The sequence below is a fragment of the Telmatherina bonti genome (assembly GCF_933228915.1).
Source record: "Telmatherina bonti genome assembly, chromosome: 10".
In the NCBI taxonomy this organism is placed as follows: domain Eukaryota; kingdom Metazoa; phylum Chordata; class Actinopteri; order Atheriniformes; family Telmatherinidae; genus Telmatherina; species Telmatherina bonti.
This window is the reverse complement of record NC_136628.1, coordinates 15360775-15498274: the sequence shown is the minus strand read 5'-3', so window position 1 is coordinate 15498274 and position 137500 is coordinate 15360775. Positions and strand designations below refer to the sequence as shown.

Sequence of the window (137500 nt, the reverse complement as noted above, 5' to 3'; positions counted from 1 at the left end):
TTAGCCATGATCAAAGATAATGTCTTGATCTTTGCCGTTGATTCTTTTATCTGGAGCAGCTTAAAAATACACAGCGTGTTCTGGGCTTTACACTCCGTAGTTACCTGGCAGCTTTCCTTTGGAGAACGCTTCAGAATCCAGTTGATACGTGTCCTGAAGACGCATCAGCGCCTTGGCTGCACCCGTCTTATCCTCTTCACCTGGGAAGTACTGTCTGTGTACCGACATGTTGGAGATGAACCCTGAAAAGACAATAAGAAAGCTTGAACTGGGGAATGTGACATAATAAAAAAATTATGTGTGAGTTACTTAGTCACCATACAAAATCGTAGCGCCAACCATGTTAATGTTCGACTCTCAGATAGCTTTCTACAGTAATTTACAGTAGGAACACAGTAAAATCCCTCATCAATCATTTCCAGTTCACTCAGATGTAAGTCAGAGTAACACAGATTCTGTAGTCGGACATTCACATCTTAAAACACACAAAATCATCTCTTCACTGGCTGCCCGTGCACTTTAGGATCCATTTGAAGCTGCTTTTATTCGTTTTTAAATGTCTAAATGGTGCTGCCCCACGGTACCTCTCTGAGCTCCTCCATCCTTACACACCCTCTCGGTCGCTCAGGTCAGCTGACCAACTACTTTTGTCTGTACCGAGGACGAAACGGAAGCTCAGAGGGGACCGGGCCTTTGCGGTTGCAGCACCTAAACTGTGGAACGAGCTTCCTTTACACGTTAGACCTCCACTGTATCTGCTTTTAAATCTTTACTGAAGCGGGCTTTGTGCACAATAGGTTGACTTTTTAGATCTGATTTTATTTCGATTGTTTTAATTTGATTGCTTTAATTTTTTGATTGTTTTTAGATGTCTGTAATTTCTTTTAAGTTGTCCTAATGTATGTTATTTATTCTGTTGTTTTTTTTAACCCCCCACAACATGGCACTTTGGTCAACATTGTTGTTTTTAAAGTGCCTTATGAATTGTATTGTATTAAATTGTATAAGTCTAATAAGCCCCAGTTCAGAGGCATAATGGGAAATAATCACCAGCATTTAACTATTCTAACTGACCACAATAACATTTCCTACTGAGACAATATTCCCTTTTCAATCAGGTTCTCTCAGTCACTAATCCCAGTCAGTAAGAAGACCTTTTTTTTTTTTTTAAATGGTTATAAATACAAAATAAGCCAATCAAAGTCCCTTCCCCTTTGCTAGTAACATTAGTATTAGAGTATTTAGCCTTGGAGCTATGAGCAGAACATTGTCATTAAAAACATTTAATATGGAGTCATTTTACTATAAATAAGTTTTATCTTGTGCTTCTACATATGCACTGAAGAAATATTTTCTGTGGTTTTAAATTTTCCTTAAATTTACTGAATACATTAGTGTTTCCCTTAGAGGGGGAAAATAAGATTTAAGTACAGGCAAAAAAAAGACACTGTACACTCTTACATAAATGCACAAAAGAAAAGATTAAATCTTCCAGCCTTTTTCAATCTAACTCATTGCAAAGACCGTCAGTAGGGGTCACACTCAGACTGTTTGCCTCACACAGAGATGGTCTTGTATCTTGACACGTACACACTCACAAATTGAGAACATGGCCAAACTATGCTTAGACAGAGAACAGCTGCAGCTGAAACATGACGGGTTCTGTACTCAGTCTGTTCATTTGGGGAGTGAAGCTGCGCAGCAAAAATTTCCATCTGCAGCCAAAGCTGTAATCGCACAAATCACATCTCCTCTGGATTTCAGACTTGCTGCTCATTGCTTCTTCTGTACCAACCCCCAAATAAAACATGGTAAATGCTGCCCTTCATGTGTAACAGCAGCAATAATTCAGAGCTACAGGACAGGAAAATGTCAGTAATGGATAAACATCCAGCCAGGGAATTAAACACTAAAGTTAACACACACCAGTGTGGTTTAAATAGTTTTAAAATACAATTTAATGTAAAAAAAAAAAAAGAGAAAAGAAAAAGAAACCACACTGAAGAAATGTAAATATAAGGAATGAATACAGAGCTAAATCAAACCACATCTGTCTTGTTTTCCTTCACATTGTAAAAATCTTTCCATACCATCAGAGGGGTTCTGAAGAACCAGGTTCTCCAGTTCAGACCATTCTGTGTTAAGTCTCTTCATCAGTTTGTAGGCATTTACTGGGTGGGCCAGGTAACCTTCTGGGTCAGAGGTGGACAGTTTGGTCAGTGCATCAAGTTTGCTGGCCCAGCTATGAGAAAAAGAGACAAAATGTGCATAATTATTCAAAACAAAATGCACATGCTCCACATAGACCTAGTAACCTCATTTCATTTGCAGGGAACCGGAACCATGCATTGTGTAAATAAAAACCCACATGCTGAACTGATACCTGGCATGAGTCTAATATATCCCCGGTGGTGTAATGTAAAACATATGAAACTGATCTACTCTAGTGAAACACCCTGCTACAGTAGCTTTTTTTAAGGTACTTAGATTGAAGTTGGCTTGTTGTAAAGTTTTGGACATCAGATTGTACCTTTTGACTGCAGCAAGCTTGGACTCCTCTGCTTTGATGTACTCCCTCAGAGAGTGGACCAGCTCCTTTTCTGTGTAGATCAGGTCTGTCATTTGGCCTGCAGGGGTGTTACAGGAGATTATTGCCATATTTTAGCGTTGCCCTTTACACTTTAAGTTTTAGATAATATACAAGTAGTAGTATAGTTTTTCCCAGATTCCCACTTTACTTATGTTGCAGCTGCTGTCTCCATAGCTGAGCTGTGGTTACTGTTTGACCTCATCATTTGATAGGATCACCATGTCTGTCCCAGTATATTTGTACATGAGCGTAATCAAATGACTGAACTAAGCACACCAGATGCTGCAGGACTGAGGACTGTCATTCAGTAAGATGAGCACTTAAGTGATAAAAAATCTGGGTTTTTCCAAAGCAGAGTGACAGTTTGGAAATAAGTGAAGCAGCTTAGAGTATGTAGTCTTAATTGGCTCTTGCAGAAATGCTGAATGTCTCCAACAATCTCCCAAAAGAACCAGAATTACATGTGAGGAACAGCAACTTCACTGGTAGTTTAGATGTAGTGATGAACACTGAGGCCAGACAGTGTTTACAACAAGATGCGGGGAAAAAAGGACTTGAAAGGATGAAGCACCTAGGCACATTTGAGCAAAATTGAACTTATCCATGCAGGTATAATTCAACCCTTATCCGGGTGCATTAGTAGTTTTGAAAGCCTCAACTAAAATGATAGAGATTTGTCGAATATGTTTTCATTAGTCCTGGTGGGGTTTGATTAAAGATTATACATTTTATTCTGGTGTCTTGTGGACATTTTCTAAAGATGGAGTAAAAATGAAGACATAAATTTGTAAAGATTTTGTAGTAATGTACAATAACCACAGTCGACAAATAGATAAAACGATACTTAACCAAGTAATCTAAAACCACTCAAATAGAAATAACATTTATTTTAATGCTTTCAAAATAGCAGGATCTGGGTGTGATTTCCTCAATTAAATTTATATTAAGCATGTCATACAGTGCAGTTAAAGGTTTTCTCTTTGAGTCACATTATCTGCATTGAGCACAAGCAGATTAAACCAGGGTGTGAAGGTCCTGTGGCTGCATAACAAGCCTGAACCCTCACCCCTCCACCACTGCCTTTGACAATATAATATAATATAATATTGCTGATATGATGCATTTTATTTTTAAAGGTGCTGCTGTGTATTATGGTCAAATTTCTCCCATTTGATCAGTTTTATTTTCCAAAGAACATTTTTATGGAACTTTTGCTTTTAATTCAGATGAAAATTTTCTGTGACTTTCTACAGCTAGGATCTGGTTTTCTACTGGCAACCCTTCTAATCTTTCTCACTGATAAATGATGAACTCCAAACATGGGCACAAACAACAACATCTCCAAGATCTTTCCGCCATAGCAATGTGTTAACACATCTGAATTACCCCAAAATGGGAAACTTCTACTTCTACACAAGAAGACAAACTTACCGATGACCAAAGTCATCTGAATAGCAGGACCTGATTGCTACTTATAATCTTAATTTCCATGGAAGTCAATGTACAAAAAGTTTTAATTTAACCAAATGAAATCTTTAAACTTACCAATGGAGGTGAAGATCTCCCCGTGTGTGGTACTGCAGCAGGAGAGCAAAAGCAAGGAGACAAAAAACAAGGACTTCCACATTTTCTCTTGTTCAGTAACCTGCATCAAGAAACAAAAGCACCTCATGTCACCAGAAAATGAACGCATTGCCCTTTTCCCCCTAGCTTGCTGTCCTATCTTAACCATGTTTTCCTCAGAGCTTACCATTATAACTTTCTACTAAACAGAGAATTATTTCCATCCATTTTTGATTGAATAGAGCAAACAATTAAACTTGCAGTTAGCATAACCCTGAGTTGGCAGTTTATACAATGATTCTGTGTTTCCTATCAAAAAAAGCTGCATACAATAATATTTCCAACAAATTTCCAATGCATAAGTATTACTTGCAATTTTATCCATCTCTTACTAAGAACAAAAACACAGAGTGGCACTAGGAAAAGAAAATACTAGCCTAAAAACAAAACTTCCTGTAGCTTATAAAAGTGGAGTAAAAACATATGCTTATTATTTTTCATCTCGCTCTACATATGGTTTGTGTATCATAAGGTCAGTGTGAGTTTATTATCTTTATTACTTCCAGTTGGCCACCAGATGACCAATGACATTCATTATAGAGAACAGAGTTCAGGCCAAGTTATAAACTGATGCGTACTCAGAGAACAGTCACAAAAAGTGTAACCTCAATCCAAGTACAACACCTCAAATCCTACAGAATATAAAAACACTTTGAACATCAAACAAAAACTTACAAACAAAAATAAAGCAAACAAAGTTAAGCAGAAGGCTTCAGTTCAAACAGCGGTCTAAAAATGATTGTTTCCCAGTTTATCATGATATTTTTGTTAAATGGTGCCACATTGTTTGAGTGGACTTATCTGGAGCGAAAGGAACTCGAGCTGTGTTAGCTCTCTGTTCACAGAGCAGGCCTGAATGCAGCTTTCTTTATGAAAGTGACCTGGCTTCACTTTCACTTCTTGGATTTTCTCCAGCTCTGCTTTACCACAGCTCTCAGTGATCACTGTTTACTGTTTAACACACACATACACACACACTCACACAGTGGAACACAAACAGAGGCACACGGGTACATAATCAAAGGCTTAGAGAAACCAAGAATTTAAAGCACATAAACGTTGCCTTATGATTATAACTTGGCAAGAAATCCATGTTAAAAAGAAATAATTTTGCTTATGTTACACCTGCAAACAAGGAAAAATCAATTTTACTGTTAAATATAATACAAGAATTCAATTGTAAATTGATGCGTCAGACAAAAATACTTAGATATGGTAAAACAATAAGACAAAAACACAAACTTTTCAAGGATAAAACACCTGTATAAGGTAAAAAAAAGAAAAAAAGAAGAAGAAATACTGTAACTATCTGGTAATGACATGTGTCTTTTGTTTAAAAATAGTAATGGATAGTGGAATTTGACTTGTTTGTGACAAATGTGTCCCTTAAAATGAGTAAACATTCAAGACAACTATGTAATACTATAGTCTAGGATCCTACAAGGGAAGGAAAATGCCCTTAAATTTACAGTAAAACATAAAAAGAAATCGTGGTGTCAAAATTTAAAATAGCTGACTGTCACTATTTTTAGTTTCAGCATGTTTTTAATTATAGCAATTACACTGGAATGCACCACATTGGGTGTGGGTATGCAAGCCAGTGTTTATAAAGTGAAGTAAACATTTTATAATATGACTGGACCAAAATTCAGTGAGCTTAAATTATTTTATCTTTTTGGATTGAAACTATTTTATCAAGCTCTTTAAACACATGTCTGCAGATCTGTCCTGAATCAAACCTTCACAACAGGTACAGGCTAGATTTCAAATTCTTTTACATAAGAATCAGCCACATTTATGCAAGCCATTGAGAACGACAAGAAAATACAACTACAGCACAAAACAAACTGCTATGTAGTCAAAACATTAGGCCCGTCGTGGTTATGGGTGCATGCTGCCTTGAGCTGTCCTCTCATGTAATGTACTTGTGGTCAGTAGTAGCTTAGGCTAAGATGTCTGATCTTTGACTAGTGCTGGCCTTAACTTCCAAATAAATAACCAAATCTCTCCATTTTAAAACTACAGTCACAACAATTGTTCAGCTAAAACAGAGGAGGCCACTCCTTAGTCACATTCCTGAACAAGAAGCTTGTTTCATTTACAACCAAAATGTTTCTGGGGTGCTGACCATTGCTCTCAGTTTCTTCAAATTGTGGTGAATAGCAGAGGGGGAGGAGAAGGCAGCTGGGCAGATGTGGTTGGCTATATTTGAACTATTTAAACCCAACCTATATTTTCAACATTAACTCATACAATGTTTTAGATCAGCATTACAGCTGTTACACTGATGTTTTATGCCTTTAAATTTCATAACGGCTCTGAAAAACTTATTAGTATCTCAACTTTTTCTTTTTTGCATGTGTGTGTGTGTGTGTGTGTCATAATGAGGAAGATAAGATCCAAAAGTAACAAACTCTGGCAAAGCAGTCAGGATCCAAAGACTGGAATGGTGCAGGGGTTCCTTAGGAGCAAATGTTTCCTCCAAATGTAAACTTTGGAACATCTGTAGATTTGCTGCAAGTCTGGTTGCACAAAGCAGCAGCTGTCTCCTGTTATCCTAACCATAACCTTCCTCGTTGACACTTATTTAAATGAGTGTCCTATGTCCTTGTTTTTAGTTTTGAGGGAGAGAAATGGTAATATTAGAGCAAAAACCGCAATACAAATGTTTAGGGAGCATTATTGTCAGCGTTACCCTGACAACCATAAGACTAATCAAACACTGATGCGTTCAATATTTTCAGGAAATGCTTTTCTGCAAACTAACACAACTTTAAAACAGTTTTTTCCAGGACTTTCGCTACATGATGGAAGCTGAATAGTCTGATAGAAAAATCTTAAGATAAGGACAACAAATAAAAGAGAAAGAACACACAATTATGACAGTGTCTAAAGTGATTACCACACAATAATGCAGAACTTGCTGTATTGTTTCATTGCAAAAAACTCTCATATGGCTATGAAATAAAATTTTGCAGTCAAAGTTTTTCCTTCTCATTTTGGCTGCAAGGATCAAATCCCAGTATTCTGATGAAAGCTGGCGGGATAATGCAAAAACTCATCTGTGTCGACAAAGAACACATACTGCATGCCAGAATCCTCCTCAATGCTTTCCAATTTCCAGCTCAGAGCTGCCTGTAAATGGTGAATGGAGAGCAAACGTTGATTCTGAGCAGATATCCTCCCGATTGATGATAATCAGTATACTGGCCGGGCATGTGCCGTCCCCCCTACATGCACATAATCCTGCTGTATGTGCAGAGTTATGCATGTGTGTGATACACCAGATAAATCACATGCATGTTCGTTCAGACTGTGAACGTGCTGAAGCAAGTCCCTGGCTGTCACTCAGGGCGTTAGGAAGACTGAACTCTTGTCAAGCAATTAAAACAATGTCAGATTTGGACTTGTCCAAACTTAAAAAAAAAAAAAAAACTCTCCTTAACGCATTGCTCATTGCAAAGACATCTTTTCCAAATGAAGGTTCATTGCAAAAGACATCAACATGGTCTCTGTATGTGGAAAGCCATTTTGACTGATTACAGCATCAAAATCTTCCTTTAAAGTTGCATTTTGAGTGCGCACACCAACACGCACCTAACGCATTGTGAATGCGGTTTGAATGCACATCCCAAAGACGTCCTTACACAGGCACCTCGCCGAATCGGCCCTCCATATCTGTGGTCCCAAAACTAAATATTCTGCGGGTCCTGAAAGATGAGCCAAAATGCTCCAAAACGCTGGCAGTATGAGAGTCTCTGCTATAACAATGGCTGGCAGGCAATGACTTAATTACACTACAATCTGCTCCCATTAGCATGAATCAGTTTCCACTCAGGTGCTTTCAAAATAGGAGAAAAAATCTGATCAGTTCACTGTTGACCATGAGAATTACTCGTAAACCAAGTCCATTCATGGTTTAAACAAAACTAACACAAAGATTTAGTTTCACTTCCACAAGAGATGAGCAGCTGTTTCCAGCTGTGAGGCGATTTTGCATTAATCTCACAGAAACACTCCAGTACTTAAGAGTTCCTTCTTCATGGACAGGAAGGAGAGCATTTTCCCCAAACGCAGCAGAACCAACCGGCTAATTAGATCAAATATGGAAGAAATATTGTCAAGTTAAATAACTCAGTTATAGTTTAAGCCACTAACGTATATTAATGATGGCAAGACTGTAGACATATCAATCATTTATCACCAAACTGCTGTGTTGCAAAACCCTCATCTCCACTCGTGCCAAAGTTTACACTGAGACTCTAAAAGTTACCACACAAACTAAAGCCTCATGTTAGTTTACAAAAGCAAGTATCCAAAAGAATTTGAGAAACCAAACACTGATTTTTACATGCAGGTGTATGTAAACATGTCATGCCTCTCTAAAAGCCTTCTCAGAAGTGTGTCCGTTCACTGCAATTGCAATACAAATAAACAGGATTTTTACTGTGTTGCTCCAGTATTTGTGATAAAAAGCAGAAGAAGAAGCAAGTGTTGTTTCAGAGATAGTCAGGGATTCTTGTTGTATGATAATATTTCTTCAAGTATCTAGGAGCACATCATCCTCTGATTGTGTGTATGTCAGATGCTTTCCACCCTAATGTCTACTGACATATTCATGGCATCCTATCTATTCACGATCCATTAATTCATGTGCACTCCAATGGCTGCTGTAGCCAGTCATGCCATTGTGTTGTATATAAATCCCTACAGGGGATCACTTATCTGGCAGGCACACAACCTTTTATACTGGAGTTGTGTGTTCAGAGACATTATGAACCTTTTGTAAAGACTGAACAATGCCCACGGATATTCTTTTGAAGCATTTTATCCAAAGACATCTCTTTCGGACAAGCTGGTTGTAGGTCTTTGATTAATAGAAAATTATTCTGCTAACGTTTTAGGAACAGGTGATTTTTATTTTGTTTAATTAGTTAGTTAGTTAATTAGTTAAGTTTCATCCAAAAGGCAAAACATTCAATTGTTCCAGCTTAACGAATTTTTAGGATTTGCTCTTTGGCAGTTTGGGTTTTTCCTCATGTTACTAATCTAGATTACAAAGTTACACAGTGCAACCAGTCGAAACAGACACAGCACATTAAGAGTAGGGGTGGTAGAGAGGGACATTTTTAAGAAAGTGGCTTTTTCTTTCTGTCCTTGACATTAAAAAGATGTAAGCCCTATTTTTTTTTTTTTTTTACCATCTTTTCCATTTACAAGTTTAAAGGCAATCTGATCCTGGAACAGGTGTCTGCTTGAGGTTGTTTTCCAAAGGAAGATGTTTCAGCAGAACAATCCAAGTAGCAGCCATGAATACACCTACATGCTGAATGGAATGAGCTTTAATACTTGCTCTGCTATCTCCCTCCACCTTACCGTGCTTTATGTGAAGGAAGAAGCAAATTATGTCCAACAATTCCTTCCAGTCACAACCTTCAAGCCAGCCCTCTTATTTCCACCCAGCATACTAACTATAATTATTGTAAATAAATATGCGGAGACTAATCAAAGTATATGAAAAATCCTTCTCTTTACATATAAAGCCCTCCACAGCCAGGCACCACTATATATCAAAGACCTCATAGTTCCTTACATACCAAGCAGAGTTCTTCGTTCCCAGACTGCAGGCTTACTTGTGGTTCCTAGAGTCTCAAAGAGCCGAGCAGGAGGCAGAGCCTTTGGTTATCAGGCCCCTCTCTTATGGAATAAGCTCCCAGTTAGTGTTAGGGAAGCAGACACCCTCCCCACCTTTAAGACTAGGCTGAAGACTTATCTTTTTGATAAGTCCTATAGCTAGGGATGGTTAGCATCCCTTAGTTATGCTGCTATAGGTTTAGATTGCTGGGGGACATTTCCTGATACACTGAGCTTCTTTCTCTTTATCTCTCTCTTTTATCCCCCCCCCCCCCCAATAACAGTGTTGCATTATTAACATGTATGTCTCCTGTCTCAGCAGGTCTCCCTGGCCGGGAGTAGCAGTTCCTGTTGTCTTTCTGTCCTCTTCCCCCACACAGCAGAGGCAGATGGCTACCTGTCCTTGAGCCGGGTTCTGCCGGAGGTGTCCTTCCTATTAAAAGGGAGTTTTTTCCTTCCCACAGTCGCCAGTGTGCTTGCTCAGGATGGGGAATTGAGTTGGACCCTCCAATTCAATCTCTTGGTTTCCTTATATAGGCTATTATGAATTGGCTTTCATTATTTTTACTTTTTTTTTTTTCCTATCTGGAAAGTGTCTTGAGATGGTATTGCCGTGATTTGTCGCTATATAAATAATGTTGAATTGAATTATGAAACCTGTGACAAAATATTTCTCTTTGTTTTTTTTTCTTTGCTGTTTTTAATTACTACCTTTGATAAAGAGTTTTGTTTTGTTTTTTTTACTTCTTATATTGTACTAATGTGACTGCAATAGACAGAGAATCTCAAACAAGGACTATTTCACAGACTCTGACTAGTGTGTCTTCACCATCACATACTTCGCAACATGCCTAGAGAGAGTTGCTATTCCTGAGCTGCAATCTTCAATCTCTGCCCCTGTGTCACCACACCTAACCTAAAACTTAGCTGTTTTGGGGGGGGTTTTCTCATCAGGACCAACCTGTTGGGATCAGATAGGAACTGCTAGTTTTGGGTTTGTTTGTTGTTGTTTTTTTTATAAGTTTTGCATCATAGAAACGACAGAAACTTTAGGTCATACGGTTGCTGGGTAACAGTCCTGGTTATCCCAGTGACGTCAGACCTAAGAGAGCTGCTTCTAGAAATGACCACACTTCCAACTCTTCAGGCTCCACAAATCTCCTTCCTGTTTGTGACCAACTTAACATGTGTTAAATATTCTTTATTAAAAAAAAATTAATTAAAAAAAAGTGCCGCGCACAACTTAGAAGCGCGTGCGAGTGTACTAAACAGTGTAGAAGCGTCATCCTCTGAGATGTCCAGAAAGTTCGCGCAAACTTTCAAAATCTACTCCATGTACGCTGTGAAACTTCGTGACCCGGCGGTGTCAGCGATTATAAATATGGGAAAAAACATCCACACTGACCTCACAAAGATGATAAACAACTGGACATTGTCGACCCCATAACAGCTATTTGCCCGGACACCCTAAAAATATCAGCATTAAACCTGTTGGACTCGTTACTTAACAACCCTATGAGCATGTGCGAAAGGCACGCGCGCTCAACGTATCGGTGCACATGGAAAAACATTAGCTTTCTAGGCAGCTTTTCTGATATTAATGTCAGCTTACCTTAATTCTAGATGATTCCACAAACACTGTCACGCTCTGGTATGTGGACGAATATCCACTTGGCGTATCGGTGTTATTACAGAAAGGGGTTGCAGGCGCTGCCACGTACAAAACCCAGTAGAGGCTTTACCTTAAACCATCAAAAACACGCGCACGTACATTCTTTTTAAGGCTTTCTTTCTTTCTTTCTGTGTTGCGTTCAATTGCATCTCGCAAATTTGGATGCTACTTATGTGGAAAGAAAAAAATGTTCATCCAAGTGTGATCAAGCTATGTATCTTGGATCTTTATCAGCAAGGTTGAAATAAATAAACGTGATTAAACTTATAATGTTCTGTACATCGTCTGCATCTATTCTTTAAACTATTTGACAGCTACAGTAGTTTGAAAATCACTGTCTCAAATAAAACAAATGATCTTCACAAGAACCTTGAAAAATTGATGTAAAATACACTAGTTCAATGACAAAAACAACAAGTTCTGAACTCGCTTTGGCTTCCCCATCCTGTTTAAAAAAAATATCTCGTACATTGCAAGATCAAGGCCTTGCATATTCACTCCTCCAGTTATGAGGACCCCTGATCAGCTGATTGTGTTGGCTTACTCTTGATCAAGACAAAATAACAGCTTTTGAAGGCTGTGCCTATCATTTGGAATCCTCTCCCATTGGACATATAATCTATAAATATTGTGAATAATCGTAAAATAAGAAAAAAGAAGAAAACACTCAATATTTTCTTGTTATTTGGTGAATAGTGTTGTAGAATCGTGTAACATGAATATTGTTCAAATGAATGCTGCTAATTATTTTTGAATGATATGTTTCTAATGTCATCAAGTCATCAATAATGAAGAAGTCAAACAGGTACCATCCAACAAATAGCCCACCTCAATGTAACAATTGACCAGCTATTGTCCTGGAAAAAACCACATAAATGATCTGCGGGAAAAAAAACCAAGAGATCTATTTCCTCCAACGTCTTAGGTCTTTGGAGGCATGTAAAAAAAGATCTGTTATTTCCTGAATCTATTGTTATGTATGTATTACAGCACTGCATTATCACTGCAATACTAAGTTTGTTCACAGCAGAGAAATTTAAACAGGATGAACATGCAACGGGACAACCATTACAATTATGGCATGTAGTTCCCAACATGGGATCCTGAAACCCCAAGCAGTCCTACAAACAGCAGAGGGGGTCTTTGACGCTTTGGCCATTTAGATAATTTGTGTAATTAAATTCCACACATAAACAAGTTGAAGTGTTTTTTGGGTTTTTTTTTTTGTCTTTTTTTTTTTTTTTTTTTTTTTTTTGTCTTATTTTTAATTATCTGGAAATTTCATTGACATCCAACTGGCTGAAAAAAATCGAACTTTTTTTTTTTTTAACCAGATCCCAATCTAAATAAAAGGGGAGCTTCAATATCTGCTACACAATATTTTAACACATGCATGCTCATTTAATTATATTCCTTATCTAAACTGTTTATCCTAATAATGTAATAACGTTACTACATTATTATAATGTTACTACATTATGTATAGAAGACTTGCTGACGTATCTGCATGGGCTTTTAATTTCCAACTATTTGTCATTTTTTAAAAATAACTATTACATTTTTATTTATTTATTTATTTATTTACTTTTTTGCATAAAACACAAGGAGATGGACAGAGGAAAGCAGACTTTATGCTTTGGGAATCTTTTAGGATATTTACGGTAATGTAATCCATGCACGCTGTCACGTTTGCAGTTTGGATGCTTCTCTCCAGGCTTGTATTTTTTTAGGTTGATTTAACCTCTTTAATTACCTATTGCTCATGAAGTCATTATCTCAGTGTGGCCAAATTTTACAAGTCTCTGATGTATATGTAGTCTGAGCAAGGGACACAGGGAGAAAAGAGCACCATAAATAACATTTAATACAATGTAATCAAACTAGTTTAATTACAAGGCACAGAGTGGCTTTGCTGTGGGAGAGTAAATTACTGTAACACGTGGCTGAAACACAACTGAAGACGTGACAGCAAGACGCTATCTCCACACTGAAAATAGTTTATCCAGTATTATGAAAGGAAAGCCTTATTCTGCATCATTGTGTTGTCTTAGTGTATTTATGTTATTTTTATTTTTTGTAAATCTGGATTGACACTGATTCTTAGCCCAAATACCTAACTGATCTTGTATATTTATGAAGAGATTTGGCATTTTTTATATTTCATTTTGAGTTCATATACAACGTAAGCTTATACATTTTCATTTGCAATTAAAACTGGAATTCCTGTTGCTTGATTTGAACTGCTGCACTTTTACTTTTTACCTCTTAATGTGCTCCTTTCAGATATTTAGATGTATTTTTGTCACATATGTATTGCATGTAAATGCATCAGTGCTTTTATTGCACCAATGCATTTATATATTTTAAAAGCGTGTGTCATTTGTATTGGTGAGCCAAAGATAATTTTCCACTTTGGTGGACAATAAAGTTTCATTCTGATTCTAAAAAAAGAAAAAGGTTAAAAAGTTCAAAACTTGTGTATGTAAAGTAAAGTTTGACTCTCAGGTCTATTTATTTTTTAAAACAAAAGTGATTAAAATAAAAGAATGAACATGTGAAATCAGAGCTCAACATGATAAACAAAGAATGGAGGGGGAAGGGAAATGAAAATGTGTGAATAGCGCATTTACGTACATCCTTATGAATGTAACCTGACAGATAGTCCCCTGAATAAATCATATTTCTGTATTGACTTTTTATCTTACAGCTTTTTACACTGAGTTAAGACATTTCAGAACCTCTAGACAAAAATATTATACCAAGACCGAATGGAGGATGCTGATTATTGTCACATTGCATTTCAGTGTAAGCTTTAAATAAAACCGCATCAGTCTGAAATGCACTCCTTGTCTTATTTGTGGACTTAACTGACATTTGGAAGTGTAGATTTTATTTCTCCAGTCATCCCTCATTTGCCTCAGGGTGTAATTGTTTCTGCATCGTCCTTCACATTGTGAGTCACCATCACTCATGAGGGGAGGAGGCAGAGTTTATTTCAGGAAAGATGTGGACACGGGTGATGTGTTTATCTGCTTACAAGTTTGTCAGTTTCCCATATATACCCATATATATATATATATATATATACATATATATATATATATATATATATATGTATGTATATGTGTGTGTGTGTGTGTGTGTGTGTGTGTGTGTGTGTGTGTGTGTGTGTGTGTGTATTTGCTGCTATTATTTAAATTATTTTACTATTGAGTTTTTCCAATCCAGCCTAAAGGCTACTACAAAATGTACCTCGTTTATGGTACTTGTCTATAGTACCTTGCTGTATATGGTACCTTGCTTTCTGTCCCCCCCCTCCCCCCCCTCCCCCCCTTCTCTCTCTGGTCCCTTTTTTTGGGATAACAGAAGAATTAATTAAGACTCAAAGCTAAACTGCGTTAAAGGTGGCTTTGCATTGCAGACTTACAGTACAGTTCAGCCAGTGGCTGCACAGTTCACTAATGCCCACTAAGTGTCAGCAGTCTACAGTGGATAAAAATCTTCTTGCACTGTCTGAGGAATTTGACCATTAGTTATGATACTGATCTGATACTCTCCAAATGTGAAACTAAATTCAGGAAAGTAAGCTGTGCAAATAAATGGATGTGAATCAAGAGCCTTAACATGTCCACACATATAATTCAAGCAGAAGTACTGGAACTAAACATCTGTGTAATATTTATAAAACTACTTACTGTATCAGTGAAGCCAATCAAAGAGAAATGCTTTGGTTTGATCAGGAAAATAAAGATTGGACATGGAGATTGGAGCAGTGGAAAAGATCATGTTCCCTGATGAGTTCAGATTAACTCTGTATCAGCAGCACCTATCATGCCTGTTATATTGTTACATAAGCCTGTAAGGAAAGCATGATGACCTGAGATTGCGTCTGTTGGTCATGTCTAAATTCGGTAACCTTATGCACCACAAAAGTGACGCCATTTGGAGTCTTCCAAGACGATAGTGGTAGGATTATCAGGTTTAAACCAGAATGAGTGAGTCAGGGAACATCCTGACAACTTGATTGAGAATTTCTGGGTGGTTCATCTACATTGTCAAGTTCTTGATTTAAAAAAAAAAAAAAAAAATTCAGAGAAAATGATTGAAACAACAATATGATAAATTGTCGCTGGAATTAAACCAAAAAGTTCAACTACAGGTTAAATTTTTAAAGTACGTAACATACTTAGCAGAGGGTTTCTTGTGGTTTGATATTTTGGGGGAACAAAAAACAGGGAGGTAATAGAAGATAATTGATATCTGGTCTGGTTGTGATTGTCTCTGGCTTTATGGTTTAGTTCTTGTTTGACTGTCCCATTGATTTTTATTGTCCCAGTTTTATTTTGTAGGTGTACCCCCTTCTGCATTCGGTTCATCTTCCTTTATGTTCACTATACACCTGTTCTTGCTTGGCTAATTGCTCCACCTGCTCATGGTTTAGTTCTCCTAATAAAAACCCAGTGGTTTTGTTTGATATCTGCCAAGTCATTGTTGTTTCCTTGTGCTGTTCCTGTGAAGTTTGTTTCTTTTTTCAGCCTTGTTTACTCGAGTTGTTTTTTTTACCAAGCCTTTGATTGTTGCAAAACAAAAAATCCACAGGCTCAAGTCCACTCCAGCACTTCAGCATCCATGCCACCTGCATCCCACGCTTAGTCCACCTCCTCCATAAAGAAGTACACTTATGTCATGTCAGAAAATAAAGTAGAGAATCATCAGGAGCACTTGTGGGATGACAAACTGAATAACAACATAAGAAACATAACTGATCTATCAGTGATTCAAAACATGCATGAATGTTGTTGGTTTTAGTTAAAGTGTTTAATTTAATTAATTTATTGATTTCTTGTTTAATATTCTTTTTTTTTTTTTTTTTTTTTTTTTCAGCAGATGTCAATTCTTCAGCTGAATGATACTCTCATTATCAAGATAAAACCTACCAGTAAATGTAACTTCTGACCAGGATAACAGAGTTTGAGTCACTGGCAAAACGTAAAGAAAAAGTACAGATGGTTTCCACAGGGCGTCACTCACTGCTCGTTCACATTTACCGTTTACTGTTCCTAACATTAACTGCACTTTCCAGTAACACTAAACTTTATGCTTGTTATACGGAGAAGTCCACTCATGAATCTGGTGAGGAACGTTGACTCAACATGACTTCTCTCCTCTTTGCTAAACACAGAAGTATTTTGCTTGGCATGCTGTACAAACATGCCATCAGGTAATTCTCTCACCTGAGAAGCATGGCTATAAAAAGCATGTGAAACTATTATTAACTGACGGCATAACTGAATGGTTGGTATGTAATGCATGTTGATGCACCGAAACCCATCAGAGATTAGAAAACAAACAGTAAGATAGGGTTGAAAAATATGTAATTACCCTTTAGTTTGTGCTTTTAAAGGCACAATTTAAATGTGTTTTCAGGCTTTGACTGGAATCAGTACCGTCATGTCTTTAAATGTCACATGACAACAAAATTACTGTATAAAACCACAGATCAACTTCCACCTATTTATTTAGCCGAGGTTAAGGCTTTCCAGATGTTGTGGGTGCTCCTTTAAGTTAAGTTCATCCTGTTGGCTCTTGGTGCTAAGCTGTGCATTGGAAAGGTCACAAGGTGAGAAATGCTCCCCCAGTTTAGCCGACATGATTTAAAGAGGACACACATGGAGCAATGGAGCAACACATGGCGTCGTTAGGCATGTCTTCACTCTGGTGTGGTGTCTTACCGTATGCTTGTGTGTGAGCCTCAGTGATTGAAAGTGAACACACACAGAGTGAGGCTTGGGTTTCAACTGCTTTGATCAAACCTCATCAGGTAGCTCCAGAGCTGGACGTGGAGTCCAGCCGTTTTGCCTCTTATTTAACCCTGGCTGGAATTTGAATGACACATCAAGATACCGAGAAAAAAAGTCGCTGTGTGTGTGTGTGTGTCAGGTTCCGTGATCCCATCAAAGTAATGAGGCAGGAAAAGGATGGACTGCACAAAAACACGAGAAATCTGTCTTGTGTTCCAACAAGTAAAGAGGGGATTTTTGTTTAAACCTAAGATGGTCTTTAAATAATTTTTAAAGCAATTACATCTTTATTAAGCACAAATGGCTGGTTTTGTTGTGGTTAATACATAAAAATTCAGTGCCAAGTAATTACTCGGGGACAACTGCTGTACCTGAGGATTTGGCTACTTGAGCTGTTTGTCAGTGCAATCAAAACATGTGTAATCAGGACAGCAGAGGCTAAATGTTAACACCGTACTGATATCAAATGCTGTTTGTTTTAGCAAGCCAGAAGTCCCAGGTTAGTAGTTTTTGACACTGCATACCCTCAGGAATCACACCACTAGTGTGTTAGCTAATGAACAGCTTTTCTGGCAAGATGTGAATCCGTCCATTTCCAGTTTAGGTTAATTGCTAGTGGTATGCCTAGCAGCCAAAAGCAGTCCAATCCAACACCAGTGATGAAATTGTTGAAAAATGTCACTTCAGCAACACATACCACTAACAATTACAATGTTTTCTACAAGGGAACTCCATATAGCAAAGCAGAAATGTATAATACAGTTGTGCTCATATTTATTCAAACCCTTTCATTAAAGAAGGAAAAAAACAGCTGCCTGTAAAAGAAGCTGAAATTGACTAAAGTAACAATAAATAAAACTGTTTGGAAAATCATTACATTATTTTTTAATTCTGGCTCAAAAGAAACATTTTTTTTAAAAATCAAACAAATAAGATAATTTATTTCATATTACATCATAAACTCGTATTTTGTTGAACAATGCTTTCATGTTTCTGCTACAGTCAGGTGTTTTCTGTTCCTCTCAATCAGACTTCTGCACCTGTTGACAGGTATTTTGTCCCACTGTTCAACAGAAAAGTGCTCTAATTTGTCCAGGACCAATTTTTTTGTTTGTTTTTTTATTCTTCAACTCAATTAAATGAATAAAAGAGTGTCTTATATTACTAAATTATATTTTTTGCAAATTTTTAGTTATTGTTCCTTTTTTAAGTCTCCAGTTATTTGAGTGACTGTTGTAAATTCAGCCTTTTCTTTAATGTAAGGGGATGAATACATATGAGCACAACTGTATACGAACAGAACAATGTAAATGTCATAAAGCCATGAAACAAAACGGAATAAATCAAATCAAATCAAATCAAAGATACTTTATTCATCCCCGAGGGGAAATTCAGAGGGGAAGTCAAATTCTTCTCCTGTGTGAAGTGTTAAATATACTAAATTCATGTAATTTATTTTTCTGTTTGCACACTTTTGCAGAACAAACCACACTCAAACACTCCTATATAACACCTCTACTTCTCTTACTGCTTTGCAGGCTACACATTGCCTTTTGGTATCAGATGGTGAGTATTTTGGTGAGTATTTCAGAACCATTATTGATGTCAGAAGTTAGGGATCAATGGACAGACTGGCTGGAAATGGCAGAAAGAAGCAACGAAGGAACTTGTGTAGAAAATCATCTCTGAATGAAGAACATAGCCAACCTTGAATCAGGTGGGCTATAGCAGAAGAAGACGGCACTGGTGCCATTTCTGTCTGCAAACTATGGCTTCAAATCACAGGATCACCAAAATTACACAATATAAGTAGAAACACTGTCTACTCTCACGAGTTTCTAATCAGCTGCCACATTCAGTTCATGGTAGAGTTTAGCATAAACTATAAGAAAGATTAGATCTATCTTGCCTTGTATCATCAGTTCAAGCACCAACTGAGCATGGTTAAACCATTAGAGTCTACTTGAATATTGTTCCTGGCCACCTCCATTTTTATGACCACAGTACACCAATGTTCAGATGGCTACATCCAGCAGGATAATGCACCATGTCATAAAGCTCAAGTCATGTAAAAATAGTTTTTGGAACATGACCATAAGCTCACTGTCTTTCAATGTTCTCCACATTCACCAGATCTTCATCCAGCAGAGCATCTTTGGGATGTTTTAAAGCAGGAATTTCGCTTCATAGATGCACAGCTGTCAAATCTATAACTGTGAGATGCTATCATGTCAATATGGAGCAAAATTACTGTTGAGTGTTTCCAATTTCTTATTGAGTCCACAATGAGTTATAGCAATTCTGAAGGCAAAAGAGGGTCTGATAGGTGCAAGATGTGCTTTATTAGGTACATCATGGTGCCTCAGATCCCCTTTTGCCATAAGTGCTGTAAGTACAACTTCTTTCGGTTAATTAAAAATAAGAACATCATTTAATTTATTTTTCTTAGTCTAACAAACTAGAAAATCTAGGAGGAAACTGTAAAAAATTATCAAGATCTGAAGTTAGAAGCGATTTTGATAATGATAACTCTAAAATAGCCAATAAAATAACTACTTAAATGGAAAAACAACTGCATAGGTATGGATATCACAGTTTTTAAATTGGAGCTAAAAGTAGGAAATGTGTACCCTGACTTAAGAGGATAAATGTAAGGATAACCAATAATCTATACCTAATCCTTCCAGCTCATAAGGTTTTAAAGGAGAAAGAATTCATTCTAGTCACTGGAAATACCAGATAGATTTACAAATACTTTGGTCTTTCTATAAGTGCATTTGCACTTATAGTTAAAGACAATGCATTTCTTATATTTTGCACTCATACTCTCTTACACACAAACAAACTAATTGAATAAGACTTAGTTATAAAGTTTTATTGCCAATAACTACACTGATGATTTTATATACTTGTTGCTGGCATTGTACTTTTTGTTTAAGTTTTTCTCATTTTATCATCTTATAGATGTTCTGATCATTCTCTTTTTCATTTTCTAACGGTCTTAAGATGTTTGTTTGCAGGTGCAGCAGTTAGTTATCTTTTTTCCCCAAGTTTTACAAAATTGTCTTTTGTCTCTTTATTGCTCTATTCACTCCCCCTTTTGTTTACTGTCTCCCTTTTTTTTTTTTTTTTTTTTTTTTTAATCCTTTTTTAGGTCTTAGCCTTAGTTTCTTTTCCCTTTTATCAATAAATCACCATCTTGGCAAAGAAAATCTAAATGGCGCAGCACATCAGCAAGACCATCATTCGGCTTCCTAAGATGCTGAGCAGGACAAGTTAAAAAAGGAAACAGAAGCTTTTCACTTTGGCTGTACAGCTTTTCTTCTGCATTTTATGCTTTCCTTCTCAGCCTATGATCCTCTCTTTTTAGGGTAGTACTGTAAAAGCTTGATAGTACATGTGTGTTTGCAAGTGATTGCTTAAAAGTTTGTGTATTTGCACACACCGTTTTCAAATAAAGGCTCCTGTCACTGAAGCATTATTGAACAAGTCAACATATGTGTGAGTTACTGCTTCACCAATATTGACACAGCTTCTATTAGTGACGAAATAGGCAGCTCCAGCAGATGCACAAACAGGTCACAACCCATCATGGTTCTGAAATATAGGCGGAAAGACACAAACATGGAGGGAGGTCATTGTATGATCTTTCATGACCCCACAGTTCATTTGTTTTAAACTAAATGGGAAAAATAACTAAATCTCTTGTGAACTGGTATTTAATAAAAAGTGTTTTTTAAATTTGATTTTTGAAGAAAAAAGCAGATTTATGTAGTGGGAAATTTCATATTTGACAAACTATAATGGATCACTAATTTTGTCTTTTTTTTTCTTTTTAAAAATGTAACTGAATGAGGTCATGAATTTGTTAGTGTTGTCAGAATAATTATTAAGTTTTTTTTAAAAAATACTACATAATTAATATCAGAGAGATTTATCTTCATTGTTAAGTATAACAACGGAAATAAAAATATAATACAACAGTAGTAAAACTAATATAAATAACAACAACAAAAAAAACACAATAATGCTAGTAAAAGCCACCACGAGAATAAGAATTATAAGAAACAGACTACCAATAAAGGCGGTTCCTTGGTGGAAAACAAGGGCAAAGATATTACAGATCATTTTCCATCAGCAGTGTCCTGCTTCACTACTGGAATCTCTTTGTCCTGATATATTTTTGGTAGACAGAATATCAATGTAGACATGAACACCATAGGAAGATTCAGGAGTACCTGTGCTAAAAAAAAAACTGTTGCTCAGGTTGGTATGAAGATTAATCTTTCCAGTTTTAAATTGGAACAGGAAAACTGTAGAAGATTCAGAAGGAACAATGGGGAAAAAAATCTGTTCCCCATGTTAGTAGACAGATGAATCTGTCCAGTTTGAACTTGAAAAGAAATATAATAGGAAAATTCAGGGGGAACCATTGGATGGTAGATAAACAGATTTGTCCAGTTTTCAACTGAAACTGGAAAATTACATGAAAATTTAGGAGAAGCCATGGTATAAGACTGTTTCTGAGGCTAGTAGACAGATGAATCTGTCCAGTTTTCAACTAGAACTAGAAAAATTAGATGAAAATTCAGGGGGAAGAATGGTATAAAACTGGTACACATATGGATCTTTCCAGTTTTAAAATAAGAGTAAAATCCATGGGGAACCATGGGAAAAAAACTGTTTCTCATGTCAGTAGACGGATCAATCTTTCCAGTTTCTAATTGGTAAAGGAAAATTACAATAAAATGCATGGGGAACCATGGGAAAAAAATAGTTTTTCATGTTACTACACAGATGGATCTGTCCAGTTTTGGAATAAACCAGGAAAATTGTAGAAATATTCAGGGAAGCCATGGTATAAAACTGTTCCTGCGGCTGGTAGATAGAGAGATCTGTCCAGTTTTCAACTGAAACTGGAAAATTATATGAAAATTTGGGAAATGCCATGGTATAAAACTGTTTTTGGGGCTGGTACACAGACGAATCTGTCCAGTTTTCAACTGGAACTAGAAAAATTATGTGGAAATTCAGGGGGAAGAATGGTATAAAACTGTTCCTGAGGCTGGTACGCAGATAGATCTCTCTAGTTTTCAAATAGAACAGGAAAATTATAGTAAAATCCATGGGGAACCACTTGAAAAAATGGTTTCTTATGTTAGTAGATGGATGTGTCTTTCCAGTTTCTAATTGGTAAAGGAAAATTACAATAAAATGCATGGGGAACCATGGGAAAAAAATAGTTTTTCATGTTACTACACAGATGGATCTGTCCAGTTTTGGAATAAACCAGGAAAATTGTAGAAATATTCAGGGAAGCCATGGTATAAAACTGTTCCTGCGGCTGGTAGATAGAGAGATCTGTCCAGTTTTCAACTGAAACTGGAAAATTATATGAAAATTTGGGAGAAGCCATGGTATAAAACTGTTTTTGGGGCTGGTACACAGACAAATCTGTCCAGTTTTCAACTGTAACTGGAAAATTACTAGAAAATTCAGAGGGAACCATGGTATAAAACTGTTCCTGAGGCTGGTAGCCAGACGGATCTGTCCAGTTTTCAACTGGTACAGGAAAATTATATTGAAATTCAGGGGGAAGAATGGTATAAAACTCTTCTTGAGGCTGGTAGCCAGATGGATCTGTCCAGTTTTCTATACTGGAACTGGAAAATTATAGTAAAATCCATGGGGAACCATTTGAAAAAATGGTTTCTTATGTTAGTAGATGGATGTATCTTTCCAGTTTCTAACTGGAAAAGGAAAATTACAATAAAATGCTTGGGGAACCGTGGGAAAAAAAGTTTTTCATGTTACTAGACAGACGGATCTGTCCAGTTTTGGAATAAACCAGGAAAATTGTAGGAAAATTCATGAGGAACCATGGTATAAAACTCTTCTTGAGGCTGGTAGCCAGACGGATCTGTCCAGTTTTCAACTGGAACTGGAAAATTACAGGAAAATTAATGGGGGAACCATGGTATAAAACTGTTCCTGAGGCTGGTAGACAGATGGATCTGTCCAGTTTTCAACTGGAAGAGGAACAGTGCAGGAAAAGTCAGGTTGAGCCATGGTATAAAACTGTTCCTCCGGTTGATAGACAGCTGGGTCTGTGCAGTTTTCAATGGGAACAAGGAAATCGGAGGAAACTTCAGAGGGAACCGTGGATTCAGGTGAAAACATGGTATAAAACTGTTCCTGAGGCTGGTAGAGAGACAGATTTGTCCAGTTTCCTGAAACTGGAAAATTATATGAAAATTCAGGGGGAACCGTGGTATAAAACTGTTCCTGAGGCTGGTACATAAGCAGATCTGTCCAGTTTTGTACTGGAACTGGAAAATTACTAGAAATTTCAGTGGGAACCATGGTACAAAACTCTTCTTGAGGCTGGTAGAGAGATAGATTTGTCCAGTTTTCTGAAACTGGCAAATTATATGAAAATTCAGGGGGAACCATGGTATAAAACTCTTCTTGAGGCTGGTAGCCAGATGGATCTGTACAGTTTTCTACTGGAACTGGAAAATTGTAGTAAAATTCAGGGGGAACCATGGTAAAAAACTGTTCCTGAGGGTGATAAACAGACAGATCTATCCAGATTTGAAATGAAACAGGAAAATTGTAGTAAAATTCAGGGGGAACCATGGTATAAAACTGTTCCTGAGGCTGGTAGACAGACAGATCTGTCCAGTTTTCAACTTGATCAGGAAAATTAAAGGAAAATTCAGGTGGAACCATGGTACAAAACTCTTCTTGAGGCTGGTAGAGAGATAGATTTGTCCAGTTTTCTGAAACTGGCAAATTATATGAAAATTCAGGGGGAACCATGGTATAAAACTCTTCTTGAGGCTGGTAGCCAGATGGATCTGTACAGTTTTCTACTGGAACTGGAAAATTGTAGTAAAATTCAGGGGGAACCATGGTAAAAAACTGTTCCTGAGGGTGATAAACAGACAGATCTATCCAGATTTGAAATGAAACAGGAAAATTGTAGTAAAATTCAGGGGGAACCATGGTATAAAACTGTTCCTGAGGCTGGTAGACAGACAGATCTGTCCAGTTTTCAACTTGATCAGGAAAATTAAAGGAAAATTCAGGTGGAACCATGGTATAAAACTGTTCCTGAGGCTGGTAGACAGATGGCTCTGTCCAGTTTTCAACTGGAACAGGAAAATTATAGGAAAATTCATGGGGAACCATGGTATAATACTGTTCCTGAGGCTGGTAGAATGTAAAATCAGGGGAAACCATGGTATAAAACTGTTCCTGAGGCTGATAGACAGACGGATCTGTCCAGTTTTCAACTGGAACTGGAAAATTAAAGGAAAATTCAGGTGGTACCATGGTATAAAACTGTTCCTGAGGCTGGTAGACAGATGGCTCTGTCCAGTTTTCAACTGGAACAGGAAAATTATAGAAAATTTCATTGGAATTCATGGTATAAAACTGTTCCTGAGGCTGGTAGACAGAATGGTCTGTCCAGTTTTCAACTGTAACTGGAAAATTAAAGGAAAATTCAGGGGGAACCATGGTATAAAACTGTTCCTGAGGTTGGTAGACAGACGGCTCTGTCCAGTTTTCGACTAGAACAGGCAAATTACTGGAAAATTCATGTGGAACCATGGTATAAAACTGTTCCTGAGGGTGGTAGACAGACAGATCTGTCCAGTTTTCAACTGGAACAGGAAAATTAAAGGGAAATTCAGGGGGAACCATGGTATAAAACTGTTCCTGAGGCTGGTAGACAGACAGATCTGTCCAGTTTTCAACTTGATCAGGAAAATTAAAGGAAAATTCAGGTGGAACCATGGTATAAAACTGTTCCTGAGGCTGGTAGACAGATGGCTCTGTCCAGTTTTCAACTGGAACAGGAAAATTACAGAAAAATTCATGGGGAACCATGGTATGATATTGTTCCTGAGGCTGGTAGAATGTAAAATCAGGGGAAACCATGGTATAAAACTGTTCCTGAGGCTGGTAGACAGATGGCTCTGTCCAGTTTTCAACTGGAACAGGAAAATTATAGAAAATTTCATTGGGAACCATGGTATAAAACTGTTCCTGAGGATGGTAGACAGAATGGTCTGTCCAGTTTTCAACTGGAACTGGAAAATTAAAGGAAAATTCTGGTGGAACCATGGTATAAAACTGTTCCTGAGGCTGGTAGACAGATGGCTCTGTCCAGTTTTCAACTGGAACAGGAAAATTACAGAAAAATTCATGGGGAACCATGGTATGATATTGTTCCTGAGGCTGGTAGAATGTAAAATCAGGGGAAACCATGGTATAAAACTGTTCCTGAGGCTGGTAGACAGATGGATCTGTCCAGTTTTCAACTGGAACAGGAAAATTAAAGGAAAATTCATGGGGAACCATGGTATAAAACTGTTCCTGAGGCTGGTAGCCAGACGGCTCTGTCCAGTTTTCAACTGGAACAGGCAAATTACAGGAAAATTCATGGGGAACCATGGTATAAAACTGTTCCTGAGGCTGGTAGACAGATGGATCTGTCCAGTTTTCAACTGGAACAGGAAAATTAAAGGAAAATTCAGGGGGAACCATGGTATAAAACTGTTCCTGAGGCTGGTAGCCAGACGGCTCTGTCCAGTTTTCAACTGGAACAGGCAAATTACAGGAAAATTCATGGGGAACCATGGTATAAAACTGTTCCTGAGGCTGGTAGACAGACGGATCTGTCCAGTTTTCAACTGGAACAGGAACAGTGCAGGAAAAGTCAGTTGGAACCATGGTAAAAAACTGTTCCTCTGGTTGATAGACAGCTGGGTCTGTCCAGTTTTCAATGGGAACAATGAAATCAGAGGAAACCTCAGAGGGAACCGTGTTCAAATGCTGTTCCTCAGAGTTGTAGATGGACTGTGTCCTGTCCATTTCTGCTTTCTTGATGATTTCCTCTAAGTTTGTTCTTTCAGTCTCAAAAATCATCTTTTCTCTCTTGAACTCCTCTTTCTCTTTGAGCAAATTTTCCTTCTGAATCTTCACCGATTCTTTGAATTTTTTCACTGCTCTAATTAAGTCTTGAAGTTTTTTCCATGCTTCTGCATGTTCTCTCTTGTCTTTCTCCAGTTTCTCCTTTCCAGAATCTAGTGTTCTTCTTTCTTCCTCCAAACCTTTCTTCATTGTTGCCAGTTCAAAACGTTCCTTTTCAAGTTTCCTGAGCGTTTCGGCCATGCTGGTGTAAACCTCAGTCATGTCTTGTTTTGCCCTCTGGTTTTCAGCCATCAGCTTTATCTTCTCGGCTTCGAAACTGGCCATTAACTCAACTGTTTGGTTGTTGTGCTCTTCCAGTCTCACATTCTCTTTTTTTCTGAGACCAGAATTTTCCTCCTCCAAATCCCTGATGCGTTTCCTCATCTCACTTACTTCTGATAGGAGTGAAGCTTCTGAACGAGTTCGGTCTTCAACAAACTGACTTAGATTTTTGTGGTCAGATTTAAGCTGGTCATATTGAAGTCTCAGGGCATCATTGAAGTCTTTCAGACTTTGAATCTTCCCATTTGAGACTTGGTTCGTTTGTCTCAGTTCATCAAGCTCCATCCGGAGCTGTTCGATGACCACATTGGAGCGGCTATCAAATCTCATGCGGTTGCGGAAATCCATGGCTGCTGGAATTTGATAGATGTTTGCTAGATCAAAGATAGCTGTTTGCTATTTGCTGTGTTTGCTATTTGATGGTATGCTGTGCAATGGAGCACTTCTCTGTTCAAGACTATGTCTTTCAAACTCAGTGCTAATTGTCTAAGATCGGATGCTAGTCTGCGCTCAGTCGACGACAGATGATCAGGACAGAATGAATTCTCGTAGAATCTGGGGGCTTTATATTAACTCTGGAATTGTGTCATCTAAGGACTAAAGCTCCCATCATTCTAAACATCAAAGTAGAAATGCTTGATGATGTCATCAAGCTCCTCCCATGAATAACATCAGAGCAATTCTGTGTGTGAGTAGTCTGGTGATGTCATCAAGCCCCTCCCACAGAATGCTGCTTTGATTCTGCACACATGCCCCGCCCACAAGCAGTTCTTCCCGCCCACAAATATTTGGTTGATTTCTTTAATTAACAAAAATGATTTAATTCATAAAATATTACTCAATTAGGAGTAACAATGGTGCCAAAAGGGCTCAAATCTCACTATGGAAGTGAAGGTATGATTTATGCCATCTGTAATTAAAATAAAATAAATTTAAAAATTAATTTTTACTTTCTCCTTTTTCTTCTGTTAGCTTGCACACCATCTTGCGTCATGACATCTTTACACAAAAGTCCAAAACTCCAACACCTGAAATTTTAAATTAAAAAAATGTTTATACAATGTAAAACGTGTAGGATGAAATGCTTACATCCTACTCCCTTCCTCAATCTTTTTCTCCTCCTCTTCCTCCCCTCTTCATCATGTGTCAGTTTTTTTGTTGTTTTTGATGACTCTTTGTCATCCTGCTCTACTTTGTCCTATTCATCATCCTCCTACTGCTCTCCTTTTCCGTTAAACTCCTCCTCTTCTCCTCCTGTTCATCTCAACCACCTCTTGTATTGTAATTATACAAATACAGCATTGCATAAAATGTCAATTTTTTTTACAACAGGGTCTTGAGCAAAGTTTTTCCATTAAGTGATGTAATCAGTTTCAGAAATTATAAATCAATGCAGGAAATGCATTTAAAAATAAACGTTTCCCTACAGCTAGGCTATATATATTTTCATGTGGATTTATTAGCTTTTCATCCATTGAAATTATGTTTTTAATGGCTATATATGAAATGTATATTGACTAATATAATTGTAATTCTATGCCTACGGTATATAAATAAATGATCCAGCTTCCCTGATGCTGTCAGACTGTCCGCCGTTTGCGACTCAACAGTCACGACACGTTGTACAGTCCGACTTATAAACATCTTCACTGACGCTGCAGCCGCATCTCTCTGTTTTACATGGGCTTTTTATTTTTAGGAGCTAGAGAACCAGGAACAGTATAACTTTTTAAAAGGCGACGAGACTGAAGTTCGCTTCCGATTCGTAGTGTGTGTGTGTGTGTGTGTGTGTGTGTGTGTGTATGTGTGTGTGTAAAGGGCAATTCCACTGAATTTTTCGGAAACGACCACATTAGACCAGGTCCTGACAAAAATCCACAATACTTAGACTCTTCAAACCTGGACTGAAATATTTTAAATAATATGCAGATTCATTAAAACAAAGTCTCTGATTTGTGGAACCTTTATTCTATTTGTGAAAATGCAAATAAGGCTTGTTTCATTATATTTTTGGCATCTGGGCCACATTAGACCAGGTCCTATTGTGGATTTTTGTCAGGACCTGGTCTGATGCGGTCCAGATGCCAAAAATATAATGAAACAAGTCTTATTTGCATTTTCATAAATAGAATAAAGGTTCCACAAATCAGAGACTTTGTTTTAATAAATCTGCATATTATTTAAAATATTTCAGTCCAGGTTTGAAGAGTCTAAGTGTTGTATATTTTTGTCAGGACCTGGTCTAATATGGTCTAGTTTCCGAAAAATTCAGTGGAATTGCCCTTTACACATACTACGAATCGGAAGCTAACTTCAGCCTAGTAAACTACGGAACAAAGTGCGTCGCGTATTGGTTCAATCCGGGACGCAACGTTTGTCTGTCAATTAAAGGACGATTCCGTATTTTACGGGAAGAGTGGCAACCCTACTCTTAGCTCTAATAGAGTGGCGGGTTTAAGTGGAATATTACGCATAGAGTCATAAACATCAGATTCCCAGTTGTTTTAAGTATTATGAAAATCATCAGTGCTCTTGACGCAGTTTATGTAAAAGAGAAAATGTTTTTATTAACAGGTCTAATGGCTCATATAGACATTAGCTTAACTAATTAATAGCGCTTAACAGAAGGCCTATGCACACATATGTGCACATTGGGGAAAACCCCTATTTATTTAATTATCTGAGGCACACTTTCCGCCATATTGCTGCCACTGGGAGTGACACTCTATAAACCTTTTCCTTGTTGATTCAAGAGAGAAAAGATGAGACCCTTCATTGGGTCTGCAAAGTTTGGGGTTTTCGGAAGAAAATAACTAAGTCTGTTTACAGTACACAAGGCTGGTTGTGATCCAGATTTGACTTTAGGCTTTAGAAAACCACCAACAGGCTATGGGATCAATTTAGAGTATATGGTTTGTCTGGAATCATATTCTTATCTGACCAGTTTGCTATTTCTCAGATGCACAATTTAAAGCAGAGCTCTCATTAGACAACTCTTGCATTCTTTTATTGCTTGATGGCTTGTTGGATTCATCCCATGTGGCTCAGAGACTAAAACTCTGATTGACTGGTGGCTTTTTCAGAGTTTATCCTGCCTCTCACCTTGGAGTAACTGGAGCTCTGCCATATTTCAGTGGAGATGTACTTTTGATTTATATGTGTAAAAAATGGAAAAATAATAATAAATAATAAAAATAAAATATTTGTGACTCTGTTTTAAAGTTGATTTTCTAGAGTTTCATCCTTAAGGAATGCCAATAAACTATGTTGAGGATCACTGACAAGGTCACCTCTACCTCTATGCATCATGACCTGCAGACACTGCCTGCTTTCCGTGAACTCCTGCCACTCTGGTTTATAATATAAATAAAGCAGTCGTCCCTGTGGGGAAGGCCGGGCCATTTCAAGAAGCTTTAAAAACACAACCCTGGAGGTTGTTTCTCCAGGGAAAAGCACTCTTGGTCCACAGAGAGCCATGTTGGTTCTGGACTTATGGACTGGAAAGCTCCCTCCTGTCTGCTCTTTCAGAAGTTCCCACAGCAATGAAATATACAAATGAGAAATGCAGATTAACAGATGCTTGCAAGCCCGTCTCTTTGCTTTCTCTCTTGAATGGTTGGTGCTCCATGACCTTTCTAGCTGAGTTACTTCACACGTTGGAGCTTGTTATGTCCAATTAAACTGAGACATCAATTTTGCTTGCCTGCACTAATTGTTTATATTTTTAATGAAGGGAACAGAATCCTGTCTGTCTATATGCTTTCTGGTCAGGTGGAAGCTGGATCTTCTTTGCTTCGTAAATTATGAGTCCACTAAATCCTCAGAAAACGTCATTTTGCTCGACCCTGGATTTGTAGTGCTGCTGCAGCCTGCCACATTACGCTGACATGCAGAGTACTTTGCTCTCATTCGAGAAGGGTGGTTTGATGGTAACAGCACTGCGAGGCATAGAAAAATACACTCCCTCAGACATGTGCTAGAACAATCTGGGAGGGGAGGGAGGATGGCAACCTTTCAAAGAAGAGCTCAGGCAGAGAGCAAGAGAGCAGGACCCAAGGTCCTCTTCCCATTTCATGCAGAACTGATCAGTGTGGTACAAAAAGCAACTCTTGTCAAAAGAACTGAGGCGGATTGTTCAGAGGATGACTGTGCCAGACACAAGAAAAAAAAGTTAAAAACAAATTTTAAACTGTTGCAATCTGATATGTCAGACTAGATTTAGCCAGTTGAATTTTAGGTAATTTCCTCTTATCTAATTCTGCTCTGAATTATTCAAAACAAAAGTGAAAATATTGAGTCTATCTGCTGTCTTGGTCTTTGTTTCTGTGGGAAATTCAAAACATATTCGCAGCAGACATGACCTCACAGATATCAACAGTGCTATCTTAAGCAGATAACAAAATAACCCCTCAAGATTGCAAACATTTGTTCACCTGTAATCAAATTAGGGCTGGCGGTATAGAGGAACCGGAGATTCAGTTAGATGATAACATCTCTGGCAGCCTGAAATGGAAATCTGGCTGCTAAACTGGCTCCCTAAATATTCTCAGTCTGTCTTGGCTTTTTCTTTTTAGTTTAGTCAGTCATTGTTGTGTGTACAAGCAGGTGACAAACAAAAGATAAAACCCAGAGGCGCTTGAGCCTTCCAGCCGGGGGGATCTGCGGTAACTGATGTGGGACATATGGGAGATGTTGAACACACTCTACCATCATCATCATCATTAAAACAGCTAACATGTTACAGCTGTTTGGAAAAAGGACCTCAGTGTCGACAGACAGCAGCAAGTAGAAGAAGCCAAATATTTTAATCAGCTAACTGGAAATTAAATGCACAGCAGGGCAGGAAATGCAGTAAAAGTAAAAAAAAACATAGCGGGATGATAAAACCTAATTTTGAAAACGAGAAAGAAGAATAGCAACGGGAAAACTCAAGTGGAAATAAGGAATTGTTTACTCTGTCTCGATATAATGTTTGATTTTCATCTGGCTCTAACCAACCAAAACCAATAGCATACCAAGACAGATCCAAGATCAAGACAAAGAGTACAAGAATTGCAGCTTAGGTGGTTGGCAAAACTGTGCACAATTTTATCACACACTGTGATAAACAGGTTGTTGTTTATCACAGTTGAGTTGTTTTCCAGTTCTTCCGCTCATAAAATCTACATTTCGTGAATGTGGTATTTGAAATTTGCGGTGCTCCTCATAATACCGCCTTCAGAACTACAGCAGAAAGCATACAAAGCATGAGGAGACTTGAAATAAACCTATCTCATGTAAAGTTGCACAGTCTTTAGAAAGAAAGAAAGTAAGAAAGAAAGAATAAAAAGAAAAATAACAAGTAACACCAAAGCAAAACATTGGAATATTTTAGGAATAATGTTCACATTATCAGACAGACGTGACTAATTCCTTTTAAGGCTTTGTGGATAGAAATCTGAGCATCACTAATGGTTCTCAAATCCTTTGGTGACTGGTCTGTATGTGGTGCTAGATCCCATTCCTGTAGAAACAACACTGCAGTCCTGCAGGTCTCCGATGTTGCTCTGCTTCAACCCTCCTGACTCAAATGAACGATTCATTGTGCAGAACTTCATAGGCAGTTGGATGCATTTAATTTGAGTCAGGTGTGTTTAAGCACAGAAACACTGAAAACCTGCAGGACAGCAAGCTTTGTAGGATCAAACTGACAGGTCCAGCCGTAGACAGTGATTGACTGGGCATATACAATAACGCATTTATTTATTTATTTGATCATCATTATCATTATTGTTGCTGTTGTCATAAGATATATGGATGACCTGTATACAAACACACATTCTTTCAGTCAGAAACGCTTCATCTATTTATTTATTTGCATTATTTATGTGCTTTTTGTTCACACCAGACTCTCCGTTGCACTGTATATACATACACTGAATAAACTGTACACACTGTACACTGAAATATTATTTTTTATTTTAAAAAAATGAAAAAAATTGCTTTTGGTACTTTTAAATATTATGACGCCACTGTGCAAATACAAATTCTTGAAAGTTTTAGACAATAAAATTATGTGCAAAAACCAGTCTTCCATGTCAGAGGTTACAGTAGCAGCCTATCAGATGTCCTGATGTGTAGTTGGTGATGATGAGACTAGTGTTAGTGATGATGATCATGCTGTGTTTTAATATTATACTGTTTTATTTCAGATTTTTTTGTTCTATGTTCTTTTAGTTTCAGGAATGTATTTAGTTTTGTATTAATTTTTAATTGAATTATTCTATATAAACATAAATATACAGGGTGTCCATGAAGTTTCTTACCATTAAAAAAAAAAAAAAAAAAAAAAAAAAAAAAAAAAAAAAAAGATGATAACATACATTAAACACATTTCTTCCTTTAACTCAGTGGTTATCAAAGTAACTGAACGATATGATATTTGGGTTCACAGATTTCAAATAAAAAAATGTTATATTCTTTCAGCCTACTTCCAATGTTCAATTGTTTCTTATTTTCTTCCTAAAATATGCAACACAGGTTAAATTTTACTTCTTGGAATTTTGTTGTTTACAAGATTTAAACTCATACTAATGGTAAATGCTTTCAGATAATCTTAAAATGCAAGTTTTCTTGATCCACCATAAAAACATCACCAATAAAATTTGTGTGAATGTAGAAAAGTCTTTGGTTCTCTTCTGAGACGAACTTTAGTCTGTGATGTAAATCAGTCAAACACTAAATCTGTGTTATAAAACATGTTGTCTCACTCTGAGATAAACTTAGTGATGGGACCTGACAGAGCTATGGAGCATAAAAGTGAAACAACACGCAATAGTCTGGAAGTCATTATGCAAAGAGGTTAAAATCTCCCTTTTTTAGTTTTCCTAAAGCCACTAAAATCCCCGAAGCCCCCAGAAGGTTGTAAACAGGTTCTAAGAGCATTCTTCAGGGATCTCTCAGAGATTCATTCGTTCAGACAATGCACACACACATCCTGTAGAGAAGTAGAGCACACACACTTTACCCTAAAATCTCTAAGGAAACAAGCATGAAAACACAAAGATAAGGCTCTGGATCCTGTCTGCTTTTAAATATTTCTGATGGAACTGATCAAACAACAAAAATAGATCAGACATAGTATTTCTGCACAGCAAAAAGAAAGTTATTGATTTTTCTTCTCTCTCTTTCTTTCTTTTTCCATTTTTTGTGTAGCAAAGATGATTTACTAAGTACTAGTAATTTGTATTATTTTAACTTGAAAAAAAACAACAACATGTAAATGGTGTAGAAAAGCAGACAGTTTAATTAGACATCTTACCAAACAATTTTTTTTTATCCGACTCAGCCTGTTATTTAGCGAGAAAAGTGACATATTGGATACTGGAAGGGCTAAAAATCCACAAAGAGCCTTTGTTTCTGCTAATGCTTTAGGTGTATAAAGAAATTAAACTAAACAAGAGCCGGGCACTGGGTTATTCCCCAGGAGTGAGCAGCTGTACAGGTTTGTGCAAGTAGGTTTGTGTGGGTTCATTCCTTTTATATTTCCTTCTCACATCTGCTGTCGACATTCCTGTAAAAGGACAAACTGAGGCTTTTAAAAAGGACGGAGGCAGATGGGAACAGGAAGGGTAGAAGGTGGAACTGTTTATGTGATTACATTCACAAAAACAACTTTTAGCTCCAATTTCTTTGTCTTCCAAAACCTCACACATGCTAACTTTTTAGTCCTACAAACGTTTGCCTACATGGAGCCAAACTCCTGTTCTAAACAATAACTCACTCTGCATTTTTAACTGCTGTGCTTCTCTGTGTGTGTTGCATCTTGTTAGCGTTTGTATGCGTGTGCGTATGTGGTAAAGGTAGGTTGTTGTTAGAAGCTGCCGACCAGTAGCACTAATTCACCCCATGTTTCAGCAAGTCTCAGAGGGAGATGACATTATGATCTGTGATGTGGACGTGGCCCTTAAAGGACTGCTGACATGAACTGTAATGCATGTTCAAATCTGTTATTTAAGAGTCTTGTGGGGCAGTGCTCGCACTGCAGCTCACTGTACGACCAAAAATGGTTGACAGCTCTGTTAAAGACTGGAACACACACACAGATTAAGGCAAAAACAACATCCACAGAAAAGGATTTTCTTCAGTAGTTGTTATTTTGTCTCTTTGGTTTGCTCTGAAAAAGTAATTATTATTAACACTAAACCAGGGGTGCCCAGCTCTGGTCCTTGAGGGCCACAATCCTGGAGGTTTTCCATGCATCCCTGTTCCAACACACCTGACTCAAACTAATCACTCAACTTATGGAAGTCAGGTGTGTTGGAACAGGGATACATAAAAACTGCAGGACAGTGGCCCTCGAAGGCTGACTTTGGAATCCCCTGCACTGAACAAAAATCCCACTGAGGTTTATCTCTATTTATGTCCTGGGAAATGGCTTCAAAGTGAAATAGAAATTCACACTTAAGCCCCATTAATGCTCGATGCAGAAGATGAAACGCAGACGGTTGGACAGTTTGATTCATCTCCTGCACTGGTACGCATGTAAGATTTCTTTTCAAGAAGCTTAGCTCTCTGTTGCTTTGTAGAAACAGAGCTAAAATTCCATCAATTGTCTCATGTGGTCCTGTGTGACAAAGTTTCCTGTTATCTAATTATTGATATATCCTTTCCATTTGCATTTAGGTGTTTACACACACTGAGTCCGCTGACTTTGATTATCACAAACTCTTTTCATTGTTTGTCTCAAACTTTACACAAATAAGTTTAAACATATTTTAAACTTGTTGTTCATATCAATAAAACAATGGATGAAAACCCACAGCAGTCACCTCTGTTTAAAGAAACAATTCAACTTAAACCAGAAACTGAAGGCCATGAACTCAGCAACAAATTTATTTAGAAAGGTGTGAGCGGATAGAGGGTTCACGATTGTTTCGTTTAATAAAATAAAAAGCTTCACAGCAGGATCAAGTAATCACAAAACTGTGTTGAGGGAATAAAAGAACTGATTAACCTATCAGGTGTCACAGTACATTTACAAGTTTCCCATTCACCGATTCACACACACAATCATGCTTCTTTTTCTTATACGGCACTTCTCCAGACAATGCCCACATTCACATGTTGATCAGCACAGGCAGGACAATGTGGGCTTCATCGCCTTGTCCAAAGTGCAGAGGATTTTGTGCCTGTGTCATTCCCTTAAGACCTGTGAAAGTCTCACTCCCCCCTTCTGTTATTTTTCTTCAGCCCACCAATTAACTGCTTATCTCAAATTTAAGGCTTGTCCAGCATCACCTGTGAAGCTGAATGTCTGCCTTTGTTTTGTAATGTAAGGCACAAGTGTGTGTCCATGTGCAGATGTGTTTTGGGTAATCTTATATCTGCAGGTGGTTGAGTTGTACTACTTCTTCATTCAAATCAAACATTGAGGGTAGTTAAAGAAGCTGTTTGGTTTCCTGACATGAGAATAACAGAATGTTTTATTTAAACTGTGTGAGATATTTAGGAGTCTAGCTCTGTAGCAGAATCAGACTTTTATACATAGAGGGTGGACAAGACTTTGTCATGTGGGGGTCATAGATTCAGTTGTGTGTCCCACATTATGGAACTCATTACCCCTGGATGTACAGTCTGCAAATGTCCTTTTAATTTTTAAAACTCATCTAAAAACCCACCTGTTTCACTCTTCTGTAAAATGGAACTGTCCACTTAGGAAGAAACACCAGTTGACAATCAATTCCACACGCTGTTGTACGAATGGAATAGACAACAGGTGGGATTTATAGGCAATTGGCAAGACACACCCAATAAAGGAGTGGTTCTGCAAGTGGTGACTACAGACCACATCTTAGTTCCGATGCTTTCTGGCTGATGTTTTGGTCACTTTTGAATGCTAGCAGTGCTTTCACTCTTGTGGTAGCATGAGACGGAGTCTACAACCCACACAAGTGGCTCAGGTAGTGCAGCTCATCCAGAATGCGAGCTGTGGCAAGAAGGTTTGCTGTGTCTGTCAGCTGGTGTCCAGAGCATGGAGACAGACCAGTACATCAGGAGACGTGGAGGAGGCCGTAGGAAGGCAACAACCCAGCAGCAGGACCGCTACCTCCTTTTTTGTGTAAGGAGGAACAGGAGGAGCACTGCCAGAGCCCTGGAAAATGAGCTCCAGCAGGCCACAAATGTTCATGTGTCTGCTCAAACAGTGTATGTATATATATATATATATATATATATATATATATATATATATATATATATATATATATATATATATATATATATATATATATATATATATATATATATATATATATATGTGTGTGTGTGTATATATATGCATATATATATATATATATATATATATATATATAATGTTTATGTATATATATATATATAAACATTATATATATAAACACATTAAAGAAAGAATGATAGATAAATAGAAAGATAGGTTGGTTGTTGTGTGGTAAAGTATGTGGAGCTTGATGTGGTCATAAATGCATCAGATTAGCACTGTAGCTTCCAACCAATAACAGACTAGCCGAGCATTAGTAGCTGTATTTGACAAAAGTCTCTTCTGGAAATGTGCAGCCAATATTTTCAAAGGATGGCTAAATCAAAAACTACTTATAATGTACTTCAAACTGATGATCCATGTCTGTGAGAACATTTCTGTCCCCATCCAGTGACCTGCCAATCATTTGAGGTGGTATGTGGGGTGTCCAGTGAGATTTCAGAGGTCGCCAGTGTCACTTTAGTCATTCCTCTGGCTCTGCCCCTGCTTAGATCCTAACAATGACAGAAAACTATCCAAAAGCTAAATTGAACAACTCAATAGCCTAAACTTACTTCACTGGATGATTTCCAAATCTCCTTTGAAATTACAACCAAAACCTGCTATTTTTTTCCATCACTTTTCTACATCAGTGCATGTGACACTTATTTATTCCTGTTTTCCAAGCCCTCCTGGATTTATGTGGCTCCAGACTCAAACACAGATATGTGTGGTGTTTGTGTTAAAGGCTGTTAAGGGTTATGCTGAAAAATAAAAACACTACAGAGAACTCAGATCTTTCATTGTGTACAAGTCTAGTAGTTTTACAGGCAAATGGGAATCCCTCATGTACAGTATAAAGTTAAAGTGGGAGCATGTAACATTCTCCTAACCAACAAAGAAGTTTCCAATTACTTACCACAATTAAAAGACAGCAGGATCATAGACTATTGTGCCTGTAAAATCCCTTAAGACCTATTTACGACGAACAGTTGTAGGAACACACAAACAACTGGCAAATATCTCATGCAATGAGAGCTGCACTGCAGAAATGACAGAAAAAATCTCTAATGTTGTGAATAAATACAAGAAAACTTCCCACAATTATGGTTTTTCAATAAAGTCTGAATCAAACTAAGCAGATATTGTATAATAAAGACTTGGAATAGAAAATGTTTTATTTTCAGAAATAGTCACAATCATACAGTAAGACCATCCATAAGTCATTCTGGGTATGATTTTCTTCCCACAATTACCTTTTATGTTAAGTTTTGTGTTTATCAATAAATTTCATCAAGATATTATGTCATTTAGATGTAATCAGACATGGATTGCTGCTTTGATGGTGTTTATTCCTGTTTGCTTTCTGTGTATGCTTATTACACAGCATCAACATCCGACGGAATGCCAAATAAGGATATTTACAGACAGGCAGCTACAGGGGCAGGCTTGCCAGCTGGCAGCGACAGCGGTGGCCTTCCCTCTGTGGCATTGTACAACTGCAAATATAAACAAAGCAGTGAATGTGCTGAACTCAGTTGTCAACAGTTGGCTGCATGTGGGAAACATTTGTGTGTTTTACTCAGGTCAGAGACCTCCAGCACAGGACAAAGAATTTTCTGTTACACTGTTGATCTGCTCCAGTGTCTGTGTCAGGTACGTTTGTTGATGACTCAGTGAGATCTGCATCCAGATCAGATTTAGCCCAAAGCAGGGAGTATTATTTTCCTCTGTGCGTGTAATGTTCACCAGGTTCTGCTATTATCTGGGTTCATTCTGCTAAATTCCTGCAAACAGACACACTCAACTATTTGTCAAGCAGATCAAATTTGACATCAATGTGTAACTTGTCATCATTTGGGTGTTTTTTTTTTTTTGTTTTGTTTTTTTTTTTTTTTTACCTCGTGCAGGGTCACTTCATGACTTCTCCAGTGAACCTTGTTCTAGAGAAAATATTTTATGTTATAATCTAAAACACATCTGAACTGAGAGCACAGCAGCTGTGCAGATGTTATTTAGCAGCTGTAATGTTTGTACTCATGTGACATCACCTTATAAGTTTAACATAAACTGGTGGTCAGCCAAAGCTTATGTACACCAAAAAGTGTGTAGGAAAGGCAGCCTTGTTTGCTGGAAAAGGCCTTGGATTTGTGTTGTGTCCAGCATTTTAATCATAATCTTGTGACTGATCGAGGTTACTCCAGGCTTCCTTTTGATGTTCTTAAATATAGAGAGTGAAACAAAGATTTTACCAAATGTTTAATTATAATCAACTTTTAGTTTTGATGGAAAGGAGGGAAGTCAGAGTATGTAAGAATTGGGAGTGACGACTTTGTTTAAGCAGCACTTTGTAACTATCAGACAGAAAACTTGTTTCTGACTCATTTTGACGGCACAGCAGCATGTTTTCAATACATTTCCTTTAGCTTTTGGTGCCTTGCAGCATCCTCAGTCTCAGAAAACATAATTTGTACTGTTTGTTTCAGGACGCTGCATCACTTCACCGCATCGTTTCACCTTACGACACCACGTCTCGTACTGGCAACAACACAGTGGCTGTTTTGAATGTGCACTATGGTTCATTCATAAAAGAAGTGCAAGAGGACATTATGTGTGGAAAGGAGGAAAAGAAAGAAAAGGGACAGAACGAGAAATAAAACAAGCCAGCATTGGAGCAATCATACTGACCAGAGAGAGCACAGCATAGAGATGGGATGATGTTTAGATGCTGTTTTATCTGTCCTAAGGGGATAACATATGTGATAGGTTTTGTGCTAGATAAATTGCTGTTCCATATACAAAATAAGCTTATAAGGGGGTGAAATGGTTAACACTGTGTTGTAAGGCGGACTGCCCTGCAGGACACAGGAATTCCAGCAATAACTGAGTCAATATCGTTGAAGGCTTCATTTTTTATTTTTCTCTCAGTCTTGATTGGTTTGTGTCAGAAATAATAAATAAACAGTACAGATTAATGTTAGAGATATTGAAGCAAACAACAAACATTGTTCGAGCTAAATGCATTTATAAAATTTTGCATATTACAAAACAGCAAAGGAAAATGTAACCATTTCACATTATGCGATACTGCTGCATTTAGCCATTGCATTGCATTACATATTTCCCAGATGCTGCAGTCTTCTACCATAGAATATATATGGGCAGTAAATAACTAAACTGGTTGAACCACTACCTCATACGGAGGCAACAGCTCCTCAAACCAGTCAATGCAGGAAACAATCCCAGTGTGGAGTCCTTTGCAGCATGATTGTGGAACATAAAGAGTGCTAGAAAAAAAGAATAAATCTGGAAACTAAATTAAGAAAATAAATTAGGACATTTGTACACAAATAAATAAATAAAATAATTCTTTTCTTTTATTAACTTATTTTGCTGTTGCATCTCTATTCTTTCCCCTTTTTATTTCCTTATTCTTTTCCAGATTTATTCTTCTTTCTGGCATTCTTGTCATTCCATACAGTCAACCTTGTTCTTTGCAACTGCAGTTACACACACATGTACAATAAAGGCACCAAGAGCCTAAAAATAAAGTAGCAATTTTTTTCTTTTTGCAAAAGGTCACATACTTTCGCAATTTTAATACAATTTTGAGTTTAAAAGATATGAAACAAGTTTTATTACTTAAGATTTTGTTATTGACAAGAAACATCAATAACCTTGTGGAAGAATACATGACTTTCTCTGTGAATAGTGAATCAACAGACAACTTCGGCTGTTTTCCAAAAGGGTTTGGCAAAAGAGAACTGGTGGTTTTAAATTTTTAATATGCTAAAAGAAAAACAAGTGTTTTTCATTTATTACAAAACAATACACTTTTGTGCCTTTCCTTCAATGCTTCTAGTTTTATTAGATTTGAAAACAACATTTAAACTATTGCTAACATATCAACTTAAGAAAATTAGAAATATTAAACAGTCCAAACAATGCATTTCTATGTTACACTGATACACCATATCAGGAGTTATCATCAGAATGTCATCTCGATGTGATTATGTTCTTAGGAAGCCCTTCGGTCAAACACACCACTTCACCTCATCCAACCAGTTCAGTTAGACAACAGCCCCCATAATGTCACTGCTGTGTCAGTGTCATTTCTTCTTGTTTTAGGATGTACAGAGTTTACAAGAGAGTATAAAACTGTGTGACAACTGGTTTGAAACTTAAGTCACAACATCTAATTGGCTCCTAATGAGCGGACTCTGTGTCATTCCCAGTTTTTTTTGTTTGTTAGACTTTAGGGAAGCTTTCTGTTGCATGTCTACATTTTAGTGGCTGATTTTGATTAAAAGAGCATGATGAGTTATCATGATGGGTTTAATTGGATGTGTAGAGAGAAAAATAGATTTAGAAATATAGAAAAAAGTAGCAGAAGAAGGGATGGATGGGATTTAAAGATCATTTGAACTTTCCTTCTTCAACAAATTATTTATTTATTCTTCCACAAAATGATCTTTTATTTGGTTCAAACACAAACACAGCTTGATAATGTTTAAGGAAAGATAATCTACAAGGTTAGAGTCACCTTGTAGAGGGTTTGTGTAGTCATACTCACTAATAATCATTTGTTTAAATAGGGGAATTAACAAAACATCAGCATCACCACAATGATCCCTTCTCAACAAAATCATAATCATTATGGACATAGAGGAGCATTTTTAAGGTTTTTGCAATATATGACTGAATATTGTGATATAAAAAGTGAAAATGCTGTGTCAAGTCTTGCAACACCATTCTGGTTAGGTATCAGCACTTCCAGGTCATAGCCTAGACTCACACATCTGTTTGTCATTTCACATTTCACATTGCCACACTCCCATCATATTAATTTTACAAGGAATTTAATAAGCTTCAGCTACTCCTTTGTGTCAGTATTTGCATGTATGCAAGTCTGTCACATCTCATAACAGAAACTTGAGTTCACATGTTCACATGATATGTGTTATAACAAGGTTTTGTCTAGAAATTTAGCCAATGATCTGTTCAGAACCTTAATGGGCAGTATATTCAGGCTGTAGGGATTCCAGTTTTGCTACCTTAGGATTTACATCTGTTTCTGAAAATGATCTAATCCTGTTGGCTCCTTGAATAGACACATCTAGCATAGAGTGGATTATAACTAGGGAAAGAGCAGGCAATCCCAAAGTCTGAGGCAATGGCCCTCCATGCTCCTCAGCTGAAGTAGGGTGGATTGCCCACTCTGGGAGTGATTGCAGTTGGGAGTGAGTTGCTGTCTGAATTGAAGGGGTTGAAGTATCTTTATTGTTGCAGTGGAGTGACGAGAAAGCTGAACTTCAAGTTATACCTGCCAATATACCAGCTGATCTATATTCCAATAATTTCCATGTGGTCATGAGCTGAAGGTGGTAACAGAAAAATGAACAATTAGATCCTGACTACAAGCAACCATATGAACATTCTTTAAAGGGGGGGAAGGCTCACTCTTAGGAATAGGATGAGGAGGTCAGTCATTGGGAAGGGGCTCAAAGTAGAACCACTGGTGTTCTGCAGCAGAAGGAGTGAGATGATTTCGGCACGTTCACATCAGCCTTTGTAATTCAAATCCTACTTCCATTGGCTCAGAAAGTCTGCTTTGTTTGGAGGAATATGAAAGTGCCAAAACAAATTCTGATTTGGATCATAGAAGCAGACTAACTAAGCCGACTAACGCAAGTCTTGATCTGATTCTAGTGGACTAAATACAGGAAGCAGACTACAAAGTCACAAAAAAAGTCACTTCCTGTATATGGCACTGTATTACATTGTGGCTAAACCCGGGGCTTTATAGACAAATGCTACCGCAACAGATGTTGCTTGTGGTCAGACTTGGAGTGATAATGAAGTAAAAGCATTCATTTATATTCAGTTCAATTCAGCTTTATTTGTATAGCGCCACTTCACAACAATGTTGTCACAGGGCACTTTACATACACGAATCAACATACACATCATTCATCCATTCATTCATTCATTTTCTGAACCGCTTATTCCAATTCAGGGTCGCGTGGAAGCTGGAGCCTATCCCAGCTGGCTTTGGGCGACAGGCAGGGTACACCCTGGACAGCTCGCCAGTCCATCGCAGGGCCATACACATCATTTCAAGCCAATTCATACATATCCTATAATAGAAACCAACTGATTGCATTGAATCATGACTTTGACCCAATCCCCCATCCTGAGCAATCATGAGGTGACAGTGGGAAGGAAAAAACTCCCTTTTAACAGGAAGAAAACCTCCGGTGGAACCCAGCTCAAGGAGGGTAGCCATCTGCCTCGACTGGTTGGGGTGGAGAGGACAGGAAAGACAGAACAACATATACAACTGCACTTATTTCTATATGACAAGAGGAAAATATGTCACAGTTGCGGAAATTCAGAACAAGTTTTTTTTCTTCATTTAGCCAAAGTGCAGCGTGATTGTGATCTGAGCCGAGTCCCCAATCGGACCCAGTCTTGAGGACTATATTGATGTGAATGCACCCTTGGTCAGGTTGTCCTCTGGATCCCCCCCAAGAAGAAATGTTTCAGACATGTTCCATCAGGAGGAGGCATCAGAACAGATCTAAAACAAAGAGGAAAGACTATCTCTCCAGTGATTTGGGAACAACTCAAGGGCCGGAAGGAGATGGCTTGGGGATTGGCTGGTCTCGAAGTCTCTGTCAGACTGATAGCTCTTTGGCCTTTCCCAGTGTAAAGAACAGAAAATTAGTGGATACACTCAATGTTGTATTGTTTATGTTATCTTACATCTTGGTTGTGTTGACTCTGTCAGGTCGGGCGGTGGGGATGTGGACCCAAATGCAGAGAAGAGCCACAGGGATGCAGATTCGAGGAGATTTATTCTAACCCAAGGAACTCAGGGGACTAAAATAAAAAAATGAGAGAGAGAATATATACAGCCAACATAACGAGACACGGGTGTAATGACTTATCTGAGGACCAGGTGATCTAATGAACAGAAACGAAGGTCAAACAAGAAATAAGACAAGTGAACTAAACAGGAAAACTACAAAATAAAACAGGAAACCAGAAATGAAGACACAAAACACCACATCATGACACTCTCATTCATTTCTAGAGTAGAAACAATGGGTAAGAAATATTACATAACATTATATTAAACCAGTTTACTTTATCAAACATAATCACAATGTATCATTGCTTCTTTTGCTTTCATATGGGTACATTGCCTAGATGGTGACTATTATTTTTCTTATACTGTATCTCATTAATGGTCTTTTTTTTTTATGAACAATTTATATCTGTTTGTTATTCTAACACATTTAAGCTACAACACCACATTAAATATTCATTGCTAGCATCTGGTCGATCTACATTTGGGTTCCTGGGAATTGCTGAGAAACAATGATGGATAATCATGTTATTTTGGATTTTCTATGACTTTCTATTACTCAACAGTTTTCCAAACTACGGCTTAAACACTAACACTGCAGTTTCTTTGGTCTCAAAGTGATTCATGTATAAAATGATAATGTTTGACTTTAATCTGATGTCTATCCCTCCACCGCTAATCCTGTTGGGCATAAACACATTAGGCAGTTATACAGTGTACATAGATCATCACCATTTATGGACTGACATTTCAAATTTGGAGTCAGCATTTCAAAAGAGGATACACATTTTTCAGACGAGGATAAATATATGCTTTTAAGTCTCATTTTTATAATCATTTTTATAATGTCATCAACCTGATGATGTAAGGCGTGTAAATCTGCTGCATTCTTTTGAGATGGCTTCAGGGCTGTTGTGGTCATAACTTATGAATTCATCTGCTTTTCATTTCTGATTCAGCAATATTGCAACCACATGACTTAAAGCTTTATTTTCCCTGCAATTACTTGCTTTCACACAGGGTGCTCCAGGGCACAGTGCTGCAAGTGGCACTATTGTTTCCAGCCCATGTCATTACAAAGAACAAGGAATTTTTAGTGCGGGGGACATAATTCGCCCAAATGTTGCAAGCTGGAAAACCACGTTTAAAACAGCTTTTATCTATTAATGCAAAGCTGTTACCAGTTGGGAGCGGTGTCTGCTCCAGATTTGCCTGCAGTTTCTGAATTTCAGACAAAATATTTGCTGTTTTTTTAAAACTCTATACCATTTTGAGATTCTAGTGATAGGATACTTTTGCACATATTTCAGCTATATAAGGCTACATTGGCTACAACCAACTACAAGTTTGTTCATGCATTTATCAAATATGACAATTAATTGCTTCAAAGCATGTTTCTGTTTCCAACCACCTGAAAGTTTTTTAATAATTGTTGTCATGTTGGTTTTTTATAGTGCTCAGTCTCCATTGTCCTCACTAGTATGCTTCATAAATTTGATTTCCCAACTTGTCTCCTACCAGCACTTGTTTAGAAGCAAAGCATTACATTAGTGTCACAATGAACACACAGGTACCCTGTCTTCAATGCTACATTCAAGCAAACAAACAAACAAAAAGGACTCGACATGAAGAACTTCACATCTTGGAGCTCGAATCTTCAGTCCATCATTATTTTATGCTTTTGCATTACATTTTGGATTATCATACCTTATTTAATTTAAGCAAAAGGTTAGAGGTTAGGTTTAGTATTTGGTCTGGAATCCTTTGAGGTGTATGTTAGTAGAGTTGTCCTTTCTTTAAAGACGAACCTTTGCAGATTTTTTCAGTGATGAACCCCCCCCCCCCCCCCCCCCCCCATCAAAGGTTAATTGGGCATACATCTTGCATCTGTACCGTGAGCTCTCTCTTGCCAGTAAAAGACAAATTGTCTTTTCATGACTCTTGTCTCATCTATTGCTCAGTCTGTCTCCTCTTCTTTTCCTTTTTAATGTCTTTTTTGGTTCTTTGCTGAATCAGCCACCGTGCACGTGGCTGATTCTAAATGGCCGGTGCGCTGATATCCGCTTGCTAGCGTGTGACGGTGCGATGGATGCAAAACTAAACTGCAATGTTATGTTGTGTCCCAGACGCAAAAGTTGTGGAGTGCAGTTTCTCAGCCTCAGGACGCTTTTGGACAGCAATGGTTACTAAAATGTGCGTAATAAATGTCACTGTGCCATAAAACAAGTCAGGAACGCAGAGTTTTAAGGTCGGAAGGTTACACGGAGCATCTTTAACAGCCACTTCCCCATTTTCTGGACTATCATATCTGCATCACGTCACCAGCAGCAAACAGTTTTGAGATCTTTATCAGTCAAATATCCTTCACATTGAAATGTTAGGTCAAAGGGGAGCCCTATGCACAGCAACGTTTTGAAAACCTGTTGTAAACACTACATAGCCTGTTTCTAAACGCAGCCTTTTTATTTGCACCCAGTGAAAATAAATTAGCCAGAAAGTCTTTCAAGCTATGGAGACTTTAGCTAAAAGGAAACTTTGCTGTAAGATTTTCGTAATTCCTTTCACATTACGTATAACAGATCTGAGATATTATAGCGTTATGTTTGTTTTAAAACTTAATTTTAAGTTTGGAATGCAGTACAACACATAAGGTTAGATTATTTGGCCCATGGATTAGTTTATTTATTCCAATAGAAGTTCTGTTTAGATCAGATTCTTTTTTTTGTCTTTTGATAAAGTAGATAAGTCTGTTGTGCCTTGATGAATATCGCCTTCATCTGTTACAACATGATGTGGTATCTAGGTTTGTACAACAGCATGGATGACATAATTCTCTCCAACAGAAGACGGAAAAACCAGACAGAGGCAGACAGCTCATGATTACAGCATTGCATGTCTTACCTGCTTCCCCTCGCATTCTCAATGGCGACGTCATATGGGCAAAAAAAAATCAGAGTAAATTGATCTTTAGTGTTGTAAAAGGAGCACTTAGTTTGTACTGGGTGCTGAGTGATGATCATCTGAGGAAAAAACAACAGGCAGATGGGAGATCTCTGAAGTTAAACTCAGATTTACTACAAACACACTTTGAAGACGATGTCAGCCTGTTGATCTGCTCAATAAATCAGTGCAGACTACAGTCGTCTTGGCTTTTCTTACTCTTTGGTTAGTCATCCTTTGATGTAGCCTGGGTAGCAAGCAGAGGAGCAGTCTGTAAATACTGTTTATGAAAACCTTTAGAAACATGATTATTGGCTTTGTTTACATGTCTGTGTAAATTACGGTATGAACATGCTGTTTCTTTTTGTTGTTTTAACCAGCTACTTTTGTGATGGAGGGGGAGGGGACAGTGGTGCCATCATGAGAAAACACGACAGCGCATCAGTTCCACTTGGTGAATGACTGAAGAAGACACACAAATAAACATTAGTATAGTTTTGAGATTTGCCATGTGATTACACAATTTGTGTGTGTGTGTGTGTGTGTGTGTGTAATGAAATGGTGTGTTTTTAGAGCAACATCTTCATCAGGAGCATCCTCAGTTACTCATTGTGCTTTCTGTAGCATCACAGCTTCTCACCGCACGCAATGGTAAGGCCACTTTCCAGAGTTGACACACCTCATGTTGAAATTCAGCTGAGCTGTCTTTGGCACCAATCCCCCGAGGTTGGTGTCTGAATCAAACTGACTCAGGTTTTCAGACAGGACTCCACTAGTTAGAATTTGTCTGGAAGACACACACCAATGACATCATTCCCTCTGCAAGAGAACAAGCTTTCTCTGGCAGTAATTAGTTGGGGAAATGAAGAAATCATTAAGTGAGACAAAAGTGGATACATGATATCAACTAACAAATGGGAGAGGTCTTTTCTATCACTGAGGCGTCCAAATTACAGCACAAGATCTTCATTGTTACACTGTGCACTATGCTCAGACCACATGGCTTTTTACTTAAGAATCTAATCAGGGAGTTATTGAGTGGCTTTTAACTGAGATTAATTACCTCCCCCTAAGAGGTTATGTTTTTACCGGCATTTATCTGTTTGTTTGTGTTCAAGACAACTGAAAAAGTTATGGACGGATGAATTCATGAAATTTTCAGGAGTTGTTGGAAATGTGAAAAGGAATGATTTAAATTTGGTGTTGATCTGGATCACTGTTTGGATCCAGGAATTTTCTTTGAAGGATTCTGTAACATTGTGCTTGACGGAGGTTTGTGGTCTCCAAGGGCTTTTCTAGTTTTTTGTTTAAGTTCTCCATCTGGATTCCTATTTCATTTACATCAGTAGCATGTGGTGCCATGAAAAATCTAAATAATCCTTCAGTAGGTAACCATGAAATTCAGAACATCTCAAATCATTAGATTAAATACTGTAAATAAGGACATTTTAACTAGAAATTTTTTTTTTTTTTAAAAATCATAAATTTAGAGCATAATAATTTGGTGTCCAAAATTAAGTGTTAATCCTATGTATGCAGGAAAAAAAAAAAAGAGGGGAAAAGACACCCACGCACACACACACACACACACACACACGCGCGCAATCAAGTAATTTATTTATTGGTGGTGGACTTTCCAACATGTTTTCCATCTTGCCAAGGCCTCCTCGCTTCCTTAGAGTGATCCTGATTGGCGGCAGCTGTAAGTTTCTTTGTGCCAACATAAAAAGTGTTTCTTTGACAGAATTTGCTGGGCTGACAAACACATTCTTCAGTGGTAATGTCAAAAGATCTCAATGCAAACCTGAGAAAGCAAAATTCAGATTAACTGGGAATTTATCCTGGATTCATTTCTATTGTCAATGTCAAGCAGTTGTTCATGATTGTTTTTGGGATGTATACACACTTTGTCAAGGTCTGGAAAAAGATCCAAGCTGTCGCTCTCAGCTGAGGGGTGTGTGTGTGTGTGTGTGTGTGTGTGTGTGTGTGTGTTTCTGACTTGGTGAGTTGGAGGGGGAGTCTGGGTAATCAGGAACAACCCAGCAAAAACTGAGGCACAGGTCTGCCAAGAATTATATGTTGCTGCTGGAGCACCCATGCTGATATCTACAGGCAAGTAAGTTTTATGTCTGCTGCTATCTAAAGAAAAATACCCCAAAAACAACTTTAACGAATAAAGTTAAAGATGATTCCAAAAAGAGAGAAAAAGCCTTCCGGCAAAATGCTATTTGCACTGATGAAAAAAAAAAGAAGACCTTAGACTGAAGCCCTTTTCTCATGACATCTTTCGGTTGGGATTGTGTTGTATTGGGTCATGCTTGTAAGCCACAGAGTCAGAATTAGGGTTCAGAGTTGATACACCTTTAAGTTTATACTGGAGTAGCACTAGCAAACATTTGGGGGGTGTGTGTGTGTGTGTGTGTGTGTGTGTGTGTGTGTGTGTGTGTTAAGTTAATTTCCAAATATAATTTCAAATTTTGATTTGTTTTTACCACAGAAAAGTTTTTCATTCTCGACTACTAATGGCTGATTGCTGGGATATGCCCCAGCTTCCCCATTACCTTGAATTGGACTAAGTGGTATAGAAAATGAATGAATGGATATGGCTTCTCCAAAATGGAACATGGATAACATTGAAAACAGAGAGATGACATTGTGTCATCTCAGGCTAATATTGTGCTGTGTCCCTTGAAGACAGAGATATCTCCAGAATCTTTTTTGATACTTTGATATTATTATGCACTGTCATGATGAAGTATTAAAAGTCTAAACAATTTTATCCTGAGTAAAATTACTCTAAAATACCCTAATTATATTAATGACAGTATATGAAAGATGGACGGAGCCTCCGGAGGTTAAAAGTGAAGCCTATGTGGAAGTGCATAAAACTGCAGTTCCTCTCTCATCCGCTAGGGGCTGGCTGCAAACCAGAGCAAATCCCCATAGACTCCCATGTTAAAAAGGCCAACTTCACGGCAGAAATAAACATGTTTACAGCCTGGTTTAAAGATCCCTTTTAGATTTAACAGGTCAGGTTCACCAGGGGGAGTGAATTTTTTTCTAACTTGCCCGTTTAAAAGTAATTTAAATTTGAAATTCTGCATATTTACGGGCTTGTCCTTTTGATTGACAGAAACCCGATCTCCTGCTTCAAGAACAAAGAATGTAAAACAACAGCGGTTTTTAGCCGATTAACAACATGACTTAGCTTTAGCCTGCTTACCTCCATTAGCTGGTTAGCTCTTGTTATCTCCAGGTTAGCTCGGTAAGCTCTTAGCTACAGGCAGCTCGGAGTTTGCACAATGTCAATCATCCACCATGACGCTTACAGCCCCCATCTCAGCTCCACCTCTTTGCCCATATTTGCATTTTCCGGGCCAGACGACACGCATGACGCTGCCAAGATGGCGATGGTAGGAACCGCCCACCTTTGCACCAGTCTGTTAATTAGCCATTGAGTTGAGTCAGGTGTGTTGCAGCAGGAAAACTCCTAACTTGCCCAGGACTGTGGCCCCTAAAGACCACCTCTGGTCTAAAGTTTGTCATTTAAATGAACAAGCAAGTCAATAAATAATTAAATAAATGTAAAATACAAAAATATTAATAAATGATCAAAACATGTTATAATTAAACGATTAAAAACTGGGAGAATATTTTGAATTTCCAAGTTCTTTAGAAAGACAGGAAACTATGAAGGCAATAAAAAAAGAGTGGTAGAGCTGACTGAAGATAAACTGCCGTTAAGAAAACAAAAACGGACTTGAGGAGGGGTAAAATTAGGACAACGTGAAAAAAGATTAATAAAATTTAGGTTTTAATGGATTTAAAACCAGAATCACGGGCCACTCATCCATTTAGCCGATGATGGATTACTCTGGGTCACGCATGGGTTCACGTTTACACACTTGCACCTGTAGTTTTAAACGCTAAACTAAGTTCAGGGACTCACACAGTTGACACATGACAGCTCTGGAGGTCCCCTCCCACTGTTAACCCGAGTGAAGGCGGGCACGTCCTCCAACGTCAGAGGCGGCTTCGTTATTTAAACCTGAATCAGGCGGAGGGAGGGAAGTTTTCCTAGCCGGGACAGCGTTGCCTAGCAGCCGGGTAGAGCACTGCGCGGCTACTTCACGTTACCTCGTTTTCTCTTACCCCGAGGAGCCGCGGACTTTCGTCTTGTCAGACTGCCTGTCATCTGCTTGTTTATCTCTCGCAGTGTTCGTACCAAACATGCCACAGACCGTGACACTGAGGGGACCCTCTCCGTGGGGTTTTCGACTGGTGGGAGGACGGGATTTCAGCACACCGTTAACCATCTCCAGGGTAGGTAGAAACTTTCCTTTCTGCGCGACCATTCATTAAGCTGGGTGACACAGATAATACGGCTTGGCACCCAACTTTGCTGGGAAAGTTTAAGCAGAGAAAAACCGAATTGCTCAAATAATCAACAAAATAGCAGAGCGTTTTGTTTTCTCTAGCTGAACTGTATAAGAGACATAAGTAACACTCATACGCGGACAGATGGTGCCGTCTATTTTCTGGAAATTGACTTGTCACCGCTGTTCAGTCATTGCAACTAACCGAGATGTGTTCAGTATCCCCAGCATCAAGAGGAGGATGAAACAACTAAATATGGTTTTTTTTTTTTTGTTTTTTTTTTAAATTTTATTTTATTTTAAATGTCAGAAAATGGCTAGTTCTGATGTGTGTCTTTTACACTGTATAAACAGCAGTGAAATAACTAATTATACTAACTAATCATTGTCAATAATATTGACAGAAGTAGTGATGGGACTGCAGCATAGCACATGAACTTCCCTGACCCTCACAATATGGGTCAAGAGTCAGAGTGCTGGCAGTGGATCTGGCAGTAGCTATTAGTTCATCATGGCCAGGACAAACACAGCTTGGTCTTGCTGCAAGGCTTCCAGCAGGGACAGAAGGGGGGGATGCTGACATTTGTTTTTCATCAGGTCTTGTTGGTGCCGCTGAGGGATTCCAGGTGTTGTGTTCAGCTGTATCGCCAGTCCCAAACCGTCCATTTAACTACAGGGCTCAAGAACTTCAAACTAGAGGTGTAATTTCTACATTTATAGCAGGCGATTAAGGACTTTGAGAGGGCAGAGGAACCCCTGTAGGTCACCCTAAGTGCTTTATGTTAAATGGAGGGAAAAAAAAAAGCTGTGGTGATACTTTGACTCACACAATGTGCTCAAAGTTTTGACAGATATATGTCTGCAGGTTAGTTGTTTCATCACTCTCGCATTAACGAGACCCGCTTGCAAACTTGGCACCTTCAGCTCTTTAAATCACAGCAAGACGTTGCTGATTTTAGATCCAAAAAACCTCACATGCATGATGTCAACAAACTACAACAAAAATGTAGCTTTTTCTCAATAGAAAGTTTCCAAACGTAATACTTGATGTTTATATTTTCTGCCAAGTCTGCTAGCTCGCAAAACCCTGAGAAAGCCTGCCACTTACTGCAAACCTCTTGTGTTTCAGGTGGATTGTTTAGGTAAAAAGCTTCCAAGTTCAGCTTGCTAACATGCCGGGAAAAACTTTGGTTACTATGTGATTGATTCACATATAACTCATAGTTCAAAACTTATGGAATGATGGTTTTTTTTTTTTTTTTTTTTTCTTTCTTTGTGTGTGAATAAAACTGAAACTGATTGCTCAGTCTCTATACCGTTTAATGTGTGCACACTTACATTAAAGCCAATGCAAAAAAAAAACAAACCGTGTGCACAAGATAATCTTTTTGCATTACGAGTGTTGCATAACTAAGCCATGATGGTATCACTGAGATAAATTGCAGGTTACATTTACCAGATCGACACATTGCAAAGGTGGCAGTAAAAAAAAAAAAAAAAAAAAAAGAACAATGCTTACATGGATGAAGCTGCATACATGTATGATGATATTTTGTTTTGTTTAACTCAAAAACCTTGGCTCAAAAATGGGAAAAAAAAGGAAGCAGCTGTTGAGACACAAAGATATGCAGCAAAATGTCTTGGAGGTATAATACACACAGTGTGTTGGCAGCAAATCTCTGGATTACAATATGTCCTAGAGAAGATCTGTTTCTCTAGAGCATCAGCTCATGGTGCAAAATATGTTTTACTGTCAGGACTTGATGATTGTTTAATCTAGTTTATGTGCAGCTTTATGAGCCGATAAATCAAACTCAAGGAGAGGTGACAAAAAAAAAAGAAAAAAGAATCCTATTGGTTTACGTCATGGGAGTTTGTGAGACTTCAATCTTGATGCATAATATGATCTATTGTTGCAGGAGTGTTTTCTGTGCGTGGAATTCATCACATGCTTGTTGCTTCTTGCTGCAAAGCATAAGCCCAAGACAGCAATTCAAATATGTTGAATGGGGATGCAGAAATAGATACATGGAGAGTGTGTCAGAGCAGACTAGTTTATGTCTTAAAACATTCAAACTATGTCTTTTAAGGATCGTGTGGAATTATTTAAGGTATGTACAAGCAAAAATAAGGTGTGAAATAGTAGCGAGTCTGTTGGGTAATAGATCTCCTCCCTCTTAGCTGTTAAATACCAAGAAGCACCTTCACTGTTAGACGAGGGAAGTTGTAAATACCGCAAAAACAAGTTGTGATGCCATCAGGTGGTTCTGTACCAAAAGTGTTAATGTCCCACCATAAGCTCATTAGTCCCCTGCCAGCCAGTTGGAAGCTGAGTCAGTAAATGGCGACTCTGTTTGGCTCTGTAAACAGTTGTCCTGTTTGTGTGTGTGTGTGTGTGTTTGGTGAGTCAAGTTGTTTCATTCATGTGTGATTGAGTCAAAGAAGAACTCACAAGAAGTCACTGACAGAACTGTGGAAGCATTTAGGATGGATGTGTCGAATGTGGCAGGTTTGCTTTAAGTGGTGTTTGTACATCAGTGTTTCAGTGACTTCCAGGCAGGTGACGCAGGACGCTCATTCCTGCTGCCAACTGGCAAACAGTCGTCTGCTGAACAGGAATTCACATGTCGCGTTTGGTAAATAACAATCTGTGCATGCAGTGTCCAACATCCCCTCTGACACCTTCATGGTCATCCTTCTGTGTGGCCACTGCAAGATGGCTGACTGAAGCTGGTCATCATAACTGACCGCTGCATGGTCACATTCCTCTGTGTGTCAGCTGTCCATCACCGTTTTCAACACCTCAAGGTGAGGTCTATAAATTCTGCACATGTTTGCCATTTTAGGCATTGGTGTTTCTACTCTATTCAGTCTTGGGCTAAACAATAAAAATAGATAAATTATATAATTTTATTTTGTCTGACTCAGAAAATCTGTCATAGCCTGGACTGTTTTTTCCACAATGAGCAGGAATTATTTCTTGGTCAGCTAGAAAATATGTTTGTTAAAACAGTATATCAGGAAATCTACTTAATCATCGGACATTAAGTTTTTTTTTTTGTTTTGTTTTTTTTTTTAAACCCCGAACAAAGTATTTTTCGAGATGTAATGTGTTTTTCAGGCTATAGAGTGCACCAGGTTATAAGGCACATTATACCATGCTCAGTGAGAATTATGCCAACTGATGTGCATTATTTTGTATATACGCATATTTTTTTTATAATGGGGGGAAAAAAAAAAAAAAATTGTAGTTCGGCATTTAAATCACTGTTATACTCCATTACAGGTGTCACCATAACAATGCGACTGGTCCAGATCAGCTGGCTTTTGACAGATGAATTAGAGAAATGCTCTGTAGCTTGACAAGTTATTTAGCATAAAAAATACATCAAAATCAATATAAAATAGTTTCTATATCTTAGAATATTTAGCAAGTTTAAACAAACAAACAAACAAACATTTGTTATCAAAAGTTTCCTGCATGGGACCATGGTATATGCAGATTGAACAGCTCTGTTCTGTGCATTACCGGGACATGGTTTCAATGCTTGAGGTGGAGTCTAAAACACCACAATGCGCAGCAGAGTTAATGCATGGTTTCAATGCATGAATAATAGTCTACATACAGTATTAGTCGTAATTGTTACCTTGCAGACCTGATGCTCTTTGTCAGATAAAGGATTCCTTACTAAGTTACTTTTAGCTACACACTAAAGCCTAAGCAGACAGATTTCTTGGTTAAACATTGTCAAAACAGCTCTTTTTGTCAACTGCTATAACAATTTGAGTAGATGGCATAACTTAAGCTTTTATTTTACCCCAATCTAAATGTAATCAAGATGTAATTTATAAGTTGTTATATCTGCTCGCATTGTCAACTGGTGCATGGCTACAAAAGTTCTGTTATAACAGCGATGAAAGATTCAGCCATTATGAACAAACTTTATCACCCAGTTTCACCTTTACATTTGTCCTGCATGACTTTGAGTGCCCAGTCAGCCGAAGACCTGCAGAAACATCCATATGTGACTTTAGAATAAGTTCCAGTTCAAAATGTTTGTCTAAATAATAAGCAAAAGACACCACAGACTGTTTCCCAGAGCTGAAGCAACCAGTGTATTACTTGAAAGTTGTGACCCTTGCCCATTCACAACAAAGTCCAAACACATAAGCGACAGACCAACCCGATTGGCACCACTTTCACAGCTAATTGCTGTGAACAATTTGGTCTTCATTTATAAGTTTTCAGAGTGAAACTTTGAGTATGATCCAAGGTAATATGAGTAACCTTGTGCCCTGTGTCTTGATGTTACACATATTACACATATACTCCATCCTCCATGCCAAGATGGCTGGTAGAAGACATCCAGATTTTCTGTTATTCCTCCCGGTGATTGAAACAGGATGGCTAATCCTCTCATTATTTTACTGTTTAAGACCACTTGCTGTCAAAATGACAGATGGCGCACACAACTCATTTGGAGTCTGCTTTGCGCACACACACACACACACACACACAGAGCACTTCCATGACGATCCACACTGTCTAATCATAGTCTTCTAGCATCTGACCCGAAAAGGACCTGAACCAGCCTGGCCTTGGATGCAGAACTTGGGTACTATATTTCAGGAACACCATTAAGATTAAAACAACCTCCTGTCCTTTTTAGTGATATTTAATCATTCTTGTGATCCTCTTAAGGGGCCATTTAAATCAGAGGCAGTGCCATTATCATTGCAGCCAACGTCCTTTGCACCCCTTCATCTTGAAGTACGTCTGTCTGTCTCTGCTACATACCAGAGACGGGACATGTGACTTAAAGCCACATGGGTTTGTTTCCCGGATGCTGCTGTATATAATTGTTAGCTCTAAGCTTCACACTGGCCTCTTTCTTCTTTACTCTAGACTTTAAATTCTGCAGCCTGTTGCAGCAGGTTGAGGCATCACATGGTGAAAAGACATCTGGAGAAGCACACCCCATGTGCAAAGAGCAGTTGGCATTATTGCTAATCTGTTTAAAAAGCAAATTTACATGGATTACTGCATGAAAATGGGGACTATTTAGTCACTATAAGATATTGTCAGACTGTAGTTAAAATCTGAGTCCTTCTTTTCCTTGTATTCTCATTAAGTTCAAGTCCCTCATGTTTAATATAAGCTGCAGCGTTATTATTCTTGGCAGATACCTTGTCTTTGTTTGAGTGTGATTAACCTACATCAGGCGGAACTTCACACTTGGATCTATGCTTTGGCTTTCCAACACATTGCAAGGTCATAGCCATGGTTTCTTATCGCAGTTCCACAAGCAAACAAAGACGTCTGACTAGTTGCCAGGAATTATTCTCTCTGCTGCTGCGACGTGCGACTCCTGCTCCCGCCTGAGAAAAGTGTCCCTGAGAACTGTAACCATGGCGTTTTAAAATGACAGCTTACTCTGCAAAGATGCTCGGAAATAACCATCCACAAAATGTAGATTAAGGAGGAGACATTTAGATTGCGATGTAGATTGACAGGACACGTATGCATAATCAGTAGTGATATGTCAGAGGACTTTTCCCCCCCGAGGATGATGTCACACTTGGGTGAAATTGTTCCTCTGGGTTTAACAAACACAAACCTCTCCGTGCATTCACTCTCATCTTCGCTGTTTTCTCAGCCTCTGTTTTATTTTCATATGCCCCAAGTGAAACCACACTCCAGCACTTATTCACCAAGCCACGTCGAACCGCATGATGACACTGTGTTATATGAGACTGTCATTTGCCAACCGCTGTATCTGTTAGTATTTAACTTGGTGACTTTTTTTAGGAACATCTTATGGAAATGAAGCGTCTGTTTAGATTGCTTAACAACCAGCTGTTGCATCAGCTTTTCCCCCAAAACCATCCCAAATGCCTTTTTTGGTTCCTCTACACCTTAAACCACGTTCACGCTGCAAGATTTTAAGTGATGTTGATGTTTATTGTTCATTTATGCTTCAGGCCTCTTTTGTGATTGGAGTACTAAATCACACTGAGTGTACGATATACGAGTGATCCCTGGTTGGGGGGGGTCACATACTAGAAGACTGTTTGCCAGCCTTTTTCTTCTCTGATTTTGTCAGATATTTATCATCCATACAAGTCTCTTTTGTAATTTATGTTTGAACAAAATGTGACTAACTTTTAGTGATTTGGTTTTAAGTCATCCGATTGTTGGAAAAGTCCTGGTAGTTTCTCTCCACAACTTCTCTCTTACTTTAGTCTGATACGACAAAAGGCATGAATGTTCTTGTTCAGGATTTACTTCCTAATCTGTTCCGTTTTTCCGTGAGTCTTTAAATCTTTTCTTTAATGGTAATACCAGGGTTTAAATCTGCTTGTATGAGCTTGTGTAATGACCTGCAGTGAATGATGGGTCATTTATTTCTATTTTGATGTGTATTACTTTTGTATACAGGTACGAGCTTGTGAAGAGTTAGTATCGAAGTAACCGCTGTAGGTCTAAACCAGGGGTGTCAGAATCCAGTCCTCGAGGGCCGGAATCCGGCAGGTTTTAGTTGTTTCCCTCCACCAACACAGCTGATTCAAATCAATGGATCCAGCAGCTTCTTGTCAACCTGTTTGAGTGTCAGTCAGGTGTGTGTTGGAGCATGGAGACAACAAAAACCTGCAGGATACCGGCCCTCAAGGACTGCAGTTTGACACCCCTGGTCTAAACCATCTTTTGATTATTTTTGTGTGGAAAGAGAAATGTGTTTAAAGTTTTTGTTTTTCAGTTCGAGCATATTAACAGTTATTTGTTATTTGTCAGAATTTCTGGCATCCTAATAAGTGAGCACAGAATTTCAAATGGTTTCAGGACTAAATGCTAATAAACCAGTTTTGTTTAATCACATTAACTTGTTCAGGTTATTGAATAAAAAGATCATAGACTGCGATAAATATACAAACACAAAATGGAACCCAAACAATTTATTGGCACCAATCAGATGAACATAATCTGACTCTCCAAACAAAATAAAGACCAAATTGGATTCAGCGTGAATGTGAATGTGTTTCCACCAATAAATAATATTTCATTTCCAGATCTGCTTGAGAGGATCAGGAATATAACTCAAACATGAGGGTATGACTAATATAAAAAAAACACAATTCCAACTGAGAAAAAACAATTGCTAAAAAAAATTAACTTAAATTCCAAGTATTAACAATCTGGAAGGTGCTGTCATCTGGCTTCATGCCAGATTAATGTCACAAACACAGTTGTAGATAAGCTGCAGTCTGAAGGAGATGAAAGTCCACCAACTGAAGAAACAAAAGTACAGCTATCTGGTTATACAGGACCTCAATATGTTTTAGGAGGAATACATACATGGTAAAGCATGGTGGAGGACTTGTGTTGCTGTGGGGATGCACACACCCAACAAAAATTATCACTGTAACCTGAAAAATACTTAGCAATGCAGGACTGTCAGAAACTTTCAGTAAATAGGAGAAAGAATTCTTTTATTGATTTTTCTTTTTTTTTTTGCAAGAATCTCTTATGGCTCTGAACAGGATTTTTATTTGTATAAATATTAGGGCTGTGACGATATGCTTTCGTCCCGATTCGATTCCAATTTTTTTGGGTGCCGCTTTGATTTAAATTGCTATTCTCATGATTCCTCAATATTGCTCATTTCTGTAGTTTGACACAAAATTTTATTGATTGTTTTTATTTATTTGGGGAAAAAAAAATCTTTTTTTTTTTTTTTTTTTTTTTTTTAAAAACAAAAAAAATCTACTTTAAAATATTGAAACAAAAAATCCAGATATTTGATTTTTCGATTTGATTTTCCCACCCCTCATGAATATTTGTCAAGGGTGCCAATAATTATATCTGTCAACATTTTGTATTGTATTTTTTCCAAGCTGATGTTTGTGTGTATTTCATTTCTATACACTGCTGGTACAAAATGACTTTATTCTGAATGGTACGTCTCATAGAAAAACTGGATCTAATACTGTGTCCCGCTTTTATGTTGAAAAAAATTAACACAAATGATTGAAATAGAGATTTGAATTTTTGTGGGGTGATAATGACTCGAAGTGTTGATTCATAAATGTATTGTTTAATTTACTGTCCTTTTAAAATTTTCTTCTGTCATGTAGCAGTCACTGAAAATCCTCACCTTACGTTTAATAGGAAGTTTAATATGAATGAGAGGACAAAAACTGATGTCAACAAAGGTTTTATCCCTGCTTATCCTTCATCCTCTTCTTCAGAGCTGCTATCTCTAAAGTTAAAGAAATAATTAATGTACATCACATTGTATGAATAGTGTAAAGTCTATCACTGTTTGTACCGCGTAGCTCTTCGTCATACTAACACCTCCCTGCAGACGGGAACGTTTGTTCTCTTGTAACAACCTCAGTCATACCATTGCGGTACTTAGCATACCCATGTGTGCATATATGTGTGTGTCTATGGTTCATGGCCTGAGCCTGAAGTGATATCACTCACACTACTGTTGGGGTGAGGGGGTTGTATGAGCTTTGTTAGACCATGACACAACCCAGGCACTAACCCAAGACATGCAAGCATTTTAAATGCATTCTCACTGGGGAGGCTGTGCTAAATGGCCGAGTTAAACTCTAACCTCCAGCTAGCATCTGTCAACAGATGCACTGACAAACATTTTCCACCCAAATTTTATTTGTGAATCTGCTTCTAATGAAGAATCAATCTTTATTTTATTTATTTATTTATTTTTTTACAAGAATATGTTTGTGGAGTCTTTTTTAATGGAATATTTCTGCAAGTGCAACTTTCCCAGAAAGCTTGCACACACTGACCTCTCTGTTTACCAGTACTGAGTCCGGGACACCGAGGCAGTCAAAGGCTGTAAATTAGGAATTCCACATCTGAACCACACAATACAGCTATTAGTGCTTCATGGAGCATGAACTTGTATCCTTTCGGTCTTAAAATGCTTTTCCCAGTTAACAAGCCTCCTCCTCATGCCCAAACTCAATTCATTACTCCAGAATTGTACTAATGATAATTTACTTTGGATTCAATCACTAATATTTGTAAGTAAATGTAAATGAAAAGGTTTCAGACAAAAGCCATGGTAAACTGCAGCTGACAGGGTGATGTACCATGTTACCAGCATGTGGGGTAGAGCAGTCAGTGCTCTGGTATGGAGATAAATTAGTCCAAAGAGTACCTCTTAAAAACTTGCATCACGTGACGGAGATTAATCGCCAACACTTGCGGCAAAAGGTTCATGTGGGTATATATGATGCCGAAAAGTCAAACGCTTCGTTCTCTGTATATATTCTTGGCTTCTGTTGTGAAGGGTAATTAACCAATTAATTAATGATGTGTAAATTATAAATAAACTTGTGGCTGTGATCTTATGACTTGAAACATTTTGCAGCACTTAAAGCTTAGAAACTCTTTAAATTTTAGACTGATTGGACAGTCACCACTCTTGGTGGCTCTAATTATCATAAAACAACTACTGCATCCCAACAAAAAAATATTGCGGTGTTTATGTTTTATAATAGTGGATAAATCATAACACAAACTATCATTTTCTGCTGCTTCACAGCTGAGTAGTTCCTTGTTAATTTAGCAAAAATGAATGTTATTATTAAAATAACTAATATGAAAAGAACTAATTCAGTGGTACTGCTGATAATTTTCAACTGCAAACATAGTTTCCAGAGCTTAACTTTTAAACATTAACTTGGATATGAAGAATGTCAGATTACTGCTCGATAAAACATTGCGATGACAGAAATGGCATCCAGCTGTAGGAAATCGCCTCACATTTAACAGCTGGAAAATACAAACTTGTGCAGGTCGCTTCTCAAGAGCACATGGAGCACACAAAAAGAATACTGGAGACACATTGACAAGTGTTCACATATAATTTCAATTTAGTTTGAGCGCTTTTAAAAGCATACTTGGATCTGTAGCCTTCCATATGACATTGACTTTTTTACAATGGAAGAATAATTTGCATTTATTTCTGTCAGCTAAAGATCATGGGATCAGTTTGAGGCAGGTCTGGAAACTGTGGGGACACTTGTTGTATGTGTGTTTGGGTGTGTGTAATAATGTAAAATTGATCTCATATGTTTCCTGGTATGTCTGTGAAGGTGAAATGTACCCCCTGAGACATGAGCCCTCCGCCTTCGTCCTTTTCTTCTCACCCCCGTTGCCTCCCTGTGAGGCTCAAATGTCCTCCAACCAGCAAGTTTCAGGAATATAAGATCACAGAAACCTGCTCTAATGTTCTGCTGAAAGAAAATCTTCCAAATTCAAGCGATATGGACGTATGTTTTGCGAGATTAAAATGGGTCAGATAACAACTTAAAGAAAAAATATGGGCAGGAATATACCAACCAGATGTTTGCAAATGAATCTATCATTACAGCTGGCCAAGGTTCAAGGGTCAGAAGCAAGCTCTGGGCCAAACTGTCTTAGTGCTAAACTTCATTTAGTGAGTGTTAAACCTTGTCTGAATGCTAAGTGGCCGTAAAATGTTGTATAGTGATTTTTACTGAATTAAAAAGAAAAGAAAAAACAAAGGAAAATAACTAATTTGTCTTTCTTTCCAGAAATCTTAGTGGCCTTTTTCCAAGTGTGATCTTTGCTGGATTTTGAAAATAAAAACCTTTAGTGCCGGCTAAGGCAATATTACATCAATCATAAGAGAGCAGCTTTTGTTGAATTTGGCACCTGTATTGACACTCCCATGCTAATGCTATTTTTCCTGTCTTTCTTTCTCTTTTACCCTCACTGACAGTTTGACACCACTTATAACAGGACTTTTTTTCCCTCTCTTTTTTCCTTGGGTGTGTAATTTGAATGTGTGTGTGTGTGTGTGTGTGTGTGTGTGTGTGTGTGTGTGTGTGTGTGTGTGTGTGTGTGTGTGTGTGTGTGTGTGTGTGTGTATGCCTTTCAATGTTATCTTTAGATAACACCCGGCAGCAAGGCGGCTCAAGGTGACCTGTGTCCAGGCGACACCATCCTGGCTATCAATGGAGACAGCACAGAGCATATGACGCACATGGAGGCTCAGAACCGCATCAAAAACTGCACTCAGCAGCTCACACTCAGCATCACCAGGTATGGCAATATTAGACTGTAGATACTAGGAAAATATGGTCAATAGGATATACATACTTGCAAAAAGAAGATATATTTATTTGGTTGCAATCTGAAACTTTACCTCTAGATGTCTCTAAACCTTGCACATTCATGCTTTCAGTTACAAGCAGCACATTTATAAGACTATACCCAAGAAATTGCATCTTGTTATAAGAAAATAGAAATATTATGACATTTCTAACATCTTGAGATGACATCAGGCTTAAAAAAAAAAAAAAGTGAATTACAGAAGAAAAACAGCATTTTGACTTCAGGACAGTCTGACTTGTTTGCACAGTCTGAGTTAATTTACTGGTGTGCTGTAATGGCTGCAAGCTAGGTTGCTAGGAAGAGATGGACCTTGTATACTTATGTACAGCTGATATTCTGACAGGTCTCATTGCTCACCAGAAACTCCCGCTATGCCCATTGTTTATCCAGAGGGTTTTCTTCTCCATCATGTCTTTGAACATACAGTTGGCATACAATATAAGGACAACAGCTGAAAATCTGGTGTCAAACTTTGGAACAGGATAAATTGCATCCTGATTGGTGGCAAATGGATAAACGAATGAATTTGCATCATCCAAATATATAGTATTATTTCCTTTTTAATCATCACCAGTAATGCATTCTGTTGCATAACTGAGCTTAAGTCAAGACAGAAAATGCTCTTAAGCAATCATCCTGAAAGTTTCTTATAACACCTGTTTAGTTTAAAAATATGTGGATTTCTGTACCATCAGGACTGTGGAGGTCAACCCTGGCTGGAAATTATGTTTAAAAGTGATGGAAATGGTGAGCATTAGTCAGTTCTTAGTCAATCATCACTAAATTGACCCTAAGCAGAAGCTCCTTGTGGTTTTTGCTGAGGCTCATTAAATGAATTCAGTTGAAAACTTGATTTTTTTTTTTCTTCTCTTTTATGACTGGGGTCATTTAATTCCTCTCATCCAAGAACACATATTGTTTCTATTTGTGGTCATTCTGTTCAGCCTGGCACAGTCGAGTCATGGTGACAGATGACGGGTTTACAACAGTTTAAATGATATACTTGCTGCGCCTATAGAGCACCATCAAAATCAATGGGGCTTGTGCATGCAGTTAGTCAGACATTGACCTTTGCATATGGACTTTACAGCTCAATACTGTATATTTTGCCAGTTCTTGAAGTGGAGCATTACTTTGCTCTTTTCAGGCTTAGACCCAGCGTGAGGATGCATGACTTGAACTTGGAGGACAAAAGCAACATGTTCTGGACTAAACATCATCCATCTAAACAGTTAATGACAGAGGGTTGAGGGTGGTTGGAGGGTTGTAACCAAGGAAAAACTGAAATGTCAGCTGCTTCCCACATTTCTATTAGATGGTTATTTTGGTTGTTCGAGTACTGGAAAGTGCAGAGGGATTTTGGCAACCTCTGAATCCTGTCCTCTTAGATGAAGAACACAGTGTGGTTTCGGCCTCAGTTACAAGTGACAACTGCCAAATGATGCTTTGATTCTCTCCTTTTACGGCTGCAGAGTCTCTCTCTCTCTCTCCCTCTCTCTTTATTTATTTGTTTTTTAAGCCAGAATGTCTCAAAGCCGGTCCACGTGCAGATGCTGTGTCAGGAAACGAGAGGATTCATACATGCAAGAGCTCTTTATAGTTATTACTGTGCTCACTCTATACTTTATAGTATCCAACCTAGTATGGAACAGCCTCCTTTGCCTCATCCAGTCTGCAGTGGGAATAACCCATATGTATATCAAGCTGAGCGGCTGAGCATTAAGTGGTTTGTCCACATGGGTACTGTAAATTTATTTAAGGATGCAAGAAGAAACATTTAGCACCAAGACCAGAAAATGTTCTTTACAGCTGCATGAATGCCTAAAAAAGGGTGCTTAACTTTTCATGCACCAATGCAACCTAATTCAGCTTGAATATCCCTTGAAGTAGATGCTTTAATGCTTACAGGAGCAATTTAGTAAGATTAAAGATTAGTGTTTTAGACTGATAAATTTGTTCCATTTAGATTTAGTAGATTTAAAGTGGTCATCAGCCATGCTTGTCAATAAGAATCTACAAAACATGTATTTTTTGTTTGTTTTTTTAAAAGTTGAGTTTCTGGAAATAATTTATTTGAATAAAAACCACTAGTACACAACTTGATATGGCAATGTTGTTCACCAGTTCCATTAATTTCCATTTTAAACCCAGATAAGATAGCAGGTGGCTATAAAACATGAGTCAGGCCAAGACTAGCTGCTGGAATGTGACCTTTCTGCAGTATATTGGTTAAATAATTACAGTGTGAACTGCCCTGCGCTGCTGGACAGGAGGAGCATGAGGCATGTTTGAGAGATAGGCATGCACCTTTGGCTCCATTGTACAGAGATAAATTAAACAGCTGCAGCAGAAGTAGAGGGAAGATGGACAGAGTGATGAAGGCAGAAAAGAACAATTTTGGGAACTGATTTGTTAAAGTTGTAAAATTGTTAATTTGAAACAATGCGTATGAAACAGCTAAAAGAGTGAAATTATGAGAAGGAGGAAACAGGGAGATGAAGAGTAACGCTATGGCAGCGAGGAGACAATTACAGCCAGTCAGGTTGAATTGGTGAGAAAGGGCAGAGCCAACGGATCTCTTAAACATTTTACAGCCAGCATTTTCTGTTTTGTGCACTGCTGGAAATTTAATCAAACAGGCAACACAGGGAAGCTTGGATAGTATCGCTCAGATGGAGGGCATTCTGCAGCACCAGCTTTGTGATTGTCTGATGCATAGTTTTGAGAAGGGATATCTTTTTTTTTTTTTTTTTTTTTTTTCCCCACACTGTTGCTTGTAATTAAAGACAGGAAAGTCTCACACATTACCTCTGTTTTTCAATGCTGGTAATTCAGCCAATTGCCATGTACTGTGAAAAATGTGCAATGCCAAAAATGCTGTGTAGGGAATAATGTGTTAATTTACCGCAACGGTCACTATGACTCCTCAGGCAAACAAACTGGAGCCATCTGAAGTGAAAAATTTGTGGATCCTGAAGAAAAACCAAAATCTGATTCAGCCTCATCCACCAAGAAACCCACAGACGTTGAAGCCACAATACAAACTCAAATGTTGGCCTTCGAGGCTTTTAAGTCTTTTTTTCTGAAAAAGGAGCTGTGAGAAAGCAGCCACATGTTTGTATGATTACTGGTTGCTGAATAAGTTTCAGACCGTGAGTTATTATTCATCTTGACAATGGCTTTGTCATGTTCACGTGTCACTAGTATCTGTGCTATTCATTCAAGGAAATGGGACAGTTGGGACTTAGATTTCAGATAAGACACTTTTCTGTTGTGGGCCAAAACAAGTATCCTTTTAATTGCATTTATTCTGGGGTTTTTTTTAAAAAAAAAGCAGGGAGTAACTAGAGAAACTCGTGCTGACTCACTAAAAAAATAATATTTTACAGGACAGCAGTTCTCAGTCCTCATTAAAAGACTGTGTCATAAAATACTCCAGTCATGAGAAACAGGAGACCTGTAATTTTGTTCGGCAGCCCATCAACAAATATGAGTCTACACGTCTGCTGTGAACCAAAATTACAACACACTGGATGCATCTACGATTGAGGTCTTGTGTAACACAAGAATGATTCTTTGTAATATGTCCTCATCTATAACTTTCATAACCCACATTTTTCATAATTTCTGTTATGGAGCATTTTTAAGGAGCATTCAGCATCTGGAGGTTTCTGGTTATGCGCCTCGGGAAACTCATGAAAGCTGAGTAAGACATAAAGATTATTCATGAAAAATGGACCGGCAGCTTTATTTGTTTGTACAGGATCTTCTATGTGTGTGTAATTATATATGTGTGTATGTATATGTTGTTACATAACACACACACACACGCACACATATACATATATGTATGTAAATCATGCTGTCTAGTCTCGAGTTGCAATGTGTATTACCTACGTGGTGCCAATTGTACAAAATATAATAATTCTTATGGAGACAAATTGGGAGTTTTAAACATTTTCTTGCCCATGTCCTTTCAGCAAGAATTGCCCTTCTTAAAACATTTTTTAAAATGTGGAAGATAGGGTTTTTTCTAACCTTCTGATTGTTAGATTAGCCTGGTTTAATCTAAACTATGATTTCCTCAACCTAAAGCAGTTGTTTTGTTGCCTAAACCTAAACAAGCACATGTAAAAATGAAGGGATATTTTATAAGAACAAACCTCGCACAGCTCAAAGACATACCATAACACAACACTTAATGCTGCTGTCCCGTTCCAAGTCTTAGTGGTTCTTGTTGGGTCAAAGAAAAGTATAAAAAGTGAAGGGTGCATGTAAAGTGGTGAGGAAAAGAAAGCAGAATTATGGCTGAAAGACCTAAGATATGGACCAATGAGGAAAAAACAACGTGAACTGAGCTTGTGGTTTTCCATATTCTAATGGAGACCTCCCACCTTTTTTCTGCCATCTGTATTTGAATGGATCTGCTTTGTCTCACATTGTGTTCAAATTTAGTTTAGTGTTTGAGGACTTGGACGCACATGAGGACCATACTGGAAAGTGTCATGTCTGCCCCATTGTATATTCTCAGACTTCTACATGCATGAACCAGCTGTGGAGGAAGGACTGCTTCATCTTTCCTCCTTGTTCTCCACAGATGCTTTGTCCATGGCCTTCATGTGCCCTGTTCTTGTCTCCAAACGTAAATCCCACACCACAAATTTCTTTTTATATCTCCTTCGTCTTTTATTTTCTTTTCCATTCCTTCCATGGTGCCTTCACTTCCTTGCAGTCCTTCTCTTTCTGTCAGAGCTGTTTAAGAGAGCTCTATGTAGCTGCATTAGAGGCCTGAGAAAAAAAACATGATGGCGGTTAGGGGATGCGTGTTTCCACGACTGGTCAGCCTGCTTGGAAAGAGTCATGCCAGAGCTGAAAGTTAAATGTACCGAGAAATGATTCATGATGCCTGCGCAGTGTTTCCCTCACATTTCATGTCTTGTTCTTGTTATCATAAAAAAAGAAATCCTGACATAGTTTGGACCAAATGAGACAATGACTTATATCTCACAGGCATGTCTTTAGTTCTGTCATCAGTACCATTTGGATTAAGTACAACTGGGTACAGTTGAATTTATTCTCATAAACTATAAGCACGGACATTTACTAAACATTCGCTTTACAACTGTTTAGTGGAGGTCCATTAAAACTGTTATTATTTAGAGTTTAAATGTTTAGTGAAATGGCAAATATCTCTGATTGCTCCCTTACCAACGGCAACTGGCTTGAAGACATGCAGTAGTGTCGTATTAATCTAAGATCTTGGGTTTAGGTCATGCATAATACATTAAGTATGAGTGGCCGTTCAATATAAATCTGATCATCATCTGGAGAGTGAAACTAAAACAAGAATGAAAGCTGAGAAATTTGGAAGGAGTTGGTGAAAAAAGGCAGAGAAAAGTGATGGTTGGATCCCTTTGGTGGAGGATTTGCCCCTGCTGACTCGCCTCGACTTCCCGACCTGTGAGTCACAGCTGAGGAATTATGCATGAAACTGCAAGAGACCAAAAGAGCCCGGGACTCCAGCTGGGTCAGAAATGAAGAGAAACCTCCAAAGGAAGCGGCTTACTCATGTCTCTACACTTCTAACATTGCTGCTTTCTTCTCCCTTAATCTCAGCATTCCTCTCACACTCCCCCAAGGACTCTTTTTGTGGTTATGAGTGCAACGTCAAAGGCATGCAAGGCTGTGTTCCTAAGAAGCGGGTTTCCCCTCTTTCATTGATCTTGTCATCACCCATAGGCAGACTTTTCCAAGTGACCCCCTGTGGTCCACAAATGAGTCCATCATTATTGCTCTTTCAACTTTGGCTGTCTCCTCTTTCTTCCTAGGGTGAAAACACTTAAACTCTTACATTACTAAATGACAAGGGAGCAGCTCCAGTTATGGATAATACAACTAAAAACCTTCCCTTTTTCCAACATGAGTTTGATAAAAATGAAATTGAAGTAAGACTCTTGAGTGAACTCTGAAATGATCAGTGATCGACCGCTTCTTAATTTTCATGTTGTTGGTTTTCAGCTGTCTGTCTCATGATGATCCTGGGCAGCCAAAGTAATCTTATTCACCACTCCAAACCCAGATCTACCCAATCAGGAAATTAAACCTGGCAGGGGGAGGTCAGGCAAGGGAAAATATGATCAGAGGAAAGGATAGACAAAATCATTGTGATGACCTTTTTCCTCTCTCTATTTCCTTTTTTTATTTCTTCAGTTTTTCATCTTTATCACTTTTAGTCTTTTTCCTGCAGCCTCTCAGATCTCTCAGGTCTCTAATACGTCAGCAACTTTGGGTATTTCTGGCTGAAGTCTTTCATTCAAGTTGGATTTGTCCTTGGATAACAAATGCAGACAAAGAGTGGAAAGATGGAGGACAGAAAAACAGATCCTGTGTAATCCTTCACACGTTTCAAATACACATTACGTGTTATCCCTGATCAAACCCGAGTGTAAGAGATTGTTTCCGCTACGGTTATTTGTGCTCCAAAATGGTTTCCAATCTACCAAAAGTTTGCCACATTATGTCTACCAGTCTGTGTTAAGCTGGAAAAGTCTAGTTTAATGACTGAAATTGCACAGCTGTGGAGTTGTTGATTTCCAAGCAGATTTTAAGATTTCAAGAATAAACGTGGCATCCCTCTTCAGCCCCATATTCAGTATAATGAGCATAATGTCCCTAAACTAGTCCATCATCCTTTCCACTCGGTTCAAAACCCCATTATCACATAGGCAATCTTTTTCATATTTTCGTCTTGTTTTCAAAATGTCACTTGAGTCTGAACTTCTACTCTTTTCAATAGGCTGGTTGTGTGGTAACCACTGCAACCAAAACAACCTCCAAACAATCTGAAAACATCAAGGCTTTCTGTCCCTGAATCGTGAAGGAACTTGTGGAAGGGAGGGGTATGTTCGTCCAACGCAGCTCTGTAGCTGTTGCTCATCCGCCAGACACTCGGCGCCTCATAAGAGCGTCCTTGATAACAACACCTCCATAGTTCATATCTGAAGCGTTGCCTCAGCTTTGCCAATGCGGTGCCAGCTGCAGCTCAATTACGTCACCTCTTTTAGACAGTAACTCTGTCAACCTTGCATGGCATGGGAAATACATGCACACGCTTGAGATTTGTTCCTCTTGAAAGAGGTGTGGGTGAAAAGATGGGAGGAAGATAAAGCAAAGTATTCATACATGCTATATATTATATCCCGGCTCTACTCTATTGGGAAATTGTACTTTTCTTATGTTTTACTATTAAACGCTATTGGAGCAAAAGCCAGATGAAAAATCCTCTCTGATTGTTACTTTGGACAGAAAAAATGCATTTATTTAAACATGCAATGCAACTTGACAGTGAAATAGCATTGTGAGTGAACTGTGAATGGATTGCATTCTTTATGCTTTATTAAAGGAAGAAGTGAATTATGTGGACACCTGTTTATATGTACACAGCAGGCTCATTCAGTAGCACTATAAATAATGTCCTTTATCATGGCTGCCAGTCAGTAAGTTATGTTCTCTTTAGTACGTGTATGCAACTGGAGTCAATTACTATTAATCTGCACAGGAGGGGGAAAGCCTGAGATAGCGATGATGAAGTTAGCACAAGTTTTGAAATATTCATGGCCCAGAAGATGTTTTTCCAGTTCCATGCTGGAGTTTCGGTGTGATGATGACTTTATCATTGTGTTATTTGGAGGAGTGTAGAAAGTAGTTTTATCCAGTTCCAATGCTGAAACTCAGACATGCACATGCTTTAGCCCAGAATGTGATTCATTTGCTTCAAAACAGGACAGTTTTGCTAATAGCAGATAGCATTTTATAGGATCTCACTTGAAGTTTAAGTCATTATCTTTCCCAGCTTACTGTAAGTCCACAAGGATTAAAGTAGATGGTATCTACTTTCACTTCTTTGTGGTTCTCTCACAGATATTCACACTCGGGAATAATTGTCCTCAATACAGAGAACCTTCTATGGAAAACTCTCAGCAAATATAAAATCCATCCCTCTCAGTAGAAAGGACTGCACACTTTAGTGCTGTGGTGTTGGATGGCACAAGATTTATGGGACTCTTTCTCTCTTCTTTCATGGGTATTGTCTTTCAGAACGGGATTCGGAGACAGAGTGTGGTCGCCAACAGTTAGCGAAGATGGCAAGACAAGCCCTTACATGGAACCTGACTCACAGGTAAACACAGTTTACTTTGGATTTCACTAATCACATGTCCCGAGTGTTTCTTCAGATTTAAATTTGCATTTAGTGAGACACTGTCAGAACTCATCTGCCTGCATTTCTCACACTGCCAACACACACTCTCAATAAGATTTCAATCAGAAACCGGTGGGAACCTACTATACACAACAGCTCATGATGAAGGGAAAGAACTTTACCAGAGAAGATAAATGGCCATGAATACCGACTTTCTAGAGGGCCTTCCTCTAACTGGTGAAATTGATTATTTATTTCTGATTTATGCCAGCAAGTCTGAATGTCTACCTATGAAAAGGTTAAAATGAGTCCTGAATACACATTTAATGACGCAGACAAGCACACGCAATCTTAACAAAGGTAATAGTGTGGATATTAATTAGTATCAGATTTCTCCTGTCTAATATAAGCCTAGCTCTGTGCTGAGGTGTGAATAACTGAGTAGAGCTTAAATAGGCCTATAAAGATGGATACATAGACTTTCGTTCATCTTCTGTGTCATTTATATGTGTAATGTGGTCCATAGCCCGACACAGCAAACACAGTAGTACAACCAGAAACTGCAGGGAGGCATATAGACCAGTACAGCTGACGTGTGACCTGTAAAAGTAACAAAAATTAAGCAAGGATGTATTGCTTGGGTGCACACAACATGGCTGTTTACTGCATTGCCTTGTTTTCTATCTCTTTCTGAGAATGTACATCATCATGATCTCCTCCACCATGACCTCGAAGGTGAACTTTGAACTCTGCACTGCCCTGTAGTAGCTGTATTTCTTGATAACATGCCTATGATGTATGAGTATAGTGATGTTTGAAATGGACGCGCCGATTTATGTTCTCCAAAGGAACATAAATAAGCTTTTATGCAGGCCTTCATATCAGCTGCAAGAGAAGCCAAGTCCATCTGAGGCCATGACCTCAAAGTACAGTCCAGTAGCTGTGAGACTCAAGTCCTCTTTGTTTGTTTGTATTGTAGACAGAATCCATGGAAACGGGTCCAAAGTTCAGTCTGTAAGTTGTATGTACGCTGTCTTTCACTTAATTATAAATGAGATAATGCATCCCACTGTTAACTTGAACCCCACTGAAATAGTGTCTTGATTGTTCTCCAGATGTATCAGCTGCCAAAAGGATATTCAAGGCATGATGAACTTGAGCAGATGATCATTTCCAAGTTTTCCATTTCTGGCAGGCTAGTGTGTTTCTGAGCACAAAGAAAAGGAGATGTGTGTGCTGTGTGTAAGCAAGTGTGCACATATGCTGCAAGTCTGGAGACAGTGGGATGGAAATGGACAATGAGGATATTGTGTCTCAGATATGTGAGAGATGTCCATTTGTCAAGTATTGCAGACTGAGAAATTCTTGTCTGAAAAGGTGTGATGGGAACGCCAAGAGCTGAGAAGAAATCTACCTGCCCACACCCACTAGTTAGATATATTACGTGAAAGTATTGGTTTGATAGTGAGGCATTAACAAAGGAAGCTACAGCAGTTGTAAGATTCAAGAATCACTATGTTGTGCCTCATTGTAGGAAGAAAACATTCAGTTTAGCATTCAGTTGACCTGCTTTTGGTTTACTATCTATTTCACAGTAGGAATGTTGGGAGCTTATCAGGGAGTTTTATTCTGCTAAAAATCACTCAATGATTTTGAGTTTTGTGGTCATTTGGCTTTATTTGTATATATTTTGCAAGTAAACTAAGTTAATTTAGTGACATTTGCCATGCATTACTTTTTGCTGTGCATAGGCTCTATATTCATAAACAGATCCATTTTCATGCCTCCTCCCCAGAGGCTTTTGTCCAGGATATGTAATAGCATACCTTGGGGAAAAAGGGAATCACTGTATGACCTCACAATACAAGAAGAATTGCTGCTTTTTAAAATATTGGACTAGAAGTGATGTGCAGTTTTATCTCAAACAACTTGATCAGAATCCCAAGTGTAAAACTTATGGATGAAGGAAGTGGAGCTGTAAAGTAAGATTTAGTGACATTCGTTTTAAGGAAGCGTTTAATTTCCAACACATGTACAGAAATGTATTTTTAAGAACTGTCTTGAGTCTTGCTTTGAATAGCAAATACCAAAACTGAGTTTACAGCTTTGTCAAATACAACAGTTTCTTTAAGCATCAACGAGCAAAACCGAAAAGCCTTTCAAAGGAGTAATATGAGTGCAACATGGTCATGGTTCCTCTCCCTGATTCTTCTCTTTTCCCTATCTCTCTGTCTGTAACATCTTATCCAGTCCTTCCTTTCTCCTTCACTGAAGTCCAAAAATGCTCTCTGGCCGTCTCATTTAACAAAGTGAACCTGGGCAGCTGGAAACCACCAAGTCAGGGCCACTTCAGCGTCACGCTCAGGTGGATTGTTCTTAGCATGAACAGAGGAAACATCCGCTCCCAAGGGTTACATAAAAGAGCACAGAGCTCTCTCTTTCTTTGTTTCCTGCTGTTTTCAGATGCAGCTTGAACATATCACAATGAAGGATTGTTCCTGGGATACTGTAAGAAACCATACCTGCACCATGGCCTTGCTCACATCGCAAATGGTGTGATGTGATACATTTAGCCCACACTTTTTTTATTTATGAGCCAGTTTGGACTGTATTGTCTGAAACTAACTGAATCAAATTGCTAGATTGAGATGGCAGTGCTGTTACTGGTTATGTTTGCAAAGACTCAAAGGAACTTGTCTTTCAGCTTCCTTGCCTTCACCGTGTCACCTGACCTGCAACATCAGGATTCATTCTGAAGCAATAATTTAATCTGCATCCTGAAATGCTTTCTGGATTTAATTCCTTTTCTTTTTATATTCATAAACTCTTAACAACCCATCTATGTTGGAAATTCCAGCCTGACTTGTGGGAAATTGCTGCTTACCAGGAAGTGACACATGGAAGCTATGAGGTGTTTCCTTTCACCTTGTGAACAAGGGGGAGACTCTCATAAAAGTCTAAGAGGAAATGCTGTATTTTTGGCCATACACCAAGCAAGCATATGACTGACTGTTGTTGTGTGATACGACTGTTGCCGTAGAGACTTGTGGAGTCTTGCTTTTGCTGGTATGGGAAATTTACTAAGGAAATTTGCTCATGTTTGGCAAGGATGACTGCTGGTTACCGGACATCATGCACAGCTTCCTGAAATAGAAACAATTGTAATAAAAAGAGGTGGTAAGGATGAAGTAATAAGATGTCCTAAGCAGGCCAGTTTAAACTCTATGACTTTGGACTTGGAGGACATAATATGCTTTTGGCTGTTTTCTGATCCTTCGGTGACTTGGGACTGGCAGTGACTTGAGAGCATTAACTGATGACATTCATCAAATAAAGATCACTGAAGCAAGGCTTTCTTTGTTTCTATGACAACAATATTATGGCAAGAAATATTCTTTTATTATGGTCTTTATGTCAACAGGTCTGACAGCCGTGTTGTGAGGGGTTCATTACACAATGACACAGCAACTTGGGGAATATCATCACCGTAGTAGTTATTATTAGGAGGAGCTCCATTTCAAGCCTATTTTAGGCTAAACAGGGGAGGATGTTGTCACTTTTGTTTCTTTTACAGGGTTGGCAGGAACATCCACAAAGCACAACGATCCAAAAGACCAAGCCCAAGCATCTGTGTGCTAATACAGAAATACAATATTCCATATATGCTCAAGCATATATGGAAATGGCGGCATTTCTTTAATGTCTCTAAATAATATTACATAATCACCAGCGATATTTAGTATATCCACTTTGTCCACTCCACAGATTTCATCCAGCTGGGATATAGTTAGACAGTTTTTACAGGTAATCTGCACACATATGTGTGAATAACTGAAGAGTGGAAGGGGGGTAACGGTGAAAATGTCATTTTTGACATTTTCCACTTTAAGTCAAAGCTGCCTCACAAAAAACTGCAGCAAATTTTAAAATTCGATGCTGTGTCCAGCATTGTTCTCCAAAGCGACTGCATACATTCTCCTTATTGGGAACAGGTGCTGGTGCTCAGAGAAGACACACTTGATAATGCTCTAAAATAACTTCCATATCAAGCAGAGTTTCCATCTTCCTGAGAAGTTTCTGCACTGCATCTAAATGTTTTAGGTCTAGTTTTTCTCTCCTCACTTATCTACATTTTCATTAATCCTAGTTTGAGATTTTGCATGATGCCTGCTGAGTCGTCAGTTTATTATGCTTTGCCAGTTTTCACAAGTCAGCTGAGCAATCAGATAATAGGAGCTTTAACGAAGCATTTTAGGCTGGAAGGGACAAGAAGCAACATACTTCTTTCAATCAGCCTTTTTACTGCAGATTATTAAGATAGATTTGAGATTTTCAAACAAAGACTTTTCAACTTTATTTCCAGAAGATGTCAACAATATGTGCTATTTCCTCCAAGTATATTTGTTTGGTTATTGTTTCTTAATAAATCAGACTCTGTATCCCTCCTGGGTTTTTCCCTCAAGAGTATTTTCAGCATCCAAGCATAAAGCCAGTTTAACCAGCATTATGTCATAGCCCATTCATGTTTATAGTTAACAAAGCCAAATCTAAGTTGTTCTGTAAATGCGCAGGGCATAGCTATGTAAATTTCCACATCTCTGTATGCCTCTGACAGATGCAGTCTTTAGGAGAAAATGCCTCCTAGTCTCATAAAAGTTTCTCTCACCTTACATCTGCGTTTACCATTTGGCTGTCAGTTTTTCTGCTGGAACATTTTTATGCACCAGGAAAGCAATACCATCAGCCACTGACATTTCAGCTTTTTAAAATTCCTTTCCTTTAAATTACACAGTGGCAACTTCAAGTGGGTCTACAGCCAGTGCTCAAGCCAGACAGCATATTCTTTGGCACACGGTGTCAAGATGCCATTCGTGGCAGCCGGCCCATTATTACAGTGATGGCTATTGTGGCTGAGTGCAGTGGTCCTGTGGAAAGAATGACAGCCTCACAATGCGGAAGCTGAGACGTCTGGTTCGGACGTCACTCGAAACTTTCAGTCTTGGCCCAGGACCTGGCAGCTGAAGGTGAATTCTCCAAGCAAACATTAATAGGAGCTGACATATAGAGTCCTTGCATGACTTGTAGAGCATAATTCCTTCTCTGCTTGGAACTGAATTATACTTCTAAAACAAAATGTGTTCATGACACATACTTGTTTTATGAATGGAATAAGGCAGTCGCTTTCCAGCATAAGTCACTAGGAAGCAGTTGCCTTTTAAGAACGATAGAGAAGAGTTCATAGTTGTAAAAGATACATATTTATACATGGGAAAATAGTTTAAAAGTGATCAACTTAAAACCTCTGACTATACTGTTATTCAAAGGTTTAAGTCGAGCTCCAGCAGACCGTGAAGGCTTTGGCCTTCTGGATCGCAGACCTGTGACCTCTCTTATTTGGTTGTTTGTGTTCATGAATCAGCCCGTAACACCACAAAGTCTCCAGATCAGACTCTGGGTTTCTTAATGGAGCCTTTCCTGCTGTGCTTGGTTGTCAACACACAGGACTCTCTCTCGAGCTCTGCTCAGAGGCTGCATCTGTCCAGGCTCGATTAACTCTAGAACATTTCATTGTGTGTTTCATACTTTTTCTGCTAATATTCATTTTATTTTGACAATGTATCCTAGTGATGATGGTAGATGTAACAACATTCATTCATTCATTCATTATCCTAACCGCTTAGTCCGATGAAGGGTCGCGCAGAAGCTGGAGCCTATCCCAGCAACACAATACAGTAAAGCATATTTACATACAACAAACAGTTAAACCTCTTGTTAAGGCTAGCAGATCAGGTAGAGCTCTGCTGTGAGGGAACATGGTGACAGAATGTCTGGTAGAGGATCTCTTGATGTGGTTTTCAAGCAATAATGAGAAAGAAATTCAGTGAATGAAGGAGAATTATTGGCCTCTTTGCACCCCAGCGTACTCATTGTTAACATACCCAAACATGAACATTTTTCCAAAGTAAAAATGTATATTTTACAAAAACTAACTTGTAGGGGTTTTATCTTTTTTCAAAAGTTTTTTTTTTTTTTTTAATGCATTATTGCTAATGATAAAATAAACCAGGTGTTACAGATGTTGGGTTCTGTGTGGCTGTGTATAAATAAATGTATAAAAATAGATCCACAGATATACTTAACTATTGGTTCCCATCTAAAAAAAGTTTAATTTTTTCTCAGTGGGTTCTTAACATCAGCGTAGAAGTATGATTCATTTTATTTTGGAAACTGGTCAGAATTCATTTTTCACACATTCAAACCCAACATTCTTCTGCTTTAATCCCCCCTCCCCTCCCACAGCACCAGCAGTCCACTTTTGGCCTCTGTCACCTCCTCTGGGCCGTCTGTCTCTGCTTCCAGCGAGACACTCAGTGCCAGGCTCAGGGAACCGTAAAGAGCCGGTTTGTGTTTGGTTAGTGGTGCAGAGCGCCATGTGAAAAGCTTAATTTTGACTGTCCAGAGGGATTAAACCATGCTGCAGAGGAGGAAGTGGTGTGCATGTGTGAGTGTCTTATCATGAGCTTGTATGTGTGTCTGGTGAGGCAAGCAGGCTGAGGTCTCCGTCCTCAGTTAAAGACAGACATATGATTTCAATTAAGGTCCTCCACCTTTTCCTCCCCTCCACAGCCCTTCCTCCCCTCATCTATCTACTACTTTGTGGCCAAATTGAAGTAGTGGACTGAGGCACATCATCTCCCACTCAAACACTTATGAGTTAGCGTAGCTTTTAGTTGGATTGTTGAAATGAGGACCTCCATACATCTCAGTTAAAAATACTTTAAAAAAACAAAAGCATAAAAAGACAAAACAAACAAAAAAAACACAACATAGTGTGTAAGTGCAAGAAAAGGTCAAGTCAAAAACATGCAAAGACAAATTTCCATCTTCCTTCCTCTGAGTACATTCCCTCATACATTGCCAGTCTTCCTGAACCATTAGCCATGCTTGGTTACCACTAAAGAGCAGATCAGTGAAAGTGGAAGGCTTCCTGGATTTATGAGTTATAGACAATGCTGCTTCTCATAAATTGTTACTACTATTGGCTTTTTTCCCAACCTCTTTCTTAGTTTCTTTAGCTTTTCCTCCTCTGAGCTGTCAAAATGCAGAAGAAAATGAAAGTGTATCCATTTTCAAGAGAAAGTCGTGAGAACATAGATGACCTCACAGGCAGCGTGTTTCAGCAGTATTGTTACGCTGACTTGATTTTAGCTGCTCTTGTTAATTTTCAGCTGTTTTGACCATATTTGGATACTTTAGGTGAGCATGTTTTTGCTTTCATTATGGTGACTGTCACTTTAGCACAAAAATCCCCATTAAACCTGTACTCAGTCCAGTCTTGAAATGGAAAAATAAATCTTTCTAACGAGGCAGTCGGCTCGCAGCTGATTAGTGTAATTTAAAGAAAGTGAACGGCTGCACTGTTGCAGCGACTTGAAAGCCCTTACAGGTCCTGAATGTTACCAAACTGGCATTTTTATAAGGTGAGCACCAGATGTGCTGCCTTATAAATCTACCATCTATTTAAAGCAAATGTCTGTGGAACAGACATGCACAGCCAGAGAGGAAAGGCTGTTGGGAGGGGGCAAAAGGAAGGTTTTGGAAGGGGGGGGTTGAGTTCACTCAAAACAGATGAAGTCAGAGCATCTCAGACAGGTGAATGAGGGTGAAAGTTGGTGAAGACCTCCACGTACGTGCTTCTGACTACACCAAAGTCTCTTTTCTTTTTAAGGTCTTTGCCATTTTTATGTATGTACTGTTTATGGATCAGGGCAGTGGAGATATAAATGATGGTTCTCTTTGTTGTTTGTGACCTACTGAACTTCTTTTTTTTTTTTTCTTTCTTAAACATAAATCATGTGTCATTGGAATACTATTGGTCAGGTAGTGGTGGTGGATTACCTGCAGTGTTGCAAAATGTACTCCCTGCATTTCTTTTATTCTTCTGGAGTCAAATTTACAACAACTATTCTCAACAAAACAGTATTGTTTAGGTGGAAGAGTTCATCTGTTTTGCTACCAGCAGATTTATTTGACAGAAGTGAGTCAATCATATATGGACAGATCACTGTCTCTGTTTGTACATTCACAAATGAGTTTGAGAAATGAATTATAGTTTGCATTAATCTCCCCGAAACCGTAAAAGACTGTTTTTTTTATTTTATTTTATTTTTTGTTACTTTTGTTGCATGCACGTTAATATATAAAATAGACAGAGTTGCCCTTAAATGTTTCAGCACCACAGAATTGCTTTTAAATTTAATTAGAAGACAAGACCACCTATTAAACCTCTGCTCTTTTCTTTCACGAGGTCAGAAGGTTAGACGTCAATTTGCTGCTTATATGTGGCAAATTTACGATTAAAGCAACATTTACTTTTATTATTCTTTCCGGATCACTTTCCAGGTTCTTTCTTTTTTAATACTTAAACTTGATATGCTAACCAAGGTTTATCTGACTCTTTCTTGACATGTTTGTATTGATTGGTATCACATTGTAATTAAGAGGTACTATCAATCTGCAGCGGGATTGTGTAACTGAATACCTTGCCACAGATTTTCCTGCAGTAGCTTCCTTTATTCCATGAGCAAAGGCATGAAAGAGCTTGTCTGATGGCGTCAGTTATTTTTCTGATTGTTATCAGAAGATTAAGCTCTTGTCTAAATATGAGAAATGAATGCTAAGAACTACAAAGTCATGCAGAGACGGTAATTTGTTTTCGCAGAACTTCCCCCTCAGTTATGGGTATGTTCTCAGGAAATTAAAAGATCTAAAAGGAATTAGGGGTCAAAATACAACAGCACTTGAAGGCAGCAGACAGGAGGGGAAAAAAAAATCATGTGAAATTAAAGTAGACGATGTTATAAAATGTTCTGAAAGGAGGGGGTTGTTGGGGGAAAAAAGGAGGGATTGTAAGTAATGAGTTGATCATGAAGAATGTTCTGGTGGGCATCACGAAACTAGTGGCAGAGCCAGATTTTTCAGCTGATCCTTGTAAACTTTTATCAGTTTTGCCTAATTTAAATTGAATTTGATTGTAACTTTCTTCCATCTCACCTAAAAACAAAACTATTTTTGCACATATTTATGATTTACAGAACGTGCCGCTTGAAATAAACTGTGGTAAATTCCCACAAAGCCCGCCGTTTATGCAGAGACAGTTAAAGATAACAAGCAGAATCTGGTTGGACCTGTTTTATTCTTTTGCAGGAATCTTGCTTTAAGGTGACTGATAGCATGCCCCCCCACCCCTCTCTTTAACATGAAGGCTTTCTGCCAGCTGTTTCTGACTTCATCCATCTTTACGGTCAGAGGTGTTGGGGGACAGTAGTGGTTTTATATTTCGTTTGTTTTAACAACAGCATGCAGGTCAATGATGGAGCACTTTTTCTAATTTCAAGATGTGGGCTTGCTTGTGTTGAGATGAGTCCAGCACATTGAAAAGTGCTGATTACAGAAGACCTGCGTGTATGTGAGTGTGTGTGTGTGGTCCAGGCGAGGGCTGAGTACAGGATGACATCCAGCAGATCCATCAGCTGAAATGACAGGGGTCCTGCCTAAAGAGGCTGTGAACCTCCACCACCTGTGGCTAAGACACTATAAACTAGCCCAAAACACATGCGCACACACACACACAAACACACACACACAAACACACACACACACACACACCAGTCCAGTGGCTCACAGCTACAACAGTCTGTCTCCTATCCTGCTGTACTGGCTGAACTTGTAAACAAGCTGCTCTATCTCAGCTGAAATGTTTATAGTCTGAACCAATGATAATGTGCAGTCCTGCTCAGTCATTGAAAACTATTGGCTATGTCTGAAATTCAAAGCCCTTAAACACTATCAGAAGTGGTGACATCAGCGAAAGCGTTGCAATAAAACTTTATCTGTGCAGTTCAATCTCAGAGACAGCTGAGCCAGGCTGCCGGGGAGCGTTATCTCTGCAGTGCGCTGATGGTTGCAGTAAACACAAAGCAGCTCCATGATGTCACTGTAGTGTTTGTGCAAATGCATGAATAGGGCGTTGACCCCAGCATAAACACACTTACTTACTGATCATACAGGAGAATAATAGATGAGTTTAATGAATATATCCTGCAGATTTTAACATACAGCTTGTCTGATAAGCTGGAAGTATCTGAGCTCTGTCAGTGTCTATGAACCTCTCTGTTCAAAGTATGAGCCAGGTAAGAAAAGTCAATGTTTAGCCCACACAAGTTCATTTGTTTCGACAGAAACATCTGGAGGAAATCTAATGTAAGCTCTTTCTTGATAAGCCCTGTTATTAAAGAGGGGAAAGCAGGAATGAGCCTCATTCTTTCTGCCTCACCACCATGCTTGTTTACTCACTCCTGCTCTTATTCTTACTGAGCCTAAACCCAGCAGTCCGTACCAGCTGCAGCAGATCCACGACCCTCTGATTCTTCCCCCCTCACCAACTACATGGAGACATTTTTAACTTCAAGTCAGATTTACCTTCAAACTTGTCTTTTTTTCTTTTCGTAGAACTTTCGCCCCATCACCAGCGGGTACAGCAGTACCAGCCGTAAACCTTCCTACACCCCTGAACCCCAGCCCCCTCAGGCTCCTCAGCCCACTTACCTGAATAACGGACACTCCAGACCCAACAATGGCCATAGCTACGGATACGGGAATGGGACTGGGCATCATGCTCAGTACAACAACCCAGCAGGGCTTTATGGCCACAATGGCAGCAACGGAGACAGATCTCTGCCAAGCAAGATGGGGGGTCTCAGCCTCAGCGCCACACACAGGTGAGATGATGAAAGCACATGTTTTACAGGATAAATTTAAATTTACATAACCTATACTTGTAAGAATGTTGGATTTGTAAGGAATATCTACTTTCTTTTACCCACCAAAAGACTTTCACCGACTCCAAAAAACACAGGACTGATGTTTATGGCTTCTCCTCGGAGCTGCCACTGTGACAAAAAGCTCCTGTTTGTTATGTTCCTCCCCGTATAAAACTCACCTTTTTTCATTGTGAACCTGGGAAAACAGACTACAGCGAACTTCACGCTGAAGCTTTTAGCTCTAGAGACTGCTGAGGCTTTCCGACTTGCAGAATATCTCTCCGTGAGTTTTCCCAGATCAGCCTCATTGCGCACCAATGCTGTGAGGAAATTACACAAGCAAATAGTAGTACGTCTCCTGTGACCATGGAAGTTCTGAAATCCATCAAACGCTCTGTTCTTAAAACCTCACCAGGTATGATTTTATTTCAAAACAGAACAGCAGTATATCACACTTTGCAGATGTCGGTGTGCGTACATGTACTTACTCCTAAGAGGACGCTTTTAACAGATGCAGACACACACATACACTTTGGATGCCTCTTGACACACCTGAACAGATAGCCGTGCAGACTGGAAAAGTCATTTGTTTTTGTACGTCCCCTCCAGTGGGCAGTAAATGTGTGTGCCGATTTTCTCGGTGAACATCCTCTCCGGCATTCCCAGAGTTCCTCTGGACTAGACCGTTAATCCTTACTAGGTCTGGAAGCATGCACAAAAACATTGTTAAAACACCATTTTAACGCTTTCCATAGCCTGCTGTCACTCATTTTTCTCTCACAAACTCACTACTGCTACTTCTCACTGTCTCACACTCAGCTGCACTTCTACTGTAATAATAGCAGGCTTTTTCATACACACACACACACATACCCTGGAGTCTGGAGACAAATGTGCTGTTAAGTGCGTCTGGATTTGCACGTATCTGTCAGCAGCTCCACTCGTCATCTTCCCAAAGTTTGAAAGTTTAAACGTGTCAAGTGAAAGGGGGAAGCTTCCAATAAGGCCTGGGAGTGATGTGATGGATGGATGAGCTTGTAGAGTCACAGTGCAAAGCAGGTCTGATGAAGACTTGTGGAATTGCATGTATACACCTCCGTTCCCCTTCTTCATATTCATCCCTTCTTTTCAGCAGTCCATCTGATGTGCTCTGCATGCTGTTTATGGAAGGAAAATATGATAGTTTTTCTTTTTATTACTATTCTTAGGTTTTTTCCATTCTTCTCTTTATCACAAACCTGAATGATGCCTGATAAAAAGTTGTAAAAACAGTGGGTCTGAAAACACAGTAACAAATCAAAATTCATGACATTGAAAACAAATGTTCATTAATAAAGAGATTTAAAGTTATTTGTCTCTTCTCCCCGTGTCATCATCTGTCAGACTTATCTGCAGTAACGCTGACTCTGTCCTCCTTTGTGCTCTTCAGCCCAGAACCTCCCCCACAGTCCCCCGTGGGCCGTAATGGTTTCGACCTACAGTCGGATGTGTACAAGATGCTGCAGGACTACGAGGAGCCGGTCTCTGAGCCCAAACAGTCTGGCTCCTTCAAGTACCTGCAGGAGATCCTGGAGGCTGAGGATGGAGGTGGGCATTTATACCATAAATGTAGTCCATGTTTCGCTCGAATAACTGATAGGATGATAAATGAAACGGCTGCAAAGGCACATGTGGTTTATAATCCTGGAAATGATTTGTTACCTTGATGTTTTCTTAATTTATTGTTTCATAAAAACAAGTCAGAAAATAGTGCAAGTTGTGGTGGTTAGAGAGATGTGCTTGAAGGAGAAACTTCGCCACTGGACTCTTGAATATGCTCGTGTGCATGTTCATGTAAACAGTTGAGATTTCAGGGTAAATATTTCTTCCTATGCAGATAAAGCTTGTGATTCCTGCTTGTGCAGTCTTGTCTCTGACTGTTACGAGCCCCACTGTCTTACTAGCATAGTTTTCCTTTTATAGAAAAACAGAGTTAAGGTTCAAGGGACGGAAAGGAAGAGAATAAGACGGAGAGAAAAACTGAGACAAAAGGAAGCAGAAGAAAGATGAAGTGCTTTAAAATGGCTTGCGCACAGATGAGCAGGCAGGGGAGGGAAGTTTTGGTAAGGCAATTTACTGCAAAAACAGCTTCACAAAGACAATAAAGTCAGAAATATGGCTTTCCTGTCTGACCACTTGGCATTCCAGCATTTGAAGAGAAGTCATGTGATGCTGACAGCAGCAGAGGAAGGCTAATCCCTGGAACCTTCTCTTCAAGTTTCCTTGTTTTTGCTCTCCAAGCAGGGTAAAAGTTTACAGAGAAGAAATATGAGGAAAGTGACGAGTTGCACAAATTATGAAGGATTCAGGTTTAAATGTTAAAGCCTGTATATTACAAAATTTACTCCGTCATCCCAAAGATTCATTTCACAATATTTTGGTATTATTTGCTCATTGTAAAATTTTATTCGTATCAAATTAGGTAAATGTGGAAAAACAGGAGCATGTATATGGAATAATCCAGAAGAACACTATTCCAACTTTCCTCCTCTTTGTGCATGTGGTCCTGTGATTATGGAGCTGCGATGGGCTCACTCAGCCCGACCCACATGCTTGCAACGGCTCAACATTCGCTTATCATGTTGACTTTTTTTGGAACTGGGGGCAGCGGCTGATGTCTCCTCTTAAAGTTAGATTAGTTCATTTTAAGCTCTTGTCAGCTCTTGTCAAAACCAACTCAAAAGAAACACGGTACAACCAACCCACATGCGAAGATAAATGGAGCAGTTTGAGTTTTCTTGCATTTACCATATCATGAAAAGATTCAAGTGGAATAAGTGTCATTTTATTCTTCTGTTTTTTGGACTTTTTCCCCTGAACCATTATGATTGGTTATCTTGTTTCTGGCTTTTTCTTTGATGTGACAACGGACAAGATAATTCTCTATATGAGGAACAATGCAAAGTGCTCCTGCAGCGACGTCTGGACTACAGCCAAACCACACAACTCCCTCGGTTTATCACTTTTCATAACACTTAAGCAATAAAAGTAGAGGAATAAAAGAAGGAGACAGATGATGTCTGATGGCGGCTGGAGGGAGAAACTGCTGAAACACTGCTGTTGGACTGGAGGGATTAAAAGAGACCTCTGTTGTCTGCCGTCAGTTGTCTTTCAGCTCAGGAGACTGACGGATCGATTGACACGTTAAGCCCTTGATGAGACAAAGAGACACCTCAAGTTTACATCGGGATCATTTTAAAAGCAACGTGTGTCTTTGTTGGTGTCATTTAATCTGCGTGAGAATGAGAGATCTGTTGGGGGGGGGGGCGTTGCACGACTTTGCTGTTGTTTTTAAATGGCTCCATGAAGAGGCAACAAGTCAAATTGACAGCTGAAAGTGTTTGACATCTAGGTTTGAGTCAGATCATCATTCTTTTGAATGTGTGCTTCATGGCAAGGCTTTTAAATCTGTGTGGTTAGTGCCTGTTTGAAGGTGAAAGCCCTGCGGAGGCCATGTTGACTTTCAGGGGCTTTTAAAGTTAAAGCAAACAAGAGTGTCAGCTTACCCAGAATTCCACAGGCTCTGCAACAACTTGATAGCAATGTGGATGAAATAAAGGTGGAGTGACTGTTAAGATACTGCTTGTAAGAAGGGTTGTTTAAGGCGGTATTGCAGCAATATAACATTTTAACACTGAACGTTTTCACACAAGAGATTCATAAAAACATGAGCCAACAGCAACGCTTGGAGGTATAGAAATGAAGAATGGATCCCAAATCTGTCGGGAGACCAAAGGAGCTTGTTGCACGTACTTCAAGCTGACTGGTTAGCCATAAATGTCATGCAGAGAAAGTGAAAACTGATCCCAGTAATTTGCATATTTTCCAGAAAAGAGCATCAAACACAAGTGTTTTAGAGATTACCAAAATAAATACTTGAAAATGACCATTTATAGGTAAAATAAAAGACTTAAAATTGCTCTGTTGCAAACTATACTATAGTTTTCCTCCTTTATGTTTTTTGTTAAATCGGCTGGAAAAAGAAATGAGCTCAACATGAGTTATATTTTAAAACTACTTGACACTGCACCACCTTCGCCAACCCTGTGCAGTGTATTCTTTTTCATAGAACACCTCTGTAAATGAAGACATCCATCAGCAGAGGGTTGTTTGTTCTCGCAGTTTAATGGATTTACCCCCAAGTAAACATAACTCAGAAAGGAGGAGTGATGCTGATAATTACCACATCAGTTATGTTCCTGTTGTAAAACACTGTCATCCTGAAGGAGAAATTCCCAGAAAAATGAGGAGGAGACTGCAGGGAGCAAGATGGTGATGAAAGGACGTGAGATTAAAGCTGTAACGACATTTCTAGTTCAGTGGGGGTAAAATGTGTCGTCTTGAGTGGTGGAAAGCTTCAGCCGTTCACTGTCTGCTCGAGGCTTTTTTAGAATAAACATATGAACCAGAACTATTCGTCTTAATAGATCTTATCCTGTCTCTTCGTTTACTTGATGGATTATTATTGGCAAAGCCTTCAAGTCCTAACTTATAGAAATATGAGTCGAACGAAAGCAGAGTAAATCTCAACTTGAAGCTGTGAAATATGATGATGATTGTTGAACTTCAGTGAGTCAACTCTCAGTTAACAACCATCATTGGTCAAAATCCAGCTGCATACTGAGCTGTTTACTAGAACTGGACATTAATCATATATAATCACTGTGCAAACTAAAATAAACAGCAAGTCTCTTGATAAATCTTAAGATACTTCCTGAACTTGCAGTCAGTTCTAATCATGTTTATGGCTTTTTTTGTAGACTTCTTCCACCCTCTGATGTTTGCCCTAACCCTAGAAACACTAAGGTTGGGTGATTTTCACCCATGCTACATTGATTTTCACTCACAACTCATGCTACATTAGTGTTCCAGGGTTCTTTCTTTAGCAAAGAAAAAAAAAAAAAAAAAAAGTGATCATATAACCAGTTTCTACCTCAAGCCCCCTAAAATCATCTTCAGCCCATTTGACTTGTAGCCGCAGCAGCTTCTTTAACCTTTAACCTTTCCTCTCATGTTGTTGTTGCTGGTCTTACTCTCACACAGCTGTGTTTCATGTTGGGATTTATTCTCACATTCACTTTGCGGTGGTCAGTCCATGTGTCCATGATGTGTCCTGCTCTCTTTAACTAGGTGAAACCGATGAATCCCGACATCTTGTAATATGGCCATGTCCTTCAGGGAAGCTGGAGTAACCTGCTCATTCAGTATATTCATCTGCTCTCTATCTGTGGGTGAATAATGTAGCTGAACCTAGACCTAGAACTGCACTGCCCTCTCGAGCTTGTAGAGCAGACACGAGGCCTGTTGACCGCATCACTCCATGTGCCTTTCTTCTTACCCTGATGCTCCCATCATGATGGAAAAGGGTGACCACAGAGCAGTTCAGTCCTCCTCCTTTGAGTTCTCTTTGCATTGTGTGCATGGAAATGCTGTTAGTTTCATTATTAAACAAATCCCTCAGTTCTACTGGGGTTTTTCTTTCGATTTAATTTCACCAATTGTTGTAAGTGATCACCAGTCACCATCCTTCAGGGGTTTTTTTCCAACCACATTTCTTCCTGGAAACTGATAGGTCTCCCTTATCCTTCAAGTTTTTAATAATATGTTGGACAGTTCCTAACCCAATTTTAGTCTTTTCGGCAGCTCCTTAGATGTTTTCTTGGCTTGATGCCTGCCAATGATTTGACCCGTCTTAAACAGACCAATTTCTTTTCCACAACCACGGGATGTCTTTCCATATGGTTTTAAAGAAATAAGAAGCTACTTAATGCATTGGTTAGGGTTAAGTAACTTGTTGCCAGCTTAAAGATAATTACCCATGCAGAAATTATCCAATAGGAGGCTTGCACCTTGTTGCTTAGTTGCAGATGGTGGCTTTGTTTTAGGGCAGGCAGTGTAAAATACTCTGGTGGAGATGTGTACAAACACACAAACAGCACTTTTTGGATTGTTTGTTTCTTTTTTAAGTTTTTTTTTTTTATATATGGTCTGTACAGCTAGTAAACAATACACAATTATACCAATGAAAGACATTCGTAAGTCAACTTTCTTCTCGGATAGAAAGCCACATAAGCGTTTTGCATTAAATGTGTTCCTTCAGTGTATCAGTAGGTGGTAGGGACATTTATCCTACAAATAAACCTAATGCCTCATCTTAAACCCAGCATGGATAAGTCACATGATAACTGTTACTGAGGGATAAAGAGTGCTTTGAGGCAGATCCCAGAAACAAGGTAATTATACTGCGTAGTGGCAGTCGTTGTTGGCCTGATTATCCTCGGCTGGCACACCATTCAATTCAATTCAACTTTATTTATATAGCGTCAAATCACGGCAATGCCATCTCAAGACGCTTTACAGACAGGGAAGAAAACATAATGAAGGCCAATTCATAACAGCCTATATAAGGAAACCAACAGATTGAGTTGAGTCCAACTCAATCTCCCATCCTGAGCAAGCACACTGGCAACAGTGGGAAGGAAAAAAACTCCCTTTTAACAGGAAGGAAACCTCCGGCAGAACCCGGCTCAGGACAGGCAGCCATCTGCCTCTGCTGTGTGGGGGGAAGAGGACAGAAAGACAACAGACAACAGGAACTGCTACTCCCGGCCAGGGAGACCTGCTGAGACAGGAGACATACATGTTAATGATGCAACACTGTTATGGGGGGGGGTAAAAGAAAGAGATAAAGAGAAAAAGAAAGAAGCTCAGTGTATCAGGAAATGTCCCTCAGCAGTCTAAACCTATAGCAGCATAACTAAGGGATGCTAACCATCCCTAGCTATAGGACTTATCAAAAAGATAAGTCTTCAGCCTAGTCTTAAAGGTGGGGAGGGTGTCTGCTTCCCTAACACTAACTGGGAGCTTATTCCATAAGAGAGGGGCCTGATAACCAAAGGCTCTGCCTCCTGCTCGGCTCTTTGAGACTCTAGGAACCACAAGTAAGCCTGCAGTCTGCGAACGAAGTACTCTACTTGGTATGTAAGGAACAATGAGGTCTTTGATATATAGTGGTGCCTGGTTGTGGAGGGCTTTATATGTAAGGAGAAGGATTTTAAATTCTATTCTAGATTCAACAGGCAGCCAATGAAGAGAGGCTAAAACTGGAGAAATATGATCTCTCATGCTGGTTCTGGTCAGGACTCTTGCTGCAGAATTCTGGATCAGCTGAAGGCTTTTCAAGGCATATTTAGGACAGCCCAGTAATAGAGAGTTACAGTAATCTAGTCTCGAAGTAACAAAAGCGTGAACCAGTTTTTCTGCATCACTCTGAGACAGAATGTCCCTAATTTTGGCTATATTACGTAAATGAAAGAAGGCTGTTTTAGTAACCTGCTTAATATGTGGGCCAAAGGACAGGTCAGGGTCAAATATTACTCCAAGGTTTCTCACTGTAGCACTGGAAGCTAAAGTAATGCCATCCAGGTTCATTACAAAACCGGAAAATTTAGCTCTGAGTTTTTCAGATCCAAAGAGAATTACTTCAGTCTTATCTGAGTTTAAGAGGAGAAAATTTCTAGACATCCAAGTCTTTATGTCTATGAGACAATTTTGTAGCCTATTGGGCTGATTTGTTTCATCTGGTTTAAAGGATAAGTATAGTTGAGTATCATCTGCATAACAATGAAAGTTTATTCCATGCTGTCTAATAATTTTGCCTAAAGGGAGCATATATAGCGTGAAGAGTATTGGTCAAAGTACAGAACCTTGAGGAACTCCATGACTTACTGTAGTTTGGGAGGAGGACTTGTCATTTACATGAACAAACTGAAGTCTATCAGATAAATATGATTTAAACCAGCTTAACGCTGTACCTGTAATTCCAATCACCTGTTCTAGTCTTTGTAACAGAATGTTATGATCGACTGTATCAAATGCAGCACTAAGATCAAGCAAGATAAGTACGGACACAAGTACCTTGTCTGAGGCCATAAGAAGGTCATTAGTAACTTTCACCAATGCTGTCTCAGTACTATGATGAGCTCTAAATCCTGACTGAAACTCCTTGCATAAATTATTTCTGCTCAGGTGGGCATGTAGCTGAGCTGAAACTATTTTCTCCAGAATTTTGGACATAAACGGGAGGTTAGATATAGGTCTATAATTTGCTGTCACCTCTGGATCCAGAGATTGCTTTTTAAGTAAAGGCTTGATTACAGCAGTTTTAAATGATTGTGGTACATATCCTGTCACTAAAGACATATTGATAAGATTTAGTAGTGATGTATTAATTAAAGGGAAAATGTCCTTAAAGAGGCTCGTTGGGAGAGGGTCTAAGATACAGGTGGATGGTTTAGATGAAGCTATTATTTTAGTTAATTCAGAGGGTTGGACAGGACAGAAACTATTTATACACAAGTCAGATCCTGGTTCTAAGGATGCTTCGGAGACCACAACAGGCTCAACATTATAGGTAGAAGGAAGAGTATTGTGAATTTGATCTCTAATAGTGTCAATTTTATTCCTGAAAAAATACATGAAATCATCACAGCTAAGTGAGAAAGGAATACATGGCTCCACAGCGCTCCGGCTCCTAGTAAGCCTAGCTACAGTGCTGAAAAGAAACCGAGGGTTGTTTTTGTTTTCCTCTATCAATGATGAATAATAAGCTGTTCTTGCCGTACGTAAGGCTTTTTTGTATACAATTAAACTTTCTTTCCAGGTTAAGCGACACTCCTCTGGTCCTGATGGTCGCCATTTGTTTTCCAAACGCCTTGACGCCTGTTTTAGAGCTCGAAGCTGGGAATTAAACCAGGGAGCCTTCATAATCTTACCTAATTTCTTCTTCTTTAGGGGAGCAACATTATCCAAGGTTGTACGCATTGAAGCTGTTATAGTATCAGCATGTTGATCAATCTGAGCAGGAGTAAGGCTTAAAGGGGGACTCTCAGTCATGCTAACACATGGTAGATGTGAAAAAATTGATTCAATTGATTGTTTAAATTTTGTAATATTATTGTCTGATAAACATCTACTATAGTAGAATTTATTTTTGGTCAGTGAGTAATCAAATAAAGTGAATTCAAAGGTTAACAAGAAGTGATCGGACAAGACAGGGTTTTGAGGAAATACTTTGAGCTTATCAGTCTCAATACCATATGTTAGAACAAGATCAAGAGTGTGGCCATGAGAGTGAGTGGCACCATTGACATTTTGTGAAAACCCAATTGAGTTTAGAATAGAGCTAAAGGAAATGTTTAAACTATCATTTTCATCGTCAACATGAATATTAAAATCACCTAGTACAATGACCTTATCAGTAGTCAGCACTAACTCAGACAAGAGATCAGAGAATTCGGTCAGAAACTCGGAGTAAGGTCCAGGTGGGCGATACACTAATGCTAAAAGGAGCGGTTTCTCTGAATTCCATTTTGGATGAGATAAATTTAATGTCAGGAATTCAAAGGATTTATAGTTAGTTTTGTGCTTAGGATTAATTAAAAATTCTGACTTAAAAATAGCTGCAACACCTCCTCCTCTGCCTGTAGTTCTAGGAATGTGAAAGTTTAAATAGTTAGCTGGCGTAGCTTCATTAATACTAACATAATCCTCTTGCTGTAACCAGGTTTCCGTAAGACAGAATAAATCAATGTGGTGATCACCTATCAAGTCATTGACTAATAAAGACTTATTTGGGAGGGATCTAATATTCAGTAGGCCACACTTTATTGTCTTATTTTCAGATTTTATTAGATCCATTGTTTTTATTTTTATGAGGTTTTCACGATTAACCCCAGAAGTGTTTTTGTGTTGTTTAATTCTTACTGCTGGGAAGTTGTATAAGGTCGGAATGGGGTTTTGGGTGGGCGGCGGCAGGTGGGAAGCTGCAGAAAAGTGTGTAGGACTACAATTCTGCCTCCTGGTCCCAACCCTGAGTTGTCAATTTAGCTGACTAATAAAAGAGTCCATATTGCTAGATAAGAGAGCAGCTCCATCCAACGTGGGATGGATGCCATCTCTCCTAATAAGACCAGGCTTTCCCCAAAAAGCGCTCAAATTATCTATAAAACCCACGTTGTTATCGGGACACCACCTAGACAACCAGCGGTTGAAGGATGACATGCGGCTAAACATGTCATCGCTGATTAAATTTGGCAAGGGACCAGAGAAAACTACGGAGTCCGACATGCTCTTGGCAAAGTTACACACCGAAGCAACATTAATTTTAGTGACCTCCACCATCAGTGAAGGCAGATCATAGACTGCAGTTTGCAGCTGTGCAAAGTGCAGATGTGATCTGGTCTGCTGCTCTTGGAGCAGCTGGACTCCCTCTGACATCCGACATTAAGTTTGCTACTCTCATACCTTCCTGTCAGGCAAAACTAAACACTTCATCCTCCAAGCTGATAGCTCCCGATAAACCATGGGAAAGCTGGTACCTGTGTCTACCACCACCATGATCATTGCCATCCATCACTCAGGTGTCATTGTGGAAGTCAGCAGAGATCTGTAACATGCGTATTTGAAGTTAATAGAAACAGAAAGAAGATGCATCCAGTTTCTGTTGCCAGTCAGAAAAAGGTGATGACGAATCACTGTGTCGTTCACACTCAACCAACGATTGTAGCATTGCAGTGTGATGGTTCAGTCTTGGACTCGGTGGGCATGGGACGTCTTCCCCGCCTGGTGCCCTGCCAGGTTGACTGATGAATTCCTACGAGGAAATGTCTCTACAGAATTTGACACTTGAATGGAACATGCAGGGAGATGGCAGAGACATCCAGGAGTCGTGAAGAGGACGAGGTGTTGGAGAGACAAAGAAAGAGCCCAGTTTGACACAGAAGCTTCTCATAGACCTGAGACTGTACCCCAAAGAAGGGAGTTAAAAAACACACACACTGTGGTCGCAGATTACTGAAAAAAGGATTTGTAGTGTTTTAAAAATGTTTACTTTATATTCATGAGTATAGGGAAAAAAAAAACAAGTAATGACTGTGAATCCAGAGTCGGATGATACTGGAAAATTACAAATACCTCAAGCTAACCTTCCAACTGAATACAGAGTTGTCCCGTTATTCCTCCAGGCGCGCATGCAACAACTACAACAACATTCATTCATTTTCCGAACCGCTTATTCCAATTTAGGGTCGCGGGGAAGCTGGAGCCTATCCCAGCCGGCTTTGGGCGACAGGCAGGGTACACCCTGGACAGCTCGCCAGTCCATCGCAGGGTTAACCTATCATGCATGTGTTTGGATGGTGGGAGGAAGCCGGAGTACCCGGAGAGAACCCACGCATACACAGGGAGAACATGCAAACTCCACACAGAAAGGCCACTGACCAAACCAGCCAAGGATCGAACCAGTGACCTTCTTGCTGTGAGGCCACAGTGCTAACCACTGCGCCACCGTGCAGCCCAACTACAACAACATCCCATGGAAACCCCTAGATGCCCTTCTGGCACCAAGCTGACCTATATCTGTGGAGAAACTGAGAAAGAGGGAAGAAAAAAAACTTGGCAGGTAGCAGAAATGTGTGCAGAACATTAATCCATCTTGTGTCACATTGAAGCCTTTTTTTCTCTAACCTGACTGCCACATTGGGAAAGCGTTCAGGTCTGACTCCCTGGAACTCAGGGGAATTTCCTCCAAACACATTGCACATTCCCATGAAGCTGCAAGTTTTTTTTCCCTTCAATTACTACATTTATTCACCCTTGAATTCAAAATAGGGGAAAAAAAAGGGCCTATAAAGTAAACAGTTACCTGAAGCCTCCAGAAAACGTGCTCATGTAAGGTTTTTGCCTTTATAGTCTTCAAGTACAGAGCATATTAATAGTCTGCAGGTTTGTTTTTCAGATGTTTGATCTCTTCTTTTGTCCTGTTTCTGAGGTTCTTATGTTTACTCTCTGGTTATATTTCTACTTACAGGTATGTCCCCAACGGAGAGAATGAGAAACTTGAAGTCTCCAGTTAGGTCACCAATCCCAAAGCTGGGAAGCCCCATTCCCAGCCCCATGTTGGGTCTTCAGAAGCTACCGCAGTGCACGCGCTGCTGCAACGGCATTGTGTAAGCATCGCACAGATCACGGTTATCATATTAAGTGAAAACTGACAAGTAAATAGTAGAAGATCAAATTTGGGAAGGACAGAATAAACTCCAGTCGACTTGCAGCAACAGGCTGGTAAATATCAGACAATTAGTTTTAATCATTAATCAAATCCATCTTCCACTCCCTTTCCCATGCACTCAATACATGCAACAGCACACTAACACTTCGGTGTAGAAACCATTCGTATACACACACGCACACACACACACACACACAGACCTTCTGCCAAAGTAACCACAAGCACCGGTAATCCTCCCTCAATAAAAGCAGCTGCAGGTAAGCGGTGATGTCATGAGCTTACTTTAGTTGTTAACAAGTGAACGTTGTGAGGGCTTGTACGGCACAATAAGCCTGTTGTGACCTTGGGAGTCTTTTACGGCCTCTTACGAGCATGCATGGAGCTCTGTGTCAAGAGTTTATCCAGAAAGTCGTGTGGTTTCATTAGGAAAGTGTTTAAAAGGGGGAAAAAAATAGAAGAAGCCGGATTGTGACTGAATGGGTCGCTGCCCTGGATCCACAGTCCAGAAGGTAAAAGCTTATTGGGAGCAGTGAATGGACAGTTAAAGCCTTTCACAGCTGCTGTTACTGTGGGACTGCGTGAAGTAAAGCACCTCCAGCCGGCAGGAGAAATATGCACCTCTCACTTCCCAGGTGTGACAGTCATGTTCCTTCCAGCCTCAAATTCAGAAAGACTTCTGAAAACTTCCTTTATGTTGGAGATATAACAAGCTGCATTCAAATACCTGCAGGGTGACGGTGGCAGTAAAACATGAAAATTGTTCATTTGCATTGATAATAGAAAGTTGACTAAACAACCGAGTTAGTCATACGCACCTCATCGCCACTTTCCTCCTTTTAAAGTGTTTCACTTCTGTCATGATGCCACTTCCATAAAACCTGCCTGGAGATAATCACACACTTTTAAACCTGCATGATGCAGTTTGCTTATCATTTCAGAGTTTTAAATTGGCTGTTCATGCATTTTCTTTTCCTTCTCTTAATAACACAGCTCTATCGTATTTCTGTTCTCTACATTAAGGCATGTTTGCTTTAGCAGGTAACCATAACATGATAATAAAAAAACATTTAGAAATCATCAATTTTTACTGTTTTACATGTTTTGACAGCACAAACACACACCCAGGGGCATACACACTACATTATATATACTTTCTGGGTTTTGTGTTTACCCTGTAGTTTTCTCCTCACTACAGGCCAGTTTGAGCTTTTCCTACAAGGTTGAACGTAATCTAAAATAAGTGCATGTATGAACAGACTGTATCTACTGCAGGTGCAGCAACTTCACCAGCCACAGAAGCAAACAGACAAAAAAAAAAAAACTTGAGATTTTACACATATTGCAGTGTTTTTCCTTCCTGTTTGTTTTGCCAGTCCAGTAATATTTAAGAATCCAGTATACTTTTTCTTCCTAATCTGCATCAGATTTTATTCCTCGTGTTAATCACCCATCTCAACCCTGTTTCCTTTCATGCAGAGGCACCATCGTAAAGGCGCGGGACAAGCTCTACCATCCTGACTGCTTCATATGTGACGACTGCAGCATCAACCTCAAGCAAAGGGGTTACTTCTTCATCGAGGACAATCTCTACTGTGAGACCCACGCCAAGGCTCGCGTGCAACCTCCAGAGGGCTATGATGTCGTTGCTGTCTACCCCAACTCCAAGGTGGAGTTAGTCTGAGGGGAAGAGACTGACATTAGTGTAATATAACCTAAATATATGGTAGAATGGGGCTACTGAGTGTCTTAGCCAGCACTGATCAGGCTCTGTCAAGTAGGACTGCTGATCTTGGATCATTTTCTCCTTTTGGGAAGGTGGAATGTAATTTCAGTGCTCCCAGATCAGCACTTCCACAGAGACAGACTTGATATATGCTATGTACATAGAGCATTTTGAATTATGTTGACAGATTGAGGCTCATGGCTGATGAGTCTCCCAAAACTCCAAATGCCTTAAAAAAAAAAAAAAAAAAGCTGTGTGTGTGTGTATATATATATATATATACACAGCTTTTTTTTTTTTTTTTTTTTTTTTTAAACAGCTGTGGCAGAAATGCAAACCCTTGTTTATAGAAGCAAAACTTAGGAAAAGTTACTCAAGTTAAATCAAGTTGACTATTTCTCCCCGGCACCATTGCGACCACCTCAATGTAGGAACCGGAGATTACATATAAATACAATAAAATGAGAGTTTGATGACAAAGTCACGCAATATCGTGCATGCAGGGGTGACATTTTACACAGATGGAGAGGCTTTGAAGCTGCTGAGTCATGCACCTGATGGAGAGGGACGTTTCAATTCTTATACGGAATAATAACAAAAATTAGGACTTTTAAAGATGGCTGCATGTATTTCACAGGACACAGAAGTTGTAAAGCGCTACTCCACAGCCTACAACATGTGGGAGTAATACTCACTGAGTTTCAGTTTTTTGGATCCACTACACAGCTCTGATGATGCAGTCACCCTGTGGACAAGACAGAAAGACAGAAATTGGAAGTATGTATATTTTTATTTCCATGTCTATATTGAATTCATATGTCTGGTCACAGCCTAGGCCATTAAGCAGTGAATGAAATATACTTCTACATTTCCTCTGAGACAAGGAGGAGTGTTGGGGGGGGGGGGGTTGGATGTTATTGAGTTGGATGTAATTTCCTTTTCTGAATGAAATGTGTAATTTTGTAGCCATCTGTCTTACTGAAGCCTGAAGAGAGGAGTTCACTTAGTGGAGAGGAAGGATGTTGTTTGTAATTTTAAAAATATTTCTAACAAAACTACTTTTTAAATTTGACATGAGTGATATTTGCAGTAATGATAACCATTTTTTTTTCCTTTTTTATGGATGATGTGTCGCTGTTGGTGTGCCATCTTTCCTATTAGTCTTGTAAATGTGAACATTTTAACATTTCCACAGTTTGCCTTTTGGTTTTGTACATATTTGTTTCATTGATTGCTTTAATCTGTATAACACTTACTTTGCATCTTGTCTTAGACTTTTTTTTGCTGTTGTTGTTTTTTTTTTTTGGCAGGGAGGGGGGGCACAAATAATCACATTTTTTTAACTTATTGTTCTGCCCACACATGGTTTTCTTTCTGGTTTTTCTTATTCGCTGTTTTCCTAGGTTCTAAATAAAATGAGAGATGCATTGCCATGATGTCGTTGTTCACATTCTTTGGTCTGAACTGCAGAATTTCCCAGAAAAATTCCCAAACAACACAAAGCCTCAATTTGTCTTCGTTTTACATCCCAGTCCTACAGGGCATTTTCTCCATACTGCACAGTGCAAGACCACCAGGCTGCAGTCTTTTTGCCTTGTAACCAAATTCCTCCAACATCCTAATCAGAGAGGCTGTAAATCTGATAGTAAAGCTGAGTACGGGTGAGTCTTGTGTTAGAGGAGTTAATCCATTTTGTAAAAGTGGCTGACTCATGCAGAGTTTTGCCCAAGGGAAATCACAATGATTTCCCTTGGGGAAAACGTGAATAAGAAACGAGTCAGGAAGTAAAAGGTGAAATGTGCAGAATATCTTTCAGATAGGATGTGGAAGCATCTCTGGAAGCTTTTGTTTAGTTTTTCTCGCACTTCCTCTCATTATTTACAGAAAGTGGGGTTTACCACCTCCATGTAGAGAAGCCTAACAAGCAGCCTCTTTAAGATCTTCCAGAAAATGTGTGCAGCTTCTGCTTTCCACAGGAACCAGGACTGCAGGAGGTATCATAAACCAGACCATAAATCACAAGTTTCACAATCTGCATTTCCATTGAAATCATCCTTTATCCTTTTGCATAAGAAACACAGTCTGGTTGAAGCGACTTCTTTCCTCCTGACTGATGGGAGGCGGGCTGCTACAATGACTTGCCATCCAAACTTGCTCTTTTTAGATGTCAAAGGTCAATTTTGCAATGATCCCTGCTTTTAATTTACTTAATCTTTACACTTGTTAAAGTTATAGAGTAATAATCTTACACATTGCCCCTTAGAGAGAGAGCTGAGTGGACATTCTTGTTTGGCTGTGGGAATCGGTGCTCAGCTTTCCTCAGTTGTGGAAAACAAAGTATCATAATTTGTCTTCCTGCTCATCTCCAAAGCCTTTTGGGTTTTCAATCTACTGAAGTCCAGTTGTGTTGGCTGAATGCAACAAACTTGGTTTGGAGTAGGATCAACACGGATGGATTCTTAAAAGTACATGCTCTTTGTGCCATCAAGTAGCAGTACAGTGAGTTTACCAAGGTCAGTGCCATTTGCATAACAGCAAATGGATGCTTGCACACAGCTAAACAACTTAAGGTTATGAATATTTGTTACAGTAATCGTTCAGATTTGTTAAACTAATATTTGCAAACAGCTGAAGAGGCAGGAAGCAGATTAAATCCATATGAAGTTTAACAACTTCAACCACAATCTTACTCCTGCTTTCAAACTTACATTTGTTTTGGAGCTTTCTAAAAACAAAAACACAAAATTAAAAAAACAGATCTGACTTTATTTTTCAAAGGACAAAGTGTGCTCACATTCACACAATGTCATTTTTTTTTGTTAACCAAAGATCTTTGAATTTAGCATGGAGTGAGAATGGTCTCACACACATGTAGATTTCAGTAAGAAAGCTCAACGTGCCAAGCTTCATCAGAGCATCCTGACTTAAATGACTTCACATGTAACAAATCAGGCCTAGGAGGAGCAATTAAGTCAAGCCAAGTGCAAGTAAACTTCCTAGTGTGAAATTATTGCTGTCTCAAATAAAAAAACAATGAAGTCTTCACAGACTTACTGAGGCAGACATGGAAACGTTGTGTGCTTCTGCTTCACATTAAATTAACAAGTGATTTATAGATTAAATTAAATAGGAATAATATATTTTATCGATCCCTGAAGGGAAATTAGAAATAATTAACACTCCTTAGGGATTAAGAACCGCGGTTTGCTTGCAGTGTGAAAGCAAACAGATCATCCTTCCAAAGAGAGGAAGTGGAGTGGAACTTGTCAAAGCGTGACATGTCAGATCACTTGCAGCCTCTCCTGCTGCTCATACTGTACAGACTCTTATGAAAAACATATTAGTTTTTATTGTTATTGTTTTAAAGTAAAAACAGAAACTCCAAGACTACATAAATGTATTGTTGCTGCATTGTTCACTCACATTGAGCTCACTCCCAATCAATGAACCAGATTGGGCTGTGAGCATCGGGTGGAGGATTCAAGTCTATCAAACTCTGACCTGTTAGCTAAGAGCTAACCAAGTTAGCCCAGAGCCGACAGGAGCTAACCAGCTACACTGTTAGCCGCAGTGGTCCCTCAAGAAGTGGGTGATATACTCTCAATTTTCCGCCCTTGTTTTAAAAATGGAAAAAAAAGTAGTCCAGAAAAACACTGTTTCAGAAAAAGTGACATGTAAGACTACTCTATTTAGTTTATCCCAAAAATTCATCTGTATATTTGATCGTTGTCACATAATTTCTGCTCTTTGGTTTCAGGAAGAAAGAGTTATGAAATGACTAAGCCAATACTGAAACACAGACTAATGAGAGACAGGCTCATACACATTTGTACATATACTTTTATTATGTCTATGTTCAGGCTAAAGTTAATGCAGCTGATGACTAACTGCCCCACTGTAGCATAGCTAACCTTAGCTGAGCTGCTGGGTGACGTAGGTAGATGTGTAGGGATGTTTGTAACTGTAAAAGTAGCATCACAGGAGGTTTAGAAGTGGTTATACTCAATGCTGACTAAAGAAGACGTGGGTATACTCCGTATACCCGCATCTACCCTGGACTACACCACTGGTTAGCCAGTTACAGACCACAGTTCTGCTGGGCTCTGCCTTCTTGCAGTCAGATATTGAGTACCTGTCAGTGAAAAGGACACACCCTGGGAATTGTGCTCTGGGAATTGTGCAGAATTTTGAGATTGAATTGCTACTAAATGGAGGTGTTATAAAAAAATAAAAAAAGTCTTCCCCCAGAGTTGTCATGAAGATAAACCTGACCTTTTAAACCTAAAATGTTTCTTGTACCAGGTTGTAAACATGTTTATTCTGCTGTGAAGTTGGTCTTTTTAACATGGGACTCGATGGGAATTTGCTGTTTTGGAGTCCCCAGTGGATGAGAGATAAACTGCAATTTTTGGCACTTCCACATAAACTTAACTTTTAACCTCCGGAAGTTGTCGTTGATACTGACCCCTGCTAATAGCCTGACCAGAAGCAGATTAGCTGCACAAAATAACATAGTGTTAATATTTTTTTGTGAGATTTAATTTAAGATATGTTAAGTGACTTTCAACCAACTTAAAACATCTGGTGCATTGTGAAACAAAAAAGGACTCAGGATTGTTGCAGCTAGAATCCTGTGTTGCAACTAAGCCTGCAATCTTATTTCATCCAGTCGTAACTGTAATGTGTATTCAGCAAAACAACAAGTGGTATTTGAGCACCCTTTGGATCGATAGTTCACAGCAGTGTAAATATGTTTATATGTTAAACAGCTGTTGGTTGCCGAGTTTTACACAACTATTATCACGTGTGTTGGAGCACAGGTTCAGAAACTGATAACAGCAATACATTAAATACACTAAGTTTATGTTTGAGCAAGAAATATAAAACATGAAATGTGAAAATAATCTCAACTTTTGGGGGGAACCACCTGATGCAGACCCCAACAGACCCAAACAGAGAAGTGGGAGCAAATGTCAGAAGCTGAGGCTTTGGTGGAAAGAATGCTGCTTCTCTAACATCTATAAACATCAGTCTACTTTAAAGATAAACACTTCAGGTTGCTTAGAAACAGAGCTTGCTGTGCTCTGCGGACTGAAATATCACACACCAACAAATCACTGAAGTGTTCATCCCATCAAAAAATCTTTTCCCTCAGCCAGAGTCCAACAAACCTTCTCATTGACTTTAACTGATAATTAGTTAATTGTTTCCTCCTTTTCTATATGGTTCATAGTCAAACAGAAGTGGATAAAATGGCTGATTTGAAGCTGATTCTCCTCTGTCTTTCCTGAACTCTGCACATACTGTGTTACAGTTGACAGTAAATTTGTTTCACAATAACATTTTAAGATTACACTTTCTCTGGGATAAACTTAGACTCACATCAAAAGCAACAATAATGTCTTTATCTCTTTGTATTTAACAAGAAACATTGTGATCTCTTTTCTTTTTCTATTTCATCTGTGTTCATTTTTATAAGGCATTATATTCTTTCCAGGTTTGTGGTTCCATATGGCAACAATCTGTTGCCTGTAAAAAACCATGATTTTTAATCTAAGAGTAAGCTATACCTAGAAGTAAAGAACTGTATGAATTATTCTAGCCACTCTCTCTTGGCAAGATCAATTCCAGACATTCGCCATATATCAAATATCAATATGAGCAACTTCACTGGTTAGGGCGCTAACCGGTGAAGTTTTTTCTTGAGTAAACACTTTATTGGGTTCACTTGTTTAATGGCTTGTAAACACAAATAGCTGATAATCATCAACTCAATGTATTTAATGATGTAGACATGATCTAAACAACTTGCTGAAGTACAAACTGAGCCTAATATGATGGAAAAAACTCACTTTGAATATAACATGGTTGTTGTTGTCAGAATGGCTGGTCTGAGTACTTCAAAAACTGCTGATCTACTGGAATTTTTACACATAGCCATCTCAAGGGTTTACAGGGAATGATCTGAAAAAGAAAAAATAACCAGTCAGTCACAGTTACCTAGACAAAATGTTTTGTCAATGACAAGATGATAGAAAAGTATCTCAAATAATTAAAAAAATAAATAGTTAAAAAAAAGGCCTGCACAATACCATCTCTTAACAGCATAACATGTCAAACCATAAAACATATGGGATGCAGCAGCAGAAGACCCCACAAGGAGTCAAGCCTGCCAGTGAAGAACAGGAAGTTGAATTCACACAGACTCAACAAAAATGGACAATTTAGGACAGGAAAAATATTTCCTGGTCAAATGAATCTTGATTTTCGTTGCTACATTCAGATGGTAGGGTTAGAACAAGCATCGACCCATCCTAACTTATCCCCATGATTCAGGCTGCTGGTGGTGTAATGTAGTGGGGGATATTTTCTTGTGACTTTGAGCCCTTCAGTACCAATATAATATGGTTTAAAATCCACAACCTACTTGAGTATTGTTATTGATCATTTCCACCCATTCATGACCACAGTGTACCCATCTTCTGATGGCTGCTCCAGCAGCATCATGCACCATGTCACATAACTCAGTTAATCTTCATCTCATTTCTGTATCATGTAAACAGTAATGGATTATTTTTCTGTGGAACTTTTCAGGATACTCAAATCTATAATTATTCATTCACACACGGTTAAGCTGCTAGTGTAACCACACTTCATGGAGCAGATTCACATAAACATGGCAGCAAATTTGCCAACCTTCCAATCATCTGATGATTATCCCAGTCACTGCCGCAGTTCAGCGTAACATGAAGTGCACATCTGTGCAGCTGACATATCTGCAGCTACTATGTGATGCTATCATGTTGAATCCATGCAATAAGGAAAATAAAATGGGTTTGTGTAAAAGGAACCCAACTCAACATCAGCAAGGTGTTCCAGTAAAGTAGGTGCAGAACGCTTGTCATTGCATGTTTGGCATTTTAAAAATTTAAGTATGTGAAACAATTATATTTAAATGAGCCTGTGTGTTATTGGGTTGCTGTACTGCAAAGTGAGAGAATAAAGGTGCATTCTGTGAAGTGCGTTACTCTTCAGTGTCATGTTTTCAACATTATAATTGTGTCTATCACATATAGACACCCCCTCCCTGAGTCGTCACCTTATTATGGTGGAGGGGTTTGTGTGTCCCGAAGATCCTAGCAGCTATGTTGTCTGGGGCTTTATGCCCCTGGTAGGGTCACCCATGGCAAACAGGTGTATAGGGGAGGGACCAGATCAAGCACGGCTCATCGACCTCTATGATGATGACAAACCTGGGCATAAATGTTTCCTTGCCCGGACCCATGTTAACGAGACCCTCCGCTGGAGCCAGGCCTGGGGGTGGGGTATGAGAGCGAGCGTCTGGTGGCCGGGCCTTTGCCCGTGGGGCCCGATCAGGCTCAGCCCGAAAAGGTTACATGGTCCCCACCTCCCGTGGGCTCACCATCTGCGGGAGGAGCCGTAAGAATCGGTACAATGTGAGCTGGGTGGCAGCAAGGGGCGGGGATCCTGGCGGTCCGATCCCCGGCTGCAGAAGCTGGCTCTAGGGATGTGGAATGTCACCTCTATGGTGGGAAAGGAGCCTGAGCTTGTGCGCGAGGTTGAGCCATTCCGACTAGATATAGTTGGACTCACCTCGACGCATGGCTTGGGCTCTGGAACCAGTACCCTCGAGACTTTCTTCCACTCTGGAGTTGCTCATGGTGAGAGGCACCGAGCAGGTGTGGGCATTCTCATCAGCCCCTTGACTGTTTTCTGTGCTTATGCGCCGAACAGCAGTTCAGAGTACCCACCCTTTCTGGAGTCCTTGGAGGGAGTGCTGGAGGGTGCTCCTTCTAGGGACTCCATAGTTCTGCTGGGGGACTTCAATGCTCACGTGGGCAATGACAGTGAGACCTGGAGGGGAGTGATTGGGAGGCATGGCCCCCCCACCCCCTCTGAACCTTAATGGTGTTTTGATAGTGGACTTTTGTGCTCGTCATGGATTGTCCATAACGAACACCATGTTCCAACATAAGAGTGTCCATATGTACACCTGGCATCAGGACTCCCTGGGCCGCAGTTCAATGATTTTGTAGTCATATCATCGGACCTGCGGCTACATGTCTTGGACACTCGGGTGAAGAGGGGGACGGAGCTGTCAACTGATCACCACCTGGTGGTGAGTTGAACACCAGTAGTGAGGGATGCGGTCAAGCTGAAGAAGGAGTCCTATTGGGCCTTCTTGGCCTGTGGGACTCTGGAAGCAGCTGATGAGTACAGACAGGCTAAGGGGCATGCGGCTTCAGCTGTCGCCAATGAAAAACTTGGGCATGGGAGGGATTCGGTGAGGCCATGGAGAAAGACTTCCGGACGACTTAGAGGCGATGTTGGTCCACCATCCAGCGGCTCAGGAGGGGGAAGCAGTGCTCCATCAACACTGTACACAGTGGAGATGGGGAGCTGCTGACCTCAGTTCGGAACATCATGGGTCAGTGGAGGGAATACTTCGAAGACCTTCTCAGTCCTACCAACATATCTTTTGATGAGGAAGCAGAGCTGGGGGACTCAGGGGTGGGCTCTCCAATCTCTGGGGCTGAAGTCGCTGAGGTGGTCAAAAAGCTCCTTGACGGCAAGGCCCCAGGGGTGGATGAGATCCGCCCAGCGTTCCTTAAGACTCTGGATGCTGTGGGGCTATCCTGGCTGACACGCCTCTGCAGCATCGTGTGGACATCGGGGACAGTGCCACTGGACTGGCAGACTGGGGTGACAGGAGGGTGTGTTCCAATTACAGAGGAATCACACTCTTCAGCCTCCCTGGTAAGGTCTATTCAGGGGTCCTGGAAGGGAGGGTCCGCCGGATAGTTGAATCTCAGGTTGAGGAGGAGCTGAGGAGGAGGAGGAGGAGAGGCTGCCCTCTTTTCATAACTTATATGGACAGAATTTCTTGGCGCTGCTGAGGTATTGAGGAGATCTGGCTTGGTGGCCTCAGGATTGGGTCCCTGCTTTTTGCAGATGACGTGGTCCTGTTGGCTTCATCTGGTCGTGATCTCCAGCTCTCACTTGAGTGATTCGCGGCTGAGTGTGAAGTGGCTGGGATGAGAATCAGCACCTCCAAATCTGAGACCATGGTCCTCAGTCGGAATAGGGTGGATTTCCCTCTCCGGGTCGGGAGTGAGGTCCTGCCTCAAGTGGAGGAGTTTAAATATCTCGGGGTCTTGTTCACGAGTAAGGAAAGGATGGAGAGTGAGATTGACAGACGGATTGGTGCGGCGTCTGCAGTAATGCAGACTCTGTGCCGGTCTGTCGTGGTAAAGGAGCTTCGCCTTCTGGCTCAGCTCTCAATTTACCAGTCGATAGCTGTTCCTACCCTCACCTATGGTCATGAGCTGTGGGTCGTGACCAAAAGAACAGGATCTCGTATACAGGCGGCTGAAATGAGTTTCCTCCGCAGGGTGGCCGGGCTCTCCCTTAGAGATAGGGTAAGGAGCTCGGTCATCTGGGAGGGGCTCAGAGTAGAGTCGCTGCTCCTCCACATCGAGAGGAGCCAGTTGAGGTGGCTCGGGCATCTGGTCAGGATGCCTCCTGGACGCCTCCCTGGTGAGGTGTTCCACGCACGTCCCTCTGGGAGGACACCCCAGGGAAGACCCAGGACACGCTGGAGGGATTATATCTCTCGGCTGGCCTGGGAATGCCTTGGGATCGCCCCGCAGAGTTGGCAAATGTGACTGTGGAAAGGGAAGTCTGGGCTTCCCTGCTTAGGCTTCTGCCCTCACGACCCGACCCCGGATAAGCGGCAGAAGATGGATGGATGGATGGATGGATGGATGGATGGATGGACACATGCACATATAAGAAACATGTGGCTTTCCTCCCTGCCAATTGACTGTTGACCCCCTTCAACCACGTTATATATTATATAGTCAAAACATTGTGGCTTCCAGATGTTTCTAGAGAATCAAACCTGCTGTTTCAACATTTTATTTGAGAGGATAAATCTGATTCAGTCGAAGAGAGAAAATTGTCTGTGCATGGTTGAAAAAAACACTGCCTCATTTGTTTGCAGCTAATTTTTTATGCATATCACAGTGACCCCCCCCTTAATCCTGAATGTTTGGATTAGACTTTTTGAAAGGATGAAACTTGGGCTGAGCTTTGATTCTCAATAAAAGGAGATTTAAATATAGATAGTCACTATTCATGAGACACTCACGGGAGGACCTCCTATTTGCTCAGATCTCAGACAAGCATGGAGGCAGTTGCTTGAAAGAACTGGTGAAAAGAAAATGGGATTCACCACATCTGCGGTGGCGTTCAAGAAAATTTTCTGTTATAATCCACCAATCAGCTGCATGGAAACTACTGGCAGGTGATTTGAATGAAATCGATCATCTGGTTCTAATGTGATGTGCTGAGAAACCTTTGGTTTTTATGAGGATGGAAGAAAGAGCTCAAAGCATTGAACCAGCTCTACGGAGTCTGATCCTGCATTTGCTTGCCTGTCCACAGAGACTGTACTCCACAACCAGCATAGTCCAAAATAATCAGCTGCCAATGTCATGAAGCTTTAGTGAAAATTTAATGAAGGAGATCTGATACATCTAGTTTTCTTTATTTTCTTGCCACTTGTGCTTTTTTCTTTGTTATTCAGCCATTTGTTTAATATTATTTTTAATTTAATCTATTCATCTTTTTTTCTTTCAAAGGAAATGTTGGAAGAACCTGAACTTCTCCACCGGGGATGAATAAAGTAATCTATCTATCTATCTATCTATCTATCTATCTATCTATCTATCTATCTATCTATCTATCTATCTATCTATCTATCTATCTATCTATCTATCTATCTATTTTCTTCCTTTCACGCTGTCAGTCCTTCCACAAGATGATGTCTAGTGATCTTTCTGCTTCATTTCTCACCCAGCCAATCAGCCCATTTTCCATGCTTTTTAAAATCACTGCATTTGCACTTGATGGAGTCTTGACAGAAGTCTGTTTCTTCTAAATCCATCTTAACCTTCTGGAGTCCAGGCTTTTCCTGTCAGAGTCTGAACCACGTTCTGTCTTCATGCAGCATCAGTGTCTATCTCAGGTGTGGGCAACTTCGCTTCTAGAGAGCTGCAATGTGGCCTGTCATTCACACAAAAACCCAGATTTATGCAATCAAAAGTGATTATTTCAGAAACCTCCAACTAAAGTGAAGATTTGCAAATAATCTGCACATCTGCATGTGGACATATGTAACCGGGGTTTTAGGTTTTGAAACATCACAGTCTGCAACAAAAATTAACATGACGTCACATGTATGACCCTTGTTTTGGCTTTGTCCGGTGTTTAGGTTCATACACTGCCTTCAGTCCTGGTCCACATATACGACCAGAGGCAAAGAACCAGATTAAGGACATGTTGGAGACATTTTTTGTGTGTTGTGAAAGTGCCATCATGATAATGAAGGTTATTCTGATTGGATAGGGTTCGGGGCACTACTGCCATGTAAAGGTTTAATATGCTTATGAATGTGCTTAAAAAAAAAAAGAATGTGCTTAACGACACAGATGCGGATTAGAGGGGATGGATTTGTTTTTGAAAAAAAAGATTGTGTGGGCTCTTTGTTACTGGCCAGAGGGGGGAAGATATTCGGTCTTACAAAAACCTGCCTACGTGTGGACAAGGCTTTAGTCTGATGTGTACTCTTAAGGACCAGAGTTGGTGACCAATGGTCTAACCCATTAAAACCATGCAATTTTCAACTAAAATCAACTCAAGTCAAGGTTGGCTTTAGTGTTGATCCTGCTGTACATACAAGATACACAAATGAATTAAAACTGTTTTGCTTTTACTCTGTACAGCATAAACATTTTAAAAGTATAAAATAGAAAAATAAAATTGACAATACAGAAAACATACAATATAAACAATAGAAAAACAGGGAATGTAAAATTTAAAGTGGCTTTCCAATGGTGCATAATGTGTAGGTACTTGGACTGAACACAAAACACACTTATTTTAAAATGGACGTCAGCGATGTTTGGAAAGAAAGTAATTTTAGTCCAACATGTTTGCATGACTTAGAGGAAAAAAAATCAAACTTAAATTAAAACCAACTTGGGACATTTTTCTGTGGGTGTTTATCATTATCCTGATGCTGACTCAGTGTATAAGGATTTCTATGTTACCTGTGCATTCATAAAGATGTGCATTCTCCCAATGTAATCGGACTCCAGGCAGAAGTTATGCTGTTTACACAAAACTCTGAGCATGGAAATGCAAAGGGCAGATGAAACCACTGTGCTAGCTAGAAATGTGATTTTCTTGGAAATGAAGCTGCCAGCACGTCTTTGTGTTTGTGTAATAGAATCCAGACAGCTGACATTGGGGGAAATTTACAAAACCAGTCATGCAGAAGATTTATTTAATTTTGTAGTCAATATTTACTCATGATAGCCTTGTGAAAGAAGTGCAAAATAAACTGGGGTATATCATCTGTGCTCTGATGTTTACCCTCAAGAATATAAATTTCCAGAGTGACCTCCATCAAGTTGCCAGGTATGTTATCTGTTGGAATTCAGACATATGCAACACATCCTTGCACATCTCCAGACTGGTCAAGTAAGAAATGTAAAAATCAAACAGATGGCTCGTGTTTTAAAGGCACATCTTCTCACTAAAAACCTAGCAATGGATGAGGTGAGCTAAAGATCAAGAGAATTGCAACATAGAGGGAACATTTATTCATTAAAAAAGGCATAAATCAAGTCAGATATCAAGATGAATCTTAGTTCATGTTTGCCGATGCTTGCTTATGAGCAAGCATCATACGATCTACCATTGTTTCTAGAGCACCTACGTTGATTTAGCATTGGTTGTTATAAGCTGAAAACAACTGAACTGCAAGTACATCATGCTGAATATGAGTATAGATTCATTGATGAACTGAGGTGTCTTCTGTAAGCCCTCTGGTGAGTTAGACTAAAACCCATTTCTGGCCAGGGCTTTTTATTCAGGACATTCGGGCAAAATTAAAGCGATAAGGATGGGAAACAGGAAATAAAGGAAGGAGAACATATCACAGCAGACTCCTACAATGCTGTATATCATCAACTTTACAGGAATCTCCTTCCCCTGCTTTACTTCGAACGCTTTCCCTGCCTCTAGTTTCTCTTTTGTCCTTTAGATTGGGTTTTCACTTCATTCTTCCTCTCCTTCCCTCCCATTCTTTTTGTCTTTTAATGGTCTTTTTAGTAGCCCACACATTCTCGCACACTTTTCTTTACATACCTTCTCTCTGTCCCAACAATACCCTGATAAGAAGTAGTAACGTGTCTCAGTAGAAACCATAGCAACTATATGAAAAGTTTCACAGCAGTTGGCACCATCTCACAAACCCTGTGAGATACAAATGCCAGCTTTTCTTTTATCCTCCCTAGGCATCTGTAATCAAGAAAAAAGGCTTTTATTTGGCTAAATAACTCAGTCTGGACTTCCTGAATTGGACTGACTGAAGGTGCAATTGTCTGAGACTGAAGTATAGAGCAGAAAGAGTCATTATTCCATCAGAGGGACATAGGGAGGTGGGTCAAGCCTGTCAACTGCACCACTGACCAAGGCTTTGCACTATACATCAGCTGAAGCTGGGACTTCCAACACTTAAAAGTAACAACATATGAAAACATCCTGCCTTACTGCTGAGTTACTCACTAGACTATTTGTTAAATGCTTGGAGGAGTTCCATGGCCATCATCTGAGAAATGCTAACAAATACAGAAACAGGAGGTCAGAACAGAAGTGCAGCTAGAAGCCAAAGACCGTTGGGTTATGATCAGTCTCTCGACATCTTGCCAAACAAAAACAGATGAAAAACCAAATGAAACATTGTGGTTATTTTAAAATGATGCACCCTGTCCTGCCTCTTTTTTTCTCTTTCTAAAGTTTGACCGGGGTGGACGATTGTGAGCCCAGACAAATCCAGAAATAACTATTTAATGCAGTGAAGAGGGTTAGCCTTGAAGTTTTTATGGCTCATACAGACACCCATTACGGTCCTTTTAATCTCCTTTTTCGCTCCCATCTATCCCAACAATTGTGTAGCTTTTATCGGTATTGGACAAGTGTTGTCTCATTAAACTTGACATTATCTTGACTGGATAAGTTGCAGTCATGACAACCTTTAGATTCCTCATGTGACCTACTCATACAAGATTAAACCTTTGTGCTGCACAGAAAGGTGTCCTTTATTCCATTACTTACGCGTGCATTCATTGTTTAGATTTTAATTTTAACTCTATTTTAAATGCATTAGTTGTTTTTTTTACTGCAGATTATTATGTTTAATTTTGAACAATAAATCCTCCATTGCCTTTCTTATCACAGATCAACATGACAAGAAGAGGCTTCAGTGAGAAATGAACTTATTTTTGTTGTTCGAAAGTCAAAAACCATTATTTATATCAGATTCAATCAACAGGCTTGAGGTTGTGGAAACTGTTTTCAATAAACATGGTTAAGAAGGGGGAAAAAAACCACATTTTTCTGTGTTACTTGCCCCAATGTGGAGGGTTCATTAAACGAACTCCAAAACCAGTCTCTCCCACTCACTGAGTTTACTGTAACCCATCCCTATGTAAATGACAGGAATTGGGTAATTATAGTTATGTTTATATGATGGGATGTTTGATACTTTCAGAGATGTGTGGTTGTCTTATACAGACTGAAAGACAAAACAACTCTGGTCCATCCAGATACACCATGCCGCTTGCAAACATGAGCTCATCTCCATTTTAAGGGTTATGACTCAAACTCCCCATCTAAAATTTAATTTATGTGCATTCAAGAGCAAAGATTTGCTGTTACGTTGCCAATTCTGCACATTAAATTGAGATTTGCAGCTGAGAAACTCCATTAAGCCACATGGTGGGAAACTCGTTGCACCACAAGGCCCAGATTGTGTCACACCACTTCTCAGACATGAAGAAGTGAAACAAATTAACTCTAATGCACTCTCACATTGCAGTGTAATCTGTTAGAATAATAATAATTATTTAAAAAAAAAAAAAAAACACTTTCCACTAATAACCATTTGTCTCTTTTGGCTGATAAATCATGAGTTCAGAAAGGATCCCAGGTTTTCAAGCCATCGCTGAGTTACCACTGTGGACTCTGTGTTGAGCAACTGGCAGCCACTCAGCGAAAGAGAATTTCATTCTTATTGATTGGTTTCAGGTTAGAAGTCTAATGTTACCTCATATAAATGTTATTTCAGAGGCCTTCCAACGCAACCAGGAAAAAATATCTATGAGTAATAAAAACAAAACTTCCTTGAAAATGTGTCTTGGCAGTCCTGTCAAACCAGTGTGGATATAGGAGGAGCTTGTGATAGGGACAAGCACACAAGTAATGAATTACAATGAGGAAGTACAACTGTATTTTCCCCTTTTTTCCAAGCATATCAAGGGATACATAAAAAAAAAAAAAAAAATCAAGTAATTAAACGAGCAACTAGTGACACCTAGTGGTGAAATCTCAGAATGCAACAAACATCCTCTGAAGCTGGTTTCGTCTTGTTTTTGCTATTGTTAAAAAACAAACAAACAAAAAACGTAATAGTAGGGTGTTACCTGTAAAAGTGGACTTTTTTTTCCCATTTGTTCTTGTAAAATGCCTGTTCTGATAGAAGCACAATCTTTCTTGTCTTAATGTTTCTCTTCACAGAATATAACAATTATGAGAACTGCATCATCTTTCTGTCAACAGATCACTCAAAACTTTAAAATCCCTCTAAAATGGTTGACAAGCTGCAAATGCCACAGATTGTTATTTCATTGTACTTAAATGCAGTGCATGATGCACTGTTGCCATTATACAGGTTTCAGGGTGTGTGGCAGTAAACACAGACGGATCAGAGCAGGATCTGCGGTCCAGATGCACCGACTCAATCTGCTGCTGATTGATGGTCTAAAGAAGAACAGAAATCTCCTGTCTGTTCTTTTTAAGTCATACTCCCTTCAAAGGATGATTTATCTGAAAAATACAACACTTCACATTACCAAAGAAAGGATTGTGCATTCTTTTGAACTAGTTTTAAAATATATAATAAAATTCTGCACATTGAAGCAAGCAGATGATGAGCATTTAGATAATACAGATATGCACTCTGACACAGGGCCGCCTGGGGAACAATTTTCTGTGCTAAAGATTTGTGCCAGACCAGTGAAGAGGATGTTGCATAAATTTAACAGCAGTTCTGTCCTCATTATCCTGTAGTTTTGTGACTATGCCTAATTTAAATTAAAATAGGGCCTGCTATTAAACTTAGTAAAAAAAAAAAACATTGTGCTGGCTTCAGTGGTTTGTTTTATTTCATTGTTTCATTTAATTTTCAGTACACATTCACACAAAAGCCTTTAACCCTTTGATGTCTTCTTTTAGGGCATCTCCTCAAAATCACATGGCCATAATGAAGATATGTTCATTATGGAGTGAATGTATCATTGTCACCACAATTTCTATTATTTTGGAATCATAAAAAAGGGAACACTTGTGAGTTTTGATGTGAAAATAATTATATATATGTTGCTGGTTGTGAAACTTCAAGCAAAAGTTCACTTAAAGAAGAATAAACTGAACGTAAGTTTTACCTTAATCAAAGTTCAATATATGCAAATACTTCTGCAAAGCCGACTCTTCCAAAGTGAAGTAAAATAAATTTAGATGGGTTTCAGTCAGACAAGGTCTCCAAACCGGCCATCTTGTCACCATTTGTCAACATCTGTTTTCAAACTTGCCCCAGTTGTTTGACTTCAGGTTTTAAAAGCCTTGGTTCGGTTGGGCCAATAAGCTTTCTGTAATAAATTACAGAGAAACATTTCTCACTGACACCTAGCTACTACATCCTGATTACTTTTCTTATTAAGCTTCAATGGAGCACAGTGACTTAATATAGTGGGTGAAATGTGTCATGATCACCTTTACAGAACTATTTTTGGCTTTGGAGTCAGAATATAAATATCTGAAGCCTCTAAAAACATCTAAATTTTATGTACATTAAGTTGGTGCTGTTGTGTAGATTTTCTATCAAGGACTTGTTTTCACATATATTGATTATACAAATAAAAGGTATTTATCTCCCAGGATCAAGCTCTTCGTGATAAGTCTGAGTTAATCAGTGTTTTTTTTCACACTCAGCAGCTATGACCTCCTTAAAAATGTACGTTTTGGATATTTAACATTGTCATTCTTCAGCCCTTTTCACATCACTTTATTTTCTTCTACTCAGTCTTCTCAGCTTCTGTTTGTGTGTCACTTAGCCTTTCTGCTTTTTAACATGTTGAAATGAAAGGCATGAAAACAACTTATATGCCTGCGTGATGTGAAGCGCCTTCCTGGTTTGGGACGGCTTTGGGGGTGGCTTCAGTTAGCATCCAACTAATCTACCGCAGTACTGAGGTGGGCTGGTGACAAATTTAGAAGTTGGAGCGTGTACATTTTAGGCAGATTAATTGGTAAAATAAAAGCATAGTTCTTCTGTTTCTGCTTCTTTTCTGCATCTGGAAATGTCTTTAAACTGACTGATGCCTGTTCACCTGCTGATGAAGGTCCTCTGCTCTCCTTTCCCATATTTGTTTAGTTTGCTCCGCTCACCTTTCTCTCTCTCTCTCTCTCTCTATCACACACACACACACACATTTATACACACACATGTTTCTCTTATTTGATACTTTGGTAAATTTAGTTCACTAGACATGACGGCACAATGTAGCTTATCTAAAGGAGACATTGTTGTGCATTACTGTAGCTTTGGGATTTGCTGCATGGACTTCAGATGCAGAGCAACTGCTGTATACTTATATTTTAGGAACCATAACTATTTCCATTTATCTGTTGTGTTGTCCTTCAATAAACAAAAAAACTCACTTGTAATCAAAACTTGTAAAAAACATAAAAGGTTAGTGTCTTATTTTCTACCGCAGATGTTTCTATTTGTAGCACATTAACAGAAAATAGTGTGATCTCAGGTCTGCCTGAGAGATTTAGTACGCTAAAAGCAACTTGCTTCCATTATGGGTTACATTTGTTAAATTTTAGCATCTTTCATCCATAATCATCAGATCAAGTTCAGCCACAACAATGAAATAATAAGTCATTTTCCAGAGCCAAAACCAAACAATCAGAAAACAACTTGAAACCCACAAAAACCACAGAGACAGATTCAAATACCCCCAAAATTGGCGGCTGCTTACCCTGCAGCCAAAACCAAATATCTCGGTATGCTCTGTTATATAGTCCTCTAAATTAAGACTAAAATGAACATGAAAATGGCTCTTAAAGCTTGTGGCCAGTGAAAGCAGCATAGTGATGCATGAATTTGAGGGATAACGCCGTCCAACAGACCAATTTAGTTAACTCTGTGTGCTGATACTCAGCATCACCACTCGTAAGCTTTATAAGACGTTGAAGGAAAATGACAATTTAAGACCTAGAAATCCTTGAATTCTATTTTTGACTTGAGTTTATCCACTTATCTTGACCAAAAATATAGAACATGACCACCACAGCTCGCACCAAAGCCGACAACATCCATTTTATGCACCAGAAACACAAGTTGGCTGCTTATCTGGGTGGAATTATTACTTTGTTTCCAAATAAAGTAAATTAAAATCTCAGGGAAGTGCATCTATGTTGGTTACACCAGTTTTACTGGAGTCTAATGGTTGCGTCAAGCTTGAATGGAGTCCTATCCATCTGAAACGGCAGTCTGGCACAATAGCTCCCATGCACAGAAGCCAGTGAACTGCCTGATGGCAAAATGAGAGCACTTGTTTGCTTGGCATTTCCATGGTTTCCATGGACACAGTGTTGATATGTGTATGTGTGTGTTTGGTTGCGTGTGGAGAGCTGAGAGGGTCTGAAAGCATGCAAATGTTTTAGGATTTGCACATACATCTGTTTTCTTACAGGAACATGCATACATTTCAGCACGTGCACGTGGTTTTGAGCATGTGTGGGCTTTCGTCTAAATGACAATTCGATTTGGCCTGCAGAGCTTTGTAATGCCTCATTCCTCTCCACCACTCAGAACGAGAACTCATTCACTGGCCCAGTGCTCTGAAACCCAAAGTGACACAATACTTTCCAGCAGGTTTTGCTTGTGCACCAAACTGGTTCCTTTTCTTTGGAACAGCATCACACTGGATTGATTGTGCTCCACATGGCTTTCCAGACCAATTCATTCATTTGCTATTCAGGCTGGGCATGTGACCATAAAAAGTTATTAATGGGTTGCAAAACAATGAGGCTGCATGTAATAACATTTAAAAAGTGAATTACAAAGCAAAACCATAGTTTTTCATAAGCTACATGGTATTAAATGAAACACTAACATTCATACCTTGAAATGTGTCCTCGCTGCACATGTTATTGTGTTTACCTACTTTACTGACTAAGGGGCTTTGTTTGGAGATAAGAGGCCACATTGTTTGAATGACCTAGAGATTTTGACTTAGACCAATCCGGTTAGTGCTTCAAAAGTTATTAAGGTCACATTATTAACAGTGTGCGCAGACTATGACCCTGCTTTAATCTTATTTCCAGTTGTGGAGAAGCTAACAGCTACTGTGTTTCAATAGGAAAACACACTGATGATTTGAAGGGGTTCAGCCTGTTTGGATGGGTGGGAAAGTCTCCGATAAGCAAGATGGATGAGAAGAGGAAACTTTTTTGCCATAACCTTGGCTCATGAAGAAGTCATTGTTGGAAGAGTTGTGCAGAATGCAGCCAGTGGTATCTGGCTATCTTGCAACACTTTGACCTCTGGTGTCATAAATGAGGAACAGACCAATCAGCAAGCAGGGTTTGTTGAGAGGTTGCCATAAAAACAAAGAGTTACAAGGATGCCCGTGAGAGAAGTAACATAATTTCATTAATGATCAGGAAGGAAGGTTAACTAGTGCATCGCCTGTTGTTCTCAACCAGGAAACATTTTTGAACATTTTGTCTTCCCTGTCATGAGGAAATTCTTCTGAGTTCAGTATAACTCATGTAACCTTTCAGAACATCACGGCTTATACACTTATACACTTTCATGACTTTCATGACAGTCTACATGTGTCAAACCCCAGTCCGCAAGGGCCAGTATCCTACAGGTTTTTGTTGTCTCCATGCTCCAACACACCTGACCAACATTAATGAACAGATTGACAAGAAGCTGTTGGATCCATATGGTTGAATCGGGTATGTCGGTGCAGGTAAACAACAAAAACCTACTGGATACCCATCCTCAACGAATGGAGTTTGACACCCGTGACCTAAACTACGAGTACTACTCAGTAAAACTTTCATTGTCAGTTCTTTCCTCTTCCACAAAACAGACAGACGTAATTCTCCCCATCCACCATATCATTAAAATGATTTTATGGGTGTTAATACCTGTTATAGAATGATGCAGCAGCGTTATTCTCAATACAACTGTCAAACATGACTCTTCAGTCAATATATAGAAATTATTTTGTGTATAGTTATAATTCTTTTTTGGTATTAGAAAAAATAAACTTGGTTTTAAATACCAACAGTTCATAAGCAATTCAGTCCCTGGATCAGAATGAGAAATAATATCTACATCCAAGGATATCTGACTTTACCTTTATATTCAACAATGAATTTTCTCTTGCAGGAGGTTTCTTGATCCTTATCTCCACATTCAGCACCACCCTTATCCAAAGAGGCAACTCATCAAACCATTACAGGACAAAGCAACAAACAAGTATGCTCATATTTACCTGGAAGAACCTTGCAGAAAATCCATGCATGTATGAGAATAACATGAAAAACTGCAGGCTATATAAAACTAATTACAACATTAGATGAAATTAGAACCACTGAGTTTTTATGATGTCAGATGTATTCTCCACAAATCCAGCAGGTTGTTGTTAAAACCAAAAAGGCCAGCTGTAAAATATCCTCAAAAGTGTGCAATGTCTGATGTTTGGAATTTCTGATGTGCCCAGCTACATCAAATGACCGTCTAAAGCAGGTCTCTTCAAATGGCGGCCCGCGGGCCACATGCGGCTCAGAACCAACTTCTATGTGGCCCAGCTTATGTAAAAGAATAAAAATATTAATCAAGAACCTTCAGTCATTCCGACGCTGATTAGGTAGCCTACAATCCTACAGTTACGCAGACCACGAATGCAACACTTGGTTGCCTAGCAACATTAACCCCAGCACGTGTTGTTGTGTTTTGAAGTTGTAAGAGTTGCAAGCATGTTGCTCTGTCCGAAAACGTGAAATTGTCAACAAAAACCGCAGATTTAACGCCGTCTGGACTGATAAGTATTTGTTTATTTTGCTGCCACATTCGAGCACCAAACCGATATGTTTAATATGTAATGAGTGTGTGGCGGTTTGTAATGTGGCCCCACATTGAGAAGTTTAGTTTCATATGATCTTATTATGTTAAAAGTTAGGAGAAAAACAGGCTCTGACAGGAATTTTCATTATTTTATTTTGTGCGTTGCCCTTGTCATGTGGGACTGAATTTAAAATAGAAAAAATAATAAACTACTTACTTTTCAAAATGTAAATGTATCTTTTTTTCTTTTTTAAAAAAAATTATTTATTCATTTTGACTGATTTATTTTTACCTTACTTTATGTAATGGCTCTGATAATTTTTTATTTAAAAATCTGGCCCACCTGAACATCTAATTGAGTATCCCTGGTCTAAAGTCTATTCGGGAATTACAGAAGACCTTGTTCGACTGAAACAGCCAGAATATTATGGCTGAATGATTTATTCATAGAGCCAGTGGTCATTTCTCCATACAAAAATATGTTTTAAAATACTTACAGATATGCACTAACCAATAACTATACAGGTTCAAGAGTGTATTTTTACTATTTAAAAACGCGGTCTTTAAATAAACATAGACACAGATTCAACAAGAACTTGTAATGCAACAATAAGTTGCATTACAAGTTCACACTACATTTTATTACATGCATGTCATAGAAGGCACAATTTCCTGTTTCATTTGATTCAATAATCACAATGTTCTATGATAAGTTGTTGGTAGTCCTATTATTTTTTATATTCAGATTTCACCAGATACTGCAGAAGCTTTGAGAAAAAAAGTTTATTCTATTTATTTTTTTTAACTTTTGACTAAAGAAATGAACAAAAATATTTAACTAAATTATAACTAAATTTGTGGTTTCTGACATTCCACTGTTGTTAATGTCTTTTGACTGACTGAAAAGAGGGCTGGAAAACCCTGATGAGCACACATCTGAGTGGAATGAATGAATGAATTTACCAGAGATGAGACAAAGAAGAAAAACTGCTGTGATGCCTACCATGATATTAATCACGGAAAAGAATCAACTCTGGTTGGTAACCTGACTCCTTCAGAGTTACACTGTTCATAATTGCCACCGGGAACTGGAATAAAAATTGTTTTGTGGCATCCGGCTCAAACCCAGGAAAAACTGGTTGGAGTAGTTTAATAATACTCTGACAAGTTAAAGTTGTATTACTTCTGCATCACATACAGGAATTCTTACCCTTTTTTTTTTAACCTACAAAGCTACATGCTATATTTTTTAAAACACTGATTCACTTGACTGCACTTTTAAAAACTAGTTAGTGCATCTTAGCTGTGTTTGAGTATGATATTTATAAAGACAAAGGCATGCAAAGTACTAAGATAACTCAGTTGTGATAGGTTGGTCATTTAAAAAAAAAAGGTTTCATAGCTGATAAAGTGTAAATAATTAACATTAAAATAAGTTAACCACAGACTCATTTAATTTCAGCTTTATTTCTATAGCTTTATCTCAAGGCCCTTACAAACACATCAATTTGAGCCAAATCATAACAAATTAAGGAAAACCAACAGACTACATGGAGTCTTTGATCCAGTCTAATTTTCTGTTTATTACATTACTGGACAAACTTGTGCCTTTCTTGTATCGACAAATCAGAAAATGTGTCATGGAGACTTTAATTAACATAAATGAACAAAATAAATGAGAAAGTAGTGACATCAGACTCAAGTGTTTATATTGTAATCTAATTTTCAGGGTGATTTTGCAGCTTAGTAAATGCTTTAAAACTTTGTGCTGTGACTGGGAAAAAGTAAAAAAAAATTATCAAAGGTTATATCTCAGCATATTATTCAGTGAAGTCTCCATGGCATTTTGTCACCATATGCACTAGTAGATGTGGTTGAGTTTATTAATGCTGGGATTGTGTTCCACTCTCTCATCTGTCCGTCTGCCAGGTCTCTACAGTAAAATCCCAACCCTGAATGCAGGATGAAAGCTGCAGCTGTGGAAGCAGCAGGCTGTCGGACAAAAGTAAATGGAGTCATTCTCCAAATCAAGGCCAAGTCATTGCACTGCAGCCGTTGTAACCCAATTACTCCCTGGCCACATGTTTTTGAAGCAGGGATGTCAGGCAGACGGGGAAACCCTACTTCTTTCTCCAAAAGTCACCCCATAAAAATACAAGCAGGAGAGAAAATGAAGGTGGTAGCGAGAGAAAGTTGGGAGTTCATAACTGTAATTCCACATGACCAGAGCATAACGCCAGTTTTAGATAGTTTGGCTGTAAATGACGACATTTTTCACATTTGGAAACATATTTGGTTGAATATTCAGTCCCTCGGGGTAACATTCTCAAAGTCACAATATGGCAGATGTGTGTGTATCTCTCTCTATATGTATACCAAATATCTAAATATACAAAAAAAAAAAAAATCTATATCTATCTATCTATCTATCTATCTATCTATCTATCTATCTATCTATATATATATATATAGATAGATAGATAGATATATATAGATTTATAGATTTTTTTATGTGGGATATATAGAGGGAGAGAGAGAGAGAGAGAGAGAGAGATACATATATATATATATATGTATATATATATATATATATATATATATATATATATATATATATACATATATATATATATATGTATCTCTCTCTCTCTCTCTCTCTCTCCCTCTATATATATATATATATATATATATATATATATATATATATATATATATATATATATATATATATATATATATATATATTTTTTTTTTTTTTTTTTTTTTTAAATTTATTTATTTATTTTTAAAAAAAAATAAAATATATATATACACATATATTTGTACGGTTGGCTTTTTGTGTGTAGTTTGAATGCTCTCCCTGTGAGTGCATGGGCTCTCTCCGGATACTCCGGCTTCCTCCCACCATCCATCCAAAGACAGGCATATCAGGTTCATTGGTTACTCTAAATTGTACCAGGAATGAGTGTGAGCGTAAATGGATGGATGTCTCTCTGTGTTGACCATGTGATGGACTGGTGACTTGTCCAGGTTGTACCATGCCTCTCACCCAATGATTGCTGGGATAGGCTCCAACTTCCTGCAACCCCTAATTGGACCAAGCGGTTAAAAAATAAATGGGTAGATCTTTATTGATATTTTGGTAAAACTTATTCTTAGAGAAAGAAGCGTGTGAAAGGTGCACTGGGAAGCACAGTGACATAGAAAATGGGTCCATACAAAGAGTTCAGGCTCCACTTTGACAAGTTGAGGCAGCTCCAGAGGACTGTAATGATGTGGTTTCTACTATGGAGTATTGTGTGGAGAATTTTTTTTTCTTTTCTTTTTTTCGTGAATTATTCATGTGAAATCGAGGACCAGTTCCAGTGAACTCTCAGATTTCACAGTCCTCACACATTGTCCTCCTGTCTTACCCAGTTATTCCATAAGCTGAAAGAATTACTTGTTTTTCCATGAAGTTCAAAGGAAATGTGACTTCCTAATAGTATAGATGTGTTAAGTTTTTATTTTAGTGTCAGATGACTGAAATAATGACATCTCACATTAGAAATTCATCATGAAATGTTGCGTGTGAAAAACTCCCATCCAGTAGTGTAATGCCGCCCTCTGGTGGCAGCTGTTGGTATTTGTAGACTTGTGATTTTGGCAATTAATATTTCAATATTGAATTAAATATTAATTCAATATTCAATAATAAATATTAATTAATTCTATTAATTAATATTAATCAATCGTTATTTCGGCAATGGATATTGGATGTAAGGCTTCCTGTTTGTTGCTGTGCCAATCTTTGTTTAAATACAGATAGATTTAAAAAAAAAAACAAAAAAAAAACTGAGTGGTCTTTAGATGGGGACAGTGGATTCCAAAATGTTCTTCAGCAAATGTTTATCTCTTTGTTCATACGTTAATTTATTTTCTACACCCCTTACTCGGATTAAAGCTGGTGGGGAAGTTGGAACCTATCCCAGCAATAATCCGCAGAGAGGAGTGGTACACCCTGGACAGGTCACCAGTCCATCACAGCCCGGCCAACACAGAGTTACAATCATGTTTATGTCGTCTGCTGTTAACACGTCCAACTAAAGCAAGTTTACACTTCTCCATACAGAAAATACCTGGTTGTCAAATCTGAAAGCATAGCTTTAGGTTTTTTTTTTTTTTTTTTCATTCTTTTTGAACACCAGCCCACAGTAAATAATGTAATAAGTTTGAGTTAAGTTAATGTAAAATGAATTTGACTCAAACATGTTCTGTTGCTACAAAACTGTGGCATAAAAAGAAGTCTCCAACAATATTGATATTTTTGGAAGTAGATATTATGGTTATCTTTACTGATCTTAATCACTGCAGATCAAACTTTGTGTAATAATAATAATAATAATAATAATAATAATAATAATAATAATAATAATGGCAAATATAACAGATTCCATGTATTTCACTTGAGAACATGCTGCCAATCCCTCTAACACTGACCTTTAAACAAACGAAGATGCAAAGCACTTACTATTTTTTAGCTTTATTTGTTTACTTTGTATTTCCAATTGTCTTAATGAGTTATTGTGTGAAGTACTAAGAAAAAAAAAGAACAGAAAAAAAACAAAACAAAAAAACAGCAGAAAAAGTGTAGCTAACATACATGGCTTAAGTAAATATGGAATAATTGTTTACCCCCATGTATAGTGGAAAATTAAACTGGCATAAAAAATTAAATTGTCAAAATTATAATGGCATAATATACCTTAAGTATCTTTAATAGTCCAATTGAAATATTCTGTAATTTTAGTTCCTGTGAAAAATATTTAATGTCTCTTACACAAATGACTCTGTTAAACCACTGATATTTTGTCCCGCTAAGACAAATGGGTCAGAAAGCATATTGTTGTTGTGACAATTTGATGAAATGAAACTGTGGAGAAACCAGTGCAGCAGGAAACAACAGAGTCTAGGTCTAAATGAGCTGGTGAAGAATCAAACCCTGAACTGTATTTTTGTGGTAAGTACTCTAACCATGCAGCTGGCGAGCTGCCCGCGTCACCCTGACATCTGAGTACACAATGTCTTCAGCATCATCTGAAAGAGATACATATAGACACAGTTACAATTTGGTTAGCAGCGTCAATGGAAATGTTTAATGGTGTGTTCATGGTTGCATTGACACACCAGTTCATATTTTAAACATGAAAATTTATTGCCATTATTAGAAATCCAGAGTATTATGTAGGGACGAGCGATATTATTGCAATTTTTTTTTTTACAGTGGCCAACTTTGATAAGTGGAATTTCATGTTTAAAATGTCAATATATGCTAATTATGACGGCAAGGCTGTCTTTAGTCAGGAAATATGTAACTGCATCTGTCTGCTTTTTAAAGGGTGATGGTAGCAACTAATGACACAATGCAGTAAGTTTTGGCATCTATGCAACAAAAACCTGCACACTGAGCTACATCAGCCCAGACTTTCCATGTGATTGAATAAACTAACTGTCTCTTGTTTTGGGTTGCACCAAATGGTGATAAAGTTTTCATATAGTTCATTTATTATATTCATTATATTTTACCTAATTAAAAACACCTCCACATCCCTGACTTTTCTTTACAGTTTGGGAAGATGAGTTTAGTTTTTCTCACTGTTGCTTTCATGTTCTGCTGTGTTTCTGTTCAGCTTCCCTCCTCAGTCTCCTGGCAGGTGATTGTGTTTTATTGATCCTACCAGTGACTGGACTGTGTGGAACGATTTGTCTCCTGCTTTCCTCGAGATGGACGGAACATTTATTGTGATTTAGATTTGAGATCATTGCCCAACTCTTGCAAACGCTTACTGTCAGTATGGTGATAAAGGGCCTCGTACAGCAGAAATTTCTCACCTTCACAGACAGCTTTGTGGTTTGGTTTCTCATGGAAGTGTTTGTAAACACGAAAAACAGCCAAACATAGAAGAAAAAAGACAACAGTTGCGATCACGGCTCCGCCCACAGTCAGAGGAGAGTAGAGACAACCTAGAAAATACAAATCACAACTCAATTGAGACTATGACTCCTAAGCCATCACTTGTAGGACAATGCAGATTAAAAAATGAGTTCAGTTTAGCCATGTAGAGTGAAATAATATAGTTAGTTTGAACAACCTACATAAACAATATTGAATTAATTACCTTTACAGCTTATCAGATGGATTCCTGTCTGTTGTCTGCTGACGTTGTTTTGAACATTACACACCAGGTTTCCGACCAGTTGACCATGCAAGCTGATGGTAACACTAGAAGCTGCTTGATTTTCTGCTCTGACAGATCTGGTTCTAATCAACTCGTTGTTGTCCAAAGATAAAGTGAATTTTGCTTCATCTCCCTCAGCTGAGCAGCTGACTGTCATCTCCTCTGCTGACAAACATGTCTGAGACACGTCTGGTTCAGACACTGGAGCTGGAAGACACACACGTACATACATATTAGTATTTTAATTATTTGAGAAAAATAAAATGCATTGTTTTACAAATAATGACATTCTGCAACTCACATAATAATGAATATGTATAAAATATAAAGAAATTAAAACTTTGTATTTACTTTGAATATCTAGATGGAAGTTGATTTTCTGTAACAGTTTACCACTGTCAGAACTGTATATTTCCAGCAGATATTCTCCGGAGTGGTTTTTCATGGGGTTGTGAAGCAGAAGTTCTCCATTTTGGAGGAATTTAAAGACATCACTGTAATTGGGATTTATATATTGCGATATATGATTTCCTTGGATTACAGTTGTAGAATCATTCTTTCTCAGAGTTGTCTTTATCGTCGCGTTAGTTGGTAGATGAAAACGTAATGGCTTTCCGAGTTCTCCAACACAACACTGGGCCTCAGTAGGTGGAGTTAGATTACATTCTGTTGCCACTGGTGAAGGAGAAAGGAGAGAAACCAAAGCCCAAAATTTAAGAAATAACACTGGCAACTTTAACTAATATCCAACATTTCCCTCTAATAATAATAAAAAGATATCCATATAAATCCAAGAAAACATCTTAAACATATACAAAATTTAGGACAAGCATGAACTCAGATCAGTACCGATGTATCATGCAATTACTTATGTAATTTGGATTTTACAGGAACAAAATACCAAATTTAAAAAAAAAAAAATCATATTGAACAGTTAATATTAAAAGTGCAGAGATCCTGCATTGTGTTGAATTTCACACACAGAATTTAACATAGAATGTCTGTTTTTAAAATACTGATTAAATAAATTAAATAAAAAGCAAGCTGTTGTCATCATACCTTTTACCAGAGTGACTGTTCCCAGAACTGTGATCATGTAGAGAAAAGTCATTGTCTGTAATGAAAAAATAAACTTATTAATATTAAAAAAAAAACTTAAAATAAAATTTATTTAATATTTTCTTAGTGATGCATAAACAAATGGAAAGTGGATGAACCACATGATAACAAAAACAGCAATTTTGATTATGTATATATAATATATACAATATGTATATATAATATATATATATATATATATATATATATATATATATATATATATATATATACATATACATATACATATATATATATATACATATACATATATATATATATATATATATATATATATATATATATATATATATATATATATATATATATATATATATATAGTTGTACTCATATGTATTCATATCCTTTCATTAAAGAAAAGGCTGAATTTACAACAGTCACTCCAATGACTGGAGAAAAAAGGAACAATAACAAAAAATTTGCAAAAATATAATTTAGTAATATAAGACACTGTTTTTTCATGTCATTGAGTTGAAGAAAGAAAGAAAAAGCAAACAAACAAATTGGTCCTGGACAAATTAGAGCACTTTTCTGTTGAACAGTGGGACAAAATACCTGTCAACAGGTGCAGAAGTCTGACTGAGAGGAACAGAAAACACCTGACTGTAGCAGAAACATTAAAGGATTGTTCAACAAGGATAAGTTTATGAGTGATGTAATATGTAATAAATTATCTTATTTGTTTGCTTTTGAAAAAAAAATATGTTTATTGAACAAGAATTAGAAATAATGTAATGATTTTTATAAAATTTTTATTTATTATTACTTTAGTCAATTTCAGCTTATTTTACAGGCAGCTGCTTTTTTCCTTCTTTAATCGAAGGGTATGAATACATATGAGCACAACTATATATATATATATATATATATATATATATATATATATATATATATATATATATATATATATATATATATATATATATATATATATATTTATATATATATATATATATATATATATATATATTTATATATATATATATATATATATATATATATATATATATATATATATATATATATATATATATATATACACATTGGGGATTATGTATATGTATGTTCACTTCTAACTGAAGTGAATGCAGCAGTATAATTATAAATATTGCCCTATTCGAGAGCCAACTAGCCAACTATGCATCCACCCAGGAGATGGCAGAGGGGGGCTACAACCAGAGTCCCCCACAGTCCGGGGATATATATATATATCAAGAATGCCTTTCAGAACGCATTAAGGTGTTGAGGAAGTGTTCTGGGCGTTTTCGGTACGCGCACTTTGAAGACGTTTTGACACACGTCTTTGGCCGACCGCCCTTCCATAGTAGTACTACTTAACAGTCATTTACTACACCAGACAATGAAGGTCAGATGCTGCAAACTAAGTGTATGGCTGGTCAGTATTTTGAGTTTTTGAGGATTTCTAGATGAAAGATAAGATAATATTACTAAGTGGCATGGACCAGGTCTAATGCTGTGAAAAACATATTTCACAGAGTAAAAGTGTAATAATAATACACTGTTAAATTAGTCTCATAATAAGCTAAATAGGTCTCAATTTAGAACCTTTTTTGCTTTTAACCCTTTCATGCATAGTAGCCCTGTAGTGGACACCTATTTACATGCTTTTTCCTTGCATATTCATGAATGAGGATGGTATTTTTGTAAATAAATCACTTCAGTGGATGTTAATGAGTCATTCAATACGTTTCCACTCACGGGAGAATAAATAAATATATGATACAACTGAACATAATGTAGTTACGCAGCTTTGCCTTTGCAATAAATAGGAAAAGAAAGATGATACACCTATATATCAAAGATTTATATAATATCATTAGGATTATATGTTTTTTTATAAATATTTTGGAGAGTACATTAAAATTAACCATGAAAGACTCTAAATATCACTAATTAACAAAAAACGTATCATTGCTTATTTGTAGAGGTAAAATACTGTATTTAGAAAATTTATTTGTTTTTTGTTTTTTTTAAATTAATTTATGTATGAAAGGGTTAATGAACTTTAAGTTTATGTATTTACTTTTAAGTCTTATTTTTTATGTCCATGTAATGAGGCTTGAAGTTCATAAAAGTGTCTCCATGGTACTTTGAATTTGGCAAATGTGGATTTGATTTAGAATTTGCTGTGTTTATTTTTTGTCATTTCTGTGCTATAAAACTATTAATCTATAGATCAATTTATAGATCTACATATAAGTATCAGCCATGTTTTTGTCCCATTTGTGCACGACAAACTGACAGCAAGTCATGAAGGGAGAGTACCACCACTTATTTTGTTCCACTTAAAGCACTGTTTATAACTGAATTAATGTGCAAAATTTGCCGTTTCGGAGGAGAAAATAAAATTCAGTTTGGATTATCTATTATTCATTTTATTTACGAGCCAAAAATCCAGTTAATTCTGAAAGTAAAAAGGCCTTTCTGTTCTTGTAATTGTAAATCCCTTCTATAAATTGCATCCAAAGTACAAAAGATGCCTCAGTCTGGAACATTTATTATCCAGGTTTGTGTAATGTAGAGTATTTAGGCATCCTAAAGTGTTTAATTGGAGGTTAAAAAAAAAAAAAGGCTTAGCTAAATAGAAGAATGTGAAATAATGTTTAGGAGCCTGACGGACAAATTTTTCCTGTACTTTTGGTTATCTCATCTGATTACGTTTTCAGCTTGGACATAAAATTTCCTGTTAGCTGACCAGAAAAATTAAAATGGTGTAATTTAAAGTATGTCATCTTTATGTCCACAACCTGTTTATGTTTATGCTAAAGTCCAACATAAAAAAATTCAATAAGACTTAAATAATATCCATAAAAAGTGTTTTATCATAATACAACTTTATCTATAATATATGTCAAACATATTTGGACAAAAAATTTGTAAGATATTGGATATCTCTCAGACTACAGAAAAATATACTTTCACTTAATTTAAAAAAAAAAAAAGAGAGATTCAAATTGATTGTGTAAATTTAAAATGATTATTTTAAGATGATCGTAATTGACTGCTGATTTTTCAGACCAAGTTTTCCTTTTCTGACATGTTTTTTTTTAAATTAGAGAACTACTAATAATTTGAGTTTATGAACAATTTTTTTTCTGATCATAAAGAGATATTCATCAGTTCATGACCTCACAGTCCTGTTTTAAGATTCCATTACAGGAAACTTCTCTGTTTTCATTTCATGTTAACAAATTGATAACATTACTTCTGAAAATATGTATGAATATAACAATTCATACATTTATGATATTACCAAAAATATATAACTATTTTTTGCTTCAGTAATTTCTTTCTGAAGCTGTTGCATGCACAGTCAGCTTAATTTTTTATCTACTTTCAGATCTTTCTGTACCAGTAGTGATAGGCAACAGACTGAAATCCTTTTTCCTATAATCTGCTGTGTCTGTGGATTTTCTCAAGGTTAGTAATTTTTTTAAGCTAAAAAATTGACAAGTTTTTAAAGTCTATGGTATCTTCGTTCTTTTACTGGATCAGCTGCAATTTAGTTAGACTGAAAGTCACACTTTTGTTAGAGATATGTCATTTGCCTTATTTTAATCAAATTTAATGCATTCAATTAATTATTGTTGCAAGCATCACAGCAACACTCACCTACCAAGTGAGATCCTCTGTGCTGTCTTCTTGATGGGCTGGTAAATTTTCACTGACAGCAAAGTGATACATCCGCTATATTTGGCTGTGTTGTGGACAGAAAGGAGGAAGCAGTTTAAAAAAACTGGGTTACTTAGCCATTTATAATTTTATGCATTTACAGCCATTTTCATGCATTCTTTATTAACAGGATGTCTAAATATTCATTATTTTCATTTCCCTACTTTTAAAAAGGTTGCTGTATGTCAAAACAAAATCTAAGTTAATAATTTAAACCATCAATATAACTGGATCTCAGTATTTCAGAAAATGCAAAAACACAACTGTGAAGAGATGACAAACAATAAAATGCAACACCTGCCATGTTGCACATTTAATGACAACTGTCCCATATCAGGCACATTTTCATCTTTCCTCCACTCTTTCATAAAATATTGGTGATCAAACTGGTGACCAAATACATCATGTTTCATGTAGATACTAGAACTGTAAGTGGTTGTAAATTGCTTGTATATTAACAAGGTATTGTTTTTAGTTCAAATTTACTATGGTTTTTCAGCAATACTCTGTTTACACTGTAACTTAAATTATCTGTAATTAAGTATCCCCTTCAGTCATACAATTCTCAAACAAGAGCTCGAAGAATTGAGGAGGAACTTGATCTAGTATGTAGACATTTATTATGTTCAAGTTGGACTCACAACTCAAAACTGTCTTGCATCATATTTAATAACTAATTCATTTTGCAGCTAAGGCTCTAATTCTGTAACTGAGCAGTTACTTCCTTTTGAAAGGGCTCACAGGAAATATGACCCTTGACCACCGAGAACAACCCAACATGAAATACATCTTGTTCAAACCACTTTATTTTCCACTCTGGGTTTCTGTGCTTCAGCTACAGTAAAAGAACAGCCAGGCGTATTTTTAGCTGTAAAAGAAAAAAGAACTGACAGAATGAAAGCAGAGAAACTGTGTGCATATGAGCCAACAGAAGGATGAATGTAAAGACTTACATTTATTACTAATTATTCTTATATTATTATTCTTACAGTTCAGACACAAAGTTCTTCAACGGTTCTTTCAACATCTGTCTCCAGCTGCTGATGGATCCTTTCTACCTCAATCAGCTTCCTAAATCCAGAATCATGGTTTTCTCTGTCGTGATCCATTTTGTAATAACAATTCCTTCTGTTGCCTGGAACGGAAAACTGAGCATGGATACCACATTACAATCCTCAGAGTAGAGGCTAATGTTCCCTGCTGAATCGTTGGGATAAGATGATCAATTCCCACATGCAATTACAGCGGTGTGTCATGATGAATAATGACGTTTTGCATCAAAAGCCATAAAGGGAAGACAATGACTTCTCCAAAAGATTTGTACCCTGTCCTCTAAATTCTACACTCCCTCCGCTGTTGCTGTGTGGCTCCTGCTGATAAAGCAAACATTGCTGCTGTAAGACCGCCGCAAGACAATCAATTAATGTACTGCTGTTTTAAATATCAATCTAACTTTACATTATTTAAAGGAGAAAAACATCAGAAGAAAAGTTTAGCCCTAGGGAGAGTGCTGCTGTCAGCGACGTTGATAATGACCGAAATCCCCTGGTCCTCAAGTTTCCCAAAGAAAAGTTTTAGACAAACTGGTTGAGAACACATAGTAGCAGTCAAAGTTTAACACACTTTCCCATTGGATCTGATGGGATACTTTTGACTGGTAGCGTATCTATGGCTTGAGCGTAACAGCACAGTTTAATGTAGATTGTTCTGCCTTTTACCATCAACTCTGTTGCCAGTTGATGCCCTTTCTGAGACAGCAGCTGTAAAGGAAACCAGTCAACTCAGAGGTGCATTGCAGTGTTCATTCATTCATTCATTCATTATCCTAACCGCTTAGTCCAATGAAGGGTCGCGGGGAAGCTGGAGCCTATCCCAGCTGTCTCTGGGCGAAAGGCGGGGTACACCCTGGACAGGTCGCCAATCCATCGCAGGGCCACACAGAAACAAACAACCACCCATGATCACACTCACTCCTATGGACAATTTAGAGCACAGCTGTCGAACTCCAGTCCTCGAGGGCCGGTATCCTGAAGGTTTTTGTTGTCTCCATGCTCCAACACACCTGACCAAAACTTAAAAACAGGTTGACAAGAAGCTGGTGGATCCATTTGAGAGGAAGCCGGAGTACCTGGAGAGAGCATTGCAGTGTCATAAGAGAAAATGATTGGACTTTTTAGGACTTTTTAAGATTTGAAGCACAAAACTACCACTTCGAAATAAAAATCTAATGAATAACAGGACAACACTTTCAGTCATAACTAACACACTGAAAAGACAGAATGTTACAACACTTATAGAGATGACGACCCCTCAGAATGAAGACAGCTGCAAAACTGACTGAGCTGTTGGAACTTAAATGAAGTTGGAGAAATCATTCGATCTGTACCTGAAGTAACAACAGCTGACCACCAGATGTCACAGGTATGGTCTATTTTATAAGGCTTTGAAGCTGTGACTCTTTTTTTTCAGTACAATGAAATAGAAACCTCAAAAGCACGCAAGGCTTCATCAACCCATCTCTAATCCTCAGTGAAGGGAAGGAGTAAATCTCTCAAAGGAGTCATCCTCTTCCACTCACTAGGCAGTAGATAGTCCCAGCTCATCCCATCTGCAACCTGAACAACTGAGTTCTTGATTCAATATTATCACATATGTTCATCTAGCAGGGCAGTATTTGATCAGTATGTTGTCAGATGATTTTTTACAAGAGCTTGACAGATGCTCTAACTTTGCCCAAAAGTTTGCTGACACTTGCATCTTTCTGGATGATGCTCACCACGAGTTACAGAGTTTGTACAACACAGGTGATCCCATCTATCCCATGTATATATATATATATATATATATATATATATATATATATATATATATATATATATATATATATATATATATATATATATATATATACACACAGTACATATATTAGAAAAATGTTATTTTGGGCACTGTAGGCTCTGGTGCCATCGTTTAAGTGTTTCTTTTTAAATTATACTTTTCACTTTTATACTTTCTAAGTATTTTTTTAAATCTGTACTTTTACACCTTCACTTAAGTAAAAAAAATTTGAGTTGGTATATTTACTTCTACAGAATTTTTTTTTTAATTTTTTAAACCTGAGTATCTATATACCTGAGTAATGAATGTGAAGTAACTGCTTTATACAGTGTTTTATATCTCCTGTTGTTGCACTAGAGCACCTAGAACCACTTCTAAGGGGCATACATAAACACACCAGAGGAGCAGGTGTGCCTGTATTGAAAGACTTTTGGTACATATACAAAGACCCTATAAAACCATGCACATTGCCATAATCTCTGGATCAACAATTGTTGCCCACCATGGCCGTCAAGGACCAATTTCGAAAACCTGATACTCAAGAAATATGTAAAAAATGTTGTCCTAATTTCAATTGAAAAGAAATAGTGAGACCTTATAATGTATATTCATGTTTATAGTTTCATTTCACAGTTACATTTGCTGTGAATATTTTAATTCTACAATAAAATGAAAGGTTAATGAGATGTCTAAACATACCAGATTAAATCTGATCACACATCTCATTTGCCAAAGAGAGAAGTGAAAATGAAAGCAAGAAAAAATAAGGTGAAGTAGTTTTATGTACCAAAAGATCAATAAAAGAATAGAAATTACACAATTTGATTGCAAGACTTCAAAACCTCTGGGAAGAGTAAACAGCTTTTTTTTTTTCTTCTTCTTTTTTTTTTTTTACTAGATGTGAGGCATATTGACACCAGATCAGCTGACCTGATCAGAGCACAGCATACAGTCAATCTTGTCAAGGAAAATCAGTTTCATCTGCACATGGGAGTGTACAGCTCATGGGTTGTCCGAAGTTGGTCCTTGAGGGCCCCTGTCCTGCAGGTTTTCAATGTATTCCTTCGACACATACCTGCCATCCATCAAATGGATCCAACAGCCAATGTTCATTTGAGTCAAGTGACAGTGACTCAGCTGGTAGAGCTGCTTGTCTTTTCTTGTTTGAGTCCTGCTCCTCTGCACTGCGCTGGTGCAGCACTGAGGGGGACACAATTGTTCTCTGAAGGCTGGTCCCAAGCCCGGATAGATGCAGAAGGTTGTGTCAGGAAGGGCATGTGGCGTAAAACATGTGCCAATTCACCTGTGCAATGATTTGGAATAGTGACCCCTTCAGAGGCACAAGCCGAAATGGAAAACAAAACAGATTTATTTCAGTAAAGTGTGTTTGAATAGGGACATGTGGAAAAACTGCAGGATTGTGGCCCTCCAGGACCGGAGCTGGACACGTGATGAAAGTGTCAGACCTCGCCATCATTTCTAAGTAAGAAAACTTATTATCACAGGGTGTTCAAATACTTATTTTCCTCACTGTATATACTAAATGGTATGTATTGTTATTGTGGAGCAATATCCACACAATCATAAAATAGGCTTTTCTGATTGCTGATGATGGATCAGAAGATGGCTGGCATTATCCAGAATAGCCAGCAGTTTGTTCAGCATCCACTTTCTTCTCCACTGCTGTAAACAGTTCATCTTCTGTCCACAGAGCCAGTCTGCCTGATCAGCTTGTCCAACCTGCAAGAAACCCGCTTTTCATATGATGCTTTCCAAGCAAGCTGTGGTAGAACAGGACACTGGCTGTAACACTCAGGCAATGAATGCAAAAGGAAACACAGCTACACCTCCCAGGACCTTCCACCAAAGATGTTCCTGATCAGAAACCATCAGGCCATCCTGACATGGATCGAACACCAAGACTAAATACTGCCCCTGTCACTACTAACAACAGTCTTGTCTTACAAAGAAAAGCACATTTCTTTATATAGCTCATTTCATACACAAAAGCAAATCAGTGTGCTTTACATAAATAAGAGAAACACTTAAAGAAAATTGAAAAACAGAAAAGATAGACAGATAGACAAAAAAATCATGACTTACTGTATGCAGAGCATATAATGACAGTTCAGTTAAAAGAGAACAGGAAAAAAAATACATTTTTAACGTGCATCCTGCAGATCTCTTCATTTGGGGCTAACATGGGCCCTAATGGGAGTTGTTCCAGTTTTTGCAGCATTAACATATTGCTGCTTCTCCAGATTTTCTCTGGACTTTGGGTTTTCCCAGCTGACCTCAACTTTTACATCTTAAAGTCCAACTTTGATTTAACTCTTTAAACATGTTTGGCAAGTATTCTGGACCCAAACCACTTAATGACTATAGCAGCAGCATTCTAAAATCTAATGTGTGGTTAACTGGAAGACTGTAGATATTTCAGGACCTTCCCACTAAAAGACTGTTATTGGGCTAGGCAAAGAGCCATGGTCAAAGTAAACAGACAAGGGTTGTCAACATAAATGCAGAAGTCCAAGACTAATCAAAGGGGCGAAGCTGAGGCAGAAATCTGAGCCAGAAATAAAAGGTCATACAGTCTGGTTACAATGTTACATCTGACACAGAAGCCCTGAAGCCTGGTTTGAACCAAGGGGGCTTGTCCAAATGAAGCCTACTTTAAGAAGTATTGTTATGCTGAAATCACATGACTGCCTTGTTGAGTGATTCAAGTCAGGAAATACACGACTTATTCTGCATGATCTGAGGTGTTGTTATAGAAACAAAATGTGCAGGAGATTGACTGACTGACTACACCGCCTCAATAAAGGAGCCACCATAAAAAGTCTGCAGTATGGGAGCACTTTGAAATGACATATCCCCAAACTGACTATATAGACTACATAAAAAAATTATGATTTTGATTTAGTTGATCTGTGTGATTGATTTTTATGTACGAGGACTGATAAATTAATCCTATCTATCAAACTACAATATTTAATATGGAGATGGTGAGATAACTTTTGTGTCATTATGTTTACATTTGATTTATATTCAAATGAGCTGCTTTCAAATCTCCAATCAGGCTTTAGGAAAAGGCACAGTACCATCACTGCTGTTACAAAAGTGATCAATGATATACTTGTTGCTCTAAAAAGCAGTACTGTGCTGCACTTTTGATTGAATTGTGTAAAGCGTTTGACACTGTGGACCATGCTGTTTTAAAACATAGGCTTACTTGTTTGGGTTTGTCAGATGATACAGTTTCCTGGTTCACAAATTATTTGTGTGACAGGAAATATGAAATATGATGGTCTGTGTTCTGAATTTATGAGTGTCCACAAGGGGGTACCACAGGGTTCCATATTAAGGCCTCTGCTGTTCATTATTTACATTAATGATTAGGGACAGAATGTTTCTGATGCTATTAAGCATTTTTATGCTGATGACACAATTATTTACTGTTTTGGCTCAACCCCTGCAGAAAGCTTTTGATGTGGTCCAGCACACACTTTTGCAGCTAAAATTTATTCTTCATGCTGACAAAACTAAACTAATGCTGTTTTTAAACTCAAAGAAGTTTCCTCAAATTACCTTGACAGTTTCCACTAATGAGGCAAATGAATTGAGGTGGTTTATGGGTACAAGTATCTTGGGATCTTGCTTGATGACACTGTCACTTTCAAACCCCATATTGATAATCTTGTGAAGAAGCTTAAACGGAAATTAGGTTTTTTCATTCTAAATAAATTTAATGGAGATCTGTTGTACATTAATGCTTCAGCTCAATACCTGAGAAAGCTTGACGCTGTTTATCATGCTTCCTCGAGATTTATTACAGACTGTGGAGCCCTGACCCATCACTGTCAACTGTATTCTCGAGTGGGTTGCCTTCTTTTTCCACCAGGAGGTAGGGACATTGGTACACTTTCATTTATAAGGCCATGCTTGGACTATTGCCCTTTTAGATTTTTAAATTAATCACACAGAGAAATGTTTATTCATATGGCTTGCGATCAAACAACTGTCTGCTGCTCTCTGTACCATTTGCCCGCACTGAACGGGGGAAAAGGGCATTTGTCTTCTCTGCCCCCTTCTACGTGGAACATGATACAAAGGGATTGGAAATTAACAGAACTTAATTCATTGAATAACTTTAAATCCAGATTGAGAGCATCTGAGACAGCCTCCTCAATCTGTTACTGTTCTTTTTTATTTGTAATTAATTGTAATTGTGACAATGCTGTAATTCATACTTTTTTCTGCTTCTTGGCTTGGACTCCCTTGAAAAAGAGGTTTTTAATCTGAATGGGACTTTCCTGGTGAAATAAAGGAAATAAATAAAAATAAATAAATACATAAGATCCAATGGCAGCACATTTTCACAGGACTGCTGAACTTCAAATAACCACCAGATGGTAGCCACATATACGCTGTTAAATGGGGTTTAGAGTAATGAAGATTTTTGTGAAGCATTTGGCCAGAAGGATTTAAGGTCAAATGCTTCATAACACCATCACTACTCTGTGGGAGATCATAGAGCAAATGGAACAGACAAACTGGAACTGAAGGATTGAGAAGAAACTTACAAGCAGACACCATAAGGAGTCTGTCAATCAGAGCACCATTCAGATATGATCTTTTTTTTTTTTTTTTTTTTATTTAACCAGAAGGAGCCTTATTAATATAAAATCCCTTTATCAAGAGTGACTAGGCCAAGACTGCAGCAGAATAGTTAGAAATTTTGCAAACACACAACACCACACATTCAAACGGGGTAAGGTTTTAAAACAAAATAAGAACAAATAGAAAAAATAAAACAATTTAAAATCCCCAAATCAAGGAGAATATATTTTTAAATGAAATTATCAGTTTTACCTTGTGTTTGCAATTGCTTTAATCACTTATTATACCATGGTCAGTGATAATTCTAAGGAAAGTGGGCATGCATTATTTTTGTATACAAGCACGCGTAGCTCGGCAAGTTAAATCACTGTAATATCACTTTGTAATGGAGCGTCACCATAGCAACGCATTAATGAACTGATTCAGATCAGCTGGCTTTTGACAAGTGAACAAGAGAAACGCGCTGTAGCTTGACAAAGGTTTAGCATAAAAAGTAGATCAAGGTCAACATGAAATAGTTCCTATACTTTAGCATATTTAGCAAGTTTTGCAGAGAAGAAATAAAAATTTGTTAAAAAATAAGTACGTCGTGGGAAAGCAGATTAAACAACTCAGGTCTGTGCATTTGACGGTTATAATGCACTTTGCAGAGGAACACCACGACGTGCAGCAGAGTACTTCTTGTCACTACCACTTGTCTGGAGAAGCTCTGGAGGCCTACACTGCGATGGATGAAGACACGGCAAAGTCATATACAGAACTGAAAAGGGCTTTATTGTCAAAATTTGACATCTCACCAGGAACATACAGGATGAAATTCCGCCACGCAGCAGTGCCGTCTGGAGAGATGCCCACCGAGACTTATCACCACTTGAGGGGGCTCTTCCGTTGTTGGATCCAGCCAGAGCAGCTGGCGGGCCATCATTTTGGAGCAGCTTCTGCGCGTGTTGCCACAGGAGGTCCGGACCTGGGTGAAAGAACATCAAATCAAATCAAATCAAACTTTATTTGTATAGCACTTTTCGTGCTTAAAAACAATACAAAGTGCTTTACATTATAAAACAATTTACATCAAAATAGATAAAAATAGATAAAACACTAACACACATACACATCCCCTTTCACCCACCCACAACCACCCTCACCCATGCCCTATTTGCCCTGTAACAGTTAAAAGAAAATGAATAGCCAGGTGCATTTGTACCAGATGTGCACCAGATAAGGAAACAATATTCTCAGGGAGCCTCTACACAAAGGGCTACCCCCAACCAAGACCACCCAGGCCATCACCATGGGTCCGACGGATGGGATGCAGGCAGCGAAGCTGGCTCGGCAGTTCCTCAATGCAAGGAAGGGGGTCACGTCATCACGACCCACCAGCGTGGCTCAATCCGTCAGGGATGTACGTCCTCCAGCACCTCCCACATCGTCAGTGTGGACTGATCAGGGAGCAGCAGCGCGACCAGCGGCGTGATCTCCAACCAGGACAGAAGGTACTCCTGCTCCTGCCCTCCGTTAACATCAAGCTGCTGTCTAAGTGGCAGGGCCCCCACATCATCACCCGAAAGATGGGGCCGGTGACCTATGAAGTCTGCCATCCAGACAAGAAAAAGCAGAAACAGATTTATCATGTCAACCAGCTGAAAGAGTGGAAAGAGCCCGTGCATCATGCAGTAACGGTGGGTGTGGTGGTGGAAGAAGAGAACTCAGATGGCAAAACTCCCCATTGGGGTGGTCTTACCCAGCCTACCAGGCCAGAACTGTCTCATCTCCCCTCCGACCAAGTCACTCAACTGTAGCAGGTTTTCCAGGAGGTGTCGACATTGTTTGGCCCGAACCCCGGTTGGACTTCATCAAGCACTGGATCCGTCTGAAGAACTCCAACCCCATTCGTCAGCATCCTTATCGGGTTCCCCAACTTTTGGTTGGGAAACTGAGGGAGGAAATATCCACCATGTTGGAGTTGGGGGTCATCGAGCCATCCGAGTCTGAATGGTGCAGTCCCATGGTGTTACTTTCTAAGAAAGATGGCTCCCTGTATTGATTTCAGGAAGCTGAATGCCATCTCAGAGTTTGATGCATATCCGATGCCCAGGATCGACGAATTACTGGAGAAAATTTGGTCTGCTGTATATATCACGACCCTGGACCTACGTAAAGGATGTTGGCAGGTACCTCTGGAACCATCCTGTCGCCCTTACACGCCTTCTGCACGTCTGCCGGACTGTTCCAGTTTACGGTGATGCCCTTTGGTCTTCATGGCGCCCCGATGACATTCCAGCGGCTGATGGATCAAGTTCTTCGGGGGTGTGAAGACTTCAGTGCTGCCTATCTTGACGATGTTGTCATTTTCAGTGACACTTGGAAAGATCACCTTCGACATCTCAAGAGAGTCCTAGGTGCCATTCAGAAGGCTGGACTCATGTTGAACATGACAAAATGCGAATGGTTGAGGCAAGAGGTACGCTACATCGGATACCAGCTGGGACAAGGTGAAGTGCAGCCACAGGTGGACAAAGTCGAAGCCATCCGGAATTGTCCTCGACCACAGACCAAGAAAGAGGTGCCATCTTTCCTGGGTTTGGCCGATTGGTATCGCCGGTTTGTGCCACAGTTTGCCACAATGGCTGCCCCACTCACTGTGCTTACAACAA

The 137500-nt window shown here is 38.6% G+C and overlaps 2 protein-coding genes across 2 annotated transcripts in view; one reads left to right on the top strand and one right to left on the bottom strand.

The window, feature by feature from the left end:
* p4ha2 (procollagen-proline, 2-oxoglutarate 4-dioxygenase (proline 4-hydroxylase), alpha polypeptide 2) overlaps positions 1 to 11596 on the bottom strand; it is a 36906-nt gene extending 25310 nt beyond the window's left edge. The window contains exons 1-5 of the mRNA XM_079247577.1: positions 11460 to 11596; positions 4136 to 4235; positions 2531 to 2627; positions 2091 to 2242; positions 105 to 242 (exon numbers count right to left, since the gene is read on the bottom strand). Of these exons, the coding sequence (XP_079103703.1) occupies positions 105 to 242; positions 2091 to 2242; positions 2531 to 2627; positions 4136 to 4217 (469 nt within the window). The 5' untranslated portion in view covers positions 4218 to 4235; positions 11460 to 11596. The remainder of the gene's footprint in view (positions 1 to 104; positions 243 to 2090; positions 2243 to 2530; positions 2628 to 4135; positions 4236 to 11459) is intronic.
* Positions 11597 to 50746: 39150 nt separating this feature from the next.
* Positions 50747 to 95298, top strand: pdlim4 (PDZ and LIM domain 4). Its single transcript, XM_079247136.1, has 7 exons — positions 50747 to 50973; positions 61979 to 62130; positions 70300 to 70381; positions 80915 to 81183; positions 82655 to 82812; positions 93134 to 93272; positions 94811 to 95298. Exons 1-7 carry the CDS (start codon positions 50881 to 50883, stop codon positions 95013 to 95015), a joined length of 1098 nt encoding a protein of 365 aa, XP_079103262.1. The 5' UTR covers positions 50747 to 50880; the 3' UTR covers positions 95016 to 95298.
* Positions 95299 to 137500: the final 42202 nt, after the last annotated feature.

What these genes read in the sequence shown, in the direction of transcription:
- pdlim4 (XM_079247136.1), top strand. Translation starts at nt 50,881, where the DNA reads ATGCCACAGACCGTGACACTGAGGGGACCCTCTCCGTGGGGTTTTCGA. An exon ending in CACCGTTAACCATCTCCAGG is followed by an intron (nt 50,974 to 61,978) that starts GTAGGTAGAAAC and finishes TGTTATCTTTAG; the next exon opens with ATAACACCCGGCAGCAAGGC. An exon ending in ACATGGAACCTGACTCACAG is followed by an intron (nt 70,382 to 80,914) that starts GTAAACACAGTT and finishes TTCTTTTCGTAG; the next exon opens with AACTTTCGCCCCATCACCAG.